We start from the raw sequence: 144,179 nt of genomic DNA, 5'->3' as shown, positions 1-144,179 counted from the left end.
TCTATTTATTTAGATTTTTCAATAAACTTTACACAAGGATCTTTTCCTGGGTGGTTATTCCCAAAGAAGAACCCAGCGTTGTGTATATAGGGTGGATTTTAAAAGGTGCACGCAGTTCCCGGCACTCGCACATGGATGCACCAATTTTATAACAAGAGCTCATCATCGCACACATTTTATAAAATACAATATCCCATGCATACATGGGCGCCCGGTTTTATAATCAGCACATGCATGTGCAGGTGGGGTCTGTCACATGCGCAACAGGGGAGGGGATTTTTAGAAAATACATGCAACGGCGCAGGAAGGCCTTTCCCAGTTCCCTAACCCTATCCTTCCTCTCTCTTCCCCGACCCTAATCTAACCCTACCTGGCCCCTAATTTTTTATTTTAATGCTTACTGCTCCTCTGGAGCAGAAGTATCTTCTACGCAGCTGCCGGCATGCACTGCCCCAGGACAGCATTTCATGGCGCTGTTCCGGCCCATCCCCACCCAGACCATGTCCCCTGCCCCGCCCCTGCATTTCTGCATGCAACAGGGGTTACGTGTGTGGCCAGGCCCTTTGTAAAATGCGCATAGCGTGTGCAGGGCCCGGTCACACGCGTAATCCCTGATTTTTATACACACGGGCCTTGTAAAATTGTCCCGAATGTGTATAGTTGGGATTAGTTTCCCCCTATAGGCATCACACTTTGCACTTTTCCATATTAAATTTCATCTGCCATTCAGATTCCCAGACTCCTAGGCTCGCTGATTCCTTCTCCAGTTCCTCTTAATGCTTTTGAATAATTTTATTTTTTCTGCAAATCTAATAGTTCCCTTTTCCATATCATTTATAAATATATTGACCACTATAAGTCCCAATACCACTATATGTGGTACTCCATTAATGGTACTCAAATAATTTTGGTGTTGCTACTCTCTATTTACTGTGGAAGTCTTTGGGATGTTGGAATTTTTACAGACACCCCATTTTTGTGCTGAATAAATGTAATATTATTCGAACCTCCAATTCACAGTATTGGCAGAGTAATTTGTTCCAGGTTTAAGTTCACCGGAGGTGGAAGCACCTGTGAACTGTTATTGGCATAAATAAGAATATAAGGTTTGCCATATTGGATCAGAACAAAGATCCATCAAGCCCAGTATCCTGTTTCCAAAAGTGGCCAATCTAGGATTCAAGTACCTGGGGGTAGATAGATTCCAAGCTGTTTATCCCAAGGATAGGAAGTGAATTTCTGCAACTCTTCTTTAATAATGGTTTATGGACCTTTCCTCCAAGTACTTGTCTAAAACCTTTTAAAACATAGCTATACTAACAGCTTTCACCACATCCTCTGGCAATGAATTCCAGAGCTTAATTATGCATGGAGTAAAAAAAATATTTTCTCTTATTAGTTTTAAATGTACAACTTAGTAAATTAATTCTGTGTCCCCTAGTCTTTGTATTTCTTTTTGAAAGAGTAAACAACTGATTCATGTTTACTCATTCCAATGCACTCATTTTATAGACCTCTATCATATCTCCCATCAGCCGTTTTTTCTCCAAGCTAAAAAGTCCTAACTTCTTCAGCCTTTCCTTATAGGGGAATCATTCCATCCCCTTTATCATTTTGGTTGCACTTCTCTGTACCTTCTAATTCTGCTATATCTTTTTTGAGATGTGGTGACCAGAACTGCACACAATATTCAAGGTGTGATGACACCATGGAGCAATACATAGGCATTATATTCTCTGTTTTATTCTCCATGTCTGTCCTAATAATTCCTAGCACTCTTTTTGGCTGCTGCTGCACACTGAGCAGAATATTTCAATGAATTATTAGGTATGAAATTTAGGTCCTTTTCCTGAATAGTGACTCCTAATGTGGAACCTTGCATGCTGCTGTTATAATTTGGGTTACTCTTCCCTAAATGTATCACTTTGAACTTGTGCAAATTAAATTTAATTTTCCAGTTGCATGCCCAGTCTCCCAGTTTTACAAGGTCCTCTTGCCATTTTTCACAATCTTTTTAAAATTTAACAACTTTGAATAATTTTGTGTTCTCATTTCCAGGTCATTTATAAATATGTTAAAAAGCAGTGGTCCTAGAACAAATCCCTGAGACATCCATTAATCACCTTTCTCCATTGAGAAAATTTACATTTAGCCTCAATCTCTATTTTCCCAATCCACAATAAAGACATTTCCCCCTATTCTATGACTTTTTAATTTCTTAAGGTCTCTCATGAGGGAATTTGTGAAATGCGTTCTAGAAATCCAGAAACGCTATTTTTATTTAAATTCTTTTAATATACCGATGCTCAAGACAAAGTCTTATCGTACCGGTTTACAGTATAACCAGGGGAAACCAATAACCAGAAGAAAGGAAGTTACAATGAACAGGGATTACAATACAGGACAATTGAAAGAGGAAGAATTAGATTAACAAAGTTCTCCTAAAAGTAAAAAGAAATAGTACACCATTGATTAGCACTACATCAGCTGGATAACTTTTAACCACATGCTGATTTACACAGATTGGTGAGGCAAGATTTCCCTTGGCTAAATCTATGTTGGCTTTGTCCCATTAAACTATTCCTATCTATATGTTCAGTAATTTTATTCTTTAGGATAGTTTCTGACATTTTACCTGGCACAGACTTCAGACTCACTGACCTGTAGTTTCCTGGATTACCCTGGATCCTTTTTAGAAAAATTGGCATTGCATTAGCAACCCTACAGTCTTCAGGTACCATAGATGATAGTTTACAAATTACCAATATCAGGTGCACAATTTCATTTTTCATTTCTTTCAGCACTCTGGGCTGTATTACCATCTGGTCCAGATAATTTGCTACTCTTATATTGTCAATTTGCCTTAGTACAACTTCCAGGTTTCACAGATTTGTTTCAGTTCTTCTGAATCATTACCTTTGAATATAATTTCTGGCCATGGGTATTCCTTTTATTTCTTTCTCAGTGAAGACTGAAGCAAAGAATTCATTTAGTTTCTCTGCTATAGCTTTGTCATCCCTAAGTGCCCCTTTTACCCCTTGATTATCTAATGGTCCAACTGAGTCCCTCACAGGAGTTTTACTTTGAATGTACCTGAAAAAGGTTTTATTGTGAGAGTTTTTGCTTCCTCTGCAAGCATTTTTTCAAATTCTTTGTCTTTCTTATCAATTTTTTTGTATCCAACTTGCCAGTGCTTATGCTGTTTCCTTTATTTGGATCCCTTTTCCATTTCTTGAAAAATGTTCTTTTAGCTATTATAGCCTCTCTCACCTCACCTTTTAACCGTGCTGGTAGTCATTTAACCATCCTTCTGCCTTTTCTAATGCTTGGAATACATCTGGTCTGGGCTTCCAAAATGGTATTTTATTCAAAGTCTATGCCTTATGCAAACCTTTGCAGCTGCTCTTTTCAATAATTTTCCTAAGCCATTTACTTAAGGACTTTTGTTAGGTGAGTAGTTCCCTGTCCAGTAAAGAAAAACATTTGAGCCTGGTCTCCTGCACCATCTGCTTGACCACTTTCACAGAAGTGGACTCCCAGCCACTGTTTTAATTTTATGTACTCTGGTTTGGATTTCAGAAACAATAAAAGAAGTCTGAGGGCAAAGAGACAAAAAACCCAAAACTATTCTTTGGTATTTCCAGCTATTAGGAGGCCCCTGGACACTGGTTTAGCCCTCCCACCCTATGACATGAAGAAATCTTTACCAGACGTATGGCAGGGTTGCGGGAAGCTGCGACAGACAGAGATCCAGACACAATGTACTGTCAAGAGAAAGAGGAGAGAGGCAAGGTAAGAATCTCACGATTGAAAACTGTTCAAGAAATAGAAAAGATATTATCATTTTACATTCCCAGGGTATAGAAACGGCCAAGGAATTTGGTGTAAGTATCATAGTAATACATTAATACCCTTCTAATACAAATCATGTCAATTCAGTAACACCACACTACCAAGGCAGAGTAACCAGCACACACATATAGATAAATACCCACAATAAAGTACTGTACTATTCAATACATATCAATAAGATTATTTATTTTGAGAGCAGCAAGACAGCATTTATCTACAAAATAATGAAAGGACATGAACAAGTTAATGTAAATCGGTTATTTACTCTCTCATATAATAGAAGGACCAGTGGGCACTCCATGAAGTTAGCAAGTAGCTCATTTAAAACAAATCGAAGAAAATTCTTTTTCACTCAGTAGATAGTTAAGCTCTGGAATTCATTGCCAGAAGATGTGATTACAGCAGTTAGTTTAACTGGGTTTATAAAAGGTTTGGATAAGTTCCTAGAGGTAAAATCCATAAACTACTATTAATTAATAAGCAATAACAGATTTATTTAATGTTTGGCTACTTGCGAGGTACTAGTGACTTGGATTGGCCACTGTTGGAAGCAGGATGCTGGGCTTGATGGACCCTTGGTCTGACCCAGTATGACAATTCTTATATTTTTATGTTCTTATGGTGATGCAAGATTTCCCTTGGCTAAATCCGTGTTGGCTTTGTCCGATTAAACTATAGGGATGTGAATCGTTTTTCTGACGATTGAAAATATTGTACTATATTTTCAAAGTCGTCAAATCAGGGGCTCCACGAAACCGATAGGAAAACCCCACGAAATTGTTTGTGGGGTTCTCTTATCGTTTTGGGGAGGGCGGGAAAAACAGCACACAAAAACAACCCCTAAACCCACCCCGACCCTTTAAAACAGATCTCTTAGCTTCTCCCACCCTCACGACCCCCCCAAAACTTTAAAAGTACCTAGTGGTCCCTTGGGGGTCGCGGCAGCGACCTTCCGCTCTCGGGCCATCAGCTGCCACTAATAAAAATGGCGCCGATGGCCTTTGCCCTTACCACGTGACAGGGTATCCATGCCATTGGCCGGCCCCTGTCACATGGTAGGAGTAATGGACGGCCAGCACCATCTTTAAAAATGGCGTGGGCCATCCAGTGCTCCTACCATGTGACAGGGGCCGGCCAATGGCACGGATACCCTGTCACAGGGTAAGGGCAAAGGGCTATTGGCGCCATTTTTATTAGTGGCAGCCGATGGCCCGAGAGCGGGAGATCGCTCCCAGGACCTCCACTGGACCACCAGGTACTTTTAAAAAGTTTGGGGGGGGGGGGTTGGGAGGGTGGGGGAAGCTAAGGGATCTGTTTTAAAGGGTCAGGGTGGGTCTTTTGTTTATCGGCTCGGGCGCAGCCGATAAAAAAAACAAACCAATTGGACTGCATGAAAACTTTCACCATGTGAATCAGAACCGGAATCGGTTCCGATTCACATCTCTATTAAACTATGCTTATCTATACTGTATATTGAGCAATTTTGTTCATGATCGTTTCTACCATTTTGCCTGTCATGGATGTCAGACTCACTGGTCTGTAGTTTCCTGGATCACCCCTTAATCCCTTTTTAAAAATTGGTGTTACATTGGCAGTCCCACATGGGATTTCCATTCATAAAGATTCAACTGTGCATTTAGTCTCCTGCAGGATCTTTGCCCTGTTGGACACTGTGCCAAGCCTATCATAAAATGCCTCTCCCCTCCACACCACCACATCAAGTTGATCCATCTTATCATTGCGATATAATTTGTACCCTGATATAGCACTGTCCCATTGGTTATCCTCCTTGTAGGTCTCTGAGATGCCAGTTATGTCTCTCTCATCATTCAGTGCTATACACTCTAACTCTCCCATCTTATCATTGCGATATAATTTGTACCCTGATATAGCTCTGTCCCATTGGTTATCCTCCTTGTAGGTCTCTGAGATGCCAGTTATGTCTCTCTCATCATTCAGTGCTATACACTCTAACTCTCCCATCTTATCATTGCGATATAATTTGTACCCTGATATAGCACTGTCCCATTGGTTATCCTCCTTGTAGGTCTCTGAGATGCCAGTTATGTCTCTCTCATCATTCAGTGCTATACACTCTAACTCTCCCATCTTATCATTGCGATATAATTTGTACCCTGATATAGCTCTGTCCCATTGGTTATCCTCCTTGTAGGTCTCTGAGATGCCAGTTATGTCTCTCTCATCATTCAGTGCTATACACTCTAACTCTCCCATCTTACTTCTTAGACTTCTGGCATTAGCATACAGACATTTCAGTGTTTTTTCTTTATATTAGCAATCTGCTTTTTAGTAGAGAGGGATCATTTGTAATCTTAACTTAGCCTCTTCTTTACTTATAGGCACATGGACTACTTTTGCTTTTATTAGAACCTTTCTATTGGGATGCTCTTAGTCCCCTTTAAACCATCCCTCTGAACCATGTGCTGCTGAATGACTGTCAGATTTCCCCCATATTCTAGTTTTAAAAATGCGGTGTCCTTTTTAAAAGTTATGCCAGGAGCCTGGTTCCACCTTGGTGAAGGCAGAGCCCATCTTTTCAGAAAAGGCTCCCTCTTCCCCAAAAGGTTGTCCAGTTCTACAAAACTGAATTCCTCTTCCCTACATCATCATCTCATAAACACATTGAGACTCCAGAGTGCTGCCTGTCTCTTGGGTTCTGAGCATAAAACAGGAAGTGATTCAGAAAATGCTACCCTGGAGGTTCTGGATTTCAATTTTCTACTAGGGATATCACTTTGGGAGCCCTTCTCTGTACCTTCTCCATCGCAATTATATCTTTTTTGAGATGTGGCGAACAGACTTGTACACAGTATTCAAGGTGCGGTCTCACCATGGAGCGATACAGAGGCATTATGACATTTTCCGTTTTATTCACCATTCCCTTTCTAATAATTCCCAACATTCTGTTTGCTTTTTTGACTGCTGCAGCACACTGAGCCGACGATTTCAATGTGTTATCCACTATGACACCTAGATCTCTTTCTTGGGTTGTAGCACCTAATATGGAACCTAACATTGTGTAACTATAGCATGGGTTATTTTTCCCTATATGCATCACCTTGCACTTATGCACATTAAATTTCATCTGCCATTTTGATGCCCAATTTTCCAGCCTCACAAGGTCTTCCTGCAATTTTTCACAATCTGCTTGTGATTTAACTACTCTGAACAGTTTTGTATAATCTGCAAATTTGATTAACTCACTTGTATTTCTTTCCAGGTCATTTATAAATATATTGAAAAGTAAGGGTCCCAATACAGATCCCTGAGGCACTCCACTGCCCACTCCCTTCCAGTGAGAAAATTGCCCATTTAATCCTACTCTCTGTTTCCTATCTTTTAGCCAGTTTGCAATCCACGAAAGGACATCGCCACCTATCCCATGACTTTTTACTTTTCCTAGAAGCCTCTCATGAGGGACTTTGTCAAACGCCTTCTGAAAATCCAAGTATACTACATCTACCAGTTCACCTTTATCCACATGTTTATTAACTCCTCAAAAAAGTGAAGCAGGTTTGTGAGGCAAGACTTGCCTTGGGTAAAGCCATGCTGACTTTGTTCTTTTGCCCTTCCTTTACTGCGCTGGAAAAGTGCACACAATTTTTAATGCTAAGATTCCTGCTTCTATACACTATTTTAATGATACCTTGAACTTATGTCACATGGAAAGGAAGCCTGAGCATTAAAGGAGGTCCTAAGCTTCCTCCAGGTTGCATCTGCCAGGTCCTGGTTTCAGTGCCTTCCGGCCGGGAAAAACAGACACCTCTCATCAGATATTATAAGTTGTACCAGGAGTCAGACTTAGCCATCTGAAAAGTTTGTCATTCATCCCCGCAGCATTTTCCCATTCTCTTAGGTTCCACACAAAATTGAGGTCTGGGCAAGGGCGTGCTGAACGGACGGACGTGCTGAACGGACGTGCTTGATCATGCACACAAAAGGAAAGCCTAGCTCTTGGCTACTTGGACGTTCAAATAATGTGTGCTCATTATATGCGGCATGGCCCTAAAAAGTTATCCCAGATTTGTGCGTCCTTTATGTGCATCACTAGGGCCTCGACTGGATATGTGGGGCCTGGGCCTCATTATCTAAGGACCTCTAGTGCACATGCAAAGGCTTGGGCAGTCATTATTTGCATCGCAAGGGGCCATGCAAACAGATGCACAAGTCCTGGACGTCAATGAAAAGCCCTGGACTTGGGCAGCCATTATGCGCATCGCAAGAGGATAGCTGACGTGCGGGACCTGGGCATGCAATAAGTGCCTGACAGGGGCCCTGTTAAAAGGATGCACAAATCTGGAACATCTATATAAAGGCATTAGTGGTGTTCCCTCGTGGCTTCCTGTGCATCCAAACTGACACAACAGGTTCTCAAGCAAGGGTGGCGTGAGATAGGCTGAGGGGAGGGATACCAATGCTGGAGGCTTGAGGGAGGATGAGGAGACGCACGCCAGCACTGGCAGCTTGTGATAGGGTGAGGAGATGCACACAAATGCTGGCAGTTTGTGAGAAGGTGAAGGGATATTCACCAGCACTGGCAGCTTGTGATAGGGTGAGGAGATGCACACAAATGCTGGCAGTTTGTGAGAGGGTGAAGGGATATTCACCAGCACTGGCAGCTTGTGATAGGGTGAGGAGATGCACACAAATGCTGGCAATTTGTGAGAGGGTGAAGGGATATTCACCAGCACTGGCAGCTTGTGATAGGGTGAGGAGATGCACACAAATGCTGGCAATTTGTGAGAGGGTGAAGGGATATTCACCAGCACTGGCAGCTTGTGATAGGGTGAGGAGATGCACACAAATGCTGGCAGTTTGTGAGAAGGTGAAGGGATATTCACCAGCACTGGCAGCTTGTGATAGGGTGAGGAGATGCACACAAATGCTGGCAGTTTGTGAGAGGGTGAAGGGATATTCACCAGCACTGGCAGCTTGTGATAGGGTGAGGAGATGCACACAAATGCTGGCAGTTTGTGAGAGGGTGAAGGGATATTCACCAGCACTGGCAGCTTGTGATAGGGTGAGGACATGCACACAAATGCTGGCAGTTTGTGAGAAGGTGAAGGGATATTCACCAGCACTGGCAGCTTGTGATAGGGTGAGGACATGCACACAAATGCTGGCAGTTTGTGAGAGGGTGAAGGGATATTCACCAGCACTGGCAGCTTGTGATAGGGTGAGGACATGCACACAAATGCTGGCAGTTTGTGAGAGGGTGAAGGGATATTCACCAGCACTGGCAGCTTGTGATAGCATTTGTGTGCATGTCCTCACCCTATCACAAGCTGCCAGTGCTGGTGAATATCCCTTCACCCTCTCACAAACTGCCAGCATTTGTGTGCATCTCCTCACCCTATCACAAGCTGCCAGTGCTGGTGAATATCCCTTCACCCTCTCACAAACTGCCAGCATTTGTGTGCATGTCCTCACCCTGGCAGTTTGTGAGAGGGTGAAGGGATATTCACCAGCACTGGCAGCTTGTGATAGGGTGAGGAGATGCACACAAATGCTGGCAGTTTGTGAGAAGGTGAAGGGATATTCACCAGCACTGGCAGCTTGTGATAGGATGAGGAGATGCACACAAATGCTGGCAGTTTGTGAGAGGGTGAAGGGATATTCACCAGCACTGGCAGCTTGTGATAGGGTGAGGACATGCACACAAATGCTGGCAGTTTGTGAGAGGGTGAAGGGATATTCACCAGCACTGGCAGCTTGTGATAGGGTGAGGAGATGCACACAAATGCTGGCAGTTTGTGAGAGGGTGAAGGGATATTCACCAGCACTGGCAGCTTGTGATAGGGTGAGGAGATGCACACAAATGCTGGCAGTTTGTGAGAGGGTGAAGGGATATTCACCAGCACTGGCAGCTTGTGATAGGGTGAGGACATGCACACAAATGCTGGCAGTTTGTGAGAAGGTGAAGGGATATTCACCAGCACTGGCAGCTTGTGATAGGGTGAGGAGATGCACACAAATGCTGGCAGTTTGTGAGAGGGTGAAGGGATATTCACCAGCACTGGCAGCTTGTGATAGGGTGAGGACATGCACACAAATGCTGGCAGTTTGTGAGAAGGTGAAGGGATATTCACCAGCACTGGCAGCTTGTGATAGGGTGAGGACATGCACACAAATGCTGGCAGTTTGTGAGAGGGTGAAGGGATATTCACCAGCACTGGCAGCTTGTGATAGGGTGAGGACATGCACACAAATGCTGGCAGTTTGTGAGAGGGTGAAGGGATATTCACCAGCACTGGCAGCTTGTGATAGCATTTGTGTGCATGTCCTCACCCTATCACAAGCTGCCAGTGCTGGTGAATATCCCTTCACCCTCTCACAAACTGCCAGCATTTGTGTGCATCTCCTCACCCTATCACAAGCTGCCAGTGCTGGTGAATATCCCTTCACCCTCTCACAAACTGCCAGCATTTGTGTGCATGTCCTCACCCTGGCAGTTTGTGAGAGGGTGAAGGGATATTCACCAGCACTGGCAGCTTGTGATAGGGTGAGGAGATGCACACAAATGCTGGCAGTTTGTGAGAGGGTGAAGGGATATACACCAGCACTGGGAGAGGACGCACACCAGCACTGCCCACGCCAGGTGCATGGAAGGATGTTAAGGACATAGGGATTCCAGGTACGTTGACGCACACGACAGATATGGGTAAGGAAACTATGATTTTTTATTACTTCAATAAGAAAACTAACAAAGGGCCTTATTTTCCAATATCGCATTGGTAACGCATTAGGGGGCGTTCCCAATGCAAATGAAGCTTCTTTCGTGCAGTGGGAAACATTGCGTGCGGCGATGTTTTCGCCATTTGCGAAAACATTAGCGCCGCACGCGATGTTTTCCCAGTGCACGATGATTCTTTCAGTCTTTTATCGCGGTGCACGATAATTGCCAGTTTTTGGACTTCAATCATCGCAGGCCACGATAGTCCCAGACAGCCCATTTCGGGGGGGGAGAGAGAGAGAGAGAGAGAGAGGGGGAGAGAGAGAGAAAGAGAGAGAGAGAGAGAGAAAGAGAGAGAGAGAGAGAGAGAGACTTACTATAGTGCCTATGCCCTACATAGGTATTTGAACCCCTATGGGAGGCTACCTACTAACTCGGGGTGGGGATTAGGTATGAGCGTCGGGGGTTGGGGGCCACTTTCGCATTCCACATGAGACCTACGGACAGAACAGTGGTCTCTAGTGCAGATTTGCTGGCCGGAGTGAGGACGCTCACTCCAAGAGGAGATTTGGCCAACATTCTCTCCACCTAGCATGTTGTTGCCCAGGTAGAGTGTCCATCAAGCTAGGTAGAGAGAACGTTGCCCAAACCACTTCTTGGAGTGAGCGTCCTCACTCCGACGGCCAGCAAATCTGCACTAGAGACCACTGTTCTGTCCGTAGGTCTCATGTGGAATGCGAAAGTGGCCCCCAACCCCCGACGCTCATACCTAATCCCCACCCCGAGTTAGTAGGTAGCCTCCCATAGGGATTCAAATACCTATGTAGGGCATAGACTCTATAGTAAGTCTCTCTCTCTCTCTCTCTCTCTCTCTGGAACTATCGTGGATGGCGATAATCCTTTTCTGGCCCGTAGCGCAGTCCATAACGCGAAGTTGGAGTTGTAGTTAAAAACCGCGATAGCAGCCGCGCTAACACTGCGGCTGTTTCGCCGCACACGATACACAGGTTCCCGCTTTACATATGCTCCGCCCCAACTCCGCCCCCTGAATACCAAATGACTAATTTGCATTCGCGAATCGCGTTAACAGCTGTTAACGCGATTTGCGAATTTATCGCACGCGGTAAAGTGCTTTGAAAATGAGGCCCAAAGTATACAAAACAAATTTTCTGTGCTTGGTCCATCCATCGGCCTCTGATTCCAACTCCCGAAAAAAACACAAAACACTATGGATTTAACTTTTTGTACAATAAAGAGTTTGTTCATTCCAGACAGGATCAATATGTGAGCAAGAGCAGAGAGGCTGTTAGTAACAGTGGTAAGAACTTACACAAGAAATAATCATCAATGAGCTTTGGCCGAAACATGGAGCCTTGCACTGTTGTATATCCTCAATTTATCTTCATCCAGCTGACTTCCTTGTATTGGCCTTTTCCCTTCTGGGCAACCGTCCTTCACAATGTTCTTTGCATATTATCACTGTGGTCTGACCCCCAACAAGTGGCCCCTGTTTCACATCCGTCTACTTCCTCAGGGGGGACAATAACCACACAAAACGTCTGTAATTCAACTTTTTCCCAGGCTGTCCATATACTTCAAATCTGCCATCAAGTTTGTCTCACTTCTTCCGAAGCCAATATTCCTCATGACACAGAAAATATCTTCACTATTGATATTCCTCGTGAACAGCGATTTTCTGACGCAGTTGGCGTTTTTGAATCATTCTGAGCTGGATGGACTTGGAAATGAACCATTTTGGTCTTTATCTGCCATCATTAACTATGTTACTATGTAAACAGCCTGACTCCTTACCCCTTCACCAGTGAATAAAATCTTACCCCGACACCCCAAACAATATCATAACTTTTCCTGCTCAGATTCCATGGGATAACAACCTCAGCGACCACCGCACTCCCAAAAAATATTAGTTAGATCTACCAAGCCAAGGAATAACAGCCTGACTTTTCCCCTAAATCTTCCTAATCTCCTTCAGGTAAGTGCTTTCTAATTCTTTTAATTTGCTAAAGAAAGTCATATGTACTCACCATAATCCCACACCAGAAAGGAACCCCAGTGAATATAATTGCTGGAAGGATAAAACCTCTTTCATTTACTCCTGCAGTCAGAATGATCCCAAAGAGGATCTGTATAATCCCGGTCAGGATCTGAGTTACCTGTCAAGAAGGAGAACAAAAAAATATTATCCTTATCTCTGTCATCAAATGGGGCATTAGAATCTTCCTAGTGCTCCCCTGTAGCTAGGATATAATTGATAGAATAAGAACATAAGAACCTGCCATACTGGGTCAGACCAAGGGTCCATCAAGCCCAGCATCCTGTTTCCAACAGTGGCCAATCCAGGCCATAAGAACCTGGCAAGTACCCAAAAACTAAGTCTATTCCATGTAACCATTGCTAATGGCAGTGGCTATTCTCTAAGTGCTGTCAGAAACTCCAGCTCTTATCATTTTTCTGTTTTTAAAACAGATTGTATTTTCAAATTTAGTATAATTTATTATTTGTTTGTTTATTTATTTAAATGACACGAAGCAGGTGGCACCTTTTAGACTTAACCAATTTATTGAGGCAAGAACCTTTGAGGACAGAGTCTACTTCATCAGATGTGTCATGACTGAACCCAGGGCCTTGCATGTAATTCATATATTTAAGAGGGATATTTGTGTTATTCTGGTGTAGCACCTTATAGACTAATCCACGTCAGACTCTGTCCTCAAAAGCTCATGCCTCAATAAATTGGTTAGTCTAAAAGGTGCCACCTGCTTCGTGTCATTTTTAGAATAGAACTGAAGGCTTTTTATTATGTTCAAGATACCAGTAGAAAGAGTGGATATAGATGAGGATTTTATATTTCTAATGATGTATTATCGTGTTTTGTTTTTCCCATCGATAGCAGGGCTGAATTAGCCATGCTGTTATGGGATCTGTCAATCAGGCCCGGGAGACGTCAAAAACAGACTGCTATCTATCTACGGAAACATCGTTTACGGTAAGCAAACTTGGTTTTATGTGCTTGTAATATTATGGATGTTTATAATGTTTTATGTGCTTGTAATATTATGGATGTTTATAATGTAATCCATGCCGGACAAGTTGTTGGAGGCTGCAGATTCTACACTTGTTTAAATAAATAAACCCTCCCTCCAAGAACTCCTCTGCTCAGTGAAGATAAAAGTACTTACACTGTACATGTATAGTTTTACTCAGATACAGGCTGGGCAATTTTCAAATAGCGCTTTTACCCATTTAAGTAGCTGTTTACATGGATAAACAGCTTTTGAAAATTAGCTTCTGAGAGGTTCCATATGCTCCCATGAGCCTGCAAGCTTAGCGAGAGGGCTGATAATTGCCCTCCCCAAATCACAAATGCACAATTAGTTGCTTACTCAAAATACAATTTTTCAGGAAGGAAACGGGCCTTAACATTACATGCAGTGTCAATCTGGATCTGATGACAAACACTTCTGAGAGCAATGTACCTTCCAATCACTTGTGCAATAACACAGAATGATGTAGAACAACTTGTGAATGGTAAATGGGTGATAGAAGTCTTCGTGTGGCCAACCTATTATGTGTTTATCTTAAATACAAACTAATACCATTCAATAGGAAGAACGGATGGAGTTAATATGAATAACTAAACTGGTTGCTAGACAGAAGACTCAGAGGAGAGGGAAGAGGTGCAGGTTATTCAGAATTGTTTAAAACAAGGTGAGTATCCTGACTCATGAGAGACTGGGTGACATTCACATCAGTAACAAGCAACTTTCTTATTTACAAGCAACTGTAAATTGTGTTGTATTTTTAAATGTGATTTTATTATATTTTAATGTTATTGTGACAGAGTACATGACAGAAAGCCTCAGACTGCCTTAAGGGACCGGCTCCTGCTATCTGGCCTGGTCCACCTTAAGACAGACAGGAAGGGGATCCTTGGGTGGGGCGTTTCCCTGAGCTAGGGGATAAGAGGTGAGGCCCAGAGAGAGAGAAGGAGGCCCCAGGAAGAAAAAGGAAGCTGTAATGAAGTGCTGTGACTGTTTTGGAAGCTTTTCTTTTGCTTGTCAGTCTGCTGAGCTAAGCAGCCATTTTTCTTCTGTTCTGTGATATAAATCTGAAAATAAACCATGAAAAGCAGTCAGAGTCCAGCCTGGTCTGTTCGCCAGCCTACCCTAATCCCAGGCTGCTCCAAGGGCATCACAGGTATACCCTGCTCCGATCAGAACTTGGAAATAAAATAAATGAAAAATAAAACTGAGGAAGCATTGCCTCTTCTGGCCAAGCTTTAAAAGCACAGTTATAGTCAATGGTTGTTTAATAGTAATCAAAAGCTACAGTACCTTTCTCCTGTTATTAGAATGATCTCCGCACTCTATTCCCAGCAGAGTGAGAACAGCTGCCACCTCCTCAGATACATCCTTTTAACTTTCATTCGTTTTTGCTTATAGCTATAAAAGTATTTCCTTACCCCTAGTGCCTTAGGCTCCCCTCTGAAAAACTTCTCCAGGGGCCGAGGGATAGCGGTAGCAGTCTTGGCTCTTTCATCTGCCTGTTCATGTGCCAGCAGTTTAGGCTGTGGAAGGACCTGAGTGATAACCACAATGCCACTATGGTCTCCTGCTGTTGAAGACATCCGGATCTAAAGAAAGATGGAAAAAGAAGGAATCAATTCAGGCGGATGACTGATGGGTAGAGAAACTTGATAAGTATCAAATAATGCTTCTAAGAGCTCTAGACCTATGCTGGAGATGTTCATCTCACAATAAGAACATCTCTCCGAGGTGTGTGCCCAGAAGGAAAGGGTCAGGACTGCCATGGTAGTTGGTGATTTTTTCATTAGAAATGGAAATAGCTGGGTGGCTGATCAGCGTGAGGATCACTTAGTAACTTGTTTTCCGGGTGCAAAGGTAGCATCACCTAGATAGGATTTTAGAGAGCACTGGGGAACAGTCAGATGTCATGGCACATACTATATTCAGGACTCCTCTGATATAATTACAGTTCTTGAATAGCATTCAAGTTCTTTTGATAATCCGATTTTAGTCATTTTTATATATCATCCCCCAAGAGGGCACAATAAGGGACACTGAAGAAGCAATTTTTGGAAAGCAAAACGATACAGGTTCCTTCTTCCTTTATTTGTAAATTAGATGAATTAGCATTAAAGAGCATTTTACAGTCAATGGACAGTTTTTTAAGCAGATCAAAGGGACAGCCATGGGGGCCACTATGGCCCCCAATGTTGCTAATCTTTATGTGGGAACTGTTGAGGCAATGTGTTTGCTCAATTATCCTTTTCATCAACGCATTCTTCTATGGCATCTATTTGACAGTTAGCCAAGTATATTTTAATCCACACATTGAGAATTGTGATGATCTTTTTATTAAAAGTGAAGCAGTCCATGTATAATACACACATTCACAAAGTCATGAGTCCCTCAACAAGTCCATGTTTCACTATGATGCCGCATCGGGAGGGACAAGAAACTAATAGAAAATAAAAAATGTATCTCAATAGCAAATTCAGCTAGTCAAAAAAACCCACCGGAACCCACACAACCAGAGCACATACCTGCACAGAGGAACAACTGAATGTATGAAAGATTGCTAGCCGAAACATATAGATAGGCATGCGATTGTGGTTCCCATCGCAGTGCCTTTTATTAGTTGAATAAAAAAACGTATGGACCCTAGTTTCTATCAAGAACTCCCTTTGCATCCCACTTCACATTTGCAAAATGAAATTAGGACTTTAGTTCCATCTTTTTTAGTGTCATCTAGCCAATCAGTTTTTAACACCAAAGGAAGCAGATTTTCTAATAGAAAAACGTCCCGTTATTCCCACTTTCTATATTTTTCCAAACATGCACAAATCCCTGCTGAGTTCATCTGGTTGCCCTATTCTAGCAAGCATTGGATAACTACCTGAACCTCTTTCCGGGTTCATGCTCTTTCACCTTGGAAACCAGTCCAGGGATGGCCTGGAGGGTGGACCTTTCCATGGAGTCCATGGCCTTGGCAGAATTTTGCGCAGGAGGTGGACCCTTGCGCCGAGGTGGGGTTGGCGCTACCCACAGGGCAAGCCCTACGAGTCCCCACCGTTGGCAGGCGGAGCCGGCTGATTGACGGAGGCCGGCTGGAGCTTCGACAATACCAGCCCTCGTTCCCCGCAGGTTGAGCACTTGGGTGGGCCTCCGTCTGAGGTCTTCTTAGGGACGAAGAGGAAGTCAGCCAGGGACCAGCAGCGGTAGTAGACTGATCTGGATGAAGCAGAGTCCCGGAGACCCGGGCACCAATGAGAACAGGAGGCAGACAGAAGGCGCCCGAGTAAGAACAGGCTGAAGACTGAAAGGCCAAGTCCAGAGTGAGTTCAACAGGAGTGTCGTAGAGCAGGCTGAAGTCAGGGCAGGCGACAGGCAAGGAAGACTGGCAAGACAAGCGCAGATCAAACCAGGAATTGGCTGGAGAATGATCAGGCAAGGCAAAGGTCAAACCAAGAGATGGGCAGGAATGTAGTCAGACGAAGCAGAGGTCAAAGCCAGGAGTCAATCAGTAGCGAGGTCGGACGAAGCAGAGGTCAAAGCCAGGAGTCAATAAGTAGCGAGGTCGGACGAAGCAGAGGTCAAAGCCAGGAGTCAATCAGTAGCGTGGTCAGACGAAGCAGAGGTCAAAGCCAGGAGTCAATCAGTAGCGTGGTCAGACGAAGCAGAGGTCAAAGCCAGGAGTCATTCAGTAGCGTGGTCAGACGAAGCAGAGGTCAAAGCCAGGAGTCAATCAGTAGCGTGGTCAGACGAAGCAGAGGTCAAAGCCAGGAGTCAATCAGTAGCGTGGTCAGACGAAGCAGAGGTCAAAGCCAGGAGTCAATCGGTAGCAGACAAGCAGGGTAGACACGGAGCAGGAATAGATACCAGGATCAGAAACAGGAACACAGATGAAGCAGGAACAAGTCAGGAACCAGGAACATGAAGGAAACGCAAGAACAAGGAACTAAGCACACGACTAGCATGGAGACCTGTTGCCAAGGCAAGGAAGCACTGCCTCAGCCCGGCCTTAAGTACTGGATCCCAGTGACGTCATCATCCGGGGCCGCGGCCCCTGTAAAGGTAGAGCCAAGGGGCGCAGTGCGAGACGGCAGCATCTCCCCACAGACCAGCGATTCCTAATAATGTTAGACACCGTATGACTCGTGCTTGAAAAAGGCAATATGCAGTTTACTTGCCGACTAGAGTCTCCACTTTGTAGCAAAAATAGTAAATCTCTATTGACATGCAAACATTTTATTACCAGGACTCAAGCTCTGTTCCTTTTTTATTTCTTCCTCTTCTTTCTCTCTTGCTTGCTGTTTTGTCTCTCTTTGTCTGTCTCTCAGATTCAGGAAACGTTACTGGCATATCAGTCTGTACATGAGGTGCCAATATAATACATAAAGGGGTAATTTTCAAGGTAATTTATGCATAAAGTGGGTAATTTTATAAATGTGTGCATAGAACTAAAGTCAATATCTAAAAAGTACTTGCAAACTTCAGACTTACATTTACACCTGCTCTGCAGCGTACTTCTGAACATCAAAAGTACACATGTCAATTATTTCCCTGCCCTAACATATACCCCCTTATTTTTTGGGGTGTAAAAATAAGAGTGCAAGTTATGTGCATAATTTTACATGCACAAACACCTAGGCAATTTTCAGAAACCCTTTTATACATGTAAATCCTTTTAAAAATCTGGCCCATAAAACACGGGTTTATGTACGTAAATGACTTGCTTTAAAAATGTCCATGGTCTGAGTACGCAAAAGTATGTGTGTAACTTGATTTAGATTATACTTTTATCCAGGGGGAGGGACAGGGTTGAGATTTATGTGTATACGTTTGATTTTCAAAATTATGCAGGTAAATTAACATGCTCAAGTTACTTCCAGCAAAGAGCAGGTATAACTTTTGTGGGCAAGTTTGTACGCATTATTTTGAATAATTTTCAAAGTGGTAAAAGAAGAAAAATAAATGTAATAATAATATTACAAATACAGAAAGGACAATAAAAGGACAGTGCCAAGATTCTGCTGATCTGAATTGTCTCTGAAAATCTTCAGAGGGGCAGCTGTAGCATCTGATGACGTGGACTCTGCTCCTTGAAAGTTTATTGCTCAATAAATTAGAAAGGCTCTATCATACATCGTCTCTGATCATTTTAAATCCTGGTAGCAGGATGTACATTTTTTTTTGGCTATAGCTGCTGCTTTTCCTCTTTTCCCCAGGAGTATGTGAAGTTTTCCTGATCATCTTTAGTGGGAAATCTTTTTTTTTTTTCCAATCAGCTTTGGGGAATGTGTATCTCTTTGCCCTAATGTATTTCTGGTTTGCTTAAGAGGAGGAAATGCATTTTTGTTTTTATTTCTCTAGTACTGTACTGCATGCTTCTTCAGGGTTTCCAGTTCAGATTTTGTCTGCAAATGTTTATTTTTAATTTATGGTCACTTATTATGTATTTAGTGAAAATCTCTCTATATTTTGTGTGTGTGCATGTAGTAGGGTATTCTGCTAGTGTGCGATTTCTATGCAGGGAGTGACTAACAGTCCAGGTTGTTTGGTTTATATTATTTGCAGGGCTGCCCTTTCCTAGGCAGCATTGTTTCTGTTGGGCTCTTGTGAGTCAGTGCTGTTATGGTATGGTAGGTTTGCTGCATATGTGCTGTCTCTCTCTCTCTCCTGTGCTCTCACTTCTCTCTTCTTCCTCCTCCTCCATTTTTTTCCTTTCCCTGTTCCTTCCCTTCCTTTTTCTTATTGTCAGTTTCCTACTGTCCTGGTGATGCGGAATTTCCTCTGTTTTGTACGTACCTCAATCCTCAAGTTCTTCCAAGTGAAAATGTATTTCTTGGATTCTCTTCCAGTTGCTGTTGCACAGCTGGCTCGGGATGGGAGTCTCGTGCTTTTGGTAAGCTCAGCCTGTTCCTGTGTTAGAAAGTCTCTGCTCAGGAAGTGGCTTGTTTGTGTAAGTTTGGAGCAGCCCCTTCTGATCTCTGATGTCACTTTTCCTGGCATCCCTTCCCCTCCAGAGAAGTAAGAGCTGCAGAGGAGCTGGCACAGACTCACTCTGAGAGGGGATGTCGAGGCTGTCTTACAAACTGCCCAGCAGCTCAGAGCCAGTGTAGCTTTTACCCGTGGGCTTTGCAGCACTTCTCAGAGTGAAAGCATGCATGTGCTTATTTGAAAAGTGTCGCAGCTTCTGAGTCCTGGTCGTCAGTTGCACCTGCCCTTGGTGCAGGAAGAATTTTGCTTGAAAAGTATTCATCTCCCCTGGCGCCTCCCCATGATCTGTGACATGAATGAGACCTCACACCGCCAGCTGCTGCTCCCAACATTCATTTAAATGTAATCTTCCTTGGCACTGGGTTCAATGCCTCTCCCTGGTTCCTGGGGGTTCTTTCAAACGTGGTCGAGCAGATGGTGCAGGGGACCAGGCTCCTCCCGGGACAGGAAGACTTCAGCTTTCCCGCTGAAGCCAGGTAATGTTATCATTTGGTGCTGGGTTAATTTATTTATACAATATTTATTGACTGCTGTTCCAATGGTCACGGCGATTTATAGATAAAACATTCATAATTCAAAGTCAATACAGCACGTACCCATCCTTAGAATAATCAAGTAAACAGTTACACAAAGGAATCTGATTAAAATAAAAACTAAAAATGAAATAACATTTCCTTACAACAATAATGGCTAAACACTAAAGAAACAGAAACATGATGGCAGAAAAAGACCATCTGCTCCGCCCATGCATCTAATTTTATCAATTCCCATCCCTTGTGTTTATCCCATGCATCCTTGAATTGAGAAACACTTTTGCCTGCACCACCTCCGCAGGGAGGTCTTTTCATGCATCTACTACCCTCTTTGTAAAGAAATATTTCTTAAGATTATCCCTATTTACTCTCTTCCCATGACACCTTGCTCTACAGCCTCCTTTCCATTGAAAGAGGCCACCCGCCTGTGCATGGAAACCTTCGAGATATTTAAACATCTACCATATCTTGCCTATCTTGTCTTTCCTCCAGGGTTTAGATATTTGAGTCCAGTCCCTTATGTTTTAGTAGCCAGCCTCTGGCCAGACTCCAACTGATTTATATCCTTTTGAAGGTGCAGTATCCAGAATTGTACAAAGTATCCTAAATGAGATCTCACCGCAGACCCATACAGGGGCAATATCTGCTGACCATTCCTCCCCCAGTGTAACCTTCTAGCTTTTACCATTGCGATATCCACCTGTTTTGGCCACCATCAGATACAATCACTCCAGATCTCAATCCTCTTTTGAACTTAGAAGAATTTCACCTCCAATACTGCACCTCTCCTTTGGGTTTTTGCAGCCCAAATGCATTGCTCTGCGTTTGTTGGAATTAAATCTTAGCTGCTTCACTAGATCCCCCCTCCTCATGTTTACAACACTTTCCTGACTGACTAACCCTGTTGTAAATTTTGGTATCATTGGCAAACCTTTCCCAGTAATCCTTCTGCTATGTTTCTCACAAAAATGATAAAAGAAACCAGTTCTAAGGCACGCTGCTAGTAACAGCCCCTCCTCAGAGAAAACGCCATTTACCACTACCCTTCGTCACCTCTCACTCAGCCAGTTTCTAATCAACTCTACATTTCATACCCAGGATGATCAATTTATTTAAAAGTCTCCTGTGCAGAACCGTGTCGAAGGCCTTACTGAAATCCAAGTGTACTACATCTAGCGCTCTCCCTTGATCCAACTCTCTGGTACATAAAGAAATTGATCAGATTCATTTGACAAGATTTATCTCTGGTAAATCCATGCTGCTGTTGGGAACCCCCTTCCCTTACTGGGAGACACCGGGGTCAGCTGCTGCCTTCCCCGCTCCATTACAGGACGCCACCGATCTCTTCGGGGACTCCGCCCCCTTAGGCACGCATGCGCCTGAGCCTGACGCTTAAAGGGGCCGCGGCAGGAAACCTAGGCCCAGCCCCAAAATGGACATCAGATAGGGCCTATTTAAGGCCACACCAGACACCCTTTCCTTGCCTTGGCAACAGGTCAGCTCATCCTGAGTAGCTAGGTGCTTGTTCCTGGTTGTTCCAGTACCCGTTCCTGAGTTCCTGCTTCTGTGGTTCCGCTCCTTCTCCTGCTCCTCCCTTCGGTTGTCTACTCTGTTCTGACTTTGGCCTGGTATCTGGATTCTCCTGTCTTCTGCCGTGTTCTCTGGCTTCCGCTCGTCTTTTGCCTGACCCGACTTCTGGCCTGATTTATCATGTTGCATCGCTGCTACCCGGTTCGACTTCTGGACTGTCTTCGTTCCTCTGGACCTCCGCCAGTCTTGACTTGGACCACCTACTGGACTTCCCCCCACCAGGAGATCTTCACCTAAGTCCTGCTGGCCCTGGCACCCAAGGGCTCAACCTGCGGGGAACGTGGGCTGGTATAGGTGAAGCTCCTGTCAGATCTCCTGGTCCCCGCTCCGAGGTCCACATTTCCAACAGTTTTCCAAAGCCATGGACCCGGTGGACCTCTCCAGCCACCAGGCCATTCCGGGTATGGTTCAATACTTGCAATAGCAGCAACATTGCTTGGATCTCTTGGCAGCCACAGTTAAACAACTGGCTAACCATGTGGACTCCGCTCCCCAGGCTGCAGCTCCGCCTCCTATTCTGGCACCGGTGCCCTCTACCTCTCTGCATCTGCCAGCACCACCCCACTACGCTGGGGATCCTAAGCAGTACCGGGGTTTTATTAACCACTGCTTTTTGTGCTTCTCTCTTCAGCCTGCGCAGTTTCTATGTGACCAAATCAAGATGACTTACATCCTATTCTTATTGGATGACAGGGCCCTGTCTTGGGCCTCTCCTCTGTGGATGCGAGGCGATTCCTTGCTCTGGGATCTTCAGCGGTTTGACCACACATTCAAGCAGGTCTTCAACAAGCCAGCCTGACAGTCCATAGCTGCCACTGAGCTCCTCCATCAACGCCAGGGCCCTTGGAAGACTATGCAGTCGAATTCCACACATTGGCCTCAGAACTGGGCTGGCGGGAGGACAGCCTGCGAAGTATTTTCCTTGAAGGTTTGGCTTCAAGGATCAAGGACGAACTCGCTGCCTGGGAACTTCCTGATGATCTAGAGGCGTTGATTGACTTGACTGGGCAGATTGACCGCAGTCTACAGCAGCGAGCCCGAGAATTGAAACCCAGACGTAGACCAGTTCCACTGGCTCCTTCTGTCTCTCGACCTCTGGCTCCTCCTCCTGCCGAGCACAACTTGTCGCATGGAGAAGAACCCATACAGCTGGGCCGCAGTCCTCTTACTCCTGAAGAAAGGCAGACACGTTGCTCTCTGGGCCTATGCCTTTACTGCGGTGGCAAGGGTCACTTGCTGGCTCAGTGCAAGGAGCATCCAGAAAACTCCCAAGCCTAGGCGTTACAGGGAAGCTGACCCTAGGCTATGTGAATCCTGCTCCCCAGTGCATGGGGAGGATCGTTCCCTACTTTGGCTTTCATCGTCTCGGGAGCCAAAGGGAATTTCATTTTGGTGGATGTGGTGGAACAACTACAGCTTCCAGTGCTGTCATGAACTCCACCACTGCAAATATCCTCCATTCTCGGCACCCCTCTTCCTGGCCGGGTTTCTGCCATTACCGCTCCAGTGTCCCTCCGCACCGGGATTCTCCATGAGGAGATCTCCTTCTTCATTCTGGAAAAAGCAATCCACCCTGTAGTGTTGGGGCTACCCTGGCTGAAAAAGCACTCCCTATGCAGAGACTGGGAGACTCTCCAAATTACTGCTTGGAGTCCGGCCTGCTTCTCCTCCTGCTCACCAGAACTACCTTGAGCCTGGATACCTCTGGCAACCACCTCTTTGGCTCTCCCAGCTCACTACACGGACTTCGCTGATGTATTTTCTAAAGAGAAGGACGAGACCCTCCCAGAGCACTGGCCTTTTGACTGTGCTATTGATTTACTACCCGACTCTACTCCTCTCCAGGGTCGAGTTTACCCCTTGTCATTGCCTGAGACTCAAGCCATGACACATTCAGGACAATCTGAAGAGAGGAGTCATTTGACCCCCGACCTCTCCGGCAGGAGCCGGATTTTTCTTTGTGGCCATGTATAGATTACCGTGGTCTCAACACCATCACCCACTGGGACAGGTATCCTCTTCCGCTCATCCCCGAGCTCCTGGACCGCCTGCAAGGGGCCAAGATTTTTATGAAGCTCGACCTTCGAGGGGCATAATTTAGTACAAATAAAACCAGGTGACGAACGGAAGACCGGTTTCAATACCCGCGACGGGCATTATGAATATTTAGTAATGCCCTTCGGACTGTGCAATGCTCTGGCGGTCTTCCAAAATGAGGTCTTTCAGGATATGCTTCACTCCTCTGTAATTGTCTACTTGGACGATGTGCTGGTGTATTCCAAGGATTTCTCCACTCATTGCAAGAAAGTGCGGAACGGACTACAACGCCTCAGAGAACACTACCTCTTTGAGCAAGAGTCTATTCCATTCCTGGGATACATAGCATCCACCACTGGATTCCATATGGACCCGAAGAAGGTCTCAGCTATTAAGGACTGGCCAAGTCCGGTGGGGATCAGGGCCCTCCAGCGCTCTCTCGGGTTTGCTAATTTCTTTTTTTTTATCAATTTTAACAATTTTACAAAGTGACAAGTTTAACAATTAAGCATAAATCAGTAAACTTATTTATCCACTTCTTTAGTTATAAAGAAACAAACAAAAGGATCTCTGGATAAAGAAAATGGAACAACAATTTGAAGCAATCAGTAAAGAAAATAGGAGGATAACATCAGCCTTTATTTTTATCTCCTGATATAGTTTTCAGGTTGAGCTGGTTTCTTCTTTACATTTATCCACATAGTTTTTCATCTGTATAGGATCATAAAAAAATGTAATTCTTCTCTTTATGTTGCATTAAACACTTACAGGGATACCTAATATTTACCTGGGCTCCTGTCTAGCCTCCTGAGCTAACCCTACAAAGATTTTCCTACGAATCTGTGGATCCTTCACAATATCTGGATAAATCCAGAGTTTTTGACCGTAATACAATTTACTACGATTTTTCAAAAATAGCCTTAAAACTAAATCCCTTTCTACAGGATGAACAAAAGATACCAATAAAGTTCCCCTTTGTTCTAACTGCTCTTCAGTAGGGGCTTCTAAATATGCTGTAAGATCGGTTTCCAAATTTAAATTAGGAACTCCTGTTCTCAAATCATTCCCATTTTTTAATATAGGAAGAAGATAGATTTTTGATATCTCTGACTCCTGATATTTATTTTATTTAACACTTTTTTATACCGACCTTCATAATGATAACCATATCGGATCGGTTTACATAGAACAAGGATAACTGAAGCAATAAATAAAGTGATTAACAATAGAGGAGAATAAGGTAAAGTTACATTTAACAAGGTGTAGAAACTTGGAAGCTAAAAATAGCTGGAAAAAATAAAGGCAGGAAGTATTGTAACATAATAGGAAAGGATGTGGGTTAAGGCTTAAGGTGCTTTAACCTGGAAGTGCCTGAGTCCATCTTTCGAGAGGATAGCAAACCATTCGTCTGGGAGGGGATAAATTCATCCAGGACCACAGCCTGAGACATCATGGTCTGGGGCCTAGGCAGTAATGACAGCTAGAATGGATGTCCAAAATGGACATTCAATGCCCAACTCTCCAACCTACCTGGAATGAAATAGCATTTTATCCTCTCAATCTCAGAGGGCCACACTGACCATCTGGGTATTCCCATCATACAAGTAAACATGGTAGAGAGTGGGATTACGGTGGTTAAATAGGAATCCCTCTTCATGTAAATCCCTGGGAAAAGCAGAGAGGTCCTCAGATTCTATCCAGTAAACCTAGAAGTCTCTTTGCATCGCTGTGACTCAAAGTGTGGGAGGGACTCAGAATTGAGTCCTCTTTCCCAGTTTATTTATTTATTTATTTATTGTTTTTGTTATACCGAGTTTCATGACAGGCATCACATCAACCCGGTTTACAATTAACAAAGTGTGAAAGGCATAACGTAGCGTAATAAACAATATTCTCAATAAAAACCTTGAACTTTAAATACAGGGAATCAGAAAAGGATGTGAGAAAGTTACAAAAAACAGGGAAAATTAACTTAGAACTGGAAGAGGGGAGATAAAGGAACAGAGCAATATTTACATTTCAGCCAATTAATGTAAAAGAGTAACAAGATGAGTAAATAAGACTATGCGAATAAATGTGGCGGTATATCACTGTGAGATGGAACATATGTATCTAGAAGGCTAAGTATGACACAGAATATGAATAAATATAACACAGAATTTAGATCCAGTTGTGCTGTTGCGTGAAGGTTTTATTCAGGGCTTGGAAATGCTTTTTTGAAAAGCCAAGTTTTTAGTCTTTTCCTAAATGTTAGAGAGCATGGCTCCTGTCTTAAGTCTGGTGGGATAGAGTTCCAGAGAGCTGGACCTGCTGAAGAGAAGGCTCTGAGACTGAAGGATTTATGTTGGAAGGTTTTGGCCTTTGGAATTTGGAGAGACTCTTTGTAGTATTCCCTACCTGTGGGAATTCCACAGGTAGGGAATTTGTAGTATTCCCTACCTGTGGGAGAGAGTTTACACTCTCTCCCACAGGTTGGTAAAGTATGGAATGGCATCATTATTCTTGCATGGCCCCAATAATTGTACCTTCCTTTTTTGGCTTAAACTCATAACAGGATTGCTTTTTTAAACTCAAGATTATGTGACCTAGACAGAGTCAGCAACCAGGGCTACTTATATCAAGTTGGTCACTGCTGGAAAATCAATTTACACATAACAAACAGGCAAAAGTACAGCAGCCAATCAAAAGCCAGAGAATTAGTGTTAAAGTGAGTTTCTACTGCTTGCTATAGTGTATGCTAGAAAACTAACCTAAGGAATGTTTCATCACATATGTTTTTCAAACAATATGTAGTAGTCAAGCAAATGTCAAAAAGCTGCAGAATTACAGTTCCAAGGCCACTAGCCTGAAGGAAAAGTACCCAGGAATAACTGTGCTGAATTTCTAAATAACTGAACAAGGGGATGAAGTAACTAATCAAAAGTCAGACATTTCCTGTGGAATTTTTCTCAAAGAAATAGCAATAAAAAAACAACATTTATACCAAGTTTCCTTCAGTTTCAGTAGCAAAGTGTATCTGGATCTGTGTCTGTGTGTAGGAGAAAGTACCAGGAAGGCCTGTCTATGGGAAGGTTTCAATGATGCAGACACATTGTGACCTCAGAGTCTCAACCAAGACTTCACTGTCACTATATCACTGTCCAACCCTAGCCAGCAGCAAAGAGGGAGTGTCACAGATCTCATCAGTGTCCATGTGGCTAAGAAAAAGGTAGGAGTAGTAGATGCAGCATGAACTGTGAAGTAAGATGTCCACTGATAATGCGCAATGTAGGAAAACTTCAGCCTGCTGTGGTTTTAGACAATGGTTCAGGTCTGATAAAGGTGGGACTCTCAGGGGACATGAAACCTCGATTCACATACTCCAACATCATAGGCCGTCCAAAAACCAAATGTGTCATGATAGGAGTCACTCAGAAGGATTTCTACATTGGAGATGAAGCCCAGGCCAAAAGAGGAATCCTGTCCATTAAGTACCCTGTGGAGCATGGGATAGTGACATCCTGGGAAGACATGGAACTGATCTGGAAGCATGTATACGAAAATGACCTGAGGATGAGATCTTCGGAGAGGCCAATACTGGTGACAGAGGTGCCCTTGAACCCTCTTTCTAATAGAGAAAAAATGACTCAGCTGCTCTTTGAGAACTTCAAGGTGCCTGCTATGTATGTGGCCATCCAAGCTGTATTGGCTTTGTACGCCTCTGGACGTATCACCGGCTGTGTGATGGACTCTGGTGACGGTGTATCCCATACTGTGCCTGTCTTTGAGGGCTACTGCCTACCCCATGCTGTTCTGCGACTGGACCTGGCAGGCGCAGATCTCACGGACTACCTCATGCGTATCCTGACCGAAAGCGGGGTCTCCTTTGTAAGCACAGCTGAGAAGGAAATTGTCAGGGACATCAAGGAGAAGATTTGCTATGTGGCTATAGACATTGAAACAGAGATAGCCAAGATGCCTAGTGAGGTAGAGAAAGAGTACAAACTTCCGGATGGGAGCCTGGTGAAAGTGCAAAACCAGAGGTTCCGTTGCCCAGAGATTCTATTTGCCCCCTCCTGTATCGGCATAGAAGCACCAGGCATTGACAAACTCTGCTCCAACACTATCATGAAGTGTGATATTGACCTCAGAGCTATGTTCTACTGCAACATAGTCCTATCTGGGGGGTCCAGCCTCTTCCCTGGCATGTCTGAGCGGCTTGCCAAAGAAATGAAGAAGATGCTTCCTGCATGCACATCACTGAAAGTCTTTGCTCCCCCCGAGAGAAAAATATCCACCTGGATGGGGGGCTCCATTCTTTCTTCCCTTTCAGCCTTCCAACAAATGTGGGTCACTGCTGAAGAGTTCAATGAAGTTGGACCGAACATAGTGCACAGGAAATGCTTTTAATATGAGGGAGGTTATATAAATATATTTACTAATGCTAAGGAATAAAAGAGAGAATTTGACAGGACACATATTTCTCTGTACTACAGATTAGTTACTATGTCAGTGTAGACACTCCCTGTTTCAGTTACATAGGTGGAGTGGGTGTGAGCTCGATTCAAGGCTCAATATAGATGATGAATGGATCCACAGTGACAGAAAACCCTGAATAATTAATTACAAGCAGGTGCTCCACACACTAGTTTGGGGTTTACAATGTTTTTCATATATTTTGAGATATAAAATTGTAACTATTTACTTACAGGCCGGTACAGAAAAACCCGCGGGAGAGCGGGCAAGCACCCGCTCTCCTGGGCGCGCGATTCAGAAAAACAAGAAATGCAAATGAGGGCCCTCAGTAAAAGGAGGCGCTAGGGACACTAGTGCAACCCTAGTGCCTCCTTTTTGACAGAAGCAGCGGCTGTCAGTGGGTTTGACAGCAGACACTCAATTTTACCGGCTTCGGTTCTCAAACCCGCTGACAGCCACGGGTTCAGACAAGAGACGCCGGCATAATTGAGCGTCCGTCTTCCAACCCGCAGGCAGATTTTTAATTTCTTTTTATTTTGGGGGCCTCCGACTTAATATCGCTATGATATTAAGTCAGAGGGTGTACAGAAAAGCAGTTTTTTCTGCTTTTCTGTACACTTCCCCGGTGCCGGCCGAAATTAACGCCTACCTTTGGCAGCAGTATAGTCTGGGGTGAGTGCAGCAGCTCACAGGGACTTCTCGTGAGCCACCCAAAGTAATAGTTGGCTAAAATCTAGCTAAATTCCACTCTAGCTGAAATTCACTCTAAGGAGAAGGATGTTAATAGTGAAATGCCACAGGTCTCGGTCCTTGGAATGTTTTTTTCAACAATTTTGTGAACAATATGGCAGAATGGTTATCAGGATAAGTTTGTTTTTTTGCCCATGATGCCAGAATTTGCAACAGGATAGACAATCAGGAAGGTGTGAAAAATGAGAAGGGATCTAGCAAAACTCAAATGAATAGTCTAGAGCAGAGCTTCCCAAACCTGTCCTGGGGACCCCCAATGAATATGCACAAGAAAGTTTGCATGCATTGGGAGTGCATGCAAATTTATCTTATGCATATTCATTCTGGGCATCCTGAAAGCCTGACTGGCTGGGGGTCCTCCAGGACAAATTTGGGAACCACTGGCAGCTAAAAATTAATGCTAAAAAAATGCAGAGTTATGCATTTAGAATACAAAAACCCAAGGGAGAGGTACAGTATATAATATAGGAAGTGAAATTCTTCCAAGCACAAAAGAAAAGTGGGATCTGGGGGTGATCATATCTGATGATCATAAGGTGGCCAAACAGGTGGATAAGGCAATGGCATAAGCCAGAAAGATAATTAGGTGCACAGGGAGAGGAATGATCAACAGAAAAAAGGTGGAGATATTGCCCCATATAAGTCCTTGGTGAGACCTCACTTGGAATACTGTGCACAGTTCTGGAGACCGTACCTTCAAAATGATATAAACTGGTTGAAGTCTGTCCAAAAGGTGGCTACTAAAACGGTCAGTGGTCTTTGCTATAAAGCATATGGTGACATGCTTAAAGTTCTAATCAGGCATACCTTAGAGGAAAGGTGGAAATATGATAGAGAGGGTGATGAAGATTTAGTTCATAATGAAAATCTTGATGTTAAGATGGATAGTTTTGAGTTTCTTTCACTCTTAAAGGTTAAAACAAGTGGTTAGTCAGATTAAGTCAACTAATCCTGTTTTAGATGCTTGTCCATCCTGGTTACTTAAAGGTTGTTCAGATAAAGTCTTTGTATGTCTACAGAAATTGGTTCTGTGCCTACCCAAAGTAAAACTGTGATTGTTTCTCCTTTACTAAAAAATTAAAGTCTAGATCCTAGATTAAGCAGTAGTTATAGATTTATATCAAATCTTACTTTTGTAGCTAAGGTGATAGAAAAATCTGTAACTAAGTAAGTTTCCGAGTTCTTTGAATCAGCTGATCTTTTGGATCTAGCTCAAGCCAGTTTCAGGCGGCGTTGTAGTACAGAAACGTTACTGGTTTCCTTAATGGATGATGCTTTACCATTGATTGATAGAGGTGAGGGTACAATACTGGTAATGTTAGATCTCTCTAGTGCCTTTGACTTGGTTAACTATCGATTACTACTGAAACATTGTAAGGCCTTGGAAATTGAGGACGAAGTTCTGAAATGGTTACAAGATGTTCTATCTGGGGAAAGCAGTTGGTGAATTTAAGGTAATTTTTCTCTTGTTACCAATGGGAGCTGTGAAGTACCACAGTGTTCATCTTGGGTACTTGCCAGGTTCTTATGGCCTGGATTGGCCACTGTTGGAAACAGGATACTGGGCTTGATGGACCCTTGGTCTGACCCAGTATGGCATGTTCTTATCTATCTCACCAATTCTGTTCAATATTTTTATGATCAGAGTTGGTGAGATTATTCAGGATGCAGGTTTTGCATACATACATACATACATACATATATACATACGATATTCACATTATTGTTCCCTTGGGTTCAAACTGAGAAGAAAGTTACAAGCAATTGGGATCTTGCTTGGAAGCTTTGAATGAATAGTTAAATGAGAGTAGGTTGGTTCTGATTGCTAAGAAACCCGAGATTCTGGTTTTGGGTGAAAGTAGATGAGATTTTCCTCTGAAGTTAATGGGGGAGGAGATTTGTCCTAAGGAAGAAGTTAGATCTCTTGGGATCCAGCTTGACTCCTCTTTGAGCATAGAGAGACATGTTTTGGGCTTGGTTAGGACCTGTTACTTCAGGATTAGATTGCTTAGGCAAATTAAACCTTTCCTGGATACTGCGGTATTGAGAACACTTGTTTTTGCTTTGGTGTTGTCTGATCTTGATTATTGTAATGCCATATTTTTGGGTATGCCTGTAAAAATCTCTCATAAATTACAAATAATTCAGAACACAGTGGCCCGTGTTGTTACTGGAAGTAGTAGGACAACTCCTGCTAAGCCATTATTATTAGATCTTCATTGGCTCCCAGTGAGTGCAAGATGTAAATTTAAAAATTTGGTCCTGGTTTTTAAAAGCTAAAATGAGTAGGGTCACCACAGTTAAAAAAAAATCTATTAAATTGGTAAAAACCCAATAGATGTTTTAGATCTATGTCAAGTCATTTTCTGAAAGTGTGAGAGGTTAAAGTGTTTTGACATTCTCGCCTGAAAGCAAGATTTTTTCAGGAATGATTCCTTTACTTTGGAATGAGTTACCATCTAAAGTGAGAGAAGAGAGAAATTTGCTATATTTAGGAAAACCTTTAAAAACCTGTTTGATGAAAGAATGTTTTTTACTTTATTATTTTTAAGTTTATTTATTTTAAATTTTTTTGTATAAATTGTTCAAATCCATGTTGTAAATCACTTAGGAAGATGTATTCTGTTAGGCGATACATAAATGATTTTTAAATAAATAAATACCTTCAAGGTTTCCATGCAGAGGAGGTGGCCTCTTTCAAAGGAAAGGAGGTAGACTCAAATGTAATATAAGGAAATATTTTTTTTTTATAGAGTGTGGTGGATTCACCATAGAGGTGGTGGAGATAAGGACAATATCTGAAATCAAGACGACATGGGTGAAACACAGAGGATCTCTGAGGGAATGGTAGGAATTCTAAAGCTGAGTAGTTGATGTGGATAGACAGAATAGACAAGCCATAATGGTCTATTTTCTACCATCATGTTTCTTTGTAAAAGTGATCTAGGAAAGCTTAAGTTGTAATTGAATGCTTGGCAGTTAAGATTCAATGCCAAAAAGTGCAGAGTCATACAGTTGGGGGTTAAGAAATCCAAAGCAACTGTACATGATAGGGGTGCGAGACTAGAACTAGAGAGATGCTGGGCTACATAGATAGAGGAATAACCAGTGAGAAAAAACCTACTGAGCAAGGTCAATACTTAGACATAGCCAGATAAGTAAGTTAGTCGGATAAAGCTTAAAATACCCAGATAAATTTAAAGTTAGCTGGATAAGATAACCAACTAACTTTAGACAGACCTGCTCAATAACAGGTCTACAGTTAGCTGGCTAAGTTTGAATATCACTACTTATCCGGCTAACAGGATCATTTATCAAAATGCTTCATGGCGTTAACGCATGCGAAAAATATAGTAATGCATGGCGCAAATGCAAATTTGAGGGGGCGGGATCGGGGGAGGAGTTTGGGCAGGTTTTAGTTAAATTAGGGGCCATATCGCGCTGTGTGATAGCATAACGCATGCTATTGCACAGTTTTATCGCCAGAAATAACTACAGCTTTTTCCCTGGTGTTAAGCTGTGCGATATGTCCAAAATGGCCATAATGCAATTTGTGATACATTTTTGGAATTGCATTTTGGCCATTTATGGGCTTGGGGAATGAGAGGGATAGGGGATAAGGAGTGGAGTGGAGTGGTATTCAGATAGAGCGAGAGAGAGAAAGAGCCTCTGGGGAGGGCCTTAATGTGTATACCTATTTATATCTCTATAGGAGGGCCACCTGATAAGTCGAGGTGAGGGGTTAGTAGTGGTTTAGGAGCCAGTTTCGCATGTAGAAAAAGACATACAAACAGCACAGTACACCTTGGTGAAGATTTGACGTCATTTGGAGTGAGGAAAGTCTCAAAAAGAAGAAATTTTGTACTATGTTCTCTCACCCTAGCTTGATAGTAGCCTCTTATAGAGTCCATCAAGCTAGGGTGAAAGAACATAGTTGAAATTTCATCTTTGTGTGACTTTCCTCAGTCCAAATGACGTCAAATCTTCACCAAGGTGTACTGTACTGTGCTGTTCGTCGTCTCACTCTACATGTGAAACTGGCCCCTAAACCACCACTAACACCTCACCTCAACCTATCAGGTGGCAGTCCTATAAGAGATATAAATACTTAACCACTACGAGGACCTTGTAGATAGTCTCTGTCTCCACCCCTCCTGTTAGCGCAGGATGTGAAAAATAGGGATTATCGCAGTGCTAAGTTATATACCTATGCAAAGCGGTAAGTTACGCGCGGGGCGATAACTTATAAATTTCCATAAACGCCACTTTTTGATAACGCATGCGTTACTAACGTTTTTGATGAATGATGTAGTAAGTTTGCTAGATAAGCAGCTCCTCCCAGTTACATCATCTGAACACCTCTTTTTTATATGACTAGATTTAAGCCAGATAATGAATTATCCTGCTAAATAAAATCAAGCTAGATAATAGGCCAAATAGACCTAAACATCATTTAGACAGAAAACTTTAAGTCATCCATCTAAATAGCTTTTGAATATCTATCTTAGGATGTACAAATCACTAATCAAATGTCTTTTATCCAATCTGAAGTCTAATTATTGACCAGCCTCTAACTTACCTTCACTGTCTAACATTATAGAAAAAGCTGTCCAAAAATATAGATAATTGCATGGAGACAAGACCCTGATTTGCACCCAAAGCAGTCAGAATTCAGAAAAGGTATCAGCACGGAAACAGCATTCTGATATCACCCTTAATTTTGACAGCAGGAAGGTAGTATTTATGGTATTTTTAGAATGGAGTGCCACATTTGACATGATTGATCACCAATTAATCAATCAATTGACTAATAGAAATAGTATTAATGGCACTCCACTAAATTGATTTTTCTTACAAACAGGACCTTTCATGTTGACGGGAAGCTTAGTTCCTTTGAGTCTTGCTCTATGACATGGGCTACCACAGAGATCTGTGTTGTCCCCTATCTTTTTTAACCTATTATCTATCTCCTTTAGCCACTTGGCTGGAAAGCTTACTTTTCACAGATATTCAGATTTTAGCTAGTTTTGACACATACTCACCTAATGATACCTTACATTTTAACCAGTGTCTTACTAATATAGCAAATAGGCTGTTTTCTCACAAACTCAAGGTAAATCCTGACAAATCTAAAGCATTACCTATTACACGACACTTCCTGTGCCTTACATGGCAGATTCTCCTATCGAAGTTAAAAATACTGTTATCAGTTTGAGAGTTATTTTTGATCCAACACTCTCTTTTGCTCTGCAGGTTTCTAGTCTTATTTAACACACATTTTCTTTTTTATAATTTATTTGTTTTAGACCAATTTTAGATCAGTGTGACCTGAAGAACTTGGTATAATCCAGTATTAAATCATTTAGCAAACTGTAATATCAACCTATAACAGAACTTGTTTAAAACATGGTAGCTAAACTAATATACAACCATGTTTGAACCTTACTACAGGAATTATATTGGCTCCCCATCATGGATGCATTCAATTTAAAATCAGCTGCTTGATTTTTAAAGCATATAATTGGAGCAATTTCTCTAAATTTCTGAAGGACCTTAAAACATGGCTCTTTAAAAAAATCTTTATTGATGCTCATCTCTCACTATTTCCAGTACCTCAAGCGCCTTAGATTTTTCTAAATTTTAGCTTTAGTGTACATTGTTGATTTGAGCTTTTTGGCTTTTTTTTTTAGCATTTCTTACTTAGTTTTACCTACTCTCATTTCATTTATGTATATTCATGGTATATTTTTATGTCTCTTATTTTACAGTTTTTCTATTTTTTCATATATAATATTTCATTATTGCATTTTGTTTTGTATTTTTATAATTTTTAATTGTATATCACTTTGATTATTTTTAGAAAGATGATAATCAAATGTATTAATTTACTAAAATGTTACATTCAATGGAATAAATTTAAAAACTAAGTATTAGAGGAAAAAATACAATTCCCATCCTACATGCCCCCTCCCCACCCCCCAATAACATAGAACTTTTTTTTGCAACTTCTGAAAAGGCAACAATTTCACATAACAAAAGTGCAAGCAAAAAATATGTTCAAAAAGAACTGTGATGTCTTTTGTCTCCACAGGTGAAATTTAAGAAGGTCTCAGTGTCCCAAACACATAATATAACTGAACAAATATATAAGGAAGAGACATGGTGCTGTTATTCCATTCTATAATGTTCTGGTGCTAATATTGGTGAGTGCCAAGGAGAAAAGGGTCTTCATTTTCTGATTTTATAAGGCACTTTGAAAGGGGCTACATTTCCACTGGTACCACCCACAGGGAGCATTGTGGAATCCCAACCCCAGGGTACGCTCTTGGCATTCTTATTGTTTTCAGCTACATGCACGTAAATAGGAAAGGTTTTCTGCAGAAGAGAATCCAGGAAAGATTCGACCAGGTATTTAGAGAGACCTATCTGACGATGCCCAGGTAAGGTATAACCCATCCGGATCTCAGCTGACTCCTCCATCACAGCCCAGGACATGGGGGACCCATTCTCATCCATGGCACACAGGTTCGGAAAACGTTGCATGCAGCGCTGAACATATTTCAGACTCTTCTCGTTACCCCCAAAGGCCCAGGTTTCATTCACCAGCTCAGCATGAGATGTATTCAGACAGGAGATCCTAAACACCTGCCCTGCACTAGAGAAAGAACAGAATAAAGTTAGTTTTTCAAATGAGAAGCAGAGACTTTAGAAGGCAATGTTGGAATCCATTACTGAAGCAAAGTCAGAGGGGAATTTCTAGACATGATATATGGAAATACAAGAAATAGATCAACTAGAGATCTGAGAGGGTACTTGTGACCTGGACTGGCCAATGTCAGAGACAGAACCTTGACCTGACCCAGCACGGCACCTCTTACGTTCTTCTGAGACTGAGACTCTCCCCTCCTCCGGGTCACTGCAGAGGAAAGCATGCGTGGATATGGAAAACGGGGCTTATTCTAGTGCAGGGCTTAAAGATCTCTAGCTGCAGTGTTTGTGAAGAAAAACCTTGGACTGCATACAGAAAGCTAAGGCAGAGAGGAGCCGCTTGTGGATTTATTCAGTACATTCATGAGTTCAGGTGTGCTTGAAGAGAATTGGAGGTTATCTCCAGGGTAGGGCCAAAATCCAGCCTTAGAAATAAACTTCTCCAATCCTTCAAACGTTTCCTTCCTGAAGTCCAGAGCCGGTACTCATTTTACTGCTGCCCCGTGCGAAACATTACTGTGCCCCCCTCCACAATTTATTCAGTGCTTGTCCGGGCATATCAAAGCCCAGCTTTATCCTGCAATCTATATTTTTAAGAAATGACAAGCCCCCAACCCAGAACCCATGTATAAGGAAGTTTATTAGGTACCTTAGGCAAACCTTACAGCCTTGCACCCATGACGCCCCCCCCACACACACAATCCCACACCCTTTACAGAAACAGCCAATTAAATTATGCATTTATAACTAATTTTACATGAAAAAGAACATTCAAGAGTTCAATCCTCTGAGGCAAAAATATCACAACATGCATATCGGGGTAAATTTTCAAAGGGTTACGCGCTTAAGATACGAGCGTAACCCCCGAAAACCTACCCCTGCACGCCGAGCCTATTTTGCATAGGCTCGGCGACGCACGCAAGCCCCGGGACGCGTGTATGTCCCGGGCATGGCTGAGTGCCCCGACACAGTGGCCTGTGTTGGGGCCTGGCGCACCGGCAGCCAGCAGGCAGGCGTAACTCAACGAAATAAGGTGTGTGGGGGGGGGACCAAAATAAAAAGTTCCTCCAAGGTCGCTCCGATTTCCCACCACATTAGTAAGCTCTCAGGGGGTGTTACATACATTTTTGGAGGCACCACTGTGATCAAACTGGCAGACTGGGGAAAAATGGATGCCAATGATGTATTGGTGTTGAGGTGAAGGTGTTAACTTGTCACGGGCTATACTGGTGAATGGTGTCCCCGAGGACATGGAGTCAGCTGCCATTGAGTAGGCTCTAGAAGATCTCCAGGTGTTGGGGCAAGTCAAAGTTAGGGGGAGATATTATGATGATACACAGGGGAATGTGAAAGTTTTCTGTACGTTATCTATGGATTTAAATCCTAACAAATCATCCCTTACAGTTTTACTGGGAGAAGAGGAATCTGTTCCCTTAGTCTCTCTGGGGAGTAAAGTTTCTGTTCTCTTTAAACCCAGTGGGAAGGTGGATGTTCTATTCTAGCCTCCTGGTAATTGGCAAGGAAAATTACAGGCCCTATAAAGAAGTAAAGCAAAAACTCTGTAGGAGATAGCAGGGATTCTGCCCCAAGTGGGCCAGCCAGCCTATTCCCTTGATACTGATTGGTACCATGGGAAAGGTGTTAGAGAAGTTCCTGCAGCCCATACAAGAGGTTGAGAGTATTCTCAGGAATTGAGCCCACCCCACCAGGAGAAGAGGAATTTGACCACTGGATGCTGCAAGAATGGCAATGTACTGAGTTTGAGAAAAAGAAGAGGGCGGTAGAGTGTTTGCATGCTCCTTTTGTTGATGTAGTAATGTCTCTGACCCTTTCCAAGCCTGATGCTACTGCCCAGAATTGCTTGGACATTTTAGAAGACATGTATGGTAGTACAGAAGACCAAGAGGATTGCTTTATTCACTTCAAAACTACCATGCAGAGGCCTGGAGAAAAGCTCCCATCTAGAGAGTGTGTCCTACTGAAAGCTGTGAGGAAGGGGGCAATCTCAGCACAAGACATGGTCAGGGCTTGAATTGAACATATATTCAGGGGAGCCTTATATTCAAGATGTGACTGTGATGAAAACTGGGTTCGCATAAAAGAGGAGGGACCCTCTTCCCTTTGCTATGGTAATGAGGGAGATCAGGGAAGAGGAAGACAGAGGGACCCCACCTCAAATTGGAAGGGAGAATAGTACCAGAGGTTAAGACCCTCCAGCATCATCCAAAAATCCTGCTGTGGTTCATGTTCCGAGGAACAAAGGCGTGGTGGAGGGCACCATGAACCCACCTCAACCCCAAAGAAGGAGTACCAGGCTAGAATCCATGAGTTGGAATCAAGGTTGAAGGCCCTTCAGACCAGATTAGACTCTCCAATGAGGGCTGCTTCCCACCAGAAGAACTGGAGAGGGGAAGAATTGCATCAACCACCCTTTCTGTGAAGAAATACTTCCTGACATTGGTTCTGAGTTTTCAATCATGGCCCCTAGTTCTACTGATTTTTTTTTCCCCAACGTAAAAGGTTTGTTATTGATCATGGATCATTAAAACCTTTCAAGTATCTGAAAGTCTGTATCATATCACCCCTGCTCCTCCTCTCCTCCAGAGTGTACATATTTAGGTTCTTCAACCTCTCCTCATAAGTCATTTTATGTAGACCATCCACCTTTTTGGTCACCCTTCTCTGGACCGCCTCTATCCTGTCTCTGTCCCTTTGGAGATATGGTCTCCAGAAGTGAACACACTACTCCAGGTGAGACCTCACCAAGGCCCTGTATAAGGGGATCATCACTTCCTTTCTCTTACTAGATATTCCTCTCTCTCTATGCAGCCCAGCATTCTTCTGGCTTTAGCTATCGCCTTGTCACATTGTTTCACCGACTTCAGTTCGTTAGACACTGTCACCCCAAGGTCTCTCTCCTGCTCCGTGCACATCAGCCCTTCATTCCCCATCAAATATAGTTATTTCGGATTTCCACACCCCATAATACCATGACTCTGCATTTCTTGGCATTGAATCTCAGCTGCCATATCTTCGACCACTCATCCAACTTCCTTAAATCCCGTCATTCTCTCCACTCCTTCTGGCGTGTCCACTCTGTTGCAGATCTTAGTAGCAAAAAGGCAAATCTTACCTTCTATCCCGTCCGCAATGTCGCTCACAAAACAGTCTGCCAGCAGTCACCAAAGAGTGACACTCCGGGAATTGACACCAACAAGGAAGAATTTTACATCTACTGCGCCACAGGAAGGAAACAGACCGGTGAAAAGGGACCCAGCGCAGAAACAGCTGAAAATTGACCAGAATAAACTTTGAAAAGAAGAATGAAGAGCAGAGCTCCACTACCACAAGGCGAACGCTTAGTGGAAAAAGAAAGACTGAAAAGGGACCCCGCTTGGACGCATGGATAGTGGCAAGCTGGGCATGCTCAGTATCCGTGAGGATTAGCATCTTGCTTGTCCTAGCAGAATGAGGGGATCCTCTTCTTTCCACTTCTCATCTCAAAGCAGATTCCCCTTCCTCCCTGATCCCTCTCCAACTTTTCCTGCACCAATCACTAAGATCATCCTTTCCACCCAAGGAATTATATCAAAATAAATTATATAGACACATAACAAAAGTCAGAAAACTATTTTATTTTCATAAAGGGAAACAATGTACATTTAATATACAAATCTTTGTGCATTTATGCAAATACTGCAGAAATTCAGAAATTTTGCAATCACATTTTAAAACTCTGCTGCAGAACTCTAAGCTGCTGCAGGAGACTGAGTCATAGCAGATGAAGAGCAGGAAAGAGTATCAGATCTAGGTTGGAAAGAGGAGATAAAGGTCTGGGCATCAGAAACTTGCCCTGGGTTTAGTACATCTAGTTACAGCTCTGGGCAGGAGATAAAGGTCTGGGCATCAGAAACTCGCCCTGGGTTTAGTACATCTAGTTACAGCTCTGGGCAGGAGATAAAGGTCTGGGCATCAGAAACTCGCCCTGGGTTTAGTACATCTAGTTACAGTTCTGGGCGGGAGATAAAGGTCTGGGCATCAGAAACTCACCCTGGGATTAGTACATCTAGTTACAGTTATGGGCAGGAGATAAAGGTCTGGGCATCAGAAACTCGCCCTGGGTTTAGTACATCTAGTTGTTACAGCTCTGGGCTGTACTCCCTTCTTCAGGTCAGTTCAGAATGAATTAAAGATGTTGTCTATCCTATGTTGTATTACAATGGTGATGTTTGTTTTTGATGCTGTAAAGTGAAAGATGGGAGAGGGGTATTTGATGAGCTTGCAGAGGAGGGAGAGAAAGTAGAATTTACAGCCACAGTAGGAGTCTGGACTATGGCAGGAAATAGATGGACAGCAATGTTCTTATTAGGTCTCTTTCTTTGTTTCAAAGTATTTTATCATTTTAATTTCAAATATATTTGGGGTAGTTATGAAATTCATTTTTAGTAGCCTGATTGTACAATGACTGATGCAGTGGTCTGATCTGGAAAAATATATTCTCCTGCTCCCCGCCCCGAGAGTCACCTTGCTCTTTTCTGGAATGTGTCATCATCTTGGTTCTTTCAAGGGCTTAGTCTAAGTTCTGACCCATAGATAAATATATTTAGAGAGAGAAAGAAAGTGAAATATACGGTATGTATAGCCTCAGATTTGGTGATTGCTGGATCTGGATAAGTAGGGAATAATAGTTTTTTAGTGATTTGTCCTACAGAAGAGGATCCAATAGAGCAGTGGTTCCCAAACCTGTCCTGGAGTACTCTCAGCCAGCTGGGTTTTCAAGATATCCTCAATGAATATGCATGAGAAAATGTCATGCACTGCTTTTATAGCATGCAAATTTTATCTCATGCATATTCACTGTGGATATTCTGAAAACCTGATTGGCTGTCTGCTAGGGTAGGTTTGTGAACCTCTGCAATAGAGGACAGGTATTTTGTCCAACAGCAGCCTCCTCAAAACCAAACCTTCCATGCTGACTAGCTCGGTTACTCTGTTCTCAAACATTTGTTGTGAAGAAGCAGCTAAACTGAGTATGGGAGGGATTGCAGCTGGCAGAGACTTTCCCCAGATAGGAGAAGCAGCTTCCTCGCTGCTGCTGAGCAGAAAAGAAACAGGCCAGAGTCTTCACTGACACGGATCCTGAGAGGTGGGCTTGGCTGAGAACTACATATTGCAAGAGAGATAAGAGCAAGGAGGAGAAAACATACAGGGCAAAGGTAGGAGGCACTGGAAGATACAGAGCAGAGACCTCACCCTGTCACACGACTGCCACTGTGATGTGAACTTTGCAATCTCCAATGCGAATATCATTTAGAAAGTTCTTACATGTCAGAACCTGTAAATAATCCCATTTTTTCTGGCTCTTCCTGCTAGTCTTGCTGATCTTAGCCATTTGGGTATAATACATTTCCCTTAGAGTCATGTACGTGTTCATATGTTGTAAATTCCATGGCGTAGGGACTCGTGTGTGGCTGTAGAGCACTACATATGTCTAATAGCACTACTACAGAAATGGTAAGAAGTAGTGGAAGGATAACATCAATTACTACAACTCTATTACTAACCTATCCTTTATAGGAATTAGAACAAAGTGACTGGATTGTGGCTTTTGCTTTGGCATTAAGCTGATGAACCCCCATAATCTCACAGCTGTGCAAACCGTCGATAGGCCCCATGGAAGGCAGAACCTCACTGCTGTGCTGAGATGTCCAGCACGCCCAATTCCTCGGCTTTCACATAGGCATGTTCCAGGAGCATCCGCACTTTGGTTGCAACACCCGAGCTGTGTAGCGTATTCAGCTCTTTCAGCAGGCCCGGCTGCTCTCGGACATGCATGCCACTCTGAGAAGAAAGAACAGAAGGGACACCCTTAACCACAAGTCACTGATTTCAGATTCTCCCAATGAATGACATCAACAGCCCCACCCTTTCACTGCTTAAGGATATCTTCAAATTTTGTTTCATCTAAACACTAAAAACTAAATATTGTGTACATTTTTTACATGCATTTAGTATTAAAACAACAAGTAGGCTCTGATAGTTCACAGTTCCCCACACTGCAAGGGGCATTCCTTAACATCTTAACACATGAGAACAAAAACAGGTACAAAGAAAGAGAAATGCTACCCATGTATTACTGATAAGGCATGTTTGCAAATACGGAGGAACTCTGAGAACCTAAAATAGCAGGTAAGAAAATGTACTCTTTCCCAACAATCCCCAGGCCATGGGATGGGAAAAGTCACACCGAAAGCTGCGGGTTTTATACATCCCTACCAGCAGATGGAGGAAGAGAACAAAATGTAGGGCACTGCCACATATACGAGAGGGCTACCTGCAGTCCCTCAGTATTAATCAATACCCAAGCCAAGATAAGAAAAATAAAGAGCCAATGAGGCTCCCAACATGGATACCCCTGACCAACTAGATAACCATGCAAAAAATGTCGGGCACTGCCACATATACGAGAGGGCCACCTGCAGTCCCTCAGTATTAATCAATACCCAAGCCAAGATAAGAAAAATAAAGAGCCAATGAGGCTCCCAACATGGATACCCCTGACCAACTAGATAACCATGCACAAAACGTCGGGCACTGCCACATATACGAGAGGGCCACCTGCAGTCCCTCAGTATTAATCAATACCCAAGCCAAGATAAGAAAAATAAAGAGCGAACGAGGTTCCCAACATGGATACCCCTGACCAACTAGATAACCATGCACAAAACGTCGGGCACTGCCACATATACAAGAGGGCCACCTGCAGTCCCTCAGTATTAATCAATACCCAAGCCAAGATAAGAAAAATAAAGAGCGAACGAGGCTCCCAACATGGATACCCCTGACCAACTACATAACCATGCACAAAACGCTAAACCTAGAAACTGAAGCCAAAAAGTGACAAATCTGCTTTGCAAATAAATACCAATCACCAACCCAACCTCCGTTTCCTTCTATTATAAATATCAAGGAAACTCCCCGATGCGTGGTAATGTGCGGTTGCTGTATATAAGGGAACCTTTCTGATCCCCTCTTCTAATAGCTGCCGACTTTACTCTTTAAATGGTTTTATTTTTCTGTTTTCTGGTTTATACATTCCTTTATTTCATATTCCACCATGAACCGCGTCTGTAGCTTTTGTTTCAGTAAGTATCCTCCCCCTGGCGCTCAACCCGACCTTTAGCATTCACGCTCTTTTAAATGAATACTTATCGGTTCTGCCCGAACTCCTGTGCTTCTGTAAAGTCGAAGCCGCCTGCCCGACACCGGCCGGGTTTCCACTGCTTGTCTGCATCAAGGACCATGGAGGGATCTTATTTACTGGCTTACGGTTCATAATATGATCACATTTTTAAAACCTTTGGAAATCTATGTTATAGGTGTCCAGAGGTTTTAAAAAATGTGTTTAAAAATATTGTAAACAATAACAATTTGTGATTAAATATTATGTATGGAGATTGTATTGTTAACAAAATTCTAATAATAAAAATACAGAAATTTAAGAACATAAGAAAATGCCATACTGGGTCAGACCAAGGGTCCATCAAGCCCAGCATCCTGTTTCCAACAGTGGCCAATCCAGGCCATAAGAACCTGGCAAGTACCCAAAAACTAAGTCTATTCCATGTAACCATTGCTAATGGCAGTGGCTATTCTCTAAGTGAACTTAATAGCAGGTAATGGACTTCTCCTCCAAGAACTTATCCAATCCTCCCTTAAACCCAGCTACACTAACTGCACTAACCACATCCTCTGGCAACAAATTCAAATTTGATTATATGTATTAAAATTGTAGTAGTTAAATACCATTAATTAGTGTATATTATATATATCTATCTATATACATACACACATACATATCTATCTATATACATACACATACATATCTATCTATATACATACATATATATATACATACATATACATACATACTGACACCATGCCTGCCTAGGGGTATGGGCTCCCTCCTGCCACCCCCGGTGGAGGGCAGAATATGCAGGGGATGTAAAATCTTTTTTTTTTTTTTCATTTTCCTCTGAGCTGTACTTGCGATTGTTTTTTGTTTGTCTTCCAGGTCTTTTCGCCGCATGGTGTGGCCAAGGTCCAGTGGCCTATGTGCTGGCTTTCTTCCGGGCGCGGTCACAGTAACATGCAGCTTAAGCTTAAGCCCAGCTGCATGGTCGCTGTCCAATTGCTGCTAATCTCGTCGTGTATTTCCTGCTGCAATCACGCCTTCTGCTCGCCGCGATCTCGCTGCCTGTACCCACGATCCCGCTCGAGCTCGCCGCGCTGCCTCCTCTTCACCGCAGTCCCGATTCCTAAGCGCGATCCAAAAGGGATCGCCTCCCGTCAGTCACGGCCGTTTAAAGGCCTGTAACATCATCCTCCTGCGCTGCCGTCGCTCCCTCTATGCGCTACAGCCCGGGGCAGGGCTATGGCGCCACATCATTTACTCGCGCAGCTCAGGGGGCCTCGCGTGACACCTAATGCACGCGCGCCGGCGCACCGCCTCTCCCTCCCCCCCCCCACGTTGCTGTCCGTCGCGGGGGCCCGGCGTTTTGGTTAAGGGTGGGCTCTGGCCAGTAGGTGCAGGCCCACCTATTGCTTCCTTACCCAGCCTAACCAGATCTCAGCTCCCATCTGCTGGAGGAAGAATACTGCCAGGAGTGATGTCAGCAAACACTTGTGTTTGTCTCCATCTGCTGGTTAGTAGTGAGCATAACCCATGTGTTTAGACTGGTCTGGCTGCACAAAGAGGAAATAATGATTTCCAGCATGGCTCCTCCATATTCATTATTCAATTAGTCTTTCCACTATGTCCTTGTCTTTAAGTGTTCCTTATAGCTCTTGATCATGTAATGATCCAAATGACTCCCTCACAGGCTTCCTGATAGAGACATAGAAGACCGGAGATGGCTAGGAGCTGCAGGGAGGCTACAGACCGGGAAGTGTTTTCACCCAGTGAAAGGGAAAGTCAGTGTACTACTCTTGAGCCAAAAAACTGCACCGATGGGAAGAGGAGATGTCTTGTATGATGGCACCCTAATGAGAGCTCGCTAGGGAGAGAGAGGGGGCAGTTTATATCTAATTCTTATGGTATAGCGTGAAGAGGCTGTGTTCCAACACAGCTCTTGGGTCTGCAGAGAGTTGGACAGGCAGCTGTATGCACACAGACATTAACTGCTCACCTGCAGAATGGGAGCTTCCACACTAGATTTGCAGAGATGGGGAAGGGCAAGGACACCAGTGCTACTCAATGAGAAGATCTGCAGAAAATGAAATATAAATAGGTAAATTCACCCACCTTTCCCAGCAGCATTCCCTACTTCGTCCTGTTACCGCCTCACATCATTCCTTATGGCCCCCAGTCACTGCCAGCAATATTACTTCACAGCACAATGTGTGTAGAAGTTACTGCTAAGCACAAAAGCAGCAAGACAGGATTGCATAGCAAATTTTAATTGCAAAAGAATGGTTAAATACATTTTCTTTGCTAAAGAGAAATTACTACTTACTCGATAATTTCCTTTTCTTTAGTTTAGACAGGTGAATCCAGAACCAGTGGGACGTACCAAAGCTACTCCCGAACTGGGAAGGAGGCTGCGTCCTCCCGGCTTGCACAATCAGGCAATAATGCCTGGAAAAGGTGGGTAAGGAGTAGCACATCGCAGCTCAGCAAATCTCGATGGGAAATAGTCTAATCTCTGCCCATGACACTGCCTGAGCCCTAGTGGAAAGAGCCCTAACCTGGCTAGGCAATAGTTGCTCAGCATCCAAATATGCAATTCTGACTACCTCCTCAATCCAGCAGACTAAAATAGCTTGTGCCGCCGGATCATCCTGTTTACCCCCCCTGTGGAGAACAAACAGGTGATCTCTCTTCCCGAGAGGTTTATAAACCTCCAAATACCTCAAGAGATGTCTCTTGACATCCCAGGGCCGTAATAGGTGATATTCCTTCGCATCTCTTTTCCTGGTCAGATACAGCAAGGAAATAGACTGATTCAAGTGAAAATTCGAGACCACTTTTGGCCAAAAAGAAGGAACAGTATGCTTACCTGTAACAGGTGTTCTCACAGGACAGCAGGATGTTAGTCCTCACGAAACCTGCCCGCCACCCCGCGGTGTTGGGTTCGTTACGTTTTCTTATTTTATTTTTTGGCACTTACTTTAGCTTTTAAACAAGGCTGAAGGGGGCCCCCTGCTGGTTGCGGGGTTAGTCCCATCCTGGGCATGCCCAGTAGGTGCCAAAGTTCTAGAAACTTTGACAAAAATGTTCCGTGATTGGGCTCATCCTGTGATGTCACCCATATGTGAGGACTAACATCCTGCTGTCCTGCGAGAAAGCTTCAGTTCTCCTATCCTGTGCATCCCCTTCTAAGGAGATAGTCATCCCCTTGGTAACAGCACACACAAACGCATCCAAATTTCGGAAAACACAATTGCTCTCTCGCAGTTCGTCCCCCTTTAAAATTAGCTTCCGGGGTGCCCCATGCAAAATCAATCAATTCTCGAATAGCCTCCATTACAGGGAAGAAACAAGAAGTTTTATGCAAAGGAATCAAAATGGAATCTTTCTTTGGCTCAGACATGGATTCAGCCCCCGGACGTCCCAGCATCTTCAATGTACGGGCAATCAGAGCCGGTAACTTAACACAACACACAGTTCTATATGGCTCCAGTCCTGGAGGAATTTCCCCATCTTCCAGAGAGGAAGGATTGGCTTCATCATCTGGGTCCCTATCGGGGAGACCTAGGCTTACTCAGACGCTTACCCGCAGCAGCAGACGAGGCCTGCGATCCTGACTTGTCAAAACTGGCCGGGGCCTGCGCTTGAAGAAAGGAGTGAGGTCCCTGAAAAAATTCTACCCAAGGAAGAGGGAGCCATGCAAAAAACCAAGGGGCCTTAGACCTGCACCCACCGAACGACCTTCCCCCCGCTGATGAACCACTTAGGGGAGTTCCAAAATCAGGCAACACCTCTGGCAGCTATTTTTCCATTTATGCACAAGGCGGGGAAGAACTGGGCTTAGTAAAATCAAACCATGGCAATTCTTCCTGAGCCTCCAAACATCGCCGACACAAGTTAGAGGGGACGCCAGGCTCAGGTGCCTGAATATGACAAGCAACACATAGGCCAAGGCGCTTAAGCTTCTTTGCTATGAGCTCCATCAGTCTCAATACGCCCCAACAGGCGTCTGATAATAGTGCGTCCAAAATTTAGACACTCAACACTGTGCCTTGATAAGTGCACAAACTGAGCTCCCAGGATGCTCAGACAGTGCGCGAGCACAATTAGGCGCACACCCGGATGCCCAAGCACAAACAGACGGAACTGGAAAGGGAAGTCTTGGTTGCTCAAAAACGTATGAAAATGCCGCCATGGCCTACCACGCGGCGAACAAGACAAGCCTGAGAGCAGGGCCTAACCAAAAAGGCTGCTCAAACCAGGCTACCCATGTTCCCTAAGCTCCCCCCAGAGGCGGGAAGAACTGTCGGATCGGCACGCCAAGTACGGAAACCGGGGGGAGGAGGAATCCCTACTCAACACCACTTCTCTTTCTTTTTTTCTTAAAATGTCCCTTTACCTGAGCTCAGCCTGTCCTGGCTGAGAACAAGGTCAGTTTCTGGCTACATGGGGAGAGGGCAAGGACCTTCACCGCCAGGCTCGGCCTTCTTCACCCTCTTGCCTTTCAGCTGTGGGGTGTTTTTTTTTTGTTTTGTGGGGGGGGGGGGGGGGGGGGGGGTTTTACAGCTAAGTCCACACCAGTTGAAAAATCAGCTACCGGACCAAGGCACTCATCTGAGGGACCACAGAAGTCACTTTAGGAAATCTCAACTGAGGAAGGGACCATAAAATATCACCACAGGAGAGGGGGCAAATAATTCTACTCTTCTTCTTTGAAAAATTCCTTTTTGTTTTCCCCTTTATAGATTTTGTGAATAATAGCAATCAAAACACAATATTATTCAAAATCCACAATAATAGATAAAGATTATAGCAGAACAACAATGGTTAAGCTCAACTTTTACATTACATTAATTTCCCAGCAATCCCCACTAGGGAGAAGCACGTCCACCATCTACTGGAGACAGAGAATACTGGCGGGCTGATGTCACTGCAGGGATATATATATATATATATAAAATCTCTCTCTCTATATCTCTCTCTATATCTCTCTCTATATCTCTCTCTATATCTCTCTCTATATCTCTCTCTCTATATATATATATCTATCTCTATCTCTATATATATGATGTCAGCTTTGTTCCATCGCCATCGGCTGGTTGAGGTGCATAATCCACTCATTCTGGATCCAACTGTCTGAACGTTAAGAAAGCTCTGGTGTGGGGTTTTTTTCACTCCAACTCCATTCCTTCTCCTATCATCAGTCTATTTTGTGGCCTTTTCATTCATTTCAAACTCCTGTCGTCCTTTTCCTCTTCCCTTCCAAAAACAGTCTTCCTCCCCATTTCCCTCGCTTTTTTCAACAATACCTTTATCCTTCCCTCTCCATCTTCTCCCAACTCCCCATTCCCGCCACCCTCAAAGTGTCTAACAATCAGCACCTTTACCCACCAAGCAGCCTTGCAGCTTCTCTTCCCTCTCCTCCCACACATTTCTTCTACACTTGCAGGCTCTGGGCTCATGGCCCTTCCGCTCGTGCCAGATTTAGCATCGGATCTATGTCTACGTTTCAGGCCAACTGGGTCTGTGGTCCTGCTGCTCTCATCTTTATTTTAAAACATTTTAACTCACATTCTACATTCTTGCATAAGGCGGCTTACAAAGTTAAAACATTCATAATAAAATATCAAAAAAACAATTTGACAAAGGGTATAAAAAGATTCTTAAGACAAAATGTAAAAAAACAAAACACACACAATGGCTGAGGCCCCACCTTCTGCAGGCCCTGCTTGTCTCTTTGCTCTGGCACTCTTGGTGTAAAAGATAGTGCAGCCAATGCAATAAAGTGCCCCAGCCTAGTGCACGGGTTTATGCGCGGTCGGACAGACATTTGGACAAGCTAGACGAGCGCCCGATGCAGCAAGGAGATTAACGCATTCATAACGCACACCTGATAGCACCATCATTTGTAAATGCCACATGGACGAGGGCATTAGCTACGACCCCCTTATGCAGGAAAGCAGGGGGCACCCAGCAAGTTTAACTCCAGCCTCAGACATGGAAGAAGTAGGTACGTACAGGGAACTAATATTTTGCTATGGCTGCTGAAATGAATTATGACAAACAAAATAAAATAAAAAAAAGAAGTGGGATGAAAACGGACACTCGTATTGAGCGCCCATTGCAATAAACTATTGAGCACTATGGGCGCCCACTTCTCCTTTTTAATGCCGCCCCATTTAAATATTGCATCAAGCAGCCCGGGGATGTGGCTGTGCACTCGGCACTGAATAGTGGTGCCCATTTTACTGCATTGACCCCAGTATGTGTGGGGGGTGGAGGGCAGGGCAGCAGGATTGCTGAGCCACTATTTATGCAATACAGTCAGACAATGAATTTGAACTGTGCTCTTTTGCAAAGAGACATTGGGTAAAATCTGTCCTGGTCATCACTCTGTGCGCTCTTTAATTGCTACGACAGGAAACAAAAAAACTTAGAATGCCAAAAGGTCCATAGAGTAAGCTGCTATTTCAAGTTATGTTACTCCTTTCCATCTTGGCTAAACATGGAAATTACAGCGCATGTAAACAGAAGCCATGCAATCTGCAGGTTTTTCAAGGAATGAAGATAATTTTGGTTTATTCGCTCTCTCATGCGTCTGACTTTTTTTCAAAGTATTTTTGGCAGAAGTAAGCACACAGTATTAGTCTGCAGCACAATCCTCATCTGCTAAACAACTAGAAAGCCTGCCAGTCACGTTAGCTACCACCCTACACGTGCATCTCCAATTCTGCCAGAGTAGTGACAGGGTAAACGCCTCATACTCGCTATTCTCCCCCCCCCCCCCGTCCCTCTCTTTTTCTATTTCCTTCCACTTATTTCTTCCCCGCCTGTTCTTACTCGTCCTTGCTCTGCCCCTGTAACCCCTCCCTCCCCATGCCATGTTTTTATTGTATATTTTGCATATTGTGCTTATTGGCTACTTCATGTAACGTTTTACTGTTCCTATATTAGTTTTTTCTCTCACCTATTCATATTATGTCTTTGCTGGTCCCTCTCCACCTTCAGTTATCTGTAAACCGATACGATGTACCCACGAATATTGGTATGAAAAAAGCTATTAAATAAATAAATCCTCCGGATCCCCTCAATCTCCTTCCTACGTGCAAGCTTGCATAGCATCTTACCTCGTCTTCCACATCCTCACTCTGGAGTAATTGGGTCTTCGGTTGCAAGGACTTCATTTCCTCATCCAGCCTCTCACTGGCTTCTACAGTCTTATCAATTTCTTCCTGATTATAATCCACAAAGGGACAACATTTATCAAATGTGATTAAATTTGTGAGAGAAGAAATTGTCCCTTTCCCAACAATGTCATTATCCTTAAACTCCACTTACAGGAGCTGCAGGAATCTGCCCTTATAAAGAGGAGATGTCAAAGCTCCTTACCTTTAATAGGTGCTGATGCAAAATCATACACCAACATGCAGCTTCCCAAAACACCCTCACCCCCTCGCCACTGGCAGTGAATAGGAGCAAGGCTTAAGAACCGCTGTGTGAAAGAGGAAGCAACATGACTAACCCGGGGCAGGAGGAGCCACCTCCCAGCTGCCATCACCCTCAGCACCTAAGCCAATACCAATACTATCTGGCCTTACCTGTACCGCTTTTCCAAAGGACCCAAGGCTTCTGTGGCTTCTCTGCACAGCCAAAAACACACAACACTGCCGTCTGCCACCTCACTCACCAATGCTGATCTTCCAGGCCGAAATGAACTAGAGCAGAAAGCCCTGACCAACCTAGGCACAAAAAATCCAGATTCCTCTCTCACAGCCACAAATTATTTGTTATGTTTGGTGGCTTGCGGGTTAGTTCCGCGACCGGGCACTCACGTTGAGGCCAGGAAGTCACCATCTCCTGACAGGCCTTCCCCTAGGCATTGATGCCCGCACACTGCCCTCTCTTACCGACCCGCAGCGGACAAACCTTGCTGGCTTGCTGCTGCTCATCTCAGTGTGGCTGGATATTTAATCACCAGCCGCACTCTAGCTAGAAGCCTCAGCAACAGGTCTCCTGCCGTATATTAGCGCATGTTGCCTCAGCATGGTCTTTACTTCTTCTCGACCTGCCTGCCTGTCTCTTCAGCCTACCCTTGCCTCATACCCAGCCTGTCTCACCTTCTCCACTCAGTCCTCCCCATTTTGCTCCTACCTTCTCCTTGGACTGACCTCTGCCTGGACCTTGACTATGCTTTGCTTGCTGCCTGCCTTTGACTGGACACTGACCATTCTCGCCTGGACCTCGATTACTCTCTCCTGCTGCTAGCCCCAACCCAGCTTGAGCCCAGATTCTCTAGTTCGCTGTACCCTGAGGGATCCTTGCCTAGGTTCTGCTGGCCCCTGGAACCCAAGAACTCTGCCTGCTGCCTAAAGTGTCCACTCTCTAGGTTGCACCAATCACACAGTCCTTACAGGTTCCTGAGACCATGGACCCAGCAGATATGTCTGCCCTGCAAGCCATTCCAAAACTGGCCCAGTGTATTCAACAGCAAGGTATCCTGGATCAGGTTACTGGTCTTCTACAGAGAGTAGCTGCGGGAATGGATGGCATGCAGCCTCTGTGACCATGGGGCCCTGAAGTGCAGACAATTCCTGAACCAGTGCAGGATGCACTTTGAGCTCCAGTCCGCTCTGATCCCTAGGGAAATAACCAAGGTCACGTACCATCCTGTCTTTTCTGGGTGGCACAGTCTTTGGCTGGGCCTCCCCATTTTGGGAACAAGAGAATCCTTTGCTCCAGGATTTACAGGAGTTCTTCCAACAATTCCATCTCATCTTTGATAAACTGGGCCATGCCTCCTCTATGGAGGCTTAAGTCCTCTGCATTCGACAAGTAGGAGGACTACCACCCTGCTTGACCTGTGAGAAAGCAGAGTTGCTTACCTGTAACAGGTGTTCTCACAGGACAGCGGGATGTTAGTCCTCACATGGGTGACATCATCAGGATGGAGCCCAATCATGGAACACTTTTGTCAAAGTTTCTAGAACTTTGACTGGCATTACTGGGCATGCCCAGCAATGCACTGACCCTGCATCCAGCAGGGGTCCCCCTTCAGTCTTGTGTATAGTAAAAGTACGTGCGAAAAATAAAATAAATCGCAAGCGAACACAACTCCGCGGGGTGGCGGGCGGGTTTCGTGAGGACTAACATCCTGCTGTCCTGTGAGAACACCTGTTACAGGTAAGCAACTCTGCTTTCTCACAGGTCAAGCAGGATGGTAGTCCTCACATATGGGTGAGTACCGAGCTGAGGATGCCCGAGCAATGCACCAAATGCACCCAAAGACGTGCAACAGGCACAACAACAGGGGTAGATTTGGGTAGGAGGGCATCCTGAAAACCCTGATGTTGGGTATACCATAAGCCCCTAAGCCAAAACTGGTATAAAGCTCTGGAATTTGTTGCCAGAGAATGTGGTTAGTGTGGTTAGTGTAGCTGGGTTCAAAAAAGGTTTGGATAAGTTCTTGGAGGAGAAGTCCATTAACGGCTATTAATCAAGTTTACTTAGGGAATAGCCACTGCTATTAATTGCATCAGTAGCATGGGATCTTCTTAGTGTTTGGGTAATTGCCAGGTTCTTGTGGCCTGGCCTCTGTTGGAAACAGGATGCTGGGTTTGATGGACCCTTGGTCTGACCCAACATGACAATTTCTTATGTTCTTATGTTCCTTGTTCTATTGTCACTGGGCCGTCAGTTCCTGACAGTGGGCTCCCCACCCTCGCAGGCTCGCATCAGAGGTGAACAAGATCCAGTTCAGTGGGGATTGGCTTACTCCTCTGCTTAGGTGGTCTTCCTGTAGCCACCACTGGAGCTGAGAACATACCTCTGCTGGTAGTTGGAGGCGAATTGCGTAGTCCTGGGACAGTGGATTCCATCGTGACAGTAAGGAGCGCTGGAGCGATTGCATATGGGCCTTTGCCCAAGGGACGACTTCCAGGGTTGATACCATGAGGCCAAGATAGTCCCATACCTTGGGGCGTGCATTGGTCATCAATTGTCATAATTGTTTCATCAGTTTCCTTCTCCTTGGGGGAGGGAGGAAGACTGTTCTGTTTGGTGTCAAAATGGGCCTCCAGGTACTCTAGCGACTGAGAAGGCTGCAGACTGCTCTTGCCCGTGTTCACGACCCAACCGAGTTCCTGCAGTAGGCTCTTGACTCTGCTGGTCACTTCCTGGCTCTTTTCCAAAGACTTTGCCCTGATTAGTCAATCGTCCAGGTAAGGGTGTACCAAGATCCCTTCCTTCCTCAGTGTTGCCGGCACAACCACCATGATTTTGGTGAAGGTTCTGGGGGTGGTTGCTAGGCCGAAGGGTAGTGCTCAGAACTGGTAATTGTGACCCAGTATCGCAAAGCGCAGGAAGCACTGGTGGATCCTGATGGACTGGAATGTGAAGGTAGGCTTCGGTAAGGTCCAGGGAAGTTAGGAACTCTCCCGGTTGTACTGCCATTATTACAGAGCGAAGAGTTTCCATGCGGAAGTGTAGAACCCGTAGATGACGGTTGACGTTCTTGATGTCCAAAATGGGCCGGAAAGATCCTTCCTTCTTGGGAATGATAAAATAGATGGAATAGCTCCCCGAATTTTGTTGGGGCTTGGGATCCGGAGTTATTGCCTTCAGACTGAGTAGTCTTGTTAGAGTGGTTTCTACTACCAGTCTCTTGGAATGAGAGTGGCAGGGTGACATCATAAATTTGTCTCAAGGGATGCTGCGGAACTCTAGAGAGTAACCTTCTCAAATGATGTTTAGAACCCATTTGACCGATGTTATCTCGACCTATCTTTGGTAGAAGAGGGCAAGTCGACCCCCTATTTCCTCTTTCTGTGGCTGGGTCAGCCCATTCTCATAGTGGAGCATGGCTAGAGCCTGCCCCCGGGCCTGCTCCTCTCTTGGTCTGTCTGTTCCCAATGGGCTAGGACCTTCCGGAGGGACGAGGTGCCTGGAACTGCGAGTTCCTGTAGGGTCTAAAGCGCTGCGATCATCTGCCTTTGGTTCTTTTGGGCAGGCTGTGCAAAGAGAGTGCCTTCTGGCCTTCTTGGGCACCGGTGCCATTGTTTCTATGTTTGTGCGCTGGAGTTGTAAACACAGCTGTGCGTGTAGTTGTGCGCACGGGGTGCGCGTCTGTATTGGACGCGCGCGCAAGTTAAGCGCATCGGCCGCCTGGCCTGCCCCATGCGCACTGCTGGCGAGAAGGGAAGATGGTGCAGACGATCCCCATGCGTAAAATGGCGCCCCCTGAGGGTCTCCACGTGTGTGGACCCTTGCACCGGATCGGGACCTAGCCTAACCAAGGCTGCTCGACCCGATCGGTGCTCCCTTCTAACCTCGCCGGGACGGATTCGGTACGGCAATCCGAGCTGTGGAGACCGGAGACCTGAATTTAAAGATTTTTTTTTTACTTACCTGATCTCGGCGCTTACCGATTGTGTGCCGGACGGTCTCCAGCTGCGGGGGGAGAGGAAATTACCTTCACCGCCGCGCTAGTTTCTTCATCTGCTGCCTTTCAGCCACACTGGGGGGCTATGTTCACGCCGGGACCCGGCTACCGGACCAAGCACACCTCTGAGGGATATCCGAGTTCTCGACTGGGGAGGGACCCTTAGGTATCACTGCAGGAGAGCAGGGCTCGATCTTCCTTAAGGTAAATTTGTTTCTTCTTTTCTTTAATTCTTAACACTATGCTAGTGTGTGGGATAGTGTCCGCATCTGCTAGGAGACGGTGAGATACTGGAGAGCTGAGGTTACTGCAGTGGTATAGATAGAGTAACGTCAACTTTGAAATATGACTCCGTCTCCCATCTGCTAGCAGAAGAGCACAACTGGTCCTGAGTCCATCTGGCTACACGCTAGGAAATATGGAGTTGCAATCATTTTGTATACAAGCAGCAGCCTTCACCTGCAATAGTTCCAGGGTCTCTAGATTGGATTCCAGTCGTTGCTCCTCCTGTACCAAGTATCTCCGACTATTCTTCAGGTCCCCTGGATTCCCTGATGGCACCTTAAGATTCTGACAGTCCCTAAGGAGTCTGAGGAGTACAGAAAAGTGATACAGACCTCTCTGTTGCTGAAAGAGTTTAAAGAGGTTTTTTTTACCTTTTAAATAATCTCCAACATTTTCTGAAGTTGGTTCAAATCCAAGTTTCAGTTCACAGCTAATACATCAACTTTCAAAGCATTTATTTATTTATTTTGAACTTTTGTATACGGACATTCATGTGGCAGGATACATATCACATCGGTTTACAGTGGAACACAAAATTGCAACAGGCATTACCTGGAACTGGGAAAACAGAAGATACAACTGGGGGAAGTATTAGCAACTGTTAACAAGTGAGGCATTTAGAAAACGAAGAATCGATTAGGCGGAAGACTGTAAATCTCCACCAGTGCAATTTTAAAATAAGTATAAGGTAAAATAAGTAAATATACAATAATAAGTCTGTGAAGGAGGTCATGGAAATGTTCGTAGAGGTATGTTAAGTGGTAATACTCGTCTGGTTATGGATGGGCTTGTTTGAAAAGTAAGGTAATGGTGAAGATCGTCTAGGTATGGGTAAGCTAGTTTGAATAGCCAGGTCTCTTGACTGTTAACGATTTTCTCTCCTCATACCAGTCACCCTGATTAGTCAAGAAAAGAAGAACAAACTGCAATGTCACTGGGTGAATTGAGATCTACCCACAAGTAAGATTGTGGTTCATTGAAGATATGGGAAGACCATAGCACTATTTTATAAAACTTGTATGGAAACATATTGGAAAGATGTTTGCATTGATGTAAATCATATATAAGCTGTATGGTAAGTGTTGTAAATGGCATATTTATTTATTTTAAAATGTTTATATACCGCTTTTACAATTCAAAGAATTAATCAGAACGGTTTACAATAAACATACATAAGATAGTAAATTAGCATATAAGCCATAAGGGTACATAAGATCTGTACTGATATATACACACAGATTTATTTATACATGCTCATGACTTGGTGTAGCAAAGCTGTTTAACGATAATGATTGCACCTGTCTTTTAAATTGAATGAATGGGTAGGCGTGTGAATGTGCTTAAGGACGAGTGTTGTGAAGCCATCGTGACACATTTCATGGTATTTGTGGTGATAAAGTTTGTATACTCTCTTGTATGTGTTATAATAATTGTTGAGAGTGTAGATAACGTCACCCACATTGTTTACATGATTGGGTTTCCCATTATAACAAGTATTACAGAAATAATTACCATCATATTTTATTCTGCTGGGGGGGGGAGGAGGAGAGTCAGGACTAGATATGAGGCACAGGTGCTGCCCTGGGGTGGAGGGTGGGGGATGTGAGGCACAGGAAGGGAGGGAGGGATATTATGCACAGGTATTGCATGGATACAGGGAGTGAGAGGTAAGGGCCTGGGGTGGAGGGTGGGGGATGTGAGGCACAGGAAGGGAGGGAGGGATATTATGCACAGGTACTGCATGGATACAGGGAGTGAGAGGTAAGGGCCTGGGGTGGAGGGTGGGAGGGATATTATGCACAGGTATTGCATGGATACAGGGAGTGAGAGGTAAGGGCCTGGGGTGGAGGGTGGGGGATGTGAGGCACAGGAAGTGCCCTGAGGGGAGGGAGGGAGGGATATTATGCACAGGTACTGCCAGGTGTACACATTACCTTTCTCTCAGGATATTAAGGTGCTTGTAAGTCTTCTCCCTCTCAGGTATTCTCCGACTTAGAAACCTAGAGAGGAAACAAGACAAGTGCGAGTGTGTGCATGCATACCTGAGCCAAATCTAAGAAAGAGATGTGCAGCTCTGTCAGGACTGTAGGACAGGTTGCAGAGGAACCATCTCTGAAGTTGTCTCATGTAATGTGGACTTGATAAGAATTTCTGGATAGGATTGAATTTCATCCCCATGAGATATTTTCTTTATTGTGATGACTGTATCTTATATTCCTTGGTTTTGTATCAAGAAATTGATTTAAAACTTAATAAAAAATAAATTATAAAAGATACAGGACCTCATCCTATCTTGCAATCCTAAAATTACAAAGAAAATTCACTATAAACAGTAAAGCAATAAAAATATTTTTAAAAGCCTGTACTATTTATCAACCAAGCAGCAGCCTATTTAATGGCTGAGTTAGAAAGCAGAGCTCTTTACCTGTAACAGGTGTTCTCCAAAGACACCAGGATGTCAGACATCTGATGGAGCCCAGTGAGGAAATTTAATTTCTAAGTTTCTAGAAACTTTGAGAATGCCCCATTTGGCATGTCCGGTATGTAGGGGACCCTCCGGTCTACAATTTAGTTTGACTTAGAGAAACCAACTCCAAGGGGATATGGGTGGGTTTTGTGAGGACTGACATTCTGCTTTCCTTGGAGAACATCTGTTATAGGTAAGCAACTCTGCTTTCACCGAAGACAAAGCAAATGTAAATTCACCTGCAACAATCACAGACATCAGAAAATACAAACTTCACAAAGATATGCAATATGACCTCATACTGTTTGAGACTCCGATGGCATCCATTAGTTGGAGTGACTGAGATCTTAGGTGCGTCAGAATTTATTATTATAGGTCACGTGAATTTTTATTTTTGTAGCTTGCAGATACAAACACTTCTCAAACGTGAGAGCACCAATGACTCTTTTTCAGTAGCCCAACATTGTATCAGTGTTTGGATATTAAGATGTACTGTGCTTGACTTTCATCAGCGTCCCTATAGTGCCAGTATTTTCACTGAGGACAAGCAGGATGGCAGTCCTCAGAAATGGGAAAGTCTAGTCTAGATTCAGACTGTCCCAAATGAAAAAAAGGGAAACCCAAAATAGTGCCAACAGACAAAACCTGGTGCCAACAAGCCACTTTTGTATTTATTTATTTATACGAAGGCAGCTGGAACCAAAACAACAGGCCCTAGGAGGATGGAGTTTGGTTCTACCTATCAGAGAGACTCCTCAGGACAAACTGGCGAAGGTCATGTCAGGAGTCCCTGTTCAACAATAGTTCAATGTGAATGTCTGGCAAGAACTCCACATTGCAGATTTACAGGGAGAAGGAATAGGCTAGTGGTTAGAGCAGGGGGCTATGAACCAGGAGACCAGTGTACGAGTCCTGCTGTCGCTCCTTGTGACCTTGGGCAAGTCACTTTACCCTCCATTGCCTCTGGGGATAGGGAGATACCTCCAGTGCCTGAATGTAAACCCGTGTGATCTCTCAGATCAAATGTCTGTATATAAAAAAGTAATAATAATAATAATACAGATCTCCCCGCTGCAGACAGATGTTAGGTTGGCTACCAAACCCCACCATGGCTCCTTGACATGCTTCAGCAGAATCAGCCCTGCATGGGCATAACAGGAGAGGCAATCTGCTACCTCATAGCAAGACGTATGCTTGGGCACAGCACTTCCAGGTTTTGGGAGGGATTTTTTAAAACTTTTTTTTTTTTTTCTCACATGGACTGAGATCAGGCTTAAAATATTTTTAAGAGTCCCACAAAACAGAGCGGAAGGTGGTCCATCAAAGCCAGAGGGCAAATTTTAAAACAAGACAGACCACTTGCCTTAGATTAAAATAATTTATTTGCACATATATCTCTTGATAAAAAGAGCCCAACTGGCCGAGTTTCGCACAAGGCTGCTTCAGGGACTTTATCAGTGGAAACATTAAGATTCGATTTTTCAAGTTGTAAATAGTGGTCTAAAGATGAAAGTGTAGGGTCACGGCAGGATTAAGTCTGAATGGTGTGCTGTATGCATGGGTCTATTAATGCGAGGACTGGAACGGTGCAAGCCAGCGACCATTTCCACCATAGTTTGCTGTCTTCAGTGTATCACAGACACATTCTCCACTTGGACTTTTCAATACAGCATTTCTCACAAGCAAAGAAAAACTGCATTACACTACAGGTTTTTTTTTTTTTTAAAGCACAGGGTAGAAGGAGTTTAGCAATCCTCCTAACTCTGGATTGCTAAAACTAAACAGATTTTAGGCCAGAGTTTATGAGGCTGCAGTTACAGCAAGCATTCCAGCCTGGGTTTTAAACTCACCACAGCTATGAAGCACGTCTTAATGCTAATTAGTGACACTGCACCCTCTGGGTTTAAAAGCAGATTTGCAGAATTTATAAGCCACAGTTTGCAATTCCCACAGAATTCCTTATGAGACTCCAATTACAGCAGGCCTTCCAGCCTAGATTTTAAATAAGGCTATGCAGCGCACATTAATACTAATTAGTAACACTGAGACCTTTGGATTTAAATGCACATTTCCAGAACTCGTAAAGCTAAGGCTTGCCACAGCTTCCCATAGAACTTTCTATTACCAATTCCAAACATTAGGTTTTTACAGACCATAAATTCATCAGGAGCAACAATGTTCCCAGTTTCAGAACAAACTCAGCCATTAACATTCACACAAGCAGCAGCAGCATAGTCCAGGACAACTTTCCCTATTATTTCTGTGCACGCATGTCTATCAGGCTTCCTACTAAACAAGTTTCTTTAATTGACCTAATTCTCAGTCAATGACTTAAACCTTGAAGGAGGAAAACAAATTTCTCTGCTTTTACTTTACTGGTCACTTAGGGGCCAATGCAAAAATGTTGCGCCGAAAGCGGGCGCTGAGTGTACAGTGCCTGTTTTCCTAACGCGCCCCCAGGCACCTCTCCTGGGGGGCGCGATGCAATATTTAAATTAGGGCTCGCGCTGCCGAGGAGGCGTTACGGACTATTGCGCACCCCTAGCATGTGCCTGAGAAAGGTCCGCTGTCGGCGGTCGTCTGCCAGTTAAGAAAACTGAGGCTGAATTTATCAGCCTCCGTTTTCATAGAAACACAGAAATGACGGCAGAAGACGACCAATAGGCCCATCCAGTCTGCCCAGCAAGCTTTCACACTTATTTTCTCATACCTATCTGTTACTCCGACCGCTGAGTTCAGGGCCCTTATTGGTAACTTTTTGATTCTAATTTCCTTCCACCCCCGCCATTGATGCAGAAAGCAGTGTTGGAGCTGAATCAAAGTGAAGTATTAAGGCTTAATGTTCGAGGGTAGTAACCGTCATATAGAGCAAGTTATCCCTATGTTTGTATACTTATACTGCTCAGATCAATGCCTTGTTAGATGTTGGCTGGATGTAAATCCTATTTCTTCATTCCCCCCTGCCGTTGAAGCAGTGAGCTGCTCCGGATATGCATTCAAAGTGAAGTATCAGGCTTAATTTGTTAGGGGTAGTAACCACCGCAATAAGCAAGCTACTCCCACGCTCGTTTACCCAGACTGTACAATTCAGTCCTTGTTTGTTGTTGTCTGAATATAAATCCTCTTTTCTACATTCGCCCTTGTCGTTGAAACAGAGATAATGTTGAAGCACATGCACAGATTAGGAAAATGATTGCTGATAAATTCAGCATCCATTTTCCCAACATGACTACCAGTACCAGAGTGAAGAAATCAATATTAAAGTGTCGAGCACTTAATATTAATTTATTCACTCCTTCACTTATTGCCGATTGGTCCCTTCACTGTCACATGTCAGTGAAAGGACAAATCACCTTTCAGAAGGCAATAAGTGAAGGAGTGAATAAATATAAGTGCTCTTAGTCTTCTGTGGATCCATCTAAAACCCCTGGTTAGAGACCACATAGCCCAGGAAAGGGACGGACTCCTTGTGAAAAGAGCATTTTTCCAGTTTGGCGTACAGCTAGTTATCCCTTAAGCATTGCAGGACGAGAATACCAGAATGTCATCCAAACAGACCACGACAAAACTGTAGAGCATGTCTCTGAAGATTTTGTTCATCATACTCTGGAACACCACTGGAGCGTTGCAGAGGCCAAAAGGCATGACCAGATATTCAAAATGGCCATCGCGGGTGTTAAATGCGGTTTTCCATTCATCGCCCTGGTGTATTCTGATCAACTTGTAAGCTCCTCTAAAGTCCAATTTGGTAAATATCTTGGCCCCCCCTGGAGCCTGTCAAACAGTTTGGAGATTAATGGCAGGAGGGAGCGATCCTTCTGTGTAATTTCATTTAAGCCACAGTAATCTATGCACGGCCGGAGGGAGCCGTCCTTTTCCCCCCCACAAAAAAGAACCCTGCTCCAGCAGGAGATTTGGAAGGCCAAATTTTCCTGTATATATTCTGACATGGCTTTTGTCTCAGTCAGAAAGAGTGGGTAGACTCTTCCTTGGGGAGGTTCAGTGTTGGGCAACAGATTAATAGCGCAATCAAAAGAGTGATGCGGAGGTAAGACGTCTGCAGCTTTCTTTGAGAACACATTAGATTTTGGAATTGTCTCAAGAAACTGAAGTTGCACAGAGAAGACAGATATTGGTCTCATTCGCTTTCTTGATGGACCGTAATAATGTGTTGAAGCTTTTCTTTTGGAACAGGTAGTCCCTATTCTATGGACGGAAGCTCTGGGTTTATCCAGATGTGATTAAGTGTACTCAAGAAAAAGTTTTCTATCCATGCGTGCGGAGGCACTTCAATTGATTGCACGATTTAAACTTCGTTATCCGTGCAAGTGCTGTATTAGGCATCAAAATGTTAACTATGTCTTCTTTGAGCCTATTCAACTCAGAGCAGTTTTGGATGCACAAACCCAATTAGCACCCACTAGTGGTTCAGTATAAGGAAAATATTTCGTGAGCCTTCCTGACGTCCTTAGTTTGTTTTGCTTTAGTTTCCTAATTGATATCGCTCGTTTCCATGGAGCCTCCTCCCTGTTTCCTATATGTAAGGTGCATGTACATTTCACTAAAGATGTATTGTAATACTCTCTGAATAATTTTCCACGTTAATGTACATTCACTACCTTTACAAGATGTATTCTTGTGAGCAATTCAAAACTTTGGGAAAAAAAAAAAAAAAAAGAAGAGCACAGGACTGCTTCTATGGCCAAGTCCTAAAGGAAGCAGAACGCATGCATGGGGGTAGCTTGCTGGTGTGGTGAATACTACCCTTCACAAAATAAACCTTGATACTTTTGATGCAACTCCAACACTGCTCTCTGCTTCGAAGGAGGGGGCTGAAAGGAAAGAGAAATTTGGATTCAGGGACAAAAAACAAGAGCCATAACTATTATTTTTGTTTACAGTCTGGGGACTGATGCTCAGACATTAAGAAAAAAAAACCATAGGACTGCTTCTACGGCCAAGTCCATAAGCAAAGAACGTCAAGCAAAACTCACTGATACACGAGGGTAACTTGCATGGCACAGCAGGTACTACTATGGAAAGCCTACTGGACAGACTGGACGGACCAGACCTTTTCTGCCGTCATTTCTATGATTTGCATGCGCGGTTGCAGTGGACAGGTGTGCCAGGAAACAATCATTTATGGCAGTCTAGAAACTGTATCACTATGATAATACATTGAGAGAGTTCATTAACATTTCCATTACTATTGTATTTTCATGTTTAGCAGCCTCTGTCTAATCTTTTAGCATTTCGTGATCTATTTTACCATCCTGGTCAAATCAGACAGTAGTAAACCCCTACCGCTACACTACTTCATATTTCCTATGCACCGTTTACATGTTTTATGTGCATATCTGCCTATTTTTATATATTAAATTTATTTTGATATAGTTGTAGATGTATATGTTTTGTGGCTTGTACACTGCCTCAGGCAATTCTTTTGTATTAGGGAAACTTAATAAGAAATTTTAAATAATCATTTTATTTTTTTTGTCAAACCAGTGACACTAAATATAATTTTGCCATAACTCTAAACATTTTATATTATTGTGTATGAGCAGTGCCTCTCAATCAAATCTGTTAATTTCTTTTGAAGACATTTTCAATAAAAAAAAACCTGCAGTTATTACAAATAAAACCATATGCTGAATCCTAGGGTCTCAGCAACTTCAGAACACAAGTAGAGAATAAAGAAACAAGTACTCAGTCAAAAAAAAAAAAAAATAGTTAAGAGTGCCAAAATCCCCTATGAAAAAACACTCCTTTCTAGATGTTTATCTAATGGCGGCACTGACCATCTCCCCCCATATTGAAGATGGTGCTATAGGGACTGCTCACAGAATTAGATATAGGGACAGAGCACTCACAACATTGCTGCATCCATCTCTGCTTTCAGATATTCCTGGCTACTACAAGACAGAGACTTCCATACTGCTGTTCTCGCAAGGTTGAGAAATATCTTCTTATGGCCCTGAGAATCCAAACCTAGGCAGAGGAAAGAAAATATGAATACGTTCTGTTTATGAAGAATACAAATCTGAAGGAACAAGACTCTGGCTTACCTCAATTAATGCACACCAGCCTGAACAGCAGGCTTCTTTTCTCCCCATTTAGGACAAGAAGAATACTAAATTCTCAGCAGAAAAAGAACCACCAGCTCATTTGGTCTGCCTAGTTACCTCTAGCCATACTGTTGATAGATCCCAGCTGCCAGCTATGGAGCATGACTGCTGGTAAGACATCAGTCCATATATCCAGGAAAGCTTTCTCATCTTCCTCCTCCAAACATAACCAACTTTGGATGCTAAATTTCTTTATAAGTGGTCAGTTTCAATCATATAAAAGCATGGGAGTTATTTCACTCATTTATCTGTAAATTCTCAAAACTCTTTTGCAACAACAGGTTAAGAACATAAGAAAGTGCCATGCTGGGTGAGACCAAGGGTCCATCAAGCCCAGCATCCTGTTTCCAACAGTGGCCAATCCAGGCCACAAGAACCTCGCAATTACCCAAACACTAAGAAGAACCTACGCTACTGATGCAATTAATAGCAGTGGCTATTCCCTAAGTAAACTTCATTAATAGCCATTAATGGACTTCTCCTCCAAGAACTTATCCAAACCTTTTTTGAACCCAACTACACTAACTGCACTAATCACATCCTCTGGCAACAAATCCCAGAGCTTAATTGTGCGTTGAGTGAAAAACACAAGGGTCCACAATCTAACAGGTTGTGAGGCCATGGACTCAGTCGCCCTGTCCTCATTTCAAGCGATACTCGGCCTGGTGCAATGACTGCAGGAACTCAACCAGGTTACTGTGGCCCTGAAAAGATTAGCCAGTCCCAGCACCAGATCCAGTGGCTCCTTCTCCACCAGTGCTGCCTGTGTTGACCAGACACACTTCCTTAGCTGCTGAGATGTTACAAATCCATCCCCAGTCCCTCACCGAATACGCCACAGAATTCAAATTACTACAACATCATCATCCTGGGCTCCAGAAGTTAAACCCCCAGGGGAAACCATGCAGCTGGGCCGCATCCAACTGACTTCTAAGGAAACGTTACGGAGAAAGCAACTGGGCCTGTGCATGTATTGCACAGGTCACGGGCACCTTGTGGCCAACTGCCCTGAAAGACAGAGAAACTTCCATGCTTAGGGATGACCGGGGAAGCAACCCTAGGTCAGACTTCCTCTGCTCCCCAACTCCTCATTCCCATGTCCATCACCGTGGGTCAAACCCATCTCTTCTCAGAAGAATTTCTGGACTCCATCACAGGGGGAAACTTTATCAACCAAGCCCTGGTCATGCACCGCGGTATACACATGGTTCCCCTGACTCAGCTGTTCACAATCTCTTCAGTCTATGGAGACCCCCTTCTGGGGCAACTCAGGGAGGGCACTGTTCCCCTGACTCTCCATGTGGGTCTCCTACAAATCAGACAATTATCTTCTACATCATTCCTTGAATGGTCAATTCTGTTATTCTGGGACTCTCCTGGCATCAGGAACATCTACCCACCATCGACTGCTCCTCACTGGCTCTGCCCTGGTGGAGCTCATCCTGTTCCTCTATTTGCCTTGTCTCTGTCACTCCTTCAGCCCATCTGACCATGGCAGTCACCCAGACCAGTCTGCCCCCTCAATACACTGAATATCAGGACATATTTCTGTTGCATCCAGTCTCAGACGGCTTTGACCTCTGTGTCTCACCTTTCTTCCTTCTCGCTCCACAAGCCTTGGGAAGATGGCTGCCGCCGCATCATCATGCCGCTCTCTTCAGCGTCCCCAGAACAGCTACGGCGACAGTGTTTGCCATGTTTCTCCTGAGGGCCTCCTAGGGTGCGCATGCACACACAACCCACGTCTTTATCCACGTCAAGGCGGAAACCTCGGGGGCGGCCCCTCCGACTGACGTCACGACATCCAGGTATTTACCCTGCCCTTCGTTTGCTAACAGACTGAGTTAGCAAGGATTGGATTTGCCTCTGGTCTAAGCTGCTCTGCCGCTTCCTTGCTGCCGCTGGAAATTCTCTCTGCCCTCCGGGGCCATTCACCTCTAACCTGGGTACCAGCTCCTCGGGGGCCCTATGCTTTCTTTCAGGGGCCTATCTGGGATACCAGGTACTCGCTCAAGGGCCTGCTCTCCCTGCCTTGGTGCCTGCAATCCAACTACTTCTGCCTGGCAGGATCTTCATCAAATACAGCTTTCTTTTCAGTGAGTAAACTAACTTTGTCAGCTTGTCTCACCTTCAGCGCTGCGAGTCTACATCCGGGACTCTCTCTTCTACCCAGCGCAGCCTACCATCATTGGAGTGTGGGACGGTCTCCTCTGCCGAGGACCCCTGGACTACTCTACTGGGTTACCTCACTGCTGCCACCCTTGGGCAGCACCACCAAGCTGTATAATAAAACACGAATTCTCTGTGTCTGAGTATATAGAGTCTAGCCTAGTACTACGGTTCCTCATGGGGCTCCTCCCCTTGGGAGTGGTCACCACCTCAGTACCCAAGAATCCACTCAAACACCTCGAAACCATAATTTCCAAGCAGAAGACTGAAACATTACCTCTGCACCATTTCTACGATTGTGGGATTGAGATCCTCCTTGGCAAGGAACCTCCTCAAGGGAGAGTGTAGCCCTTCTCAGAACCTAAGACCAAAGCTATGAGTGACTACATCCAGGATAGAGGCTTCATCCAGCAATCTTCTTCTCCCTCGGGAGCAGATTTCTTCTTTGTGGAAAAAAGGATAGAACACTCAGACCCTGAGTGTTCAGGGGCCTTAATGCCATTCCAAAAAAGTATCTCTATCCCCTACCACTGATATCTGAACTGTTTGATCGGCTATAAGGAGCCCAGGTCTTCACAAAACTAGATCTCAGAGAAGCATACAATCTCATCCATAATAAACAAGGGGATGAGGGGAAGACCGCATTTAATAATAGAGATGGGCACTACGAGTATTTAGTAATGCTCTTCAGACTGTGCAATGCCCCAGTAGTCTTCCAAAAAATGATGAATGAGATCTTTTGGGACCTTTTATACTCCTCTGTGGTAATCTATTTGGACAACATTCTTATCTTATCCAAGTTGCCGATCGTGCATTGACTACATGTAAAACAAATGATCCATTTCTTATGCTAACACATGTACGTCACGTTAGAAAAATGCATCTTCGAACACGAACTGCTGCCCTTCCTAGGCTACATTATCTCCAGCACCAGTCTATGCATAGATCCGGTGAAGCAAAAGACCATCCTAGAATGGCCCCAGCCTGTTGGTCTCTTAAGCCCTGTAACGATTCTTGGGCTTTGCCAATTACTATCAGCAATTCATCCTTGGGTACTCCATCCTCACTGCACCACTCACTGCCTTGATCCGCAAGGCCACAGACACCAGAAACTGGACCCGCAAGCTGTCAATGCATTCCAGGCACTAAAATTAGTTTTCACTCAAGAGCCTTGTCTCAGACATGTGGATCCCATTAGTCCTTTTGTGCTCGAGGTAGATGCCTCATCCATCAGTGCTGGGGCTGTCCTCAGTCAGCATAGCCCAGAAGGAACACTTCTCCCATGCTCATTCTTCTCTAGAAAAAATATCTCTGGCAAAGAAAAATTATACAGAGACAGAGAACTCCTGGCAATCAAAATGGCCCTAGAAGAATGGAGACACCTCCTAGAGGGGGCCCTAAGACAAGATTACTATTTACACGGATCTTAAAAATTTAGAGTACCTTCCGCAAACCCAGCAACTCAATCCCAGACAAGCTTTGCTTTCGAATTCTACTTCTGACTAGCTGAAAAGTTCTGTAAGCTGATGTCCTGTCCCAATCCTTCATAACTAAAAGATATAGCAGAGACCCCACAATATATCACCCTTGCTTCAGTCACTTCCATCTCTGTAGATAAGATAATTGTCCCCAAGTGGCTCTGGGAGAAAAAAAAAAGTGTTGAAATGGGTGCACGACTCTCGTGTGGCTGAACATCCTGTAGTGGCTCGATCACTTAACCTCCTCCAATGCCACTACTGGTAACCGCATATCAGAACAATGTGAGAGACTACATGGATTCCTGTCCTGTGTGCAGAAGAAGACTGATCATGCCCAACCCTGGGAGTTGTTACAGCCTTGGCCAGCCCCAGGGAACCCTGGCCCACATATCCACAGAGTTCATTGTAGACCTCCCTCTCATTTGGCTCCAAGGTGATATGGGTCATAGTGGATAGATTAAAAAAAAGCTCACTTCGTACCTCTCACTGGACTTTCCTTGGCTCCTGAATTAGCCCGCCTTGGACAACACGTCTTCCAACTCCACAGTCTGCCAGATGCATCCAGTTATTGGAAAGCTCTCTGCTACATCTCTCTGGATTTCATCACAGCCTATCATCCCCAAGGCAATGGGCAGACAAAGGATTAATCAGGTCCTCAAGACCTTCCTCAGTTTGTATGTCAACAAAAGACAAACGACTGCCATGGGCAGAATTTTCACATAACCCCGTAAGCAGTAATACCGGCTCCTCTCCATTTCAGGTGGTGTATGGGAAACATCTGCAGAAGTCACTTCCGCTGCCTCTCACCGTGGACTGCCCAGCAGCCTGTCTCATGGCCTAGGAATTCCACAATCTATAGACCCAAAGAAATTAACTAGTATCACAGGCAGCCATGTGAGCCAAAAAAATATGCAAATACCAAATGCCAACCAGCACCACAGTTTAAAGAGAGTGACCTGGTATGGCTCAGTACAAGTCCCTTCACTTCATCTGGCACCACAATTCATTGGACCATATCTTATCCAATGGCAAGTGGATCCAGTCAGTCACTTATCAGTTGAAGGCTTCCCAATACTTTTCAGAATTCATAACATATTGCAAGGCTCCTGACTGAAACCTTTGATCCTTTCTTGGCCCTCCAGAAAGCCTCCCACACACACAGATGCGATGGTGAAAGAAGAGACACAATTTGAGGTAGACGAAATCTCGGATTGGCGTAATAGGCATTACAAATTAAAGTACCTCATCGCCTGGAAGAACTTTCACCCAGAAGAGAATTCTTGGGAGTCTGCCACCAACATTTTTATTTTTTTATTTAGAGTTTCTTCTATACCGATAGCCATTTGCACATCGTATCGGTTTACATACAACTAAGAACATTTGGGCATGGCCCTTACATAGAACAATCGCAAAATATGTAAAAATAGACAGAAGAGATATGTCTTAAGAACAGTGAACTATATAAAGGGGTATCTTAGCTACAATAAAAACTAACTATATATTAATGTGTGGAATTATAATACAGGGTATCATGCTAAAAAGCATTACAATGTACAAGAAGCTATAATACATGGTACCGAGAGTCATGGTTATTCAAAAACAGCGTTCTTAATCAGTTGCCATGAGATAGGGTATAAAGCCTGAGTTGGGAAGCTGTATACATAAAAGATTAATATGAGAGGGTCCCGGTGAACACAAAGGGAAAAAGCACACATAAAAGCAAGAGAGCTATGCAGGCATAAAGGATCCAAGCACCACATCTCATAAGATCCTTCCACAGGCAATTTCCCTCCAAACTTAAACCTCAAACCCCGAGGAGGGGATACTGTTACTGTAACTCACTCAACGCTGCCGATCCAGGTCTCTGCCGCCACTCTGCGCAGCAATGGACGCTGCCATCACACATTGGGCCTGGCTCTTTAGGTGTGTGCGCGAGCCAGAGACCTTCCTTTAAAGGCCTGTGGAAGGAACTTAAACTACGGCACCTCCAAATGATGTCAACAGTTTCAGCCCTTATAAGGCCCTTCTCTCTGCCAGACACCGCCTCAGCAACAGGTCGACTACCTTTGCGGTAATGTGAGCTGCTGCTTCAGCCTTGTCCTAGTCTCTCCAGTCTCACTCAGCCCTACCTTTGCATCTAGAGCCTTGTCTTCATCTCTCCTAGCCCGGCCAGCCTCTGGATTGATTTTCAAATCTGACCTTAGCCTATGCCCTGACTACTCTTGCCTGCCTCAGAGCACAACCTGGATTACAACCATACTTGCCTGCCACTTGCCACTGACCATAGCTTGGATTCTTGTTGCCCCTGCCTAACACCAGATCTCCTCTTCAGCCTGCATCTCGGAGACTGCCACCCAAGACCTGCCAGCCCCCAGAACCCAAAGGCTCAACCCGAGGGGAAAGGGATTGATAAAGGCGAAGCTCCAGCCCAATCTCAGCACTGTCTGCTCCACCAGTTGGCAGTGAGGGCCTATAGAGGTGTCCCTGTAGGTTGTTTCAACCTCTCCCCAACACAAGGGTCCACAGTCTTAACACTCATTTGCTAAGCATTTTTGCCATAGACACAGAATGGGAGAAAAGTCTTAGTAAATCAGGCCCTTAGATTGTAAGTCCTGTGGAAATAGAGAAATACCAATATAACTGGAACATAGATCATTTTGAAAAAAAAAGATATTTGCTATGTTTTTGTGTTTTATTATAAATGTGTCTTACATGTTTTTATTGTAATCCACTTCGATTTTTATGAAATGCGGTATAAAAAGTCTAATAAACTAAACCTTATTCCTAGAGGGAATGAGTGGCTGCTGTTCAGCTTCACCAGCAGAGTCGCTTCATTCGCTCTTCTTCACAGCGATTCTCTCTGTTGAGCCAGGTTTTGGAGCCATCGGAGCATTTACATAGAACGTCCATGCAAACAGGATCCCATCCCACTTTACAATTTCAGCACCACAGAAACCGATGATTCTCAAGCAGAACTTCTAGACAGCAAAGTTTAGTGCGAGTTGCAGGGCAAAACAGTCTTGGAATGATTAGTACGCCATCACAGCTGTGAACCTGCGATAACGGGAGGGAATGGTGGTAACCCCAGAGTCACAGACACAGGATTTGTCCCCACAACTGCTCTTCTAACAGCTGTGCACCCCCTGCAAGTGTTTAAGATTAAATTTCTGAAACTGCAACCAGAGTCCACACAACCATTTCATGTTTATGTTAAAAGGGACAGTTGACTGTCCTTGCCTCACAATTTCCTTGCACATAGTTTATATTGAACAAACGGCAATGGATCAGAGAGCATGCAAGAGACAGCAAGGGAAATGCATTACCTTTGGGTTCTACTGCAATCTGTTTTCTCTTCGAGTTTCTTGCTGGCTGGACATTCTGTTGAGAAGAAAGCATTTTAGGTTTCGAGTCTCTTCAGACAAGCTGAAGGTGCAGCTGCATAGGTGTAAGTAGCACAAGTGGATATAAAGAGATCCATTTTACTGCTAACAAAAAGTTAAACAAATAGGATCCTTTCCTTCCCAGAGGCCTATGGGAACGCTGCTCCCTCCCCGAAGGATTTCTCAGTTATCCCATTCCAGGAAGGTCTGTCCTCACGAATCTTGACACATGGATCTAGAAAGGTTCCTCCACACTCTGCATGGAGGTCATACAAGCACAGAAAATGAAGAACTACGACGGCAAAGACCCACATCCCATTCACATTTTTCCTCTTAAAATACTGCAAACTATCTGATCTCTGGCTTTACGCAGATTTCATTAATCATAGAATATGATGGCAAATAAAACCCTCAAGGTCCATCTAAATCTGACCAGTTCAACCCTTTTGCATTACCTAAGACTCCAATTGCTTTGCCTTTCCTTTTGTAACGATTTCACCTGCTATGCAGCCCATCATCCCTGCCAGCAGAGCTCTCCTCAGAACTCCATTCTGTGCTATCCGCGTCAGCACTCACAGCTCATCCAATCCAGCCTGGGGTGTAGCCTCCTAGCCACCAGTAGTCCTCAGCAAACCATGTCTCCAGCCTTGCCAAGCTCCTCCTCCTCGTCTGCATCACACCCAAGCCACAGTCCTACAAAATCCAGTATTGCCCCATTTGTCGCCTAACTTCTCCAGTTTGCTTCCGAACAGGAGGGCTCCTTTAGAGGGCATTCTCGTGAGTTTCGTCTTGGAAGTCGCGTCGGCTGACAAACTTCGGAGCCAGAGTTGCCTTCTGGCTGCCACTATGGATGAGACTCCCCTTGCTGAGGTGCGTACCAGGTCGGAGGTCGCATCCGTAAGGAAAGATATCGCCAGTTCTAATATTTCGACTGACGTGATTGCATCCCTGGAGAGGAGCAAGCAGGCATGTGTCACCACGGCGCAGCAGGCAGCGATCTGCAGGGACATAGTTGCAACATCAAATGACTGTTTAAGGATGGATTCCTGACGTCTGTCCTTCTCCTTCGACTGGAATGGTAGTGTGCTTTGCGACAGCGCAGACTATGGAGTCCACTTTGGGGAACCCCAGGAGTTCTTTGGCTGAGGGTTCCAGGGGGTATAGGGCTTCTAGGGCCTGTCCTCCTTTGAAGCTGGCCTCCGGGGCATTCCATTCCAGGTGAATCAGTTGGTGGACGGCCTGCAGCATTGGGAAATGGCATGAGGCCTGACGGAGCCCGACCAAAACAGGGTTCGCCTTTGGCTCCGCTGCGGTTCTTGTGCCTGGGATGGCCAGCGTCTTCAGGCTCAGAGACACGAGATTTGATAACTCGTCTTTGGAGAAGCAACACATCATGGTTCCGTATGGTTCCGTTCCTGGAGGGATTTCCCCTTCCTCCAGGGAGAAAGTCTGGCTCTTCCTCCGAGGTGTCTGTGTCCCCAAAGGGGAGGCTTTTGTCCGGAGGAGGCACATCTCGGGGAGGCCGCAAGGGGCCTAGAAGGTTTTGGTCTTCTGGTGGAGACTGTGGCTGGAAACTACAGACCGGTTAGCCTCACCTCGGTGGTGGGAAAAGTAATGGCATCACTGCTGAAAGAGAGAATAGTGAACTATCTACAGTCCGGAGAATTGCTGCACCAGAGGCAGCATGGATTCACCAGGGGAAGATCCTGTCAGACAAATCTGATTGACCTTTTTGATTGGGTGACTAGGGAGTTGGATCAAAGAAAAGCGCTCGATGTCATCTACTTGGATTTTAGCAAAGCTTTTGATATGGTCCCACACAGGAGGCTGATGAATAAAATGAGAAGCTTGGGAGTGAATGCCGAGGTGGTGGCCTGGATTGCTTACTGGTTGACGGACAGAAGACAATGTGTGATGGTAAATGGAGCTTACTCTGAAGTGAGAGCGGTGTTAAGCAGCGTTCCGCAAGGATCGGTGTTGGGACCGGTCCTGTTCAATATCTATGTGAGCAACATTATGGACAGGATGGAAGGTAAGATTTGTCTTTTTGCGGATGACACTAAGATCTGCAACAGAGTGGACACGCCGGAAGGAGTGGAGAGAATGAAATGAGATTTAAAGAAGCTGGAAGAGTGGTCGAAGATATGGCAGCTGAGATTCAATGCCAAGAAGTGCAGAGTCATGCATATGGGGTGTGGAAATCCGGAAGAACTGTATTCGATGGGGGGGTGAAGGGCTGATGTGCACAGAGCAGGAGAGAGACCTTGGGGTGTTAGTGTCTAACAATCTGAAGTCGGCGAAACAATGTGAAAAGGCGATAGCTAAAGCCAGAAGAATGCCGGGCTGCATAGAGAGAGAAATATAGAGTAAGAAAAGGGAAGTGATTATCCCCTTGTACAGGTCCTTGGTGAGGCCTCACCTGGAGTACTGCCTCAGCTCTGGAGACCGTATCTCCGCAGAGACAGACAGGATGGAGGCGGTCCAGAGAAGGGCGACCAAAAATGTGGAGGGTCTTCATCAAATGACTTATGAGGAGAGATTGAAGAATCTAAATATGTATACCCTGGAGGAAAGGAGGAACAGAGGTGATATGATACAGACTTTCAGATACTTGAAAAGTTTTAATGATCCAAAGACAACGTCAAACTTTTTCCGTTGGAAAAAAATCAGGGGTCACGATTTAAAACTCCAGGGAGGAAGACTCAGAACCAATGTCAGGAAGTATTTCTTCACGGAGAGGGTGGTGGATGCCTGGAATGACCTTCTGGAGGAAGTGGTGAAGACCAAAACTGTAAAGGACTTCAAAGGGGCGTGGGATAAACACTGTGGATCCATAGTCTAGAGCAGCGCTTCTCAACCGGTGTGTCGCGACACACTAGTGTGTCGCCAAACATCGCCAGGTGTGTCGCGTCTCCCGGTGTCCCACTGCCCCATTGTACTTTCCTTCTCCCTTTTTCCAGCCCCCGCGGTCCAATTGAAAGCTTCCTTCCTACCCCCACTGCCCAATGGGAAGCCTCCTTCATTTTGCCTTCCCCCGCGCAGGCCAATCGGAAGCCTCCTCCCTGCCACCTGCCAGTGGTAGTAGGAAGAAGGGAGGAAGCCTTTGATTGGCCGGTGAGGCAGGCATGGCACTGTCCGGGAGTGGGGTGGGAGGAATAGCAGTGTAGGACCCCGACGAAGCAAGGCCGCTACGGGAGCCCAGCCCCGTAGCGGTGAAGAGAAAACCCAACCCCAACGGTGCAAGGCCGCTACGGGAGCCCAGCCCCGTAGCGGTGAAGAGAAAACCCAACCCCAACGGTGCAAGGCCGCTACGGGAGCCCAGCCCCGTAGCGGTGAAGAGAAAACCCAACCCCGACGGTGCAAGGCCGCTACGGGAGCCCAGCCCCGTAGCGGTGAAGAGGAAAACCCGACCCCTAGCGACGAAGAGGAAACCCGACCTCTGACTGAGGTGCCCATCCCCGTGGCGCCGAAAAAAGAAGGCCCGCCGGATTAAAGCCACGGCGGAACCGGAGCCTATCCCTGCAATGAAGGAAGAAGTTATTTTTGGTGAGAGCTTGTGTCTGTGGGTGTGAATGGGTGCCTGGGTGAGAGCTTGTGTCTGAGGGTGTGAATGAATGCCTGGGTGAAAGCTTGTGTCTGTGGGTGTGAATGGGTGCCTGGTGGAGAGCTTGTGTCTGAGGGTGTGAATGGGTGCCTGGGTGAGAGCTTGTGTCTGAGGGTGTGAATGGGTGCCTGGGTGAGAGCTTGTGTCTGAGGGTGTGAATGGGTGCCTGGGTGAGAGCTTGTGTCTGAGGGTGTGAATGGGTGCCTGGGTGAGAGCTTGTGTCTGTGGGTGTGAATGGATGCCTGGGTGAGAGCTTGTGTCTGTGGGTGTGAATGGGTGCCTGGGTGAGAGCTTGTGTCTGTGGGTGTGAATGGGTGCCTGGGTGAAAGCTTGTGTCTGTGGGTTGGAATGGTGCCTGGTGAAAGTTGTGTTGTGGGTGTGATGGGTGCCTGGGTGAAAGCTTGTGTCTGTGGGTGTGAATGGGTGCCTGGGTGAGAGCTTGTGTTTGTGGGTGTGAATGGGTGCCTGGGTGAGAGCTTGTGTCTGTGGGTGTGAATGGGTGCCTGGGGGAGAGCTTGTGTCGGAGGGTGTGAATGGGTACTTGGGGGAGAGCTTGTGTCGGAGGGTGTGAATGGGTACTTGGGGGAGAGCTTGTGTCTGTGGGTGTGAATGGGTACCTGGGTGAGAGCGTGTGTCATTGGGTGTGAATGGGTGCTTGGGTGAGAGCTTGTGTGTAGGGGTGTGAATGGAAGCCTGGGTGAGAGCTGGTGTGAATGGGTGTAAGAGCTTTTGTGTGTGATTGAGAGCTTGTATATAAGAGAACATAAGTGTGATTGAGAGAGCGAGACTGGTCAGGGAGGTGATGTGTTTCTGTGTGAGAGAGAGAAACTGGTCAGGAAGATGACTGGTGTGAAAGAAACCGAGACTGGTCGTGGGGTCTATTTGGGGGTGTGTGTGTGTTGTGAGTGACTGGTTGTGGGTGCTAAGGAAGAAGATTGAGGACAGAGCTTCAGCAGCCCTTGCTGCTTCTGGTTAGTGCTATTGGCCTGGAAGGGAAAGGAGTAGGAGAGTTGCTGGAGAAGGTAAGTAAAGGTGGCTTTTTAAATTTATTTTTCTTGATTGACTGCCATTTTAATTATTGGGTATTATGCGATGTCTGCTGTTTTGAAATATTTTATTGATATTTGGACATGTTTTAATAATTTTTATGAGTATTTAATTGAATATTATTCTGTTCAGCAGCTGCTTTGTAACATTTTTGTTATAACTTTACAATGATTTCTGTGTGGGGCTCTGTAGCAGCTTGGCTTATTCTGTTTTCCCAATAGGAAATGTTTTAGTGTTTAGGGCCTGGTTTAATAGTTGTATTTCTTAGATAGGGTTGTTACTGTTTGCGTGTGTTCCGTAATACAGGTGTAACTTTGTGCAGGTTAGTTTGTGTGCATTATTGCAAATCCTGAGTCTGTTAGGTGCTATATTTCTCTTTCCATTTCTCCAGGTTCGCACTGTATGCAGAGTGGCTTTTTTGGTTTTCCGTTCCAGTTTGTCTCCATATTTATAATTTGTGTTTTTTCTGTACTTGGTGAAGGTCAGTTCTGGGTGTGTGACCAAAGTGAGGTGTTTTACTAGCATGTAGGCATTTGTATCAATCTTATTTGATGTGTTTTCTCAATAGGATATGCATTAGTGGTAAATTACTGTCTTTTCATAAGGAAGGCTATTGTGCCTGGTAGTAAAGGGAGTTTGTTTTGCTTTTACTGAGATGTCATCAGAACCAGAATATCTTTTTTTTGTATGGTGAGTTGTACGGGTTATGCCCTAGATCTGCTCTGCACTCATTGCTGAGGGTTGAGGGGAGTCCTGTGGATGCAGAGTGCATGTTTACACTTAGCCCCGTGATGGTCACATGTTCAGTGTGTCACGCATATGAGAACCATTTGTCAGGTGTGTCCCGGCCAAAAAAAGGTTGAGAACCACTGGTCTAGAGGATGTCAATGAAGAATGGGTGGCTCACGGGAACGACGGCTACTACCTGGAGATAATAATACCCTTATTTAATAAACATACACACGGTTAATGCAACTCCAACATTGCTCTAAGCTTCAACGGCAAGAGGAAATGTTGAAAAAAGGATTTGCATTCACAAAAAAAAGCGGGGAGTAGCTTGCTTGTTACGGCAGTTACTACCCCAAACCAAATAAGCCTGATACTTCGCTTTCAATGCATATCCAGCATAGCTCTCTGCTTCAACGGCAGGGGGGAATGAAGAAACGTGGATCTATATTCTGGCAACAACCAACAAGGACTGAATTACATAGTCTGGATAAACAGATAAGCATGGGTGTAGCTTGCTTATTGCGGAGGTTAATACCCCTAACGGGCCGATACAGTAAGGTGCGGTAGAAAGAGGTGCGTTAGGGCCGGGCGCACCGGCGTTTGCCGCACGCACAGTTCGGATCACATACCGCTCGATACTCTATTTAAATGGCATGCAAATGCAAGCCGCGTCCAACGCGCGTCCATGAAGCGCAATCCATTTTACTGTATAGGCGCTATACAGCGCCTATACAGTATCCTGGGTGCGCTGGTACCTGTCATTCCAAATGACAGGTACCAGGAAGTGGATCCCAACCTTAACCAAAAGAAAACCTAAAAACCTAAAATCCCCTCCTCCCGAAGCAAGGCAGGCGAAAAGCGACTCGACATGTAAAGTATTGTGAATAAGTGTAACCAAAGTTAACTTACTTTTTCTTTCTTTCAGCCCTCTCTGCCCTCCTCCGGAGGTGTGCACCGCGGCTCCCCTGCCTCCCGGGGGCAGCCGGCAGCGAAAGCGGCTTCCAGCGGCCCCCGCCGGCGAAGACGGACGAACACACGCCCGTAGTGCACGGCGCTCAAGCCAGCGAAGCGTATGAACGTACGCCGTGACGTCACGCACGCCCGTTCATGTGCTTTCGCTGGCTTGAGCGCCGTGCGTTCATCCGTCTTCGCCGGTGGGGCCGCTGGAAGCCGCTTTCGCCGCCGGCTGCCCCCGGGAGGCAGGGGAGCCGCGGTGCGCGCCTCCGGAGGAGGGCAGAGAGGGCTGAAAGAAAGAAAAAGTAAGTTAACTTTGGTTACACTTATTCACAATACTTTACATGTCGAGTCGCTTTTCGCCCTGCATCTTGCTTCGGGAGGAGGGGATTTTAGGTTTTTAGGTTTTCTTTTGGTTAAAGTTGCTTCGGAAGGAGGGGAGAGAGGACTGGGGCTGCCCCGGAGACCAGCACCCATGGACGCGGCCAGGGCAGGTGAGCGAGGGCTGGGGGAAAGTTTGCCGCCTACCCTTATCCCTGCCTCTAACGCAGGGGTAAGGGTAGGCGGTAAATTAGTAGGTTAAAAGCGCTGCAAAACTGCAGGTTTAAAAAGCGATAATCGAGGCGCGCGTTACTGTATGCGAGGGAATAGCTAATCCGATCGTTTACATCTCATATACATGCCGCGGGCAGAAAGGGTTACCCGTTGATTTAAAGAAGCGGTAAGGATGGGTTAAAAGGGATAGTGAATCGCAGGTTGGACTAACGCGGCCAAATTGTGAGTAGAAAGCGGGTTAGAAGCAGGGTAACCGCGGCCGCACTTTACTGTATTGACCTGTAATTAAGCTATTTCACTTAGATGCAGTTCCGACACTGCTCTCTACATTAATGGCCGGGGTGGAAGGGAAATAGAATAAAAAAGGTTACTAAGAGCCAAGAGAATCAGATAAAACAAATAAGCATGGGTGTAGCTTGCTTATTGCGGCGGTTACTACCCCTACTACCCCTAACTTATCAAGCTAGATATTTCACTTGGATGCAGCTCCATCACTGCTCTCTACATTAATGGTGGGGGTGGAAGGGAAATAGAACCAAGAGCTAAGAGAAACAGATAAGTATGAGAGAAAAAAGTGTGTGAAGCTTGCTGGGCAGACTGGATGGGCCGTTTGGTCTTCTTCTGCCGTCATTTCATTTCTATATATATAAGTATGAGAAAAAAAATGCAAAAGCTTGCTGGGCAGATTGGATGGGCTGTTTGGTCTTCTTCTGCCGTCATTTCTATGTTTCTATGACTAATATATGTGTTATCAAGCTTTGCTCCATCTGCTGGTAGAGGTGCATAACCCACTGGTTCTGGATTCACCTGTCTAGATGCTAAGAAATTAAAAGATTTGTAACCCACATACTCCAAAGTTGTCAGCAGGGAACAAAAAACATACACAAACACATTAAAAAAAAAAACTAAAATAAAAAAAACTTATAAGAACAGAAAAATACCAACATGAGAAACTGCCAAAAACTACCTAACACTCAATGACTAATTAAGTGGCATCTGTGCAAAATGCATGTTGGAACCAAAATGTCTCTTGCCTTTCACCACATGCCTCTCCTTTCCCCTCTGCCCCCGCACCATCCCTTCTCATCACTTTCCCCATCTCTCCTTCATCCTCTTCCCCTCACCTTCCATAGTCTCTCCACTTCCCACTCTGCCTCCTCCATTCATCCTCCAGCCACTGCTATCTGCCCAATGTCGCTTCGTTACTCCTACCTGATGCTTCCTACGAGACGGATTCTGCTGGCTCCCCTTCCCTCTCCTCGCTGATAGCAGCTCTGCAGACTCCGCTCCAGCAAGGTGGCGTCCCATAGCTCAGAAGAGAGAGATACAAATAGGGCTTTGCCCTCCGTTGCACAAAGCCCAGTAACGCCGTGTAACCGATTACTGCAAAATCCCCTGCAAGCAAGCAGCCCAGATAGAATTTAGAAAATGGGAGCCAGGCGAGGGACCAATCAGATTACATTTTCCTGCTTGCTGCTGCACCAATCGGCTGCCCGGACACATGCAAGAAACAGAAAAGGCTTCTGCACATGCTCAGGCTTACAGCCTATCGGGCAGGAGCTTCAGAAAGGGCTGGGCCACTGGGTCCATGGCCCCACCTACCCCACCAATTAGAGAGCTGCTGCCAGTGAATGATTGACAAGGTGAGCTTTGATCCTCCCCTGCCTGCAACTTCTTACAAGGGAAAGTTACATCAGCTGCAAGCAAGTTTAAAAAAAATAACAGTTTACGTTGAATATGTGGAGGCGGGGACTGAAGGCCCGCTGGGCGGGGTAAGGAACGTTCGGTATGTGGGGGCGGGGACTGGAGGCACTGGAGGCCCGCTGGGCGGGGTAAGGAACGTTTGGTATGTGGGGGCGGGGACTGGAGGCCCGGTGGGCGGGGTAAGGCTGAAGATTGGGTATGTGGGGGCCGGGATTGGAGGCCTGGTGGGCGGGGTAAGGATGAACGTTGAATATGTGGGGGCGGGGACTGGAGGCCCGCTGGGCGGGGTAATGATGCACGCTTGGCATGCAGGGGGCTGGAGGCCTGGTGGGCGGGGTAAGGGTGCGCGTTGAATATGTGGGGGCGGGGACTGGTGGGCGGGGTAAGGATGAACGTTGGTATGTGGGGGCGGGGGCTGGAGGCCTGGTGGGCGGGGTAAGGGCGCACGTTGAATACGTGGGGGCGGGGACTGGAAGCCTGGTGGCGGGGTAAGTTTGAACGTTGTGAATGTAGGGGCGGGGAATGGGCGCACGTTGAATATGTGGGGGCGATGACTGAGGCCCGCTGGGCGGGGTAAGGAACGTTTGGTATGTGGGGGCGGGGACTGGAGGCCCTGTGGGCGGGGTGAGGATGAACGTTGGGTATGTGGGGGCGGGGACTGGAGGCCCGCTGGGCGGGGTAAGGGTGCACGTTGAATATGTGGGGGCGGGGACTGGTGGGCGGGGTAAGGATGAACGTTGGGTATGTAGGGCGGGGACTGGAGGCTCGGTGGGCGAGGTAAGGGCGTACGTTGAATATGTGGGGGCGGGGACTGGTGGGCGGGGTAAGGCTGAACGTTGGGTATGTGGGGGCGGGGGCTGGAGGCCTGGTGGGCGGGTTAAGGGCGCACGTTGAATACGTGGGGGCGGGGACTGGAAGCCTGGTGGCGGGGTAAGTTTGAACGTTGTGAATGTAGGGGCGGGGAATGGGCGCACGTTGAATATGTGGGGGCGATGACTGGAGGCCCGCTGGGCGGGGTAAGGAACGTTTGGTATGTGGGGGCGGGGACTGGAGGCCCGGTGGGCGGGGTAATGATGCACGCTTGGCATGCGGGGGGCTGGAGGCCTGGTGGGATGTGGGGCGGGGACTGGAGGCCCGGTGGGCGGGGTAAGGATGAACGTTGGGTATGTGGGGGCGGGGACTGGAGGCCCGCTGGGCGGGGTAAGGAACGTTTGGTATGTGGGGGCGGGGACTGGAGGCCCGGTGGGCGGGGTAAGGATGAACGTTGGGTATGTAGGGGCGGGGATTGGAGGCCTGGTGGGCGGGGTAAGGCTGAAGATTGGGTATGTGGGGGCCGGGATTGGAGGCCTGGTGGGCGGGGTAAGGATGAACGTTGAATATGTGGGGGCGGGGACTGGAGGCCCGCTGGGCGGGGTAAGGATGAACGTTGGGTATGTGGGGGCGGGGACTGGAGGCCCGCTGGGCGGGGTAATGATGCACGCTTGGCATGCGGGGGGCTGGAGGCCTGGTGGGCGGGGTAAGGGTGCACGTTGAATATGTGGGGGCGGGGGACTGGTGGGGCGGGGTAAGGATAAACATTGGGTATGTAGGGCGGGGACTGGAGGCTCGGTGGGCGGGGTAAGGGCGTACGTTGAATATGTGGGGGGCGGGGACTGGTGGCGGGGTAAGGCTGAACGTTGTGAATGTAGGGGCGGGGAATGGGCGCACGTTGAATATGTGGGGGCGATGACTGGAGGCCCGCTGGGCGGGGTAAGGAACGTTTGGTATGTGGGGGCGATGACTGGAGGCCCGCTGGGCGGGGTAAGGAACGTTTGGTAATGTGGGGGCGGGGACTGGAGGCCCTGTGGGCGGGGTGAGGATGAACGTTGGGTATGTGGGGGCGGGGACTGGAGGCCCGGTGGGCGGGGTAAGGATGAACGTTGGGTATGTGGGGGCGGGGACTGGAGGCCCGCTGGGCGGGGTAATGATGCACGCTTGGCATGCGGGGGGCTGGAGGCCTGGTGGGCGGGGTAAGGGTGCACGTTGAATATGTGGGGGCGGGGACTGGTGGGCGGGGTAAGGATAAACGTTGGGTATGTAGGGCGGGGACTGGAGGCTCGGTGGGCGGGGTAAGGGCGTACGTTGAATATGTGGGGGCGGGGACTGGTGGGCGGGGTAAGGCTGAACGTTGTGAATGTAGGGGCGGGGAATGGGCGCACGTTGAATATGTGGGGGCGATGACTGGAGGCCCGCTGGGCGGGGTAAGGAACGTTTGGTATGTGGGGGCGGGGACTGGAGGCCCTGTGGGCGGGGTGAGGATGAACGTTGGGTATGTGGGGGCGGGGACTGGAGGCCCGGTGGGCGGGGTAAGGCTGAAGATTGGGTATGTGGGGGCGGGGACTGGAGGCCCGGTGGGCGGGGTAAGGATGAACGTTGGGTATGTGGGGGCGGGGACTGGAGACCCGCTGGGCGGGGTAATGATGCACGCTTGGCATGCGGGGGGCTGGAGGCCTGGTGGGCGGGGTAAGGGTGCACGTTGAATATGTGGGGGCGGGGACTGGTGGGCGGGGTAAGGCTGAACGTTGGGTATGCGGGGGCTGGAGGCCTGGTGGGCGGGGTAAGGGCGCACGTTGAATACGTGGGGGCGGGGACTGGAAGCCTGGTGACGGGGTAAGTTTGAACGTTGTGAATGTAGGGGCGGGGAATGGGCGCACGTTGAATATGTGGGGGTGATGACTGGAGGCCCGGTGGGCGGGGTAAGGATGAACGTTGGTTATGTGGGGGCGGGGACTGGAGGCCCGGTGGGCGGGGTAAGGATGAACGCTGGGTATGTGGGAGCGGGGACTGGAGGCCCGGTGGGCGGGGTAAGGATGAACGTTGAATGTGTGGGGGCGGGGACTGGAGGCCCGCTGGGCGGGGTAATGATGCACGCTTGGCATGTGGGGACGGGGACTGGTGGGGCGGGGTAAGGGTGCACGTTGATACGTGGGGGCGGGGACTGGAGGCATGGTGGGCGGGGTAAGGATGAACGTTGGGTATGTAGGGGCGGGGCCTGGAGGCCCGGTGGGCGGGGTAAGGGCGCACGTTGAATATGTAGGGGTGGGGACTGGAGGCCCGATGGGCGGGGTAAGGATGAACGTTGAATATGTGGGGGCGGGGACTGGTGGGGCGGGGTAAAGATGAATGTTGGGTATGTGGGAGCGGGGACTGGAGGCCTGGTGGGCGGGGTAAGGCTGAAGGTTGGGTATATGGGGGCCGGGAGTGGAGGCCTGGTGGGCAGGGTAAGGATGAACGTTGAATATGTGGGGGCGGGGACTGGAGGCCCGCTGGGTGGGGCAATGATGCACCCTTGGCATGTGGGGGCGGGGGCTGGAGGCCTGGTGGGCAGGGTAAGGATGAACGTTGAATATGTGGGGGCGGGGACTGGAGGCCCGCTGGGTGGGGCAATGATGCACCCTTGGCATGTGGGAGCGGGGACTGGAGGCATGGTGGGCGGGGTAAGGATGAACGTTGGGTATGTAGGGGCGGGGACTGGAGGCCTGGTAGGCGGAGTAAGGATGAACGTTGAATATGTGGGGGCGGGGACTGGAGGCCCGCTGGGCGGGGTAAGGATGAACGTTGGGGACGTGGGGGCGTCGGTTGGGATAGTAGTTCCATCGCTGCCTCGCGCGGGGGAATGAGCTGGTGCGCCTCGTGAGCCGCTCGGCCGGGGAGATGTTATTGGAGTCGGCGGCAGTTGTGTGGGAATGGCGGAACGAGCGCGGCCGCTGGAGACCGTACAGTCCGCTCGTGAGCCACCACATCGAGTCGGTGATCGGGGTCAGCTCCCGCGTCCCCTGCGTGGCCCTCGGCCGGGTAGATGAGGCGCTGCTGCCCTACGTCCTGGACCTGCAGTCCATGCAGCAGTTCCGCCAGGACACTGGTGAGTAGGCGACGGGGAAGAGAAACCGTCGGAAAGAAAGAAACTTTTCCAAAGAGGGAGAGAGCCCTGAAATAAAGGAAGCAGGGAAGGTTCCATGTGCAAATAGTGCTAAGGATGCAGATGCAGGACACATCTGGAGACAGAGGCTGGTTACGCTGCACTGAGCAGAGCGCTCCTGCTGCACGCGCACATTGCATGAGGGAGAGAGCCCTGAAATAAAGGAAGCAGGGAAGGTTCCATGTGCAAATAGTGCTAAGGATGCAGATGCAGGACACATCTGGAGACAGAGGCTGGTTACGCTGCACTGAGCAGAGCGCTCCTGCTGCACGCGCACATTGCATGAGGGAGAGAGCCCTGAAATAAAGGAAGCAAGGAAGGTCCCATGTGCAAATAGTGCTAAGGATGCAGATGTAGGACACATCTGGAGACAGAGGCTGGTTACGCTGCACTGAGCAGAGCGCTCCTGCTGCACGCGCACATTGCATGAGGGAGAGAGCCCTGAAATAAAGGAAGCAGGGAAGGTCCCATGTGCAAATAGTGCTAAGGATGCAGGGCAGAGACAGAGGCTGGTTACGCTGCACTGAGGGGAGCGCTCCTGCTGCACGCGCACATTGCATGAGAGAGAGAGCCCTGAAATAAAGGAAGCAGGGAAGGTCCCATGTGCAAATAGTGTTAAGGGTGCAGATGCAGGGCAGAGACAGAGGCTGGTTACGCTGCACTGAGCAGAGCGCTCCTGCTGCACGCGCACATTGCATGAGGGAGAGACCCTGAAATAAAGGAAGCAGGGAAGGTCCCATGTGCAAATAGTGTTAAGGGTGCAGATGCAGGGCAGAGACAGAGGCTGGTTACGCTGCACTGAGCAGAGCGCTCCTGCTGCACGCGCACATTGCATGAGGGAGAGACCCTGAAATAAAGGAAGCAGGGAAGGTTCCATGTGCAAATAGTGCTAAGGATGCAGATGCAGGACACATCTGGAGACAGAGGCTGGTTACGCTGCACTGAGCAGAGCGCTCCTGCTGCACGCGCACATTGCATGAGGGAGAGAGCCCTGAAATAAAGGAAGCAGGGAAGGTCCCATGTGCAAATAGTGCTAAGGATGCAGGGCAGAGACAGAGGCTGGTTACGCTGCACTGAGGAGAGCGCTCCTGCTGCACGCGCACATTGCATGAGGGAGAGAGCCCTGAAATAAAGGAAGCAGGGAAGGTCCCATGTGCAAATAGTGCTAAGGGCGCAGATGCAGGGCAGAGACAGAGGCTGGTTACGCTGCACTGAGCAGAGCGCTCCTGCTGCACGCGCACATTGCATGCTCACCGCGGTGCTTCCGTGCAGGCTCTCTGCTTCCAAATTTCATTTAATGATTGCTTGGGTGTCTTCCTGCAGTCAAGCAAACAGGTGTAGTAAGTCCGCTTAAATTTTGCATTTGGATTTTTAAATGTAGTTTATGTAGATTTGAAGTCAAGGCTAGTTACAATTCAGGGCCTGCCCAAGCAGATTTACACTCTTGAGTTGTGCCTAAGGCAATGGAGACTGAAGTGACTTGCCCAAAGTCGTTAGGAGTGGCTGTGGGAGAAGCAAAGGGTTTTCAGTGGCACGACTCTTAACTACAGGGCCACACCGTTACTTGTGACTTTCTAAACCAGAATCAAAGTTTATGATCCTGCAGCTTTAATGCACAACATAATCAGGCATATGTCAGTACAGTACTCCTGATTTATTCACAAAAACTGGATTGGGGCAGAATGAAGGAGTTAATAAACATGTGGATAAAGGTGAACTGGTAGATGTAGTATATTTGGATTTTCAGAAGGCGTTTGACAAAGTTCCTCATGAGAGGCTTCTAGGAAAAGTAAAAAGTCATGGGATAGGTGGCGATGTCCTTTCGTGGATTGCAAACTGGCTAAAAGACAGGAAACAGAGAGTAGGATTAAATGGGCAATTTTCTCAGTGGAAGGGAGTGGGCAGTGTAGTGCCTCAGGGATCTGTATTGGGACCCTTACTTTTCAATATATTTATAAATGATCTGGAAAGAAATGCGACAAGTGAAGTAATCAAATTTGCAGTTGCTACAAAATTGTTCAGAGTAGTTAAATCACAAGCAGATTGTGATAAATTGCAGGAAGACCTTTGAGGCTGGAAAATTGGGCATCAAAATGGCAGATGAAATTTAATGTGGATAAGTGCAAGGTGATACATATAGGGAAAAATAACCCATGCTATAGTTACACAATGTTGGGTTCCATATTAGGTGCTACAACCCAAGAAAGAGATCTAGGCGTCATAGTGGATAACACATTGAAATCGTCAGTTCAGTGTGCTGCAGCAGTCAAAAAAGCAAACAATGTTCGGAATTATTAGAAAAGGAATGATGAATAAAATGGAAAATGTCATAATGCCTCTGTATCGCTCCATGGTGAGACCGCACCTTGAATACTGTGTACAGTTCTGGTCGCCGCATCTCAAAAAAGATATAATTGTGATGGGGAAGGTACAGAGAAGGGCTACCAAAATGATAAAGGGGATGGAACAGCTCCCCTATGAGGAAAGACTAAAGAGGTTAGGACTTTTCAGCTTGGAGAAGAGACGACTGAGGGGGGATATGATAGAGGTCTTTAAGATCATGAGAGGTCTAGAACGGGTAGATGTGAATCGGTTATTTACTCTTTCAGATAATAGAAAGACTAGGGGGCACTCCATGAAGTTAGCATGTGGCACATTTAAAACTAATCGGAGAAAGTTATTTTTTACTCAACGCACAATTAAACTCTGGATGTGGTTAGTGCAGTTAGTATAGCGGTGTTTAAAAAAGGATTGGATAAGTTCTTGGAGGAGAAGTCCATTACCTGCTATTAAGTTCACTTAGAGAATAGCCACTGCCATTAGCAATGGTTACATGGAATAGACTTAGTGTTTGGGTACTTGCCAGGTTCTTATGGCCTGGATTGGCCACTGTTGGAAACAGGATGCTGGGCTTGATGGACCCTTGGGCTGACCCAGTATGGCATGTTCTTGTGTTCTTAAATGCTTGACCTCCATTTCTGCTTTGCCCCTCAGGGTTTTTTTTTAAATTATTATTTTTAATAGGATCAGAAATCTCTGCAGATGGGATTGTCTTGCACCTAGCATGACAGAATGCTCCTCTTGTAAGCTAGAGTTATGTTGGCTAGGATCTCAGGCTCTCAGTTAACTGCTGGTGCTTGAAATACTTCAATTGTTTGTTTGTTCCTTCTTGGAGCCTTTGAGCTTCCTTCTGGTGCACTGAGGTACACTTAATCACGTCAATGGGGACTGTCTATGTATTTTCCTGGTCTCTGATTTGCAACTTTCTACATACATAGTACAAAATAGTTTACAACAGAGAATATGGGTAGAAGTTAGGTTGCTACCTCCCGTGTCCTCCTTACACACTTTTTCAGGTATTATCGTCTGGATGTGCAAGCCCGGGAGGAGGCAGCCTTTGCACATGGGGTTTTGACAGGACCGCGGGCAGTCTCTCGCCCTATTCAGGAGTAGCTTGGGTACATCCCACTTGTTATGGATGCTGAGAAATTACTACTTAGCTGATAATTTATTGTTCTTTAGTCAGATGAATCCAGCTTCCATCCCTTGGCTGCCAAATAATTGCACTATGGTCCTTTTGTGTGACTATTGTTACAGGGATTATTAGTAAGTTTAGTCCAGTCCCTAGACTAGTGTTAATGTTTCTTGTCCGAGCTCAGTGTTTCCTGATGGCTGAGTACTGAAATGGTTATCTGTTTTAAATCAAGTTTTGCTAGTCTGTCCACAGTTGGCTTTCGAAGAGAATAGTGGCAGGCTGATGTCACTGCAGGGGTAAATTTACTGTGACGTCAGCTTGCTCAGATTCCATCTGCTGGTAGAGGTACATAACCCCCTTATTCTGGTTTCATCTGACTGATCTAAGAAAAGGAAATTATCAGGTAAGTAGTAATTTCTCAACAGAAGCAACATTAGATAAAACCATAAAAAATTATTTAAAATCAACTTACAACAATCAACTTATTAACTACATAAGAACATAATTGCCATACTGGGTGAGACTGAGAGTCCATCAAGCCCAGCATCCTGCTTACAACAGTGGCCAGTCCAGGACACAAGCATTTGGCAAGTATTCAAGCATTAAATAGACCCCCATGCTACTAATGCTGGTTATAAGCAGGTGCTATTCCATATGTCAACTTCACTGATAGCAATTTATGGACTTCTCCTCCAGGCACTTGTTCACTATTTCTAAACCCAACTAAGTTAACAGCCTTAACCACTGCCTCTGGCAATGAATTACAGAGTTTAATTGTGTGTTGAGTGAGAGAATTTTCTCAGATTTGTTTTTAATGTGCTAGTTGCTAACTTCATGGAGTGCCCCTAGTCCTTCTATTATCTGAAAGAGTAAATGACTGATTCACATTTACCCATTCTAGCTTGTTCTTGATTTTGTAGGTCTCCATCATATCCCCCTCAGTCATCTCCAAGCTGAACAGCCCTGCTCTCTTTAGCCTTTCCTAATAGGGGAGTTACTCCATCACCTTTATCATTTTGGTTGCTCTTCTCCAGTACATCTATATCTTTTTTTGAGATGTGGCAACCAGAATTGAACGCAGTACTTAAGGTGCAGTCTCGCCATGGAGTAATAGAGGCATTATGACATTATTTGTTTTATTCGCCATTCCCTTCCTAATACTTCCTGTTAGGAATTCCTAACATTATTGCTTTTTTTGACTACCGCAGCATACTGAGCCGCCGATTTCAATGTATTGTCCTTAGACAACAGTAAAATACATACATCATTCATACGAGGGATGTGCGTTGCGCTTTTTGTTTTTCATTGTGGAAGTACACACACTCCTCATGGATTTATAGTTCAAGCATAAAACAGCTTGTAAACGTATGTGCATATCTCAGGTTAGATGGAAGGGAGTTAATGAGAATGACCACTGCCGAGTTCCAGCAAGTCGTGCTTATCGCCATGATGGTACTTGCGTAGTTGCAAACTTCTAGTAGTTATTAATCCATGGAAGAACATTTAGTGCATCTCAAACACCAACAAAGTGGTTTTTAAGTCTAATCCTGGATTGAATTGGCAAGCAATGAAGTCAGAACAAACCAGAAGAGAGATGTTGCCTATCGTGCACCCTGAGCAGCTTTCTGCAACAGCTGTATTGATTTGATAGTGGTTCTCAATAGGCCTAGGTACAAACTATTGCAGTAGTCAAGGAGAGGCATAATTATTGCAGGACTGCAGTTTGAAAATCAGTCAGATGTAATAGAGATGTAAGGGGACACACCAGCGCTCACCGCAGATCTAATTTGGGGAGTCCATTATTAACTCCGAGGCTCAGCATGCAGGGAGATTGTCAACAGTTAAACGAGATGGAATTGGAATGGAGTCCCGCTGCTGGGTAACCAATATTTCTGTTTTTGCTAAATTATGTGCAGGTCTGCAGTCAACCAAGATTTAATTGCTGGCTTGCAAACAGCAATCGTAGCAGTTGTTTCAGCCCTAATTGGACATAGAACTGAATATTTATTTCTTTATTTAAAAACTTTTCTATACCGTCGTTAAGTCATATACCATCACAACGGTTTACAAATAGGCACATAAATAAATTTGAAATAGATTTTACTTTAAACAGTGGGTGCCAAAGTTGTTCAGATACAGTTGTTCAGATATTGTCAGCATATGTCTGGAAGCTCTCACAGATGCCAGCCAACAACTTACATATGGCTTCAAGATAAAGGCAGAGACTCCAAAGACCTTGGATACTCGATGCTTGAGCATTTTCCATTAATCCAACCCTGGTGCTTCTAGTTTTAAACATTGACTGAAACCATTTCGAGACTTCTCCTGATATCCCGTGTTCTTGTAGGCGATGGAGCAAAAGGGTGGGATCAATGGCATGAAATGTAACATCACAAGGTCTAATGCACCTTTTCAGTTTTATCTGCACAAATCGTTTTAGCTCATTTTTTAATCTCCTGATCCATCAGCTCATTACATTGGGAGTTAATTCATATATCAGTGCCTGAGTAAGGTGACTGTGTGCCAGAATATGAGCGCACGGTGTATTACATCAGCGCTGTGTGTCTAAGGTTATAGGATGCATGAGCAGGGAGGGGATTCGCTCACCAAAGACAACGCTACTCTCCAGTCCCAATTCAGGCGTAAGCAGGGTGCCGCTGAGATTGCTCTGCTTTTAGAATGCGGTTGTCATAGACACTTAAGTAAGAGACTTGGGTCAGCTTTTGACTGATCCTTTGGTTTCTTTGTCCTTCCCTCCCCTTTGAAAAATTCACTTTGTCATCTGCTGCTTTCTTTTTTTTTTCCTAGTCTGGGGCACTGTCAGCTGGGAACAGCTGCCACTTTTCTTCTCCATTCTGATCTGGGAAGGGTGAAGTTCCCAGGATCGTCCCCCACCTCTGTCCCACCTCCTCCCCATCTCTTCAAACAATGGGCTCAGTGTTTCCTCCTCCATAAGATGAGAACCAGACGCTTTCATTACCGAACCCCTTTGTATAACGCTGCAGCCCAGCTCCATGCATGAGGGGCAGGCCGAGGAACAGGGCTGGCTGGAAACCTTAGGATATTCAGCTGTGCAGCTCTGTCTCTGAATGTACCCTGCTATCTAAAAGGGAGCCCGGGAAGTTTATCCAGCTCCATGCATGAGGGGCAGGGCTGGCTGGAAACCTTAGGATATTCAGCTGTGCGGCTCTGTCTCTGAATGTACCCCGCTATCTAAAAGGGAGCCAGAGAAGTTTATCTAGCTCCATGCATGAGGGACAGGCCGAGGAGCAGGGCTGGCTGGAAACCTTAGGATATTCAGCTGTGCGGCTCTGTCTCTGAATGTACCCCGCTATCTAAAAGGGAGCCCGGGAAGTTTATCCAGCTCCATGCATGAGGAGCAGGGCTGGCTGGAAACCTTAGGATGTTCAGCTGTGCGGCGCTGTCTCTGAATGTACCCCGCTATCTAAAAGGGAGCCAGAGAAGTTTATATAGCTCCATGCATGAGGAGCAGGGCTGGCTGGAAACCTTAGGATGTTCAGCTGTGCGGCTCTGTCTCTGAATGTACCCCGCTATCTAAAAGGGAGCCCGGGAAGTTTATCCAGCTCCATGCATGAGGAGCAGGGCTGGCTGGAAACCTTAGGATGTTCAGCTGTGCGGCTCTGTCTCTCTCTCTCTGAATGTACCCCGCTATCTAAAAGGGAGCCAGAGAAGTTTATATAGCTCCATGCATGAGGGGCAGGCCGAGGAGCAGGGCTGGCTGGAAACCTTAGGATGTTCAGCTGTGCTGCTCTGTCTCTGAATGTACCCCGCTATCTAAAAGGGAGCCCGGGAAGTTTATCCAGCTCCATGCACGAGGAGCAGGGCTGGCTGGAAACCTTAGGATATTCAGCTCTGCGGCTCTGTCTCTGAATGTACCCCGCTATCTAAAAGGGAGCCCGGGAAGTTTATCCAGCTCCATGCACGAGGGGCAGGAGGAAGAGCAGGGCTGGCTGGAAACCTTAGGATGTTCAGCTGTGCGGCTCTGTCTCTCTCTCTCTGAATGTACCCCGCTATCTAAAAGGGAGCCCGGGAAGTTTATCCAGCTCCATGCACGAGGAGCAGGGCTGGCTGGAAACCTTAGGATATTCAGCTCTGCGGCTCTGTCTCTGAATGTACCCCGCTATCTAAAAGGGAGCCCGGGAAGTTTATCCAGCTCCATGCACGAGGAGCAGGGCTGGCTGGAAACCTTAGGATATTCAGCTCTGCGGCTCTGTCTCTGAATGTACCCTGCTATCTAAAAGGGAGCCCGGGAAGTTTATCCAGCTCCATGCACGAGGGGCAGGAGGAAGAGCAGGGCTGGCTGGAAACCTTAGGATGTTCAGCTGTGCGGCTCTGTCTCTCTCTCTCTGAATGTACCCCGCTATCTAAAAGGGAGCCCGGGAAGTTTATCCAGCTCCATGCACGAGGAGCAGGGCTGGCTGGAAACCTTAGGATATTCAGCTCTGCGGCTCTCTCTCTGAATGTACCCCGCTATCTAAAAGGGAGCCCGGGAAGTTTATCCAGCTCCATGCACGAGGAGCAGGGCTGGCTGGAAACCTTAGGATATTCAGCTCTGCGGCTCTGTCTCTGAATGTACCCCGCTATCTAAAAGGGAGCCCGGGAAGTTTATCCAGCTCCATGCACGAGGGGCAGGAGGAAGAGCAGGGCTGGCTGGAAACCTTAGGATGTTCAGCTGTGCGGCTCTGTCTCTCTCTCTCTGAATGTACCCCGCTATCTAAAAGGGAGCCCGGGAAGTTTATCCAGCTCCATGCACGAGGAGCAGGGCTGGCTGGAAACCTTAGGATATTCAGCTCTGCGGCTCTGTCTCTGAATGTACCCCGCTATCTAAAAGGGAGCCCGGGAAGTTTATCCAGCTCCATGCACGAGGAGCAGGGCTGGCTGGAAACCTTAGGATATTCAGCTGTGCGGCTCTGTCTCTGAATGTACCCCGCTATCTAAAAGGGAGCCCGGGAAGTTTATCTAGCTCCATGCATGAGGGGCAGGCCGAGGAGCAGGGCTGGCTGGAAACCTTAGGATATTCAGCTGTGCAGCTCTATCTCTGAATGTACCCTGCTATCTAAAAGGGAGCCCGGGAAGTTTATCCAGCTCCATGCATGAGGGGCAGGGCTGGCTGGAAACCTTAGGATATTCAGCTGTGCGGCTCTGTCTCTGAATGTACCCCGCTATCTAAAAGGGAGCCAGAGAAGTTTATCTAGCTCCATGCATGAGGGGCAGGCCGAGGAGCAGGGCTGGCTGGAAACATTAGGATATTCAGCTGTGCGGCTCTGTCTCTGAATGTACCCCGCTATCTAAAAGGGAGCCCGGGAAGTTTATCCAGCTCCATGCACGAGGGGCAGGAGGAAGAGCAGGGCTGGCTGGAAACCTTAGGATATTCAGCTGTGCGGCTCTGTCTCTGAATGTACCCCGCTATCTAAAAGGGAGCCAGGGAAGTTTATCCAGCTCCATGCATGAGGAGCAGGGCTGGCTGGAAACCTTAGGATGTTCAGCTGTGCGGCACTGTCTCTGAATGTACCCTGCTATCTAAAAGGGAGCCAGAGAAGTTTATCCAGCTCCATGCATGAGGAGCAGGGCTGGCTGGAAACCTTAGGATATTCAGCTGTGCGGCTCTGTCTCTCAATGTACCCCGCTATCTATAAGGGAGCCCGGGAAGTTTATCCAGCTCCATGCATGAGGGGCAGGGCTGGCTGGAAACCTTAGGATATTCAGCTCTGCGGCTCTGTCTCTGAATGTACCCCGCTATCTAAAAGGGAGCCCGGGAAGTTTATCCAGCTCCATGCACGAGGGGCAGGAGGAAGAGCAGGGCTGGCTGGAAACCTTAGGATATTCAGCTGTGCGGCTCTGTCTCTGAATGTACCCCGCTATCTAAAAGGGAGCCCGGGAAGTTTCTCTAGCTCCATGCATGAGGGGCAGGCCGAGGAGCAGGGCTGGCTGGAAACCTTAGGATATTCAGCTGTGCAGCTCTGTCTCTGAATGTACCCTGCTATCTAAAAGGGAGCCCGGGAAGTTTATCCAGCTCCATGCATGAGGGGCAGGGCTGGTTGGAAACCTTAGGATATTCAGCTGTGTGGCTCTGTCTCTGAATGTACCCCGCTATCTAAAAGGGAGCCAGAGAAGTTTATCCAGCTCCATGCATGAGGAGCAGGGCTGGCTGGAAACCTTAGGATATTCAGCTGTGCGGCGCTGTCTCTGAATGTACCCTGCTATCTAAAAGGGAGCCAGAGAAGTTTATCCAGCTCCATGCATGAGGAGCAGGGCTGGCTGGAAACCTTAGGATATTCAGCTGTGCGGCTCTGTCTCTGAATGTACCCCGCTATCTATAAGGGAGCCCGGGAAGTTTATCCAGCTCCATGCATGAGGAGCAGGGCTGGCTGGAAACCTTAGGATATTCAGCTCTGCGGCTCTGTCTCTGAATGTACCCCGCTATCTAAAAGGGAGCCCGGGAAGCTTATCCAGCTCCATGCATGAGGGGCAGGGCTGGCTGGAAACCTTAGGATATTCAGCTGTGCGGCTCTGTCTCTGAATGTACCCCGCTATCTAAAAGGGAGCCCGGGAAGTTTATCTAGCTCCATGCATGAGGGGCAGGCCGAGGAGCAGGGCTGGCTGGAAACCTTAGGATATTCAGCTGTGCGGCTCTGTCTCTGAATGTACCCCGCTATCTAAAAGGGAGCCCGGGAAGGTTATCCAGCTCCATGCACGAGGAGCAGGGCTGGCTGGAAACCTTAGGATATTCAGCTCTGCGGCTCTGTCTCTGAATGTACCCCGCTATCTAAAAGGGAGCCCGGGAAGTTTATCCAGCTCCATGCACGAGGGGCAGGAGGAAGAGCAGGGCTGGCTGGAAACCTTAGGATATTCAGCTGTGCGGCTCTGTCTCTGAATGTACCCCGCTATCTAAAAGGGAGCCCGGGAAGTTTATCCAGCTCCATGCATGAGGAGCAGGGCTGGCTGGAAACCTTAGGATGTTCAGCTGTGCGGCTCTGTCTCTCTCTCTCTGAATGTACCCCGCTATCTAAAAGGGAGCCCGGGAAGTTTATCCAGCTCCATGCATGAGGAGCAGGGCTGGCTGGAAACCTTAGGATGTTCTGCTGTGCGGCTCTGTCTCTCTCTCTCTGAATGTACCCCGCTATCTAAAAGGGAGCCCGGGAAGTTTATCCAGCTCCATGCATGAGGAGCAGGGCTGGCTGGAAACCTTAGGATATTCAGCTGTGCGGCACTGTCTCTGAATGTACCCTGCTATCTAAAAGGGAGCCAGAGAAGTTTATCCAGCTCCATGCATGAGGAGCAGGGCTGGCTGGAAACCTTAGGATATTCAGCTCTGCGGCTCTGTCTCTGAATATACCCCGCTATCTAAAAGGGAGCCCGGGAAGTTTATCCAGCTCCATGCCTGAGGGGCAGGGCTGGCTGGAAACCTTAGGATATTCAGCTGTGCGGCTCTGTCTCTGAATGTACCCCGCTATCTATAAGGGAGCCCGGGAAGTTTATCCAGCTCCATGCATGAGGGGCAGGGCTGGCTGGAAACCTTAGGATATTCAGCTCTGCGGCTCTGTCTCTGAATGTACCCCGCTATCTAAAAGGGAGCCCGGGAAGTTTATCCAGCTCCATGCACGAGGGGCAGGAGGAAGAGCAGGGCTGGCTGGAAACCTTAGGATATTCAGCTGTGCGGCTCTGTCTCTGAATGTACCCCGCTATCTAAAAGGGAGCCCGGGAAGTTTATCTAGCTCCATGCATGAGGGGCAGGCCGAGGAGCAGGGCTGGCTGGAAACCTTAGGATATTCAGCTGTGCAGCTCTGTCTCTGAATGTACCCTGCTATCTAAAAGGGAGCCCGGGAAGTTTATCCAGCTCCATGCATGAGGGGCAGGGCTGGTTGGAAACCTTAGGATATTCAGCTGTGCGGCTCTGTCTCTGAATGTACCCCGCTATCTAAAAGGGAGCCCGGGAAGTTTATCTAGCTCCATGCACGAGGAGCAGGAGGAAGAGCAGGGCTGGCTGGAAACCTTAGGATATTCAGCTCTGCGGCTCTGTCTCTGAATGTACCCTGCTATCTAAAAGGGAGCCAGAGAAGTTTATCTAGCTCCATGCACGAGGGGCAGGAGGAAGAGCAGGGCTGGCTGGAAACCTTAGGATATTCAGCTGTGCGGCTCTGTCTCTGAATGTACCCCGCTATCTAAAAGGGAGCCCGGGAAGTTTATCCAGCTCCATGCATGAGGGGCAGGGCTGGCTGGAAACCTTAGGATATTCAGCTCTGCGGCTCTGTCTCTGAATGTACCCCGCTATCTAAAAGGGAGCCCGGGAAGTTTATCCAGCTCCATGCACGAGGGGCAGGAGGAAGAGCAGGGCTGGCTGGAAACCTTAGGATATTCAGCTGTGCAGCTCTATCTCTGAATGTACCCTGCTATCTAAAAGGGAGCCCGGGAAGTTTATCCAGCTCCATGCATGAGGGGCAGGGCTGGTTGGAAACCTTAGGATATTCAGCTGTGCGGCTCTGTCTCTGAATGTACCCCGCTATCTAAAAGGGAGCCCGGGAAGTTTATCTAGCTCCATGCACGAGGAGCAGGAGGAAGAGCAGGGCTGGCTGGAAACCTTAGGATATTCAGCTCTGCGGCTCTGTCTCTGAATGTACCCTGCTATCTAAAAGGGAGCCAGAGAAGTTTATCTAGCTCCATGCACGAGGGGCAGGAGGAAGAGCAGGGCTGGCTGGAAACCTTAGGATATTCAGCTGTGCGGCTCTGTCTCTGAATGTACCCCGCTATCTAAAAGGGAGCCCGGGAAGTTTATCCAGCTCCATGCATGAGGGGCAGGGCTGGCTGGAAACCTTAGGATATTCAGCTGTGCGGCTCTGTCTCTGAATGTACCCCGCTATCTAAAAGGGAGCCAGAGAAGTTTATCCAGCTCCATGCATGAGGAGCAGGGCTGGCTGGAAACCTTAGGATATTCAGCTGTGTGGCTCTGTCTCTGAATGTACCCCGCTATCTAAAAGGGAGCCAGAGAAGTTTATCCAGCTCCATGCATGAGGAGCAGGGCTGGCTGGAAACCTTAGGATATTCAGCTGTGCGGCACTGTCTCTGAATGTACCCTGCTATCTAAAAGGGAGCCAGAGAAGTTTATCCAGCTCCATGCATGAGGAGCAGGGCTGGCTGGAAACCTTAGGATATTCAGCTGTGCGGCTCTGTCTCTGAATGTACCCCGCTATCTATAAGGGAGCCCGGGAAGTTTATCCAGCTCCATGCATGAGGGGCAGGGCTGGCTGGAAACCTTAGGATATTCAGCTCTGCGGCTCTGTCTCTGAATGTACCCCGCTATCTAAAAGGGAGCCCGGGAAGTTTATCCAGCTCCATGCACGAGGGGCAGGAGGAAGAGCAGGGCTGGCTGGAAACCTTAGGATATTCAGCTGTGCGGCTCTGTCTCTGAATGTACCCCGCTATCTAAAAGGGAGCCCGGGAAGTTTATCTAGCTCCATGCACGAGGGGCAGGAGGAAGAGCAGGGCTGGCTGGAAACCTTAGGATATTCAGCTGTGCGGCTCTGTCTCTGAATGTACCCCGCTATCTAAAAGGGAGCCCGGGAAGTTTATCCAGCTCCATGCATGAGGAGCAGGGCTGGCTGGAAACCTTAGGATATTCAGCTGTGCGGCTCTCTCTCTCTCTCTGAATGTACCCCGCTATCTAAAAGGGAGCCCGGGAAGTTTATCTAGCTCCATGCATGAGGGGCAGGAAGAAGAGCAGGGCTGGCTGGAAACCTTAGGATATTCAGCTGTGCGGCTCTGTCTCTGAATGTACCCCGCTATCTAAAAGGGAGCCCGGGAAGTTTATCTAGCTCCATGCATATGGGGGGAGGCCGAGGAGCAGGGCTGGCTGGAAACCTTAGGATATTCAGCTGTGCAGCTCTGTCTCTGAATGTACCCTGCTATCTAAAAGGGAGCCCGGGAAGTTTATCCAGCTCCATGCATGAGGGGCAGGGCTGGTTGGAAACCTTAGGATATTCAGCTGTGTGGCTCTGTCTCTGAATGTACCCCGCTATCTAAAAGGGAGCCAGAGAAGTTTATCCAGCTCCATGCATGAGGAGCAGGGCTGGCTGGAAACCTTAGGATATTCAGCTGTGCGGCTCTCTCTCTCTCTCTGAATGTACCCCGCTATCTAAAAGGGAGCCCGGGAAGTTTATCTAGCTCCATGCATGAGGGGCAGGCCGAGGAGCAGGGCTGGCTGGAAACCTTAGGATATTCAGCTGTGCGGCTCTGTCTCTGAATGTACCCCGCTATCTAAAAGGGAGCCCGGGAAGTTTATCCAGCTCCATGCATGAGGAGCAGGGCTGGCTGGAAACCTTAGGATGTTCAGCTGTGCGGCTCTGTCTCTCTCTCTCTGAATGTACCCCGCTATCTAAAAGGGAGCCCGGGAAGTTTATCCAGCTCCATGCATGAGGAGCAGGGCTGGCTGGAAACCTTAGGATGTTCTGCTGTGCGGCTCTGTCTCTCTCTCTCTGAATGTACCCCGCTATCTAAAAGGGAGCCCGGGAAGTTTATCCAGCTCCATGCATGAGGAGCAGGGCTGGCTGGAAACCTTAGGATATTCAGCTGTGTGGCTCTGTCTCTGAATGTACCCCGCTATCTAAAAGGGAGCCAGAGAAGTTTATCCAGCTCCATGCATGAGGAGCAGGGCTGGCTGGAAACCTTAGGATATTCAGCTGTGTGGCTCTGTCTCTGAATGTACCCCGCTATCTAAAAGGGAGCCAGAGAAGTTTATCCAGCTCCATGCATGAGGAGCAGGGCTGGCTGGAAACCTTAGGATATTCAGCTGTGCGGCACTGTCTCTGAATGTACCCTGCTATCTAAAAGGGAGCCAGAGAAGTTTATCCAGCTCCATGCATGAGGAACAGGGCTGGCTGGAAACCTTAGGATATTCAGCTGTGCGGCTCTGTCTCTGAATGTACCCCGCTATCTATAAGGGAGCCCGGGAAGTTTATCCAGCTCCATGCATGAGGGGCAGGGCTGGCTGGAAACCTTAGGATATTCAGCTCTGCGGCTCTGTCTCTGAATGTACCCCGCTATCTAAAAGGGAGCCCGGGAAGTTTATCCAGCTCCATGCACGAGGGGCAGGAGGAAGAGCAGGGCTGGCTGGAAACCTTAGGATATTCAGCTGTGCGGCTCTGTCTCTGAATGTACCCCGCTATCTAAAAGGGAGCCCGGGAAGTTTATCTAGCTCCATGCACGAGGGGCAGGAGGAAGAGCAGGGCTGGCTGGAAACCTTAGGATATTCAGCTGTGCGGCTCTGTCTCTGAATGTACCCCGCTATCTAAAAGGGAGCCCGGGAAGTTTATCCAGCTCCATGCATGAGGGGCAGGGCTGGCTGGAAACCTTAGGATATTCAGCTGTGCGGCTCTGTCTCTGAATGTACCCCGCTATCTAAAAGGGAGCCCGGGAAGTTTATCCAGCTCCATGCATGAGGAGCAGGGCTGGCTGGAAACCTTAGGATATTCAGCTGTGCGGCTCGCTCTCTCTCTCTGAATGTACCCCGCTATCTAAAAGGGAGCCCGGGAAGTTTATCTAGCTCCATGCATGAGGGGCAGGAAGAAGAGCAGGGCTGGCTGGAAACCTTAGGATATTCAGCTCTGCGGCTCTGTCTCTGAATGTACCCCGCTATCTAAAAGGGAGCCCGGGAAGTTTATCCAGCTCCATGCATGAGGAGCAGGGCTGGCTGGAAACCTTAGGATATTCAGCTGTGCGGCTCTCTCTCTCTCTCTGAATGTACCCCGCTATCTAAAAGGGAGCCCGGGAAGTTTATCTAGCTCCATGCATGAGGGGCAGGAAGAAGAGCAGGGCTGGCTGGAAACCTTAGGATATTCAGCTGTGCGGCTCTGTCTCTGAATGTACCCCGCTATCTAAAAGGGAGCCCGGGAAGTTTATCCAGCTGCATGCATGAGGAGCAGGGCTGGCTGGAAACCTTAGGATATTCAGCTGTGCGGCTCTCTCTCTCTCTCTGAATGTACCCCGCTATCTAAAAGGGAGCCCGGGAAGTTTATCTAGCTCCATGCATAAGGGGCAGGCCGAGGAGCAGGGCTGGCTGGAAACCTTAGGATATTCAGCTGTGTGGCTCTGTCTCTGAATGTATCCCGCTATCTAAAAGGGAGCCCGGGAAGTTTAGCCACTTAACTTTAGACTTGATTCAGCAGGGCTGATTTAGCTGGGTAAGACTGAATATGGGCAGAGAGGGAGCTGACAGCAAAAGGACCAATCAGTAGCCAGTGGTGAGGTGAATAAATGAATATTAATTCTCAAGTACAGGTGAGACCGCACGGGCTGGGAGGGACCTTTGCTACCCTGACCACAGGTACTGCTTCCTTATGTAGGTGGGCAGGAGGGAGGAAACTCTTTGAATAGGTGGGGGGGGAGGGCGTTTACCACTCACTCACCCTCCTTTCCAATGCTGAAGTGGTTGGGGAGAGTCAGGAGGAAATTTAAGGGGCCCTAACCTGTGCTTGGGTGGGAGGGAGTTTGCTGTTCAGCCTCAGCGTCTGTATTTTTGGGTGAATAGAAGGGGTGGGTTTCCCTGCTCTGACTCAGGAATTTAATTTAATAACCAGCACTATGGCGTGTGTCCGTTAGCATGCCTCCTTGCCTAAAGAGCTCATTACCCTGCAATTTGCATATAGACGTGCTAATGCTGGCGTGACATTTTATTCTGTTTTTCCCATGCTAAAACCCGTGTTACAAACTGAGGTTCTGAAAAACCTGCTGTAAAACAGCAGTGCTGGTCGGTGCAGATTATTACAGTTTGTAAGCGCTCTGGGGACAGAGAAATGCATTCAGGTACTGTAGGTACCTCGCCTTGAGCTGAATCCAAATAAATAAATGGTATCTCTTCCTTCCAGGCTAGTGAAGTAGGCACAGCTCTTATCGAGTCTGAGAGCAGTCTCTGCTGGGGGTCCCATGTCACGAATGGCATTGGCGCTGTGGGACAGAGTGAAAACCCGCGAGAGCAGCTTGGCATGCAGATCCTTCCTGTGAATACTGGCAATATTCTCATCCCTTTCTTAGTGTTGCACCTACTGTAACTAGAGGTCTCGGAGATTCTCAAACTGTGCATTCCTAGGCAAACAAGGGTTGAATAATAGCCCCGAACTTCTTGTGCATGGCAGCGACTGAGAGAGACCAGGAGTTGTTGCTGTAACAGAGGGTAAAGAAGAGAGGTATACAAAGCAAGGGGAATAAGAAGACATAGGACCTTCTGAGGCTAAATCAGGGATAATAAAGCAAGCTGAAGGAGATCAGAGCCCAGGATGCTTCTGATAAAATGTACTGCAGAGCAAGCAGACCATCCTGTCTGCCCAGTTATTGCTGCTCCACCAGCTGGCAGTCCTAAAGCGCTTGCTTGTAAAAATCTGTCTCCTGTGGGACAGGCCTGTTATCCTCATCCAGGCCAATGTGTAGATGCTCCACTTCCTTCCCATATCGAAGCACAAAAGTTTAGAATGATCTGAGTTGCTGCCAGGCCTAGTGTGGCCCTCGCCCAGATGTCTGGCCTCTTGGCTCCCCTGAATAACCTGCTAGACAGACCTGGCTAAGTGAGCCCCGACATTTCCCCAAGACCCTTACTTACAGTATTTGTTGCACTGATTGTAGAGTTCTGGAGAACACTGAAGTCTGTGTTTGCGGTGATACTGTAATGTAATCACAGAAGGTATGGAATTTGCAGACTGAGATGTTTTAATAAAAATAAGATGCCGTACTACATGAGTTTTCACTGCCATACGAAACCTTTCAGATGTCATGTGGCTTAGAAGGCTGATGAGATGAAAGCATAAGGACGTGGTGGAGCAGAAGCCCCAGACTTTGGTTTCTGCCTGTGTTGTTGTTGATGGCTTTTCCTCTCCTTGGCAGGTACGATTCGCCCCGTGCAGCGCAGTTACTACCACCCATTCTCAGCACCTGGGAGGGGCGTGGTGTGGGAATGGGAGGCTGATGGTGGTATGTGGACACCGTATGACATGGAGATCGCAGTTGCCATCCAGCAGGCCTTTGAGAGACAGCAGTCCTGGATAGATCTCACCCCTGTTGGCTTCTGCTATATCATCGACTTTACCACCATGGTGCAAGTCAACTGCCAGACCCAGCGAAAGCGCCGCCTGCGTTGGCGGCTGGACCTGGCATACCCACTGTTAACAGGCTCGTTCCCTAAGTTGCAGTCATGGTTAGCCAGCCCAGGCCTGCCTAGCAAAGCAGCCCCAAAACAGTCGTGCGCCTGCCCGCAGTGCCTTCTCGTGAAGAGTTTGAAGGGCAGCGCTGTCTCCACCACTGGATCCACTCCCACTCATCCCAGACACCGGTCTATTGTTGATATCAAAGCCCCATCTGCACAGACTATCAGGAGCCCAATGCAGACTCTGGCAACACAAGTGAGCAGGAAACAGACGACCAGAAGGCTGACCCTGACAGCGGTCACTCCATGGGAAGCTAAGAGCGAGAAGAGCCGCAGGCACCTTCAGCGCATTGCCATGGCACAGTCCAGAGTGCTCATCGCTGCTGGGTGAGTGTATCCCTACCCCCGGGGGTCCAGGCACCATATCCATTTCTGTTTCCCCCATCCAGAGCCATCTCCATCTCCTTTCTCCCTCGACTATTCCCCAAAGCTTATTTTCTGTGTTACTGATGTGATGCATGCTTGTTTAAACTGGCACCTCAGTGCAGTGTATGCTTTTTGTGGTGGATTACACTGAGTAAACTTGTGTGAGCTAAACACTGTAGAAATATATATATATATATATATATATATATATATATAGAGAGAGAGAGAGAGAGAGAGAGAGAGAGAGAGATAAAATATATGGGCTGCTGTAAGTCTGTTCATAAAATGCAGTGTTTGAGATGAAATTGGATGGTCTGTACGTATTGCAATGAAGTAATTCAGACGCTGTGAGGGATGGATTTCACTGCTGAGAGGTCTGGGTCAGGACAGGGATGTCTTACAGTCGGGAAGGTCTCTGTATAAATGCACTCGCCGTCTCAGAAAGCGACAGGAGCTGCTGCACACATCCCCCTCTGCTGCTCCCTCTCCTCTGCTCTCTCCCTTTATTCTCGTTTCTTCCTTTGCTGCAGGGATAAAGGAACGGCTCAAAGTCCTTTTCTTGCCCTCTGAAGTGACCCCAAATTAAATTTTCTCATGAAGGAGCAAAGGGAGAGAAATGACCCCCCCCCCCTCCTCCTCCCTCTATTCTCTGTGGAATAAAAGGTTTGCTGAAGACTCCCCACCAGTAGAAAGGAGCCTATTTTTGAGGCAGTTTGCCTTTTCTCCTGCTGGCTGACATGCTGAGGGCTAGCAGTCGGTCACCATAGCAGCCATTGAGGATGCCATTGTAATGTCCCCATGGCAGCGACGGCATCCTCTTGTCTCTCTTTGTGTAAGGGCTTGGGCTTCTGTATTAAGTCAAAAGACTGGAGAGTGGGAAAGATTTGTCCTCCAAATAGCAAATAGATCTAAATAAAGTAAACCTCCAATTCTTCTATTGTATGTCAAATGCATAAGTTAGAGGATCCTTAATGGTGGAGCAGGGAGGGAAATCCAGAGATCAGGTGGTGTTTGTAGTATTGCAACAGAAGGGAAAATATATATTTATTTATTAACGTTTTTATACAGACATTCGTGTGAACATCATGCCGGCTGAAATCATCGGCCTGTGAAGGGAGTATATAGCCTAGGACACGTTAAAGGACTGCGCCACCTGTTAACTATAGGGTTCCCAACTCACTCCAGGTCAACTGAGCAGACTGATCCAGACCTGATTTCTAGCTTCTTTCTTGTCCCTTCCCACCCTCTGCTCCAGTTAGTCTAGGGTCAAGTGAAATCATTAGTTGCCGGTTTATTTATTTAAGAGTTTATTTTATACCGAGGTATAGCTAGCTGCCTTCACCCTGGTTTACATGTACAACAACCTATTACATATAACAGAGATTGAAACGTGCATAACAACCTATTACAATTAAGTGTTTGAACCTGAGAAAAACTAATTATTACAGTCGATAGCAACATTTATAACAGGCTATATCTATAATCAAAACATGAGCAAGGGGTGAACAGTTCTGGGGGAGAATCAATAAACATTCCCTAATACATTAGTTTAACTCGTTCTGTGTCAACGTCTTGGGATTGGCATTTTGGTCCGGAACCGTTTATATAGTGGGTGTTTTATTTGAAATTAACCAATACCATCCTTGAGAGTCTGACTGAAAATCCATGTTTTGAATTCCTTTTTGAAGGATTTAATGTTGCTTTGTGAGCTCAGGTGTTCTGGTAGTGAGTTCCATAGTTTCGGACCAGCGACGGATATGGCTCTGTTTCTTGTTGTGGATAACTTGGCTAATGGGATAGATGGTATCTCTAGCTGTAATTTGCTTTCTGTTGTACGTTGTGCATTGCGAATATGTATGACATTGTCAAGGGCCGTGCTATCTGCATTGTATATTGCGTTGTGTAATATTGTTAGCGTTTTGAATTCAATTCTTTTTTCTACCGGTAGCCAGTGGAGGCTGTTGAGTACGGGGGTTATGTGGTCTGATTTCTTTTTTGCCAGATAGGACTCTAGCAGCGGCATTTTGTAGTAGTTGAAGTGTTTTTAAAGCCGTTTTGGGTAGACCTATCAGGAGTGAGTTGCAATAGTCCATGCTAGTGAGAATAAAAGATTGTAAGACAGTTCTGAAATCTTGGTGGTGGAGCATTGGTTTTAGATGTTTAAGTATTTGGAGTTTATGGAAGCCTTCTTTAGTTTTTGTTGAGAGATGTTTTTTGTAGTTTAGCTCGCTGTCAATCCATATACCAAGGTCTTTTACGTTGTCTTTGAGTTGTATGCAGATGTTGTCTATTTGAAAAGATGGGGGGGGTTTGAACTTGAGTTTTTTTTCTTTCAATTAGTATGCATTCAGTTTTGCTCATGTTTAGACATAATTTTAGTAGGTTGAGCATATTTCTGATTGAATCAAGGTGAGAAGCTGCTAGTATCATTGCATCTTCAATGGTGGAGGTAATCGGAATGAGGAGTTGTATGTCATCTGCATACATGTAGTAAGTAACGCCTAGGCTAGATAGGAGTTGGCAGAGCGGTAGTAGATAAATATTAAAGAGTGTGGCTGAGAGGGCCGACCCTTGTGGCACTCCTGTTTCGAGGGGGATGGCTTCAGATGAGTTGTTATTGATGGAGGCTTTGAAAAATCTGTCTTTTAGGAAAGAAGTTGCCTTGAGAAGGAAAAAAAAACCCGGAGGTTTTGCTTGTACTATGGCCATTAACGAAAATGAATGCAAACAAAAAATATTTCATTGATTTATTTTTTTGGGGCCCTGGCCATTTACCGTATTTTCAACAACCTAAAACAAATCTTATTCTGTTCAAATTCCTTATTCATTTTCAAAGAATGCCCATCCCTAATATTCTTTAGTTGAGAAGCAAGCAAAATGTATGAAATACATGTGTATCAGGGACAGTAATGATGCTTGTCATAAATTTGTAACCAGGCCTCCGAGGCTTCAGTATGAATGGATGGATGGAAAGTGAGAGTAAAGCTGAGAACAATCTTTTTCTATATCTTATATACTATACAGCACTGACAAAAAAATCACAAATACCACCAAGAGCAAGAGACTTGCAAGATTTAAATACACTTTCTTACCAAGCTAAAATGTTAAAATAAGCCCTTTTAATTAAAGATGAAAAGGGTGAAGACACTTTTGGGATTAATCACATAGAGGAAATGAAACATTTGTTCTTATCTTTGTACCATGCACTGTCTTCTGAGTTCCACAATTTGTAAATGCTTGAGTCACCATTATATTTTACCCTGACATCCTTTATACAAAGAGGAGCTTAACCATTTTAACTATTTCCTACAGTTTCCAACCCAGTTTCTAACTTTTTTTTATTTTTCACTTTTCTCTCTTAGAGTTCCCACTGTGCCTGTAAAGAATGTGAATGGATCCAGTCCTGTAAATCCTGCCCTGGCTGGTGAGGGATCTTCTGGGAGAGGGCAGGAGGGTTTTCATTGTCTCTAATACAGAGAGTAAGAATCTGTGAAGTACTTAGAGCGCTGGTAAATGGTAGAAACGTGAAGTTTGTTTATTTATTTATTTGGAGTTTCTTATATACCGATAGCCGTTTGCACATCGTATCGGTTTACATACAACTAATAACTTGTGGGCATAGCCCTTACATCGAACAGTAAAAGTAAAGTGGAAAACAAATATACAAGAGGTATATGTGAAATTAAAAGCTCTAGGAAACAATATACAAAGGTCTATGTAACAAGGTCTACGTAACAAGCTCTATGAAACAATATACAAGGGATATATAAGTATATAATATCGGAGTATGAAAGAGGGTTTCTTAGACAACTATAATAATAAATATATCTTAAAGAGAGCAATTATGATGTAGGGGACATGATGCTAGCAAAAAACAATAACCTTAAACTAAAGGTTATCCTGAGAGAGTGTAAAACAGCCGTGTTGAGCTGAGAAATTCAGATATTCAAAAAGTTATCCTAAATTAGCAAAAGCCATTAGAAATCAAGGAATGCCTCCTGACTCAAGGCCAGTCACACATGTAGAAAACAGACTCACCAAATACAAAATGAGGTGAGGTATTCTGCTAGCGTGTAGCAATGCTTCCTCCAAGGAGTGACTAGATGTGTACAAATTATTTTTTTCTCATGAGCAACAATTTTTTAAACCAACAATTTGAGCGCCAGCATTAGTGTTCATTTCTGTCCATAGCACAAAGAAAAATGTATGTGAGCAATCATGTTATAACTTGTTAAGAAAGGACAGAGTGGATAGAAAAGGGGGAGGTGTGGCTCTTTATGTCAGAAACAATATCCAAGCATCTGAGCTGCAAGGAAGTTGGGGCAATGAAGAAGCACTATGGGTCGACCTAAAAAAAGATGACGGAGCATCCGTTTATATTGGAGTGGTTTACAGGCCTCCAAACCAAACCGAAGAACTGGACAGAGATCTGGTTGAAGACATCCATAAGATAGGAAAGAAGGGAGAAGTGATCGTTGGTGACTTTAATATGCCAGATGTAGACTGGAAAATCCCATCTGCAGAATCTAAAAATAGTAGAGCGATAGTGGATGCCATGCAAGTAGCTTTGTTCAAACAAATGGTAATGGAAACCCACTAGAGAAGGGACTATACTCGACTTAGTGCTCTCTAATGGAGATAATGTTTCTGATGTCCAGGTGGGCGCCCACCTCAGCATCAGTGATCATCAAACGGTATGGTTTAATATCACTAAAAGAATACAGAAAAGAAGCACAAAGACCCAAGTTTTACAGTTCAAAAACACGGACTTTGAGGAAATGGGGAAGTACCTAGAGGAAGAACTAAAAGGCTGGGAGAACGAGAGAGATGTGGATCAACAGTGGACCAATCTAAAAGGAGCAATTACCAAGGCAACTACTCTATATGTTAGGTTTCATTTTTCTTTTCTTTACATTTCTATCTGGTTCTCAAAGGAGGTGGCTGACAAAATTAAGGCTAAAAGAACAGCATGCAAGAAATATAAAAGATCCCAAAGGGAGGAGCACAAAGAAGAATATTTGATTCAACTGAGGGAGACGAAGAAATGAATCAAGTCGGCAAAAAGTCAAGCGGAAGAGAGGATTGCCAAGGAGATAAAGAATGGTGACAAAACATTTTTCAGATACATCAGCAAAAAGAGAAGTTCAAAGTGGTATAGTGAAATTGAAAGGTGGAAATGATCAATGTGTGGAGAGAGACGAAGAAATGGCAGAAATATTAAACGAATACTTCAGTTCTGTGTTCACTAAAGAAGACCCTGGAGAAGGCCATCTCTACACAACAAGAAACTGGAGGGGAGTGGAGTAGATGAAAATCCTTTTACAGTAGAAAATGTATGGGAAGAGCTAAAGAATCTGAAAGTGGACAAAGCCATGGGGCCTGATGAGATTCATCCAAGGATACTGAGGGAGCTCAGAGATGTGTTGGTGGGTCCGCTGTGTGACCTGTTCAATAGATCCCTAGAAACGGGAGTGGTGCCGAGAGATTGGAGAAGAGCGGTGGTGGTCCCGCTTCACAAGATGATTTAAGGAAACTGGAAGAGTGGTCGAAGATATGGCAGTTGAGATTCAATGCCAAGAAGTGCAGAGTCATGCATATGGGGAGTAGAAATCCAAATGAACTGTATTCGATAGGGGGGGGGGGGGAAAGGCTGATGTGCACGGAGCAGGAGAGAGACCTTGGGGTGATAGTGTCTAATGATATGAAGTCTGCGAAACAATGCGACAAGGTGATAGCAAAAGCCAGAAGAATGCTGGGCTGCATAGAGAGAGGAATATCGCGTAAGAAAAGGGAAGTGATTATCCCCTTGTACAAGTCCTTGGTGAGGCCTCACCTGGAGTACTGTGTTCAGTTCTGGAGACCATATCTACAAAGAGACAGAGACAAGATGGAAGCGGTACAGAGAAGGGCGACCAGAAAGGTGGAGGGTCTTCATCAAATGACATACGAGGAGAGATTGAAGAATCTAAATATGTACAGGGGTGATATGATTCAGACTTTCAGATACTTGAAAGGCTTTAACGATCCAAAGACAACGACAAACCTTTTCCATCAGAAAAAAATCAGCAGAACCAGATGTCACGAGCTGAGGCTCCAGGGAGGAAGACTAAGAACCAATGTCAGGAAGTATTTCTTCACGGAGAGAGTGGTGGATGCCTGGAATGCCCTTCCGGAGGAAGTGGTGAAGACAAAAACTGTGAAGGACTTCAAAGGGGCATGGGATAAACACTGTGGATCCATCAAGTCTAGAGGACGAGAATACAGAATGCTGAACAAGCAGCAGCCCTCAAGATAGAAGGGCTCAGAATAGAAGAACAACAGGAAGCAGCTGCTGCCAAAGCTGCCACCAAAGTGCGCAGAAAGGCTGAGCTAGAGATCGCCTCAGACCTGGTGCAGTAAAAGGGAGAAGCAGCAGCCCTTGAAGCCCTAATTAAAGGTTTTGTTGTGGGAGTGGGGGAGTTGTCACAGCCACGAAAAGTAGCAGACGCAGGGATCAATAACCAGGGCCCGCAAGGCCAAGGGTGGAAGGAGGCGGCAGAACACTGCACGGAGCGGCAGTAGCCACAGAGGCATTCATGGAGCGGGATGCCGGTGGCCAGTGGTTGGAGTTCCACCTTCACGGAGCGGGATGCCAATGGTATACCACCTTCACAGAGCAGAAGGATGGAGGGCTGCCATCTCCAAAAAAAAAAAAAACCAGGGGTGGGTAAGAGTATGAAAATTACCGGTGAGGTCATAGACTATAGGTATTGCCAATTATTAGGCTTGTTCAGTATTTGTTGATTGTTAATGTGGCTCGCGGAAATGGGGGCTACTACCTGGAGATAATATCCTTGTTCAGTGTACATACACAAGGTTGATGAGACTCCATCATTGCTCTGGGCTTCAACAGCAAGAGGTAATGTGGAAGAAAAATTAAAAAAAAATAAAAATTTGTATTCACATGGAAGCGAGGTGAAGCTGGGCCGATACTTTACTTTCAATGCATGTCCAGCGTAGCTCTCTGCTTCAATGGCAGGGGAGAGAGTCTGATGCTTCTCTTTCAACGCGTGGCTCTCTGCTTCAACGGCAGGGGAAATGGGGAAGGGAGGATCTGTATGTGGATCGCATGGTCTGGGTGGACAGGGGCGGGGGTGTGGCCTGCTTGTTGCGGCGGTTACTACCCCTAATTGAGCTGGATATTCACTTGGATGCAGTTCCGGCGCTGCTCTCTGCATTGATGGTGGGGTGGAGGGGAAATAGAACTAGAGGGTACTGGAAGCCAAGAGTAACAAGTATGGGAGAGAGAGAAGAAAAAGAAATTGAGGAGTGCATAGCTTGCTGGGCAGACTGGATGGGCCGTTTGGTCTTCTTCCGCAGTCATTTCTATGTTTCTATGTAAAACTTGTGAGCAATGCTCTAAAATGTAGGAGCAATCGCTCACACGCTCAGCTTAGAGGGAACTATGGCATGTAGTTTCTGTGCAGGGATCTGTAACAGCGTGGGTTGTTGTGTGGATGCAGAGTATATGCTTATATTTACTCCCATGATGGTCATGTGTTCAGTATGTCATGCATGTGAGCAGCATCGCTCAGGTCTGTCCTGATAGAAGAACGTTTTGGGAATCACTGGGCTATAGAATTATTACAAGAACAGTCTGAACAATTCCATATTTTGGGCCGAGGGTACTGGTACCATCAGGATATATCGTAACAGTTTTAGTACATTTAAATCCAGAAGGCCTGTCCGCCTGTGTTTACATCCACTGGGGGTGGCATTTGTACCTGCCAAAGTAGTTTTGTTTAGTGTCTCAAGGAGTGGAGGGAAATGGGCTTTTTTTTTTTTTTTTTTTTAATCCAAAAAAAACAAACCAGCTAGAATCTACACTTTTTCTTAAAGTATCTCCCTTCAAAAAAGAAACATGATAATCCAAATATAAACAAATTTTTATACTTGGCCCCAGATAATTTAAAAAGTAATGATTTTCACTTAGGTACTCAGAAGCCTTTCTTTCATAGGAAAACCTGGAAACCGCTCACTTCCTAGACACAATGGTTGCTGATTCTGCATTTTCTGGGCACATGACCTTAGGTTCCTTTTCCTTGTGAGTTATTTTTTCCACTTCAAGGCTGCATGCTGACTTTTCAGCTTGTGAAGGTGAGGTCGAGGTAAGCATTCTAGTGCCTTTAGTAATGTGTGTCCAGCTGTTTTCTTTAAGTACAGTTCCTCCTTCTCCCTCTGCTGGAATCTTCCATCTTAAACAATTCAAGAATTATTCCTCACTGATGCTTCTAAATCTCACCACCTCCTCATTCATCTGATCTGAGCTATAAATCCCTTCACAGAGAAAATAATTCAAACTATCGGTACGCAATGCTGGATTCCATATAAAGCATCATTTCTCAGGAAAAGGATTCCTTGTCTCAGTGTGCAGCAGCAGTCAGAAAAGCAAATAGAATGTTAGGTGGATTAGGAAGGGAATGGCGCATAGAGAAACAGGCTCTCCAACAACCCAACTCCCCGTCGCACATGGGCATGCGTGTTGGGCAGAACTTCTCGCTCTCTGGCCCTTTGCTTCCTACCAGAGGGTGGCATTTTAGGCAATTCGTATACCCGGTGGAAACGGCCTCAAGCGCGTCTTGCTAGTTCAGCCATCTTGAATCTGGGCCCGTCGCACCCATTTAAAAAAAAAAAAAAATACTCCAGAGAAACTATAGACCAGTGAGTCTTACATCAATTCCAGGCAAAATAGTAGAAGTTATAATTAAAAACAAAATCACTGGTCATATAGACAGATTAATGGGTAAGAGTCAAAATGGTTTTAGCAAAGGAAAGCCTTTCCTTACCAATCTCTTAAATGTTTTTGAAAGCGTAAATAAACTTATAGATAAAGTAGATCTACATGTGGCCTTGTCATTTGATATAGTGTATTTGAACTTTCAGAAGTTATTTGACAGTCTCCGATTAGAAACTCCTCAGGAAAGCTAAGAATCATGGAATAGGAGGCAACGTCGTAATGTAGATTGGTAACTGCTTAAAAATCAGGCATCGGGTAGGGCTAAATGGTCAGTTATCCAAATGAAGAAAGGTAATTATTTTTTAATTTATTAAAATGTTAATGCCATGTAATCCATGTTTTTAGGCGACTTACAAGTAAAATAATACAAAAATACAATAAAATACAAAAATACAATAAAATAATACAGGACATTACAATGAAATATGCTGTATTAGCAAACATGTAACGTGAAAACTCAGACATCACTTTACTTGAAAAGTTATTGTTAATCATTGTACAATAAGCAGAGATGGCTCCTAAAAAGTAACACACTATCCAGAGAACTGAATAATAATGTTGTTAAAATCTCTTCAGATAAAATCTGCATACTGTAGTGGAGTGCCACAGGGATCAGTTTAACATATTCATCAATGATCTGTAAAAGGGAATGACAAGTGAGGTGATCAGATATGAAGATGAATTATGAGGAACTACAAAAGGATTCTGTAAGATTAGGAGACTGGGCAATGAAATGTAATATGGAAACGCTTAAAGTGATGGATGTGGGGAAAAATAATCCCAGCTACAGGTGCATAATGCTGGGATCTGGAATAGGACCTTGGAGTCCTTGAGCACAATACGTTGAAATCCTCTGTTCAGTGTATGGTGGTCGTCAAAAAGGCAAATAGAATGTTAGGAATGATCTGAAAAATATCGGAGGATAAAATGGAAAGTATCGCATTGCCTCTATATCAAGCCAAGGTGCGACTGCACCTTGAGCATTGTGTGCAATCCTGATCACCCCATCTAAACAAAAAAAGTAACAATTGGAATAGGTGCAGAGGGGCTGTGCTGGCTAGGGATCTTCATCTTGGAAAAGGGACAGCTGAGAGGGGACATAATAGAAGATGATAAAATCATAAGTGAGGTGGAACAGGTAAATTAAAGGAGTGGCTATTTATGTATTCAAATAATGCTAAAACAAGAACACATCATAGAAAGTACTCTTTCACTCCGTGCACTATTGAGTTGTGGAATCTGCTGCCAGAGGATGTGATCAAGGCGATGAGTATAGCGGGGTTTGGTTTGGTCAAGTTCCCTGAGGAAAAGTCCATAACGTTAATAGTCAGGGAGACTGAACAAAGCCATTGCTATCCCTGGGAGTGAGTAACAGGAATTAGATTTACTTTATGGGATCTGCCAGGTATTTGCGACTTGGATTGGCCACTGTTGGAGACAAAATGGTGGGCTCAATGGATCTTGGTGTGACCCAGCATGGCATTTTTTACGTTCTTCAATTTGTGGAAAATTCTTTACTGGCTTGTTTTCTTGTGACAGGAATTACTGGGATCCTGATGAGTGCAGCAGGGCTTCCTGTATGTCTGATGCGTCCACCAAAACTGATTCTTCACCCACCACCTGTCAGCAAGAGTGAGATTAAACCCATCCCGGGTATTTCCAGCACCTGCCGCAAGATCAGCAGGAAGCAGACCAAGAAAGGTGAGGAGCTGTTGGACTTGAATATCCACTTATCAAGATCCGATCTCCTCTCCCCCAGCTCAGTGACACTGCTGATGTTTGCTCTCCCCTCCCCCTACTCTTCTCACTGTGACTTTGCTGAGGCCTGGCTCACCCTCTGCCTCCTCCTCTTGATCTGTGGTCATAGATCTAGAACATGATAGCAGATAAAGATTGTGACTTATCCAATGGGCCCAACCATAGCTTTCCCGTCTCTTGTCTGTGACATGGCAAAGACCAGTTTCCCACTCCATGGTTGTTCTTGTTGACTCACACATTGTCCCCATTGAGATGTGAGGCTGTAGGTTTTGTATCCTATTTCCTACAGGGAGAAAACCAGAGGAAGTCCTGAAGAAATATTTGCAAAAAGTACAAAGCCCACTGCAAGAGGTGAGACCCCAGGAGTTTCTTCCTTCTCCTGCAGCCTGTCACTTTCTCTAAAGCTTGGGTCTCCTTTATGCTGTGTGTGTCTTTCCCACAGGACTGTACTGTTTGTATGGAATATTTCTTCTTTTCCTCTCTGTGGGTCCCTCTCTCTCCATGACTGATGCTCACTTTCATCTCTGTGTTGTTGTTTTCTGAGTTTCTGGAGGATTGCCCCTCCTGTATGGAATATGTCTCTTCCATATATGTGTGTTTGTGTCTCCCTCTTTCTTTCTCTGCAGGGCTTCAGTACCTTGATGGAGTTTTTCACTTCTCAACCCAGACATGTCTTACTGTTTATTTCTCTCTTTCTTCGGTATGGACACGGTGTGTCTTTCTCTGCTCAGTGTCTCACCTCTTTCCCTGTGTCTGTTTCTTTGCAGAATTGCCCTCTCTGCATGGAACATCTCTCTTCTCCTTCAGGGTACAAAAGGCTGCACCCAGCTGTGAAGTCAGACCTAGTGGGGAGGCTAAGTCGCTGCGGCCACGTGTACCACCTGCTCTGCTTGATCACCATGTACAACACTGGCAAGAAAGTATGTACCCGCATCGGCCGTTGTAGGTCTCTGACTTTAGCAGGGTCAGAATTGCAGTAACCAGGAAGAGGGACCATGGCAACTGACCAGCAGCCCATAATAACCAAGTGTGAGTGAAAGGTATGGAGGTTGGATCCAGTTCAATCTAGGTGCCAGAAAATCTCCTGATAGGGAGGAGGCTGATGCTTATCACAAGTTGTTGGGCCCTCATATAGCTTGGTCCTGTGGCTTTATCAAGGACTGCCACAGATTTTGCATTTAGAAATCTTTCCACATTGCCTTTCCAAAAGAGCTTTTAGGTCATCTCCAGTAGGACCTAGTAAGGATAGAAAGCTCTGTCTTGTCAGCCCACACAGGAAAGGGGGCAGGAATTTTGCTCCAGGTACATCCTGGTCCACAGAAGGTACAGGAGTGTCAGGCCCATCCTAGACCTGAGGGAATTGAACTTCTGTTTGAAAAGTTCATGATGGTTATTCTAGGCACTACTTTTCCCTTTCTATATTATGGAGACTAGTAACATGCAATAGACCTGAAGGAGACTTGCCCCTACACAGAGATAGATCTTGGATACAGGAAGAATCTCAAATTAGTGATGTGGTGGCACTTCAGTACTGTGTACAGCCTTTTGACATGGCTCTGTATGTGTTCACTAAGATGCCAGCTTTTAATGCTGCGGAGTAAACACATGGGAATTTCAAAATGGATTCCTGAACCATACCCCCAGCACTGCGGGGAGGAGGCAAAGGGGCTTTCTCTGCAGGTAAATGCCTATTTACGTATGGAGTATGCCTTGGAAAATGGTTCCTCTAATAGGGAAGTTTAAAAAAAAAATGCCTGTATTAATGTAAAATCTGTGTGCTTGGCACTAACTTTCAAAAGGCACATCCCTTCCCTTTGAAAATTACCCACAGCGGTTTGCACCTGTTTTTCTGAGTATATCTGAGGCCTTGGAGATCTGAAAATATAATGTACCTACATAATTTCCTTACCCTTGCCTTTGTACACATAAAAACTGCCTATTTTCTTATCCGGGTAACAGTCTACATAGTGTTGATCCATACGGCAGTTTTCAGTCAGTTTACCCAGGTCAGTAGCCTTCTCAATAAGTAGCAGTTCTTGTGTCATATCTGCACAGACTGAGAGCGCTTGTGGCTGGTTACGAGCATTTCTCACAGGACAAGCAGGATGGTAGTCCTCACAAATGGGTGACATCGAGGATGGAGCCCACCACGGAAAACTTCTGTCAAAGTTTAACAGAACTTTGACTGGCCCCTACTGGGCATGCCCAGCAAGGCACTGACCCTGCAGCCAGCAGGGGTCTCCCTTCAGTCTTCTTTTTTCCGCGCAGCAGTTGCCACGCGGTGAAAGGAGCTCTCTAACCACGTTCCTGACAGGAATTTGGAAGTTAATTTCCGAAGAAAATTTGCCCCTCAGGGGTCTCCCTTCGACAAATTTTTTCCTCATCTTACGGAACCCGGTAAGTTTTTTGCCTTTTTCATCGACTACCGTCGATTTTGGCCCTCGAGGCCCGTTGGCACTTACCGATCCCCAGCCTAAATTTTGGCTTCCAGCCATGGCAACGGGGTTCCGTCGTTGTCCGGATTGCACCCGGACTATGTCCATCACAGACCCCCACAGGGTTTGTGTAATGTGTTTGGGTAGTGAGCATGATGTCCTGACTTGCACCAAATGTGCCTTAATGACACCCAAGGGTCGCAAAGCCAGGATGGAGAAGATGGGGCTCCTCTTCCATGCACCCACCCCAACGCCATCGATAGCATCGACGTCATCGGAACCGGCACCGTCGAAGTTGTACCATCATCGTCAACCCTCCAGTGACCGTCCGCCATCGATCGCTTTTCGGCCGTCGACTCCCGTCCCTTCCCCGGATGGGCGAGGGGATCGGAAAGAAAAGCATCGCCATTGACGGCACAAGTCTCGGCCTGTTGAGGATCCACAGCCATCGACCTCCGCTCAAGCCGAGCCACCGACAAAGAAGCCGCGAACAGACCGGACACCCTCCACGTCTCGTTCGCCGGCATCGAGGAAACCCTCACCCTCTCGGGGTGTGGGGGCCGTGATCCCACCGGTTACGGTGGTCCCTCCGGCCCTGCCTCAGCCTCCCTCTCCCGTCGAGCCGGGTATGGTTACCCCTGGTCTCCGGGCAGAACTGGACCGGCTGGTCCAGGAGGCCATCGAGAAAGCGATGAAGAAATTACAACCTCCATCGGCACCGTCTCCGGCACCGGTTCCAGTGCCGCCCCCGGCACCGACGCCGGCGCCAGCTTCGCCACCGAGGAGGGAACCGACCACCGAGCCGTTGGTGCAAGCTCTAGCACCACTACTACGCCGCATGGAGGCACTTATGACGGCCCTTCCATCGGTGATTCCAGTACCATCGACAACACCACCGTCTCCAACTGGTTTCTCATCGGCAGGAGAAACACCGTTTCGAATTTCCCCTTCCGGGGTAGTTCCATCGGTACCTTCTGGTATATCTCCACCGATTTATCCTTCGGCTCCATCGATTCCGTGCCAGGCACCGATTCCATCGGCAGCACCGAAGCCATCGATGCCATTTCTGGTTCCACCTACCGCACCGATTCCACCTAGGTTTCCATCGATGCCTTTAGAGCCTCAGCCAGGTCCATCAGGGCTACAAGCCCCACATGATCCCTACGATACCTGGGGTGATGATGATGATACATCTTCTGACACAGATTTGCCTTCGCCACCATCTCCTACAGAGAGTAGAAAAAGATCTCCTCCTGAGGATCTATCTTTCATTAACTTTGTGAAAGAGATGGCAGAAGTTGTACCGTTTCAGCTCCAATCTGAAGCCGATGACAGACACCAGATGATGGAATTACTTCAATTTCTGGATGCTCCAAAAATCATTGCTTCCATCCCTATACACCAGGTGTTTTTGGATCTGCTAAAGAAAAACTGGGAATCTCCTTCATCGGTTTCACCAGTTAACAAGAAAGCTGACTCCACATACCTTGTCCAGTCAGCACCAGGTTTCCAAAAACCTCAACTGGATCATCGCTCTGTTGTGGTTGAGTCCGCGCAGAAGAAGGCCAAGCGTCTTAAGCCACACTCTTCTACCCCACCTACCAGGGACAACAAATTCCTAGATAGTGTGGGACGGAAAGTGTATCATGGAGCTATGTTGATTTCACGCATAGCTTCATATCAACTCTACATTACTCAATACAACAGAGCCATCCTTAAGCAGATGCAAGACTATGCTGACACGTTGCCGGACCAATACCAACCGCAGCTTCAAGCCCTTCTTCACAAGGGATTTGAGGCAGGGAAGCACGAGATTAGGACTGCCTACGACATATTCGATGCTTCCACGAAGGTTTCAGCCACAGCCATCTCAGCCAGACGTTGGGCTTGGTTAAAGTCATCCAACCTTCGCCCAGAGGTCCAAGATCGTCTTGCTGATTTACCCTGCTTAGGCGACAATTTGTTTGGAGAGCAAATTCAACAGATTGTGGCGGAGTTAAAAGACCACCATGAGACGTTGAAACAACTCTCATCTGTCCCACCTGAGGTGTCCTCCAAGCAACCGCAAAAGAAGGACTCTAAGAAGTCGTTCTTTCGACCACGTCGCTACTACCCTCCGTCAACTAGGGCTCGTCCTGCACGGTCCTCTAACAGGCCTCAGCCTCGTCAGCCGAGAAAGCAAAGACCTACTGTAGCCCCACCTCCTGGGCCTGCGGCGGGCCTTTGACTTCCCTGTATTGAGCACATGCCAACTCCCTCTTCCACACATCCCTGTGGGAGGTCGGCTGTACCACTTCTTACATCGTTGGAAACAGATCACCTCAGATCAGTGGGTGCTAGCAATTATCGCACAGGGTTACCACCTCAACTTCATAACACTTCCGCCAGACTCCCCGCCCCTTCAGGCATGGGGTCTAACCAGCCATTTGACTCAATTACAACAAGAAGGGAAAGGATTCTATTCCAGATACTTCCTAATACCAAAGAAATCAGGGGGGCTACGTCCAATTCTGGACCTTCGGGCCCTCAACAAGTATCTGCAAAAAGAAAAGTTCAAGATGGTAACCCTGGGCGCCTTGCTCCCTCTGTTGCAAAAGGGGGATTGGCTGTGCTCTCTCGACCTCAAGGACGCTTATACCCACATTGCGATAACACAATCTCATCGCAAGTATCTGCGTTTTCTGATAGGCCACGACCATTATCAATACTGGGTACTACCTTTCGGGCTGGCGTCTGCTCCACGAGTATTTACCAAATGTCTCGTAGTGGCAGCAGCATTTCTCAGGAAGGAAGGTGTCCACGTCTACCCCTATCTGGACGATTGGCTAATCAGGGCCTCCACCCCTCAGATTGCACAATCCTCCCTAAAGTTGACAATTCACACACTCCTCTCCTTAGGGTTTCTTGTCAATTACGAGAAATCTTGCTTGGTCCCATCTCAGACCTTATCCTTCATTGGAGCAGACTTGGACACCTTACAGGCAAAAGCCTACCTTCCACTTCAACGAGTTCAAACTCTCATGTCCCTAGCTCGCCAGCTCCAGTCTCAACACACTGCCACAGCTCGCCAATTCCTCATCCTCCTGGGACACATGGCATCCTCGGTTCAAGTCACTCCCTTAACCCGACTAGCCATGAGAGTAACACAATGGACTCTACGACACCAATGGATTCAGGCTCTTCAGCCTCTGTCCTCCATCGTCACAGTTACACAAGCGCTACGCCTCTCTTTAACCTGGTGGACGACTCAAGTCAACCTCCTTCAGGGCTTACCCTTTCTCCTACCAGATCCACAGGTAATCCTCACCACCGATGCTTCCCACATCGGCTGGGGGGGCCCATGTGGACGACTTACAAACCCAAGGGTTATGGTCACCAGAGGAAGCCGATCACCAGATAAATTTCTTGGAACTTCGAGCAATCCGCTACGCGCTCAGAACTTTCAAAGATCATCTATCGAGTCAGATTATCTTAATTCAGACAGACAACCAGGTGGCCATGTGGTACATAAACAAGCAGGGAGGCACAGGCTCCTTCCTTCTGTGTCAGGAAGCTGCGCAGATTTGGGCAGAAGCCCTCTCCCGTTCCATGTACCTCAGGGCCACTTACTTGCCAGGAGTGGACAATGTATTGGCAGACCAGCTGAGCCGTGTCTTCAAACCACACGAGTGGTCACTCGATCCTCTAGTAGTGACCTCTCTGTTTCACAAGTGGGGTTTTCCCCGCATAGACCTCTTTGCGTCCCCTCAGAACCACAAAGTGGACGATTACTGTTCTCTCATTCGGAGCCAGCACTCTCGGCCCAGGGATGCCTTCTCCCTCAAGTGGACGACAGGTCTGCTTTATGCATTCCCTCCACTTCCTCTTCTGTCAAGGACTCTCGTGAAGCTTCGCCAGGACGGAGGAACCATGATCCTGATAGCACCCCACTGGCCACGCCAAGTGTGGTTTCCCATACTCCAGGATCTCTCCATCCGCAAGCACATCCCTCTGGGAACGGATCCGCATCTGCTCACTCAAAACGACGGATGCCTCCTCCATCCCAACCTCCAAGCCTTGTCCCTGACGGCATGGATGTTGAAAGGTTAGTCCTTCAGCCTTTCAACCTTTCAGATTTGGTTTCTCGTGTCCTGATAGCTTCACGAAAGCCCTCCACCAGAAGATCATATTCATATAAATGGAAAAGGTATACATTATGGTGCACTTCTCAGTCCCTTGATCCCCTTTCCTGTCCAATCTCTAAGTTCTTGGACTATTTATGGCACCTTTCAGAATCCGGTCTAAAGACCTCTTCCATTAGGATGCATGTCAGTGCGGTAGCCGCCTTCCATAAAGGTATAGAGGGTGTCCCTATTTCAGTACAACCCCTGGTGACACGCTTTCTTAAAGGCTTGCTCCATCTGAAGCCACCCTTACGTTCTCCGGCCCCATCTTGGGACCTTAATCTGGTTCTTGGTCGTCTAATGAAACCACCCTTCGAACCTCTGCACTCCTGTGAATTGAAGTATCTCACATGGAAAGTTTTATTCCTGTTGGCCATTACTTCAGCTCGCAGGGTTAGTGAGTTACAGGCCTTAGTCACCTATCCGCCTTACACTAAACTCCTGCAAGACAGGGCGGTACTCCGCACTCACCCTAAATTTTTACCTAAGGTAGTTTCGGAGTTTCATATTAATCAATCCATAATACTACCTATCTTTTTTCCCAGGCCCCACTCCAACTCCGGGGAACAGACTCTGCATACCCTAGACTGCAAACGGGCTCTAGCTTTTTATCTAGACCGTACAGTTGCTCACAGGAAGGGCACTCAATTGTTTGTCTCCTTCCATCCTAACAAGTTAGGACAACCTGTGGGTAAGCAGGCTCTTTCCTCCTGGTTGGCGGACTGCATTTCTTTTTGCTATCAGCAAGCTGGCATTCCTTTTCAAGACCGTGTAAAAGCACACTCTGTGAGGGCCATGGCGACTTCAGTGGCACACCTTCGATCGGTGCCGCTTCCTGACATCTGTAAAGCTGCAACCTGGAGTTCTCTCCATACCTTTGCAGCCCACTATTGTTTGGACAAAGCTGGAAGACAGGACTCCATCTTCGGCCAATCTGTCTTGCGTAACCTTTTTCCAACTTGATGTACCAACACCCTTCCACCTTCCCGGTTGGGTGCGGATGCCCTTTACCAAATTCCACCCCAGTTGTTGTACCTGTTGCACATCGTTGGGTACATTTGGTGCAGGTCAGGACATCCTCAGCTCGGTACTCACCCATTTGTGAGGACTACCATCCTGCTTGTCCTGTGAGAAAGCAAATGTTGCTTACCTGATGTAACAGGTGTTCTCACAGGACAGCAGGATGTTAGTCCTAACGAAACCCGCCCGCCACCCCGCGGTGTTGGGTTCGTTTTGTTTTTACTTTTCTAGGCACTGCCTGTAGCTTTGAAAATCAGACTGAAGGGAGACCCCTGCTGGCTGCAGGGTCAGTGCCTTGCTGGGCATGCCCAGTAGGGGCCAGTCAAAGTTCTGTTAAACTTTGACAGAAGTTTTCCGTGGTGGGCTCCATCCTCGATGTCACCCATTTGTGAGGACTAACATCCTGCTGTCCTGTGAGAACACCTGTTACATCAGGTAAGCAACATTTGCTATTTCAGGGGTGTCACTGCCGACTGCTTTCTGGGTGTTGCAGTTTCTCAGATCATAATGCCACTGTCTTCACAAAGCAATGCTGGAAGCTGTCAGGAGCTAGCACAAGTGTCCCATGACCCCAATGGCTCAGAGGATTGGAGTGAGAAGGCGGGCTGGGGCCAGGGACCAAAGAGAGTGTTTGGAGAAGCCGCGGGGGAGGGGGATGGGACTATCTGTCCAATGGGCCATACATTTTATAACTATCTCTGGGGGAGTTTAGGGATTTTTATGGGGAGTCCCCATTTAACCGGTTAAGGATAGTTATACAGGAACACATTCCTGGATAATTGTAACCCACCTCGGAGTCATGTCCAGCATCTGAATAACTTATTCAGCTAAATCTAAATATCAGCTAAGTGAATTCTGCCCTGGAATACTTCCATTTATCCAGATAAAATGTATCCGTTCAAAGGAGCCCAATGTTTAAACTCTGAATTTTACTTCACAGTGCTGAGAAAAATTTGTGAACCATTTATCACAATTTGTCCTTGAAACATGATTAGATCCTGATAAGACAGAAAGATAACCTCAATGAATAAATAACTCAGGATATATTTTGGTTAGTTATTCAATAAAAAAAAAAATTAGTATGAAAAAACATGTAAACCCTTCATTTATTAGCTCGTGGCACCTCCTTGAGCAGGAATAACAACTAAATGTTTCCTATAACCATTGATCATTCTCTCACATCGTTCTTGAGGAATTTTGGCCCATTCTTCCATACAGAACTGTTTCAACTCTGACATTTCAGGGCTTCCTGGCATGAACAGCTCGCTTCAGGTCTTGTCACACATTTCTATAGGATTTAGGTCAGGACTTTGACTTGGCAAATCCAAAACACAAAATCTTTTCTTTTATCCATTTTGTAGTAGATTTACTTAAATGTCTAGGGTCTCAAAAAAGATATGATTGCACTGGAAAAGGTACAGAGAAGGGCAACCAAAATGATAAAGGGGATGGAACGGCTGTGAGGAAAGGCTAAGGAGGTTGTGATTGAGCTTGGAGAAGAGAAGGCTGAGGAGAGATATGATAGAGGCCTATAGAATGGGTAAATATAAAATTATTATTTACTCTTTCTTAGTAAGAAGAACATTCAAAGCAAATCGGAGAACATTCTTTTTCACTCAACAAACAAGCTCTAAAATTCATTACTGGAGGATGTGTTTAAGGCAGTTAGCATAAATGGGTTTAACAAAGGTTGGAGAAGCTCCTGGTGGAGAAGTCCATTAATTGTTAACCAAGTACACAAGAAATATCCACTACTTATCATTGCACGATAGGATCTATTTACTGTTTAGGATCTTGCCAGGTACTTGTAACCTGGATTGGCTACTGTTAGAAATAGGAGATTGGGATGGAAGATGGCTGCCTAACCCCGAAGCTCCTGCCAACCCCTGATCGAATCTTTCAAGAATCGTTAGCATCAGCATGTATATTCCGCCAAATTTCAGCTCTCGCGATCGCCCTAAGATCCCTGATGGCGATGAAGAAAAAGACAACAGTTCTTCTCTAAACAGGTGGCTGATATGTCAGAGGATGAGGGCCATGCCACTGTATAGGCCACATGGAATGGAAATGATATTACTGACTCCTTTTTCGGATCATCCTCCAGCAGTACTGCTGAACTACCATCCAGGGACGAGCTGCGATTGTGGTTCATGGAACTACGATCAGACATGAACAGCATAAACAAGAACTATTAGAGTCCATCTCGGACATACGTGAGAACCTTGCCGTACTCTGAGCACGGATGGATGACATAGATATTCGCTTTGAGAGTCAGGAAGACTCTCTTAAAAAAAAAAAAAAAAAAAGTGCTGGCTGAGCAGAAAAATTTACAAAAGGAAAATGCCCTGTTAGTGGAAAAAATTGAAGATTTGGAAAATTGCTCTAGGCAATCTAACTTACGAATTCGCAGTGTACCAGAGTCTCCAGAATATATGGACTGCTTTTCTGTAGCCAGATAAATTTGTAGCTTTGTGCTATCTACTGACGACGCACAGTCATCAGGCTCCACTTCATCCCACCAGATCAAAATTGACAGAGCACATAGGGCGTTGGGCCCTGCAAAGGTGAACAAGGTCCGGGACATAGTGATATTGTCTACATAGTTTCGCATTGAAAGAAAAAATATCGACAGCTGCGAGAAAATGGGCGGCGTGGCTTTGGGAAGGGCATAAATTACTAATTTTTAATGATATCACCCTCAACTATATTGCGCAAATGCTTTGAACTTAAGCAGGTTACCTCTGCCCTGCGCTCCGAAAAGATTACCTACTGTTGGACTTTCCCATTTGGCCTCATTTTCTCGGTAAACAGCATCACCTTTAGAGTGAAGTCTGTCGGAAGCGGCTGAGGCATTTGAGCGGGCTGGGATGTCTGTAACCTTCACCACGCCGAAATTGAGCAGGGAGTGAAAATCATCTGCAACCCCAAGATGACGTCAGGTCAGGGAAGGATGTCATCGTTGAAGCGCCATTCTACAGATGCTAACGCCAAGAGGTTGGACCAAGGAAGAACAGTGAACTTTGCTGATTCTTTGTTCACAGTTGGTCCTTTGAACTCAGTTTTTTCATTATCTCTGATTTTGCTTGGTTTTTCATTGCCCTGATGATGACTTTCTGGTGGTTACTGTTTGCAGTGCTGTGCCCTAAAGATATGGGGCCAAAATGATTGACAGGCTTTGCTAGCCTGTTACCATAAAGAGAAGCGCGGGAGTGGGAGTTTTATTCTTCAACTGGGTGAATCCCTCGTGGCTGGCGTGATCCACGTTAGGGGTATTCTGGGGGGGGGGGGGGGGGTAGGGGGGTAATGTATTGGTTTGGGTTTAGGAAGATTTCCTTTCACTATTATTATCCTGAAGGGGAAGGATGGGAAAATGTGTCCAAGAAGTTCATTTTTCTATTTTATCTTCATTTCATATAAAAAAAGGAATAATGGCTGTGCGTTTCTTATCCCTGAATGTAAAGGGACTCAATATTCACAGGAAAAGAAGTTTGTTATTTAAAGAGCTATCCCATCAGAAGGCCATTATAGTTCTCCTTCAAGAAACTTGCGTAAAGAAACGCTATGAATACTTACTACACAACCTGGGGTTTCCACACATCTTCTTAGCTGCTAGTTCCAAGGAGGCAAAATACACAAGAGTGGGGGGGTTTAATTGCTCACACTCACGTTTGAACTTTTGTTTCAATTACAGACCCCCTGGGAAGGTTTATTCTTGTCAAAATAAGGGTTGGGAATGAAATGTTTTCCATACTTTCTATTTATGCACCCCTCTCATATCAAAGCCCCATTTATATGTAAATTGGGGACTATTATATCTCATCATGCAGAAGGTTTAGTTATTTTAGAGGGCGACTTTAATTTCATTTGCAATATCAAACTAGATATGTTTTCCCCCAAATATAGCAGAGGGAGGGGAGTGAGGAAGGAACTGAGTGTCTTGATGGAAAACTGAGGATTAGTAGATATCTGGAGGTAACGTCACCCCCATTCTCAAACATACACCTTCTTCTCTGCCCCTCACAATACTTATTCCTGCATTGATTTCTTTCTCACTGTCAAGCTTCTACAAAATCATGTACAGGCAGTGGGCATTGGTAATATTTACATGGTCGGCCGATGCGCCCATCTGGTTCGAATTAAGATTGAGGGACTCTGATCCTGGGCGACGTTATTGGAGACTGAATGACAGCCTATTAATAGATGGGGAATTTTGTAAATCCATGGTTTCTAAACTTCAAAAATATTTTACCCTAAATGGTTCTTCCATCGTCTCCCCTGGAGTTGTGTGGGAAGGATCTAAAGCTGTTATGAGAGGCCTATTCATATCCCAAGCTTCTTACCGAAAAAGGAAACAAGAAAAATCCAGAAACAACTTACTAGGCTTGATAGTGGCCCTTTCCCGGGCTCACATGCTAAATCCTACGCAAGTTAGCAAAAGCTAGACAAGAATTGGCACTCCTAGATTCTGATCAGATAGCGCATCAATTAGATCTCACTAAACAAGTATTCTACGAAGAAGGTGACAAAGCCAGCAGATGGTTAGCGAGGAAATTAAAAGCTAAAATCACTCAGAATTCTAGTACTTATTATAAAAAGTTTTCTCATCAACTAGTAGAACCACAGAGTATTTCAATAGTGTATGAGAAGGTGCTGTTTTCATACCCCATTCCAACGTGGCAGGTATAACAATATTAGCCAAGCCAGGGCGTGACCCAACTCAGTGTGGATCATATCAACCTGTCTCCCTCATTAATCTAGATCTCAAAATCTTAGTACGTATTTTGGCAGAATGCTTTAACAGAATTCTATCTGACCTTATACATGTGGATCAAGTAGGCTTCATCCCCAAGCATATGGCAGCAGACAACGTGCACAAGATTATAGATGCGATATGGTGGGCCATGAGGGAGTCCATACCAGCAATAGTCCTGTCAATAGACGCGGAAAAAGCGTTCGACATGGTCCACTGGCCATTTCTGTTTCAAACACTGGAACGAATGGGCTTTGGTCCCTTCTTCTTATGTTGGGTAAGATCGCTTTTCCAAGCTCCTACTGCATGTGTCAAGGTGAACAGGGGATATGGTCCCTTTTTCAAGGTGGAGAGAGGAACCTTTTGTCCTCTTCTCTTTGCTCTGTTCTTGGAGCCCTTTGCATCTAGAGTGCGATCATCCCCAGGAATTACCAACATAGAAATGGAGAACATGAACATCAAGATATCGCTCTTTGTGGATGACATTCTTTTTACTCCAATCCTCCTTTCTCCTCCAGGAGCATAGCGGGTGAATTAGACCATTTTAGCTCAGAATAAATCTCTCACTTTCTAATGCAGAAGTCAGTGATATCAAATCAGCATTTCTGTTTAAATGGGTAAAAAAAGGGATAAAATATTTAGGAATACGATTAAATTTGGAAGTCACAGACCTCTTTACTTTAAGCTATATTCACCTGCTGAAAGCAATAGAATCAGATCTGACAAAATGGGACAGATTACATTTCTCCTGGATGGGGCGGATATCCGCAATTAAAATGAAGGTCCTGCCTCGCTTTTTATACTTTTTCACAACACTGCCAATCTTTCTTTCCCGTACACTATTCCGAAAGGTGGCAAAAAAGAGTGTTGATTTTATTTGGAACAGATGCTCACCTAGGATTTCACAATCACTGTTGTACCAGCCTAGAAACAGGGGGGGTCTGGGAGTACCCAATTTAACCTGGTACTATGCTGCCTCTCAATTGATTTTCATACCATATATACCCAAAACAATGGGTCCAGTTTGAGCAATTGATAGTGGGCAATATATGACTTTCTGCATTACCATGGCAATCCAAGTACACGTGGCCCAAGATTAGTAAATTACCCCTAGCTCTACAAACCACACTAAGGATATGGGACAATTGGAAAGTTAAGCTGGTGGGGGAAAAGGGACTATTTCGACTCCTCTTATTTATATCAAACTTCCGCTTTCTCCATGCGGTATCAGAACAAAGCTTTCATTGACTGGAAGGACAGGGGAATAATGCACAGTTCTCAAACAATTCTGTAAATCCTAAACATTTTACAAAACTATTTCTACACTCACGTTATTAAAAAAAAAAAAAAAAAAAAAAAGATTGAGAGCTGTTTTTTAGTTTTTTATAATTGTTTATTGAAAAAATATTGTAACAGAACTGTAAAAAAATGGCTCTGAAATACAGAATTATGTATTCATAACAAAGATTTTTACAACCAGAAATCAATAAATTAAGGGCACCCCCCAGATCCTTCTCCTATGCAATCTGGAACGCCATTTTCCCTTGGGGCTCTCGATTGAGTAGAGCAGCTTGTCAGCTTGTACACAATAGTTTTCAAAAAGAGATCTGCCCTTTATAAGCTCCTGACCAATCCTCGTTGAAGTGAAAAAATGTGTAAGCTATCTGCCGCAGAGACCCGATACAGTTGTTGTAATTTATTGAATGGTAAAAGTTTCTGCCTATCCCATAACTGCTCCCATTTAAACAAAAGCTGTTTATCTTCAACTTTCAAATTATTTAGAAGAACATCAAATACTCTATCCAAATTAATATGGGTTCAGAAAAAGTCATAGTACAGAATCTTCATTGCTATCTGTGACAGATGTAGTATGATGGGGCTTTGACACTGGACAGTTACTTATTCTGCCTGATCTCTCAGCAGCTTTTGATACTGTCGATCAAGGATTACTTATAAATAGATTTAATGAAATTGGGATTGGTGGAACTGTAATAAAATGGTTTGTGTCATTCCTAATGGATAGGTCTTTTCAAGTAAACATTCAAAATAATTGGCCTACAGTAAAGAGTATCAAAACTAGTATACCATAGGGAGCAGCATTGTCTGCAACCCTCTTTAATATCTTCCTACTGCCATTATATTAATTACTTTCTGAGCTTAGTTTAAATTATAGAATTTACGCAGATGACATTGTTTTTTTTCCCTCTTGATAATTCTCTCACACATACCTTAAGTTTAATTAACAAATAATTTTCTACTATTTAAAAATTATCAAATATGAAATTGACCCTAAATCCTAATAAAACAGAGATAATCTATCTAAGAAAACAGTGATTGGTCCACTGCCTAAAGTCAATCTGGGTAGTTGTATAATTACCATTGAAACAAGTGATCTAGAAGTTATAATAGACTCCAGTTGGTCAGTGATGAAACATATCAAATCTATAATTAAATATGATTATTTCACACTTAAAGTACTAAAAAGATTAAAACCCTTATTAGAATTGGATGATTTTCAGACTATTCGTCAAACACTTATTTTCACCAAAATTAATTACTAAAACTGTTAGGACTACCTGGTAGTTCATTATGACCTCTACAATTATTGCAAAATGCATATGTCTTAACAGGTTGTAATAGGTTTGATCACATCACTTCAACACTTTTCACTCTCCATTGGCTACCAGTTTAGTTTCTTGTAAAATATAAGGTCTTGTTAATAATCTTAAGGATCAGAGTTAATAACGAAGGTGTAAACTAATCTGGCATAGCCTTACATTTATATGCCTCCCACAAAGAACGTTGAGATAATCTAATAAGGGGCTACTTAATATTCCTACCATAGGCTCTGCACACTTGGAAGAAGTGCGTGAAAGAGCTATTTTAGTTAGAGGCCCCAGATTGTGGAACAAAGTGCCTGAAGACTTTGTCATGATTACACAATATTTAAGAGAGAACTTAAAACATGGCTATTAAATGTGCTTTTGACATCCTTGTTATATCTAAATGAGAGTATGACACAATGTTGAAGATTTTGAGTAGTCAATGTGTATTATATATTATTTTAATGGTTTTTTAGTTTTACTCTTTATTTTTTTTATTTTATTCTAAGTTTATTTTATGATTATCTATACATACCTTATAAGAATCTTGTATTCATTTTATTATGAATGTAATCTATTGTAAACTGTCCAGATCTACATGGAAGGATGGTATCTAAATATTTGTAAATAAATAAATATGCCAGGCGGCATGTCAGTCACTTGACCAACTAGCGGAGTTGGTGAAACATTTCTTTACCTTATTAGTAGCTAAGGATAAGGAGAGGGTACCATTTAACCTTTCCTTTCCAGGATGCTATCTTTACTTCCACAAAAAGAGTCCTAGAATCCCCAGTTCATTGGATTCTCCATTGGACCCCGTCAAGGAGTTTCTAGCCCATGGCATTCCTCTATTAATTATTTGACTTTTTTTTTGGCTTATAGTTATTCATAGTGTTAAATGAATTACAAACTAAATACATAAAATATAGAAAATTACAATAAAACAGATTCTATTGACTTATCCACTTCACACTCAGTTTATCAGAACAAGGTGGTGCTCGGCACCCATCCTCTGTTCCTGCTTAAGGTAGTGTTGGGCTTCCATCTTAATTGGTTATCCTTCTAGTATTTTTACTGCACTCATTAAAGTCCATAGGAAGCCCATAAAGATGTTTGTTTCTTTTTACGCATTAGGCTAGTTCTTTATGTGTGGAAGGAAATTATCTAGTTCTGGTGCACTGAGGGCAATATAAGGTCTGGCTGGTTTTGCGGATGCTGTGATCAGAAGACATGTAACATTGCATTGTAGTATCTGAAGAAGATGTTCCACCACCTACACCAGGCCAGAGGGCACATCAGGCAGTTGACCAAAGAGTGGAGTTGGTGAAAGATTTCTGTGTGTGACTAACTCTGTATGGGAGGGCTCATGCTAGTAGAACATGCCAAGAAGGTGTTGAGTGTGAATGGATAGTAGTGATTGGAAAACCTGGAACTGCTTCTCAGCATGCAGTAAATGTGTGTGAAAGGGGACCTGTTGCTCCCGATGCCCTATGTGTGCGCGCCTAGCTTTTGAAGGATTCGGTGATGGATGGTGTAGGGCTGACAGTATATGTGAGTGGAACGTGACGGGCTGGTTCAGGTGCCATAAATGTGAGAGGAAGGTATGGGAGGGCAGTTGCGAGGGAGCTACAAGCAGAAAGTCCAGGGATTGACTGTGAGGGAGGTGTGAGTGGAAGGTATGCAGGACCAATTTTTAAACTGTTTGTTCCAGGGGTGGCACCAAGCGGTATAAAAAATAGTTTTCACAGAAGCGTTAAGCACGTCAGATACAGCATCTTAAGCAGCAAGGTCAGCCTGCCAAACAGTTTAGTGAATGACAACAGATAAAGACCAAAAAGGCCCCTTTTTTTTTGCCCATTTGAGTAGATTTATTTATTTAGTTTTCATATTTTTATTTGGTGCTGGGTTGCATGTAAGATCATGTACATACATGATCTTACATGCAACCCAGCACCAAATCCCTTTCCCCACATCTTAACCTTTTTCCTACCACTCCATATCATCCCCAGCGTGCCTAAAATCAGTTGGCCTCCACTACTTCTGCCAGTAGGCCATATCAGGCCTTGCCATCTTCCCACTTTACTTCTTACAAGCTCAGTATTAACGTTAACACCCATCTTCCCCAGCCTCACTGAAGTTTGGACTTAACCATGTTCCTTCATGTACGTTCCCAAGCCTTCGAGGTGGCCCAGTGCCTGCACTTCTCCGTGCAGGTTACCCCAATGCCTTTTTGGAGGTGCTTCATTGTTGTGGACTGTACCAACCGCACTGTGCAGGTTACCCAGGGCTTTGTTCCCATTTTCACCACCAGGGATCCTTTGTATATATATCCCATACCTTTTTCAATTCTTTTACTGCTTTTGTCTCTACCACTTCCTCTGGAAGCATTCCAGATGTTTCTCACCCTTTCCTTGGACAATTACTTTCTAACCTCTCTTCTGAGCCTACCCCCTTGTTCTAGAACTTAACATTGTGTAACTACAGCAAGGGTTATTTTCCCCTATATGCATCACCTTGCACTTGTCCACATTAAATTTCATCTGCCATTTTGATGCCCAGACTTCCAGTCTCGCAAGGTCCTCCTGCAATTTATCACAATCCACTTGTGATTTACTACACTGATCACTCCGTTCTCCAAAGATCTGTTGTACAGACCTACCAGAAATTTCCTGAACTCCCTTAATATCCTCTGATGAATCTCACCTGATCAAGAAAAGCAGGACAACCAGGATGGAGATAGAAGGAAATAAGCTTAGAAGGACTAGTGATCCAGGAGTGCAAAGGTAGTTGGAATCAGTCCAAATAATGGCTTCTGATTGAGGTCTGTGCTGCAGATCTTCAACTGTCCTGACAGAGGGTGCTGGGGAGCTAGAAAGTTCTCTGAGACACTTTTGGAATATTAATCCCATGTACTTTTACCTCTCTCTTTCTCAGGATGGGAGTCTGCAGTGTCCCACGTGCAAGATGATTTATGGAGTGAAGACTGGGATTCAGCCTCCAGGAAAGATGGAGTATCACATCATCCCCCACTCACTGCCTGGACATTCTGATTGTGATACTATTCGCATTATCTACAGCATTTACTCAGGACTGCAGGTGAGCTCCTCTGGGAAGGCTTGAGAACAACAAGTCAGACTTGGATGGTCCTTTTCTGCTGTTATAATCTGTTTCTTTGGTGCCTTCTATTCCTGGAAGAGGGTAGTATCTCTAAGACATCCCAGCTCCCAGTACCCAAGGATGAGGAGGAATAATGTGAGAATTTAATGTAATAATAGAAAGAAGGAAGGGGGGGGTGCAAACATGGTCCTTGCGGGGGCTGATGTATGGCTTAATAAACCTTACCTGGGGCCAATGCAAGGGTTAGAGGAGCTTGCAGGGGCAGGTGAGGAGGATAGTGAGGTGCTTACAGGGGCAGGTGAGGGGAGTGTGGAACTTACTGGGGCAGGTGAGGAGGGGCATGAGGTGCTTACAGGGGCAGTTGGAACACATATGGCATTAGGCTTTTTGTAATATTCATTGGATGTGGGCTTGGCCCTCAGAAAGCCATGAATAAACTACAATATAGTAAACCTTCCATATCAAAACAGCACTTGATACAACACTGCCGACCTCGGAGGACTCCCTCGAGGACAAAATATCACAAGCAGTCGTAAGTGCCCTAGATAGGCGTCTGCATCATATTTCTTTTTTTTTAAATTGACAATTTTTATTGCTGTTAGAAACAAACTTAAATGTACAGCATGAAATAAAGTAAAACAGCCACCTAAGGCATACGCCTAAGTGGAAAGTACTTAATAATAAGCATAAGAAAACAAGCAACACTTATGAGGCAATTATTCCCAATTCCCCTCCCCCCCCCATGCCAATCATAGTCCATATACTTCTGGTCGTCGATGCACCCTCCCGTCCACCCGCGCCCATGAGGCAGTTCGTAAGAGAATGAAATATGGTATAGAGTCTTATACAGGTGTCGTGAAGGTGAGAGGTCTCCAAGTAATGTAGGGCTCCCAGGTATGATTGAATTTAGAGAGACGATGATATTTCAGCGCCGTGAGGCGATAAAGGGTGCAAGTCCCATCCAAGCGGTTTAGCAGCTCGCTTGGAGTGGGTGGTTTCGGCCTCTTCCAATGATAAGCAATCTCCATTCTTGTTGCTGTGCAGATTTGGTATACTAGTTGTTGAGCGGGAGCCGCCAAAGAGTCTCCCGGCGAGAATAGAAGCGCCTGCTCCATGGTAAGGTGACAGGGAGTCTGAAGAAGGTCTGACAACAGCTGGGAAACATAGGTCCAAAGAGGCTTGAGAAATTCACAGTCCCACCACATATGAATAAATGTCCCGATTTGGTGGCAATTTCTCCAGCAATGTGGAGCGAGCCCAGGGTAGCAACGATGAAGTCTGAGAGGTGTTAAGTGCCACCGATATAAAATCTTGTAGTTGGCTTCAGTGATTCGAGTAGAGACATTGCCCCTGGAGATCCTGGAGAACAGGATAGTCCAGTCCTCAGCATTGAGGGATTTCTGAAGGTCAGCCTCCCAGGCCATCATGTGCGCATGTTTGGTAAAAGGGCGAGACATTAGCTGTTGATATATCTTAGAAATAAGTCCCCCGATAGCCTTGGCTGAGGTGCAGTATCCCTGCATCATATTTCTGAGCAGATTGCAGAGGTCCGTTCAGCTTTGGGAGATTTGGACAATAGAATAGAGAGGGCAGAGGGACGCGTTGCCCTTCTGGAAGATGACGTGGGCTCCCTGGAAAGACAGATGGCGGTGCTGGAAAAAGAGGCAGTGGCCCGCGATGAGAAGTTAGATGACTTAGAGAATCGGAACAGACGTAACAATCTGAGATTTGTCGGGTTTTCCGAATCGGTGGCTGATCGGGACCTCCTGCGCATATTGGAAACGTGGCTAATTGCTAACATTCCGTCGCTGAAGGAGACTAATGCGGGCCTGATTGAGAGGGCGCACCGTATAGGCCGCAGACACGAGGGATCGTCTACTCAAAGACCAAGAGTGATCATAGCGCATCTTGTGAATTATGCACATGAGGTTTTAATATTACAGCATTACCGGAAGCAACGAGGAATCCAATTTGAAAATTCCAAAATATTTTCCAAGATGTTTCTACTTGAGTTTCTCTATTGTGGAAAGAATTTGCTCCGATATGCTCAGATCTTGTGACCAGAGGCATACGGTTCATGTTAATGTATCCCGCGAATCTGCGCCTCACGTACCAGGGCACCTCTCGCATCTTTGATCAAGCTGCAGCGGCGAAAGAATTTGTGGCTAGTCTCCCGTCCGAAGGAAGCGACACCCCAACTTGAGACAGTCTTGCAAATTTGCTTGGCTTTATTTTTTTATTTTTTTATTTTTTTTTTTATTCACTAAAGTGGAACCGGAATTGAGGATCCGTTGCGGGAGGATGAACCTATGTACGTTACTGAATAATGGATAAAGGACCGTGTTGGCGCTCACTACCGCGCTTGGACATGTAGGGCCATGATTTTCTTTTATTCTTCAGGAGGACCCTGGAGAAGGACCGTCCCTAGTTAACAAGATACTGGAGGGGAGTGGAGTAGATGTAACTCCATTTACAGTAGAAAATGTATGGGATGAGCTGGGGAAACTGAAAGTAGACAAAGCCATGGGACCTGATGAGGTTCATCCCAGGATACTGAGGGAGCTCAGAGATGTGCTGGCGGGTCCACTGTGTGACCTGTTCAATAGATCCCTGGAAACGGGAGTGGTGCCGAGTGATTGGAGAAGAGCTGTGGTGGTTCCGCTTCACAAGAGTGGAAACAGAGAGGAGGCTGGTAACTACAGACCGGTTAGCCTCACTTCAGTGGTGGGAAAAGTAATGGAGTCACTGTTGAAAGAGAGAATAGTGAACTATCTACAGTCGGGAGAATTGCTGGACCAGAGGCAGCATGGATTCACCAGGGGAAGATCCTGTCAGACAAATCTGATTGACTTTTTTGACTGGGTAACCAAGGAATTGGATCAAGGAAGAGCACTCGATGTCATCTACTTGGATTTCAGCAAAGCTTTTGATACGGTCCCGCACAGGAGACTGGTGAATAAAATGAGAAGCTTAGGAGTGAGTGCCAAGGTGGTGACCTGGATTGCAAACTGGTTGACGGACAGAAGACAATGTGTGATGGTAAATGGAGCTCTCTCTGAAGAGAGGGAGGTTTTAAGTGGTGTACCACAAGGATCGGTGTTGGGACTGGTCCTGTTCAATATATTTGTGAGCGACATTGCGGACGGGATAGAAGGTAAGGTTTGTCTTTTTTTGCGGATGACACTAAGATCTGCAACAGAGTGGACACGCCGGAAGGAGTGGAGAGAACGAGACGGGATTTAAGGAAGCTGTTGGAGTGGTCGAAGATATGGCAGCTGAGATTCAATGCCAAGAAGTGCAGAGTCATGCATATGGGGAGTGGAAATCCGAATGAACTGTATTCGATGGGGGGAGAAGGGCTGATGTGCATGGAGCAGGAGAGAGACCTTGGGGTGATAGTGTCTAATGATATGAAGTCGGCGAAACAATGCGACAAGGCGATAGCAAAAGCCAGAAGAATGCTGGGCTGCATAGAGAGAGGAATATCGAGTAAGAAAAGGGAAGTGATTATCCCCTTGTACAGGTCCTTGGTGAGGCCTCACCTGGAGTACTGTGTTCAGTTCTGGAGACCGTATCTACAAAGAGACAAGGACAAGATGGAAGCGGTACAGAGAAGGGCAACCAGGAAGGTGGAGGGTCTTCATCAGATGACATACGAGGAGAGATTGAACAATCTAAATATGTACTCCCTGGAGGAAAGGAGGAGCAGGGGTGATATGATTCAGACTTTCAGATACTTGAAAAACTTTAATGATCCAAAGACAACGACAAACCTTTTCCGTCAGAAAAAAATCAGCAGAACCAGAGGTCACGAGTTGAGGCTCCAGGGAGGAAGACTAAGAACCAATGTCAGGAAGTATTTCTTCACGGAAAGAGTGGTGGATGCCTGGAATGCCCTTCCGGAGGAAGTGGTGAAGTCTAAAACTGTGAACGACTTCAAAGGGGCGTGGGATAAACACTGTGGATCCATCAAGTCTAGAGGGCGTGAATAAAGAGGAGGCATTCAAACACTGCACGGAGCGGCAGTAGCCACAGAGGCATTCACGGAGCGGGATGCCAGTGGCCAGTAGTTGGTGTTCCACCTTCACGGAGTGGAAGGATGGAGGGCTGCTATCTCCAAAAAAAACCCAAAAAAACAAACAAAAAAATAAAAACAGGGGTGGGTAAGAGTATGGGGTAAGGGTGCGGCCTGCTTGTTACAGCGGTTGATATCCCTAATTGAGCTGGACATTCACTTGGATGCAGATACGGCGCTGCTCTCTAAATTGGTGGTGGGGTGGAGGGGAATTAGGGCTGGAGGGTACTGGAAGCCAATAGTAATAGGTGGGAGAGAATAAAAGGGGAAAAAATGGATAAAGTGCGTAGCTTGCTGGGCAGACTAGATGGGCCGTTTGGTCGTCTTCTGCCGTCATTTCTATGTTTCTAGGCCTTGTTGTTCTCTTTTAATTTCCTTTTTTTAATTTCCCCTTTTACTTTATTTATTTTTCAGTCTGCCTGTTAAAGGGGGAAATATGGCACCTTAATGTTTGTTAGGAAAGCTTGCAGCGCCTTATAGTTACCAAGGGGTGGGGGTGGTGGACGAGTGCATTAAATATCACTGTGATCCATGTCCCTATCAAAGGGACGATTTCATAAGGGGTATTCATTAGGGGAAAACAGAGTTCGCTATGAGGGAACTAGCAGCGTACTACAGAATGTGTTGTCCTGGTTTTCCCAGAGAACTGAGTTGGGTTTGGGGAAGGGGGGTGGGGAGGGAGAGAAAAACTTTTTATTTATGTATGCAACAATAACGATGTCTGTGGGGACATTTATGATACTGCCTATCTATATAATTTTTTCTGATGTTTGTTGTTCTTTGACATCTTGAGGGGTGGACTTTATTGTCCGACCTGCAGAATTCCAGGTGTGTACTCATGATGGCTCTTCAAATAGTGACCTGGAATGGGGCGGGCCTGGGTACCCCGGTTAAGCGTGAGAAAGTCCTGGCAAGATTAAAAAAACTTCAGGCCAAGGTTATCTTCCTACAAGAAACTCATCTGTAGAGCAGGAGGCACTTAAATTTAAAAAACAGGGGATATCTCAGGTTTTCCAGGCGGAAGGATCCTCAAAGAGTAGAGGGGTTGCGATTCTAATCTATAAAACAATTACTTTTCAAGCTCACAAAACAGTAGTAGACCCAAATGGGCGATATATATTAGTCTCTGGGACTCTGATGGGGATTAAGGTTATTTTAGCCTCGGTATATGCCCCCAATGCCTACGATCACTCCTTTTTTGTGCATTTGGTTTCTCAGCTTACAGTACTGGGTGATCATCCGATCATACTGGGAGGGGACCTGAATTTTGTAATGGACCTGGCCCTTGGTAGACAACCTCCACGTCTAGGTCATTGTAGTAGTAAACATAAAGGTCCAAATTTTTTATGCCAGCAATTGCGCTTATTAGACTTCTGGAGAACCCTGCATCTGGGTGAGACAGAATTTACTCACATAGCTGAAGTGCACTCCAGATGCTCCAGAATTGACTATTTATTGATTTCTGAGACCATTTTTTCAAAATTTCAAACCGCCTCCATTCAGAACTTAGTGATCTCCAACCACTGTCCAGTGATGGGAGAACTTAAGTATGGGAGTGAGCAAGCCCCTGCTCAATGGAGACTCCCTGGTCATTTGACCCGTGACCCGGAATTTCCCATATATTTGAGGACACAATGGCGGGAGTTTCTAATTTCCAACTCCGTTCATCAACATCAACCTATGTTACTATGGGAAATGGCAAAAACTGTATTAAGAGGAGCTATATATATTTGAGCTATAAAAGGAGAATACAGGATGCAAAAATCATAGCCCTGGAAAAGCGTATGGTGGCGTTAAAGCGTCAAATTAATCAAACAGGAGTGGAGGATTCCCACACCCAGTATAAAGTGGCACAAACTGCTTTAAATTCTTTACTCCATGACAGGGCAATCCCGCACATTAAGGTATCGCCAATTTACTTTCTTCCACCATGGTAATAAGGCGGGAAAATTACTTGCTAATTTATTGAAATCACAGGACTCATCCAAGTATATCCCTAATATAAAGACCCCTCAAGGGTGCATTAAGACGGCGTCCAAGGACATAGCCCAGGTATTTTTGGAATATTTTCATCAACATTATTCAGAGGAGCCTGTGGCGGAGTTGGAGATAGAAAAATTCTTGGGGGATCTCAATTTGCCTACTCTTACTCAAGATATGAAAGACTCTCTTAATCAGGCTTTTCGAGCAGAAGTAGTGGAGGTGATTAATACCCTTGCTGATAATAAAGCCCCAGGCCCCAACGGTATGACGGCTATTTTTTACAAATCACTAGGGCCTGATATTGCCACGCCCCTGGCTTCTCTTTTTGAGCAGATCGCGGGGACCGGAATCATGCCACCCACTTTGAGGGCTGCCACAATTGTGGTTTTGCCCAAGCCTGGGCAAGATCCCATGCAACCTTCCTCATATCTCCCGATCTTTCTTTTAAACCTAGATATTAAATTATATGCAAAAATTCTCGCCAATAGACTGAAGCAGATTATACCCTACCTTGTTATGGTGGGGCAAGTGGGTTTTGTCCATGGAAGACCTTCTACGGTGAACTTACATAAGGTTTTAACTGCGATGGAATCTTGTTACCTTGATATTTTACCTGTTGGTGACATGTGATGCTGAGAGAGCATTTGACAGGGTGGTGTGGCCTTTTCTCAAGAAAGTTTTACATAAGATGAGGTTTGAAGGGAAGATATAAGACTATATCACTGTTGTATTCAAACCCAACTGCTAGAATTATGGTTAATGGGATCTTGTCTGAGGAATTTACGCTGAAGCAAGGTATTGGATATAGGGGTGTCCTCTCTCCCCTCTTTTTTATTTATACTCACCGTGGAACCGTTAATCCACAAATTAGAGCAGGACCCTTTGGTGACGGGGATTTCTGTGGGATCTCAGCAGTATAAAAAATCTCTTATTTGCGGATGATATTCTCCTTTTACTCACTAATGCTCAGACCTCTCTTCCGGTGGCTCTCCTTATTTTTCTCCAGTACCAACAGGTGTCTGGCTTTAAGCTCAATTTGGATAAAACTGAAGCCCTAGATTTGACAGGAATGTTACAGGCCTCTTGGGCGGATTTTCCAGTTAAGTGGGTGAAGGACTCCATCAAGTATCTTGGGATATGGTTCAATGGTTTGACCATAACATATCAAACAATTTAAACTAATAGGGATAAAAAAATCCTCAGATTGCCATACCTGGGAGCCTTTGATTTTCTGTCACCTTGAGATTGTCCTGGATTAGTTTTGGGGGGGGGGAGGGTGTACAAACTTTATCCTCTTTCTCCATATATACTCTTAACTCACATACACAGTGGCTTTTTCTTCTTCACACAAACGTACACACTCACACAAAGGCACACTCTGTCCCCCTCACACAGACAAAGGCACTCTTTCACACTTATTGGCTGTGTGATGAGATGGGGATAGACTTTTCCTATGCCTGCCGGCAATCTCACACTCGGTGGCTCTCTCTCCTTCACATACACGCAGGCAGACTCTCACATTCGGTGTCTGTCTCTCCCTTATACACAGACACACTCTGGCTCTTACATACACAGGCACTCTCTCATACTCAATAGCCTCTTGCCCTCCCACCCTGGTATTTTCTCACACTCAGTGGCTCTCCAGGCACTCTCTCATATTCACTGGCTCTCTCACACACAAACATACTCGGGGACTCTTACATTCAGTGTCTCTCTCCACGCAAACACACACATACTTAGGCCCTTTCTCACATTCAATGGTTCTCATTTCCTCACACACACACATAAGCAGACAATTCTCTCACATTCAGTGGCTCTCTGCGCATGCACGCACACACACATGCTCTTACATTCAGTGGCTCTGTCTCCCTCATACACACAGACACTATTTCACACTGTGTCTTTCTCTTTCCCTCACACACAAAAAGACAATCTTACACTCTGACTTTTACACACACAGGCACTCTCACACAAAAAATGCACTCGCTAAAGCTCAGTGGCTCTTTCTCCTTTACATACACACAAACTTAGGCATTCTCTCACATTTAGTGGCTCTCAACACACACACACTCAGGCAATCTCTCACATTCAGTGGCTCTCTGCACACACTCACAGACACTAGCACCTTCTCACATTCAGTGGCTCTCTCTCCCTCACACACAGGCACACTCTCACATTCAGTGGCTTGCTCACTCTGACACATTCATGCTCTCGCTCACTCACTCACACAGGTTCAGGGCCTCCCCCTCTCTTCATCAATGCCACCGGGTCACAGGTCCTCTCTTATGCAGTCCCCCGCAGTAGCCTCCTGGACTCGTCTTCAGCTGCCAACAAGATGGGCTCTGCTGGTGGTCACCAGGTTGTGGGGTCTCCTGTCTTCTTCATTCTCAGCAGGATGGGCTCCACAGTGGCAGCCTGCCAAATCATAGGTTCTTTGTGTGTGGCATGGACTGTGGCAGACATGTTAATGCAGTGTGAACTCCTGTTGCCACGGGGCCGATCTCGCAATAACTTGCGAAGTCAGCCCTGTGGCAGCAGGCTTATTCGCGACTCCTGCTGCCAGCTGTAGGGGGTAAGGAAATGGTAATTGAATGCAGCATTGGCTTGGGCAGGGGTTTGGTTTATCCCTGCCTGACGAGAAAAAAAAACACACAGAAAAAAATTAAATAAAGAAAATCGGTCAGGGCTGGGGATTCATTGAGCAGGGGAGTAGCTTGCTTGTTACGGCGGTTACTACCCCAAACCAAAAATGCCTGATACTTCCCTTTCAAATGCATATCCAGCATAGCTCTCTGCTTCAACGGCAGGGGGAATGAAGAAAAGATGTTTTATATTCAGACATCTACCAACAAGGACTGAATTACATAGTCTGGGTAAAACAAATAAGCATGGGTGTAGCTTGCTTGTTAAAGTGGTTAATACCCCAAATCAAGCCTGATACTTCACTTGGAATACATATCCAGCGCAGCTCACTGCTTCAATGGCAGGGGGAATGAAGAAAGGAGGATTTATATTCAAACAACCAACAAAGACTGAATTCACAGGCTGGATAAACAAGTGTGGGAGTAGCTGGCTTATTACAGCGGTTACTACCCCAAACCAATTAGCTGGATACTTCACTCAGATGCAGCTCCAGCACTGCTATCTACGTTGGCGGGGGTGGAAGGGAAATAGAACCAAAAAGTTATTTAAAGGGATAAGAGTAACAGAAAAGTATGGAAAAAAAAAAGTGTGAAAGCTTGCTGGGCAGACTGGATGGATCGTTTGGTCTTCTTCTGCCATCATTTCTATGAGTCCCATTGAAGGCCCTGTCTGCATGACACTGCTGGGGAAGCTGCAAGGGGGAGAGGAGAATGCAGGGGCAAGCAAGGAGGGGGAGAATTTGAAGGAATGAGGGCTAGAAAAGCTTAGAGGCCAGTTTGAGAAGGCAAGAAGCTTACAGGAGCAGATGAATAAAGGCAGAGAAGCTTATATGGATGGTCTTTAAGGTGATGGGGGAGGACTTTACTGAGACAGACGCAAGGGGGAGAGAAATATACAGTGGCAGGTGAGGAGGGGGATAATGACATGTTTTGACTGTTTGTTCCTGTCACAGGGACCAGAACATCCAAACCCAGGGAAAAGCTTCTCGGCTCAAGGGTTCCCACGACATTGCTACCTCCCGGACAACGAGCAGGGCAGGAAGGTGAGGGTCTGTGTGTGACGACCTGTGTGCTGTGCATGGGGACGGGCTCCTATGAGGATGCTGGGGGTGGGAATGGGCCAGCGGAGCTGTGTGATGTGAAGGGGGACAGAGCTTTCTTATGCCTGCTGGGTAAGGAAGGTGGAGCCCTTGGCACCTGTGATGGGAATGGACCCACTTTGAGTTTATTTGGTGTGGAGGTTGCAGGAGCCTTGGAGTCTGGTGGGATGGGAAGAAGGGTGATAGGCTTTTGTGATCTGAAGTGGGGCTTGTCCCATGAGATCCTGTGTGGCAAGTGGTTAGAGCGATGAAAAACCAGGATTGAGTTCTCATTTGTCCCGCTGGTGCTCATGGGATTTTGAGTGAATCATTTTATCTCCCTTTGCCTCAGGTACCCATTTGAATTATAAGCAGTTTTGAGCAGGAAATTGTAATATCTAAAGTTGTAAACTGCCTTAAACTAAACTTGGAAAGTCAGTCTAGAATTACAAAATATTGTTGTTATGGGGTCTACAAAAGCAAATTGTATAACAAAGCCCATGAACAGCTCTGCCAGTGCACCATAAACCTGTCACACATCATCCTCTGGGATCCCAGCAATATCACTGGCTATCGAACTTACTAAAAAAAATGTCAACAGAGAGGAGATGCATGATTTCCCTGGGAAGCTACTCCATCACCTCCTGAGTTAAACGAGACTCCAGCTCTCATGGACCACAAATGAAAGTGAGAGACTGGCCTGCCATAGCTTCAGTATGTGGGTCAGAAATGAATGATGGGGTCTTACTATCGTGTCCAGGGCACATTGAGACTGTCTATCATCTTGCCATTTGGGGGGTCCTTTTAGTCCTCAGCTGTGACGGGAACTGACTTTGATCCTACATGTCCACTCATCCACTCCCTGAAGCAGCAGAATTAAACTCAGGATTGTCTGGAAGAGCAGCAATTACAGATACGTGAATACAGCAGCTGTTTATCACCTCTGGATTTCCACCTGTCTAAGACAATTGAAAGAATTGCAGTGTCTCTGTACACAGTGCCACAGCAAATAGAGTAAGACCTGATTAATGTATGTAGCTGGATGTGACATGAAACTCCACAGCATGTGTAAATAATGTACAACGGCCATATACATTTCTATAAAATAGCAAATTACAGTATATAATTTTGCATTGCTTTATTTAGATATGTAATTTTATTCTTTGCTTATAACATCTCTAGTATGGAGACACTCTTCCAACAAAGATATGCTAATAAACATCAGTCCTGGCCTGTATCACGACTGCAGTCTGTTGCTATGTGCTGACCTTTGACTATCTGTCTCCCTCTATCCTTTCTTCCTTTCTCTCAGGTGTTGAGGCTTCTCCTCCTGGCTTGGGATCGGCGTCTGATCTTCACTATTGGCACCTCCAGCGAGTCAGACACAGTGATCTGGAATGAGATTCATCACAAGACTGAGTTTGGTTCCAATCTGACAGGTCATGGTTACCCTGATCCCGACTACCTGGACAATGTGATGTCTGAGCTGACCACGCAGGGGATCACTGAGGAGAGTTTGCAAGAGAAGGACTAGAGCGGGTTGGGATAGTGGTCACAGTACTTCTGCCAAGGGCTCTAATGAGGTCCAGTAGTGCCCTTCTCTCAGATTCTCCTGGCTCCACTCTGTTGTCCTTATTCTGTGCTGGATGGCTTATTATCCATGAAGGTCTCAGATGATCAAGACAGGTGTAGTTGGGTCTGGGAGTTTGTCCTTATATTGCATTCTGAAAAATCTAATCCATATAGAAACATAGAAAGAGCATGACAAACAGAGACCATACAGCCATGCATGTCTCCTGTTCAGCTTATCGCCCTTTTCTCTCCCTCAGAGTTTGTTTGTGATTGTTCCATACCTTCTTGAGTTCTGATATAGTCCTCAGACTGAGAGGCTGCCCTAGTGCCAGCACTGCAGCTGTGTGGCGTATCCCTGCAGCTGGCTTGGACACTACTATATCTATTTCTAGGGATATCCCTGAGTTACAGGACCCTTCCAGGCAGACATATGTTGGCCCCTATCCAAGGCCCCAGTCTGGGGTGTGCTATCAGCCTCCAGTGATACACCATAGGCAATTAGCTGGATAGTACTGTCTTGAGTTTTTGTGTCTCCAGATGCCAGACAAGGCTGTACTGTCCCATGCTTCTACTGTATCCTAGGGACCAGGCCAAGTTGTTTCATGCTTCTGGTATATCCTCAGCATTACCTGATACTGTATTGTGCCTTTGGGGTACCCTAAGTGCTGTGCTTTCTAATGCATGTGCCCACTCCTGCTCCTCTCTGTGCCGATCACAACCTGGAAGCAGCGTTGGCAGTGTCCTGGTACTTCAGTGTCTCTTTCAGTATCAGAGTGGCTACTTTCAGACAAAATTTATATTCCATTTTTAGAAGAGTAATAATAAATATATTCCCTTTAATAAGGGGTACACTGTAAATTCTGATTTTATAACGGAAGAGATATATTATAGGAATCATTGGAGAGTGCACTGGCTTCTGCATGTGTAGAAGCTTTGGGTATGTGTATCATTGGCAGGCATCTTGCCATCTCTCTCTGTCTCACCAATGCCCCCTCTTTCCACCTGCTTAGACATTGCAATGGACTCTGGAAGGGGAAACAGAAAACAAAGGAAGCAGGTGAATGGTTGGTTCTTACCATGTGAGTTGCTTTTTACTTCCTGGGGCTGATATTCAAAGACGTTTAGCTATATAACTTGAGTTGTCCGGTTTAATGCCAAATTATGAATATCTGGGACACATTTCTGGCTAAATTATAGCCATATAAGTCATTATCCAGCTACAGTTTAGCCTGATAAAAAGAGTGGGGTAAAATTATCCAGGTAACTTAGCTAATATGGCCATGCATCCACTAAGTTAGCCGGATAACTTTAAAGCAGTCCTAAATGTATTTGGTCTCACGTGGCCAGATAACAGCTAGCCTTAATTGGCTGTGCTGAAAAGATTATAGTTGGTTTCTTAGCATCCAGACAGGTGAATCCAAAACCAGTGGGTTATGCACCTCTACCAGCAGATGGTAGAGGTGCAGATGATGTCAGCTTTGCTCCGTCTCCATCTGCTGGTAGAGGTGCATAACCCACTGGTTTTGGATTCACCTGTCTGGATGCTAAGAAACAAACTATAATATATATATATATATATATATATATATATATATATATATATATATATATATCCCTGCAGTGACGACAGCCCGCCAGTATTCTCTGTCTCCAGCAAATGGATGTGCATTTCCCTACTAGGGATTGCTTTAAAGTTTAGAAGGAGAAAAGAAGGAAATTTAATTCACCCCACTCTCCTGTGGTGATATCTTTTGGTCCCTCCCTGATTTGGGAATTCCTGAGGTGATTTTCATAGTCTCTCAGATGAGTGCCTTGATGCAATAGCTGGTTTTTCAACTGATGTGGACTTAGCTGTATTAACAAAAAAAAAAAGAAAGACAAGCAGGTGCAGGAAACCAAGTATGGTGGTAAAGGTTTATGCCTTGTGCCCCCGCATCCAGAGATCGACCTGTACTCAACCAGAACAGGCTGAACTCAGGTAAAGGGTATTTAAAAAAAAAATGACAGAAGGGGAGTTTAGTAGGAGTTCCTCCCCCTCCTGGAATCAGCACGCGATCCAACAGCTGTTCCCACCTCCGATGGAGTTCAGGGGACAGGAGTAGCCCTTGCAGCTAGGCCCCATTTCAGGGCTCATCTGGTTTGAGTGGTAAGCCGCGGCAGCATTTCTGCGCGTTTTTTGTGTGCCGCAAGCTACCCTCTTCAGTTTCTGTCGGATCATGCTTGGGCACTCGACTATGCGGCCCGTTGTGCATTTGGTTTACATCTAGTTGGGCGCCTAGTTAGGCACATAGGAGCGCCTACCAGAGCGCCCATTTGTGCGTGCATGCATGCATGCGCCTTTTTACGCGTATGCACACGCCTTTTTGAACGCATTTCCTGAGGGAACTCAGGTTGGGCAGTTATGTAGGCACAGTGTTGTGTGCCTTATTTGTGAGTGCCAAATTTTTTGGGTGCACTGTTGTCAGATTCCTGTTGGGGTGTATTGGCAGACTGGTGCCCATAGCGAAGAAACCTAAGCGCCTTGCCCTCTGTGTTGCTTGTCATATTTTGCTATTCAACCTGGAATTCCCTATAATTTGAGTCGGCGCTGTTTGGAAGCTGAGGGAGAATTACCTCTTTCTGACTTTACTAAGCCTGGTTTTTCTCAGTGGGAATGGAGAAAGAGCTGCCAGAAGGGTCGCCTGATTTTGGAGCTCCCCTAACTGGTTTGTCAACGGGGGAAGGAAGTTCAACGGGCACACGACAGTTGCCCCATGGTTTTGGCATGGATCCTTCGATCTTTTCTTGTTTAGAATTTTTTCAAGGACTGCACTCTTTTCTTCTGGCCAATCTTAACAACTCTGTATCGCAAGCGGTGAAATCCCACATGCTGGGTGCTGTGGGTAAATGTCAGGGCACACCTGGAGTTGGCCTTCCTGATAAGGACCTAGATGGCACGGATGATGAGACTGATTCTTACTCCCTGGAGGATGGGGAAATTCCTCCGAGATTGGAGCTTAATAAAACTATGTTGAGGTTCTTTCATAGAGAAGAGTTCCCGTCTCTGATTTCCCAGACATTGAAGATGCTGGGGTGTACCTGGGGCTGGATCCATGTCTGAGCCAAAGAAAAATCCCATTTTGATTTCCTTGCATAAAGCTTCATGCTGCTTCCCTGTTATGGAAGCCATTCAAGATTTAAATACAGACTATGATGGAAAAGATTAGAAATCCATCTGGAGACGTTCACGAAAAATTACCATATGATATAAAGATAAACGTTGATGTATAAGCTGGTGCATCGATTGTATTAAACTCCTGTTTTCTTGCTAGATTTGATATGTCTGGAACAGAATGCTGGAGGGGTTGTGGGAGGGAAGGAACATATATGCTTATGTGGTGGGGGTGTCAACTGGTACAATCCTATTGGTCAGAGG

The 144,179-nt window shown here is 45.7% G+C and overlaps 4 protein-coding genes across 4 annotated transcripts in view; 2 read left to right on the top strand and 2 right to left on the bottom strand.

Moving 5' to 3' along the window:
- LOC115075248 (membrane-spanning 4-domains subfamily A member 4A-like) overlaps window positions 1-19,617 on the bottom strand; it is a 25,944-nt gene extending 6,327 nt beyond the window's left edge. The window contains exons 1-4 of the mRNA XM_029575540.1: window positions 19,399-19,617; window positions 15,030-15,200; window positions 12,592-12,720; window positions 3,708-3,764 (exon numbers count right to left, since the gene is read on the bottom strand). Of these exons, the coding sequence (XP_029431400.1) occupies window positions 3,708-3,764; window positions 12,592-12,720; window positions 15,030-15,200; window positions 19,399-19,602 (561 nt within the window). The 5' untranslated portion in view covers window positions 19,603-19,617. The remainder of the gene's footprint in view (window positions 1-3,707; window positions 3,765-12,591; window positions 12,721-15,029; window positions 15,201-19,398) is intronic.
- Window positions 19,618-26,884: 7,267 nt separating this feature from the next.
- On the top strand, window positions 26,885-28,144 carry LOC115074710 (actin-85C-like). Its single transcript, XM_029574459.1, has one exon. It carries the CDS (start codon window positions 26,979-26,981, stop codon window positions 28,137-28,139), a length of 1,161 nt encoding a protein of 386 aa, XP_029430319.1. The 5' UTR covers window positions 26,885-26,978; the 3' UTR covers window positions 28,140-28,144.
- An 11,134-nt stretch (window positions 28,145-39,278) lies between these two features.
- On the bottom strand, window positions 39,279-78,632 carry CENPQ (centromere protein Q). The gene is made up of 8 exons (XM_029574460.1): window positions 78,295-78,632; window positions 70,137-70,191; window positions 62,912-63,029; window positions 56,509-56,574; window positions 54,749-54,878; window positions 49,980-50,084; window positions 44,852-44,929; window positions 39,279-41,504 (listed from the first exon to the last, which is right to left on the bottom strand). The coding sequence occupies exons 1-8, from the start codon at window positions 78,388-78,390 to the stop codon at window positions 41,352-41,354; spliced, it is 801 nt and encodes a 266-aa protein (XP_029430320.1). The 5' UTR covers window positions 78,391-78,632; the 3' UTR covers window positions 39,279-41,351.
- Window positions 78,633-82,388: 3,756 nt separating this feature from the next.
- On the top strand, window positions 82,389-142,177 carry DTX4 (deltex E3 ubiquitin ligase 4). Its single transcript, XM_029575756.1, has 9 exons — window positions 82,389-82,687; window positions 100,107-100,752; window positions 104,154-104,215; window positions 111,107-111,268; window positions 111,615-111,676; window positions 112,093-112,245; window positions 129,231-129,392; window positions 139,067-139,156; window positions 140,505-142,177. The coding sequence occupies exons 1-9, from the start codon at window positions 82,480-82,482 to the stop codon at window positions 140,724-140,726; spliced, it is 1,767 nt and encodes a 588-aa protein (XP_029431616.1). The 5' UTR covers window positions 82,389-82,479; the 3' UTR covers window positions 140,727-142,177.
- Window positions 142,178-144,179: the final 2,002 nt, after the last annotated feature.

This window comes from Rhinatrema bivittatum, chromosome 13 (assembly GCF_901001135.1).
Source record: "Rhinatrema bivittatum chromosome 13, aRhiBiv1.1, whole genome shotgun sequence".
In the NCBI taxonomy this organism is placed as follows: Eukaryota; Metazoa; Chordata; class Amphibia; order Gymnophiona; family Rhinatrematidae; genus Rhinatrema; species Rhinatrema bivittatum.
The sequence above is the reverse complement of the archived record's forward strand: the minus strand, read 5'-3'. Positions and strand labels throughout refer to the sequence as shown.

What these genes read in the sequence shown, in the direction of transcription:
- LOC115074710 (XM_029574459.1), top strand. Translation starts at nt 26,979, where the DNA reads ATGAACTGTGAAGTAAGATGTCCACTGATAATGCGCAATGTAGGAAAA.
- CENPQ (XM_029574460.1), bottom strand. Translation starts at nt 78,390, where the DNA reads ATGGGACGCCACCTTGCTGGAGCGGAGTCTGCAGAGCTGCTATCAGCG. An exon ending in AGACCCTGGAACTATTGCAG is followed by an intron (nt 50,085 to 54,748) that starts GTGAAGGCTGCT and finishes GATTATAATCAG; the next exon opens with GAAGAAATTGATAAGACTGT. An exon ending in GTGAGGATGTGGAAGACGAG is followed by an intron (nt 44,930 to 49,979) that starts GTAAGATGCTAT and finishes CATTTTCTGCAG; the next exon opens with ATCTTCTCATTGAGTAGCAC.
- DTX4 (XM_029575756.1), top strand. Translation starts at nt 82,480, where the DNA reads ATGTTATTGGAGTCGGCGGCAGTTGTGTGGGAATGGCGGAACGAGCGC. An exon ending in CAGGAAGCAGACCAAGAAAG is followed by an intron (nt 111,269 to 111,614) that starts GTGAGGAGCTGT and finishes TATTTCCTACAG; the next exon opens with GGAGAAAACCAGAGGAAGTC. An exon ending in TGTACAACACTGGCAAGAAA is followed by an intron (nt 112,246 to 129,230) that starts GTATGTACCCGC and finishes TCTCTTTCTCAG; the next exon opens with GATGGGAGTCTGCAGTGTCC.